We start from the raw sequence: 119,352 nt of genomic DNA, 5'->3' as shown, positions 1-119,352 counted from the left end.
TGTATTTAGGTTGATTCAGTGATGTTAAATAATATTTTTTACTTCGATAAAACTAGTTAATTTAGATATTACCATTTTTCTTTTTTTCAGTGTGGGTTAACCACTTTTTACAGGCTGAATGTTTACAATGTTTTAATGTTATCCATGTTAACGTTACATTAATGTTACTTTTTTATCCAAAAAAATTTTCCAATCCAATATCAATTTTATAGTTATTTAAAGAAATCTCATTTTAATGCAATATTATATTTATTTCCATGTTATAAATTGTAAAGAGAGAGAGAAAAATATTTATTTGTTCACAGTGATGTTGCTGATTATATGCATCTGACATTTAAATTGAGCGCAGATATTTTAATGGTGTGCTATAATTTACCAAACTGTTCCCAATGCCTGACCTCGCATTACTATCCGAGGACAATTTTAAAGGATTTTTTAAAATGTGAAAAATTACAAAAAGCACTTCTTACATGTTTACAAAGGCTCCAAATCCCTGCATGCATCAGGGAAACCCATGGGAAGATAAGCTGATCTTATGGAAGATTTGTACCATAATTAGTATATGATCCTTCTACTGTGGTTTTGTTTCTATAGAAATGTCTGCTTAATTGCTCATTATTCTATTACATCTGTAATCTTATATTGTCGACATGATAATAAGTAAAATGAGACTGATTCACAGTTTCATATTTATTTTTTTAAAATACAGTTTTAACACATTCATTCATTCATCCATTCACTAATTTTTCAGATATTCAGACATATTTACAGCAATTGAATGCATAATGAATATTTAATACACCTTCTGCTGTCAAAATACATAGCATTATTCATAAGCCTGTATGACAAACATTAAAAGCAGACACCCATATTGTACACAGCTGTAAGGTTTGTTAAATTAACATTTAATTACAATTATATCCATGGCACTGTCACTATAGGTTATTTTCTTTCCAATAGCTTTTCAAAAGCTTTAGCATGAAGTCTGTATCCTGAAAAAGGAATAAATCAAATATTTAGGCTAATCACAAAGCAACACGTGTTTTAATCATGTACATTTCTGTAAATAGCTCTAATCACCTGATTATAAACATCTCGTGTCCCTTTTGGATGTTCAAGCTGAGCCTGAAAAGCAACTTTCAGCAGCTCCTGAGTGATCAGCTCCCTCAAATCCTCTGAACTCCCGGATTCTCCCACAGTATTCCTGAGAAGCTTTGAGGAGAACGGAGAGTCCTCCAGCTGGCTGTTTGAAATACTCTTCTTGCCCATGAAATGACCTGGAAGAAGACATACAAAGATGCTGGGAAATTCATTTAACAGTGCACGACGACTATGGCAATAAACGATGGAAAAATACCTGTCGCCCAGAGATTCCCACGTGGATGCACTTTTATTTTAGAAACTTTATTTCGCAGCTCCGTTAAATCGAGACTCACAGAGGTGCTTAAGGATATGTTAAAAAGCATAATGAAAGCAAATAAAAGTCTGTATTTGCAATGTCCATCTTCAGTTGTCATAGCCATCTTCTCAGGTAAGTGGACTCCTCGGTTGAGATTCACCTGGTCGCGAGCGCTCTTCGTTCGTTGCTCTTCTGCGTGCGGCATTTATAGTGGGGTAGTGGGGTGGGATGCCAAACAGCTCTGAGGTCACAGTTTTAGTCACTGAACGCGCATAACGACAGCGAATGTTTTAATGAGGATGGGAAACTCTTATGTGACGTGCGTAGGCTGTTGCGCATGCAATTTAATAGCATTAGAAGAACGGTAAAACGTTTTTAGGCGTTGTGAAATCATACATTTCAATAGTTATGAGTCTCATGTGTGACTATGTAAGCCTAATAAACAAGAGGAACTACTACGACTTATCAAGATTTATTAATGGATTAATTTGCTTTAATGTCTGGTTTACGGATAAACAGCCTATACCTAGCCGAGTTAAAAGATCTAAAGTATGCCTAATGCAAGATTATAACATATTAAGACTCATATTTTCTAAGAATACATAGGAAAATATTGAATATTTAATTTTCATATTTATGATTCACATCTTAAAGGCTACTTGGGCGTGTCTCATAATACAATAATACTTAACATGAGAATTTAAAGAAATAGTTCAGACAAAAATGAAAATTCTGTCATTAATTACTCATCCTCATGTCGTTCCAAACCTGTAAGACCTTTGTTCATCTTCTGAACACAAATTAAGATCTTTTTGATGGAATCTGAGAGCTTTCTGGCCCTCCGTTGACACAACTACCACTTTGACACTTCAAAAAGTTCATAAAGAGACTTGATCACTTTATATGACTAAAATATTTAATTTAGGCTTTTATTCAAATATAAACATTTATAAGCGGATACCGGTATAAACAAAAGCTCAACTGAACCTGCTTGACGTGCGAGAACAAATCTCTTGCTGAAGCTCAAACGTGCTGCGTGCGTAACACGAGAATGAACCTCATTGGTTCTTGCTGAAGCTCAAACGTGCTGCGTGCGTAACACAAGAATGAACCTCATTGGTTCTTGCTGAAGCTCAAACGTGCTGTGTAACACGAGAATGAACCTCATTGGCTCTTGCTGAAGCTCAAAAGTGATGGGTAACACCAGAATGAACCTCATTGGTTCTTGCTGAAGCTCAAACATGATGCGTAACACAAGAATGAACCTCATTGGTTCTTGCTGAAGCTCAAAAGTGATGCATAACACGAGAATGAACCTCATTGGTTCTTGCTGAAGCTCAAAAGTGATGCGTAACACGAGAATGAACCTCATTGGTTCTTGCTGAAGCTTAAACGTGCTGTGTAACACGAGAATTAACCTCATTGGTTCTTGCTGAAGCTCAAAAGTGATGCATAACACGAGAATGAACCTCATTGGTTCTTGCTGAAGCTCAAAAGTGATGCGTAACACGAGAATGAACCTCATTGGTCCTTGCTGAAGCTCAAACGTGATGCGTAACACGAGAATGAACGTCATTGGTTCTTGCTGAAGCTGAAACGTGATGCGTAACACGAGAATGAACGTCATTGGTTCTTGCTGAAGCTCAAACGTGATGCGTAACACGAGAATAAACCTCATTGGTTCTTGCTGAAGCTCAAAAGTGATGCATAACACGAGAATGAACCTCATTGGTTCTTGCTGAAGCTCAAACATGATGCGTAACACAAGAATGAACATCATTGGTTCTTGCTGAAGCTTAAACGTGCTGTGTAACACGAGAATGAACCTCATTGGTTCTTGCTGAAGCTCAAACATGATGCGTAACACAAGAATGAACATCATTGGTTCTTGCTGAAGCTCAAAAGTGATGCATAACACGAGAATGAACCTCATTGGTTCTTGCTGAAGCTCAAACATGATGCGTAACACGAGAATTAACCTCATTGGTTCTTGCTGAAGCTCAAAAGTGATGCATAACACGAGAATGAACCTCATTGGTTCTTGCTGAAGCTCAAAAGTGATGCATAACACGAGAATGAACCTCATTGGTTCTTGCTGAAGCTCAAAAGTGATGCGTAACACGAGAATGAACCTCAATGGTTCTTGTTGAAGCTCAAACGTGATGCGTAACACGAGAATGAACGTCATTGGTTCTTGCTGAAGCTGAAACGTGATGCGTAACACGAGAATGAACGTCATTGGTTCTTGCTGAAGCTCAAACGTGATGCGTAACACGAGAATAAACCTCATTGGTTCTTGCTGAAGCTCAAAAGTGATGCATAACACGAGAATGAACCTCATTGGTTCTTGCTGAAGCTCAAAAGTGATGCGTAACACGAGAATGAACCTCATTGGTTCTTGCTGAAGCTCAAACGTGATGCGTAACACAAGAATGAACCTCATTGGTTCTTGCTGAAGCTCAAACGTGATGCGTAACACGAGAATGAACGTCATTGGTTCTTGCTGAAGCTCAAACGTGATGCGTAACACAAGAATGAACGTCATTGGTTCTTGCTGAAGCTCAAACGTGCTGTGTAACACGAGAATTAACCTCATTGGTTCTTGCTGAAGCTCAAAAGTGATGCATAACACGAGAATGAACCTCATTGGTTCTTGCTGAAGCTCAAACGTGATGCGTAACACAAAAATGAACCTCATTGGTTCTTGCTGAAGCTCAAATGTGATGCGTAACACGAGAATGAACCTCCTTGGTTCTTGCTGAAGCTCAAACGTGATGCGTAACACGAGAATGAACCTCATTGGTTCTTGCTGAAGCTCAAACGTGATGCGTAACACGAGAATTAACCTCCTTGGTTCTTGCTGAAGCTCAAACGTGATGCGTAACACGAGAATGAACCTCCTTGGTTCTTGCTGAAGCTCAAACGTGATGCGTAACACGAGAATGAACCTCATTGGTTCTTGCTGAAGCTCAAAAGTGATGCGTAACACGAGAATTAACCTCATTGGTTCTTGCTGAAGCTCAAAAGTGATGCGTAACACGAGAATGAACGTCATTGGTTCTTGCTGAAGCTCAAACGTGATGCGTAACACAAGAATGAACCTCATCGGTTCTTCCTGAAGCTCAAAAGTGATGCGTAACACGAGAATGAACCTCATTGGTTCTTGCTGAAGCTCAAACCTGGGGCACGTCATAGTTGCCAGGGTTGCGGTTTTCCCACACAATTGGGCTTTTTAAAAAAACGAGTCGCGGGAACAATTACGGAGCCACGGGTTGCGTTTTTTTGGGCTACTTTTATAATGTACTGCGGCTGCAAAAAAAAAAAAAATTTAGGCAAAGAAAAATGAAAATGGAACCGTTTATTAGTTTGGATTGATCCCCGGGAATGAATACTTGGAAGCAACCGCTGCTGCATGTGTGCATTTGACGTAACATCACAAATCAAGTATCATCACGTCACATGAGTTATGCCTAGGTTTGGTTGTAGTAAAAGCATTGTTTCAGTTGTCCGTGGATGAACAAGCAGCATTATAAAATGTCAGGAAAATGGAGAAAAACCATCACCACAAATGCTTTCTCTCTTTACTGCTGAAATCTATTCAGAAGGGTGGGGAAGAGAGCACAAATGTCTAAAAGAAAACAGCCCTGAGAATGTGTGGGTGTGTGTATGTATATACGTATATATACTCAGGTAGGCCGTGGCATTTAAACGATGCCCAATTGGCACTAAGGGGCCTAAAGTGTGCCAAGAAAACATCCCCCACACCATTACACCACCACCACCAGCCTGCACAGTGGTAACAAGGCATGGTGGATCCATGTTCTCATTCTGTTTACGCCAAATTCTGACTCTACCATCTGAATGTCTCAACAGAAATCGAGACCCATCAGACCAGGCAACATTTTTCCAGTCTTCAACTGTCCAATTTTGGTGAGCTTGTGCAAATTGTAGCCTCTTTTACCTATTTGTAGTGGAGATGAGTGGTACCCGGTGGGGTCTTCTGCTGTTGTAGCCCATCCGCCTCAAGGTTGTGCGTGTTGTGGCTTTACAAATGCTTTGCTGCATACCTCGGTAGTAACGAGTGGTTCAGTCAGTCAAAGTTGCTCTTCTATCAGCTTGAATCAGTCGGCCCATTCTTCTCTGACCTTTAGCATCAACAAGGCATTTTCGCCCACAGGACTGCCGCATACTGGATGTTTTTCCCTTTTCACACCATTCTTTGTAAACCCTAGAAATGGTTGTGTGTGAAAATCCCAGTAACTGAGCAGATTGTGAAATACTCAGACCGGCCCGTCTGGCACCAACAACCATGCCATGCTCAGAATTGCTTAAATCACCTTTCTTTCCCATTCTGACATTCAGTTTGGAGTTCAGGAGATTGTCTTGACCAGGACCACACCCCTAAATGAAACTGCCATGTGATTGGTTGATTAGATAATTGCATAAATGAGAAATTGAACAGGTGTTCCTAATAATCCTTTAGGTGAGTGTATATACACACACACACACACACACACACACACACACACACACACACACACACACACCAGTCAAAAGTTTGGAAACTGTACAATGTTGATTGTTTTTAAAGAAGTCTCTTCTCTCTCTACTTAAATAAATCAATAGCAAGGATACATTAAATTGATCAATAGACATTTATAATGTTGCAAAAGCTTTATATTTCAGATAAATGCTGTTCTTTTTAACTTTCTATTCATTAAATAATCCTGGAAAAAAATGTACACAACTGTTTTCAACATTGATAATAATCAGAACTGTTTCTTGAGCAGCAAATCAGCATATTAGAATTATTTCTGAAGGATCATGTGACTCTAAAGACTGGAGTAATGATGCTGAAAAAAATCAGCTTTAAATCACAGAAATAAATTATATTTCAAAATATATTCAAATAGAAAAAAAGTTATTTTAAATTGTAAAAATATTTCACAATATTACTGTTTTTGCTGTATTTTGGATCAAATAAATGCAGCTTTGGTGAGCAGAAGAGAGTGCTTTCAAAAACAATCAAAATGGTATAGTCAGTTTCCAAACACACACACACACATACATATAAAACTTTTATTTTTATTTTTCATTAAATTTGGGCAGTTTTTGAGCGGTCATTGGGCTGGAAATATTTCTGGGACCTGGCAACCCCTGGGGCACGTTCAAGCTCAAACCAAACGTTTTGCTACGCTTTCCGGGTTGTCATGTCAATGTCATGTGTCCTGGAAACGGTGTGTAATGGGGTTTGAGATGCGTCTTCTCTTGTTTGGTGGGTGTGTCAAAAATGTCAGCCCAATCAGCAGCAACATGAATATAAACCATTCGGTATTAAAGAGACAGCTTTAATCTGTTCATCATATAAACGGCAGAGTGTCTTCAGAAAATTTGGACTAAACCGCTCAATTCATATGGATTAGTTTTATGATCTCTTTATAAACTTATAGAAGCGTCAAAGTGTCAGTTGTGTAGCTGTCAATGGAGGAACAGAAAGCTCTCAGATTTCATTGAAAGTATCTTCATTTGTGTTCTGAAGATGAACGAAAATCTTACGGGTTTGGAACGGCATGAGGGCGAGTAACAAATGACAGAATTTTCACATAAAGATCTAAAGTAATGCATGAATAAATCATATTGAGGTGGACATTTTCTAAGCATACATAGAGGAAAAATATAGATGTTTTTATATTTACTTTTCATATTTATGATTCACATCTTAAAGGCTATATGGGTGTGACTCCTAATAAAAAACAATACTTTACATGAGAAATTAAGAAAATGAACAATAATAATGAATTTATTAAAGAAAAAGAATACACTTTCAAATTTGACTCAACATTTTAATTCAATACAAAATTTAGCCTTTAAGAAAGAGTTAGATCTTGACATATGGTGCAAGTACAGCTGTAAAGTCAGATCAAACAAAATCCGAATTTGGTATGCATGGAAAATGAACAAATACAAATTCTTCCAGTATACAGTTCTTGTGTTTGCACTGTCATTGAACAGAGAAAATTATAGTTTGACCTTTGTCTCTAAGAGCGGGTGCAGAATTTCCACAAAAATACACCATAAAAACTGGTCACACGAGGGATGTGTTCCCTGACAGATTTACTCTTGAAAGTCTTCATTCTCTGTGTACTAAAACAAACAGCCCGAGCAAACAGAGTACCGCATACTGTCAAGGAACAAAGAACAAGTGTTAGAAAGCCTGCAAGTAACAACTTATCACTTAAAGTGCCCCTATTATGGTTTTTCGGGTATAACGTTTCATGTAGTGTTATAGAACTGTTGGTGAATGTAAAAGGTCTGCAAACATGAACGAGACCGATAAATGGCGTGACTGTCCCAAAAGAAAGCGCCGATTCTATATGAATGATATATCGACCACCATATCGATATATGTTCATTTTTAATGGTATCGATATCAGCCTGAAGTCACTTCAATACACATATATACAACCTAATTAAATGTATAATCAAAGCCTTAATTAATATTTATCCTCCTATATTATTATAATGATTTTTAATTATTCTTTCCAGTTATGATATTACTTAATAGAACCACTGATTGTTTATCGTTTCTTCATGCATGTTTTCTAAAGTTCATATTTGGTCTCTGAGGAGTGACTGAGGGTCTGGCCCATGCCTAGACTGGGTAAACTCAGCCTGATCTGCAGGCGATTCTGGAAACCTGAACATTCATTTCTACTGCTTCTGTTACACTTTTGCGGGAACCAATCACAGACTGGCTTATCCACCTGGCACGCTATTGGCGGTTTTAACACGATGACGGATAGAGAAGAGATAGGTCGTTGCCCATTGATCACGCTACTTGTGGTCTGATTGGTTGAAGGACTATCCAATTGCGTACAGAGTCATTTGAACTATGCTCGTTGATCACGCCTCTTGTGCAGTTGAAAATACCGAGCAGACTCCCCAGACCAATGTGTCTTAAATTGAGCTTGGTCTAGTGATAGCCAGACAAGCCCATGCCAGGAGTGCAGTAACAGTGCTTACTCACTTAGCCCGTCTTTCATTTTATATTATTTCCTGAATATAATTTCAACTGAATATTGTCTGTACCTCTTACTAAGAGAAAGCACATGTTATCAGTATGTTTTAGGAAACTTTCCGGTTAGAGCTGGAGCTCAACCAACTCCAGCCGCAGAGAAGCCTGTGTATCTGTGTATGTGCGCTAGGGTCCTGTATTGCAGATCAGTATTAGAGGTGTACAACGGGCATGTTGTTCTGGATAAGCTGGCACCTGCTCCAGACCTGGAAGGTCACTACGTGCCTAATTCCGGGGTGAAAGCGTCAACAAGTGATCTATGGAGATGTGCATCTGATTAACTGACAATGTGTTTTGAAATGTACTATGACTATCTATGTTCTCTTAGCCAATCAGAATCATTCAACCTTCAGTAATGACGTAGCTAGACCAATTGTATGTACGGGAAGGTAGAAGGAGAGCGTGGCCTACGAACTCCTTGTGAGACTTGAAGCTGGCTTCTGCTGATGAAACTGCAAACTATTCTTCAGTAAATTTCTCTTTAGTTAATTGCACTCCTGACTCTTGGTCTTCATTCTTCACAACTGGTCCTTTTGTCCTAAAATGTTGTCCCCTGACAGTTACAATAAGACAATTTGGCCGATATATTAAAGCTGATACATAATGTATTATTCGCCACTGTTCGCCATGATGGTTTTAAATTGCTTGAAATATTACATATGCTATATGTTATATATGCTACATAAAATTATAAAGAGAACATTATAATTGTGTGCTTGGACCGTGGATTTAATAGGGAGACTTTTGTTTTTGTAACCAGGCTCTCAAAAATTCTATAAAAATTTGGATTTAGATTAGAGCTGGGCAAATTAACGTGTTAACGCGGGCGATACATTTTCTCAGCTTAACGCATTAAAAGTATTTAACACAAATAACTTGGCGTCCATTTTTATATCCATTTTTGCCTAGTGTTACATGATCACGCTCCTATTCATGTAAATGCTTCCAATCGCGACAAGACACGAGAACGCGCTGTATGTCAATGTCCTGTGTGTGTGTGTGTCAGTGTCCTGTCTGTGTGGCTGTGTCTCATGTCAGCTAATCGAGGGACACTCTGACACTGACACACACACACACGACGCACAGACAAAATCACGTCAGTCTCCTGCTCAGATCGAGTTCTCTTTTGCTCTTGAACAAACAATAACAACAGAGAGAATTTTGAGTATTCTCATATTAGGAGTCTTAAATTAGTTAAATAACGTCTTAAATTAACTTAAAGAGTTGTGAGGAAATGAGATGCGCGGGACAGCGCGTGAGATCCGCGTCATGTTCGTCAGCGACTGTTCTTAAAGTGACAGGAGCACTGATGATGTCTGTCATTAATGTTCATCAAAGAACAACAGGAACAGAAAATTGTAGCTTTAATGATGATTAATCTATATTTAATTTATTATTTATGCAGTTAAGAAAGGTGTTTGATAACTATTACATTTCTGTATATGTCTAACAGGGAAGGCCAGAGGTAAATATAACATTTATTATTTTGGGTTTATGTAAAGATTGTTTTAAGTTCACTTAAATTAAAAAGTTTTTTTTAAGCCTAATAAATGTTGAAATTGGGAGCTTTCAGTTATACTGTAATGTAACATTCTTTATGTTTCATAGAGACATTAGTATCAGTGATACTGGCCTTCATTCATAAAAAGATTGAAAATATGCTGTCTTTAAATCGTTAATACATTAATATTTGAGAGTATCTGAAATTATTACAATGTCAAAGTATTAAAAAAAAACAAAATATTAAAAACTTGCGATTAATCGTGATTAATTACAGAAAAAAATTTGATTAATTCGTTAATTTTTTTTTATCGATTCCCAGCGCTAATTTAGATTTATCGACCAATATATCGGTTATCGGCTTTTAAATATAAAGAATTATCGGTTATCGGCCAAAATTTTCTTGCGAAAGCAAATCCACTTTGTCTGCACTTCCAATGGATGAGGACTCTAAATGAACAGTATCCGTTTTACTGTGTCAGTTCCTGTTCGTATCACAAGGATCCGGAGCTGAAATTCAGATATGTTAACGCATAGACCAATCGCAACAGTCTAGGCCATCGGACCAATCAGAGCAGAGTAGGTGGGGAAGGAGGAGTTTAGAGAGACTGAATCCTTTATCAAACCATTTCAGACTCGTGAGAAAAGAAGTGATGCTGAAGAAGTGAATTAAAGTGTTTTTTGATCTTGGATGAACTTATTGTAGGAGATCTCCAAAACTAAATTAGGAACCTTTAAAATACCATAATTGGGGCACTTTAAACTTGATTCATTCATTCATTGTTATTCACTACATCTTAAATGGCATACCTTAAATTTGGGGTAGTCATTCATCAAAATTGTGACAATTCCGATGTAAGGCACAAACCTGTAATGGAGGAAGAGGGATCAGAAATGTGGTAACATGCGCAAAGCAATACAGGACATGGAAGAAATTGAACCTTACAATACTAGATTAGATTTGTTTGTGTAACGATGTCTAAGGATTCTACTATAGTAAATTATTATTGTATTATTAAACATCAAGATCTTACCCTCTTGCTCTGCCCACCACGTCTTTCTTCTCCAGCCAGTGCTGTCCCTGCTTGTAAAGACCTCGGTCATCCACAGAATTATTGTCACCTTTTGTCAAGAACTTGATATCGCCATTTTCTCTGAAATCAGTAGGAATCAATGTTATCAGAAGGAAAAAAAGAAACAGCATGTTCAGAAAATCCCAAAAGTGCAACCTATTGCAACAAATTTCTTTTTGCATGTTCTGCAGACAGGGTGACCATCCTCAATTAAGTTTCCCTCAGGACTTTTGTAAAAGCCAAAATATGACCACACCTCAGATTTAGTCCGTTTAGAAGTCTTTCGAAATCTCCCGAGCGCTGTCACTGCCTTCCGCCATCTCCTCATGCAAAAAACGACGTTGCACGCCATGTCTGCACCAGACTGATGCTGGCTGGACAGGATTTCAAAATCATGATAATCAAACATGGGTTTTAATGATAATTACGATATTACTAACCGTCAGTACATTTTATCGGGGTTTATCGTGAAACCGGTAATCGTCCCATCCCTATTACACTCTTAAAATAAAGGTTCTTTACTGGCATTGATGGTTCCATGAAGAAACTAACATTAACTGGAACCTTTCCATTGCAAAATAGGTTCTTTAGATTATCAAAATTAACTTGACACTAAAGAAAAAAATAGCTATTTTAAAGCTACACTGTGTAACTTTTTTAGTCTATTCTTAGCTAAAAACAATAAGTTCTTTCAAAAATATATGTGCTCATAAATGTATATTTACTTCTTTCAAATAATAAAGTATTCTCGTAAGTTTATAATATGCCATTGAAAATACATAAGGTAATGGGATCTAACGGTGGTCGCCATGTTGCCCCTCCATCTTGAAAGAACATTAGCCAAAGAGGGACATACCCGTAAATTCAAGCCTTTCGCGTTTTCATCTCAGCAGCGTCCAGTAACAGAGTTATACGGAGTTTTCCTGGCTTGTTTATTCCTCAAAAGTCTGTTTTTCCTTGTGTGGTATTTCTGTGCGTTAATAACTCCGTAAGTAATAATATTGTCATTGTAGATGTGTTTCAGAGTGTGTCATCGCGTAATTCAGTTGATGTCGCCTCAGAAGTATTTTTGTGTCAACACACAATAGCGTAATGCTCACCTATTTGAATAATCATTCAGTTATTTTGTTATCAACAATGTTTATTCGTTTATAGAAAATATTTGCTTGTAATGTATGTTGATGGAAATATGTATCAGGTTTGATCGGCATATTAACAATTTAACTGCAGTGCTAAAGTTAAAGTGGCGCACACACTTTTGTAACCGGACACCGCTTGCTAGCAGCAGCAGCGGCAGCTCCGCTCATTTTAATGCAGCTGCATTTAGCGCCTATATGGTACAATAAGCTCTGGTTTACGGTAACATTATACAAATGTAACTTATAAGTATAGTTATACAGTTCTTAACTGTGTATGTATATTTACCATCCTTATTTGTTCTCTCACAGAAACCACATTTATGTACACATCCACGCAAACCTGTTTATGCCTTGCAATTGGATGACTGAATAAACATTACTATCATCAAAGTTCACTCTGGATTAGCTGCAGTTCTTTCTAGCCGAGTAATTAGGCCAGTTGAGTTCCAACCATCCCACTGCGCACAGAATATCCCACAGGCACCGTGTCGAATGTGGACGAGGTCGAACTGGAAGCCATGTTAATCTTGGACTAAATCGGCCACCGTAGGAGTTAAAACAAAATCGGAATTGAGAGGAACAGAAACTAAAATTCACTGGATGGTCATATACCTTTTCACCACTAGATGGGGGGAAATATCACACAGTGTAGCTTTAAGAACTGTTCACTGAAAGTGGATGTTCCTCTATTGCATTACATTGGAAACACCCTTTTTATTTGTGAACGACATACCACTATGGACGCACAAATATCAGCCACCATAGTGGTATCGGCCGATATATGTACATTTTTAATGTGATCGTTATCTAGCCTAGAAATCTAGACGCACCTTAGTGGCAACAAATCTATTTTGCAGCCAGCGCGTCTAGCAACTCTCCGTTGGCTTTCGAGCTGGAAAAACCAAATTCTGGTCAGGCCAATCACATCGTGTATAGAGTCGGTGGGCGGGCTTAACATAATGACGGCAGAGTTGCGGCGGTTCCGCGTGTTACTCATAAACAAAGAAGCTGGCGAACAGCTGTCTTTCGAATCGGCTTTGGCCACGACTCTGGAAGACGAAGCTTTTCTTTGAAAAAAGAACGGCACTGAAGTCATTCTTAAGAAAGGAAGATGTGTTCGTTGTTTTGCCGACCGGATACGGCGAAAGTTTAATCTGTCAACAAGCTCCGCTTCACCTTCTTCGTTGCTCTGGTTGGTTGTAGCGCTATCCTATTGCGTGCAGAGGGAATTTGAAAGACAACCAAGTAATGGCCAAAATGTTCCTATCGGTGCATCCCTACATACCACATTCTTTGGGTCTCATTCACTAAATATGCACCTGCACAAATTTGTGCATGAAATGTGTGTACAAACGAATTTAAGAACAAATCGCAATTCAATTTTTCTAAATATACAAAAAAAAATATAAGAAAATCAAACCACACGTACGCAAAAAGAACTTCCTCTTTATGGCTTTATAATCGTGTTAAGAAGTTATATTTCATCCTAACATGATTATAATTACATTGAAGTAATATTGCATTAATTGTATTATATAATCCATATATAAAATTATAATTAAATTATTAAATCATACAATTTAATCTTAAATACATCTTTAATCAAATACAATTTAATCATATACAGTTAGAGCGTAAGTAAAGCTGCGTTATAGCTTCAGCTGTGAGGTTTCTCTGAATAATGCAGATATACGTGCATGTACAGCTGCTAAAGTGAGATCTGTAATCTGGGTCTAAAAGGTGTTTATTGTGAGAACTGGTGAGAATAGCACACTTGGCATTGCTCGAGGATCCGGGCGAGAGCTTGTCTGCAAACAGCAGCAAGTTTGACGAGAGTGACGAAAGGCTGCAAGGAAAGCGTGTGCGGAAAGCCCTTATATGGAGATGGTTTGAGTGTGTTTTATGCAAATGCCTAACATTGTGCACGCGGCCACTCATTTAGAATACTCCAAATTCACTAACATCAAAACGAGGTTATGAACAAATTCATGCGTGTATAAACGTTGTGAATCAGGCGGAGATTTTTCGTGAGAAGTTCTTGTGCGTACAAATACGAAAAAATCCACGCAATTAATAGTGAATGATATCTTATGATAATACTCACTTTTCATGAATTTTTAGGACTCTGTGTACAATGGGAATTTCTCTTCCTTCGATCCTGAACACAACAATCTCTCCCACTCTGATTGGATCTTCAACACGATTCGTGAGGAAGAGGAGGTCTCCTCTGTGAAACGCAGGCTCCATGCTTCCACTGAAAAAAAATTATGAAATTAACACTTTTTCATTGACCTAGAGACATAAATCCTTCTTATTGTACTGTGCAGATTTTGAAACATATGCCTCAGTTAACTTTCAAATCTCCCAGCAGGTTTTATATTTTGAGTCCCACCCAAAATCTGCTTTTGAAAGGAATTTAAAAACAAGATGCATTCATAAACAAATTTCAAAATTGAAACATGCAGGTTCAACAAAACATATGGATCTAAAAGTCACACAGCAATCAAAAACAACACATGCACACAATTTTACCAGCGCATTTCTATGACTTTTCCAGTTGTTTTTGATTAAAGCCACTATGTAATTTTTCGCCACTAGTGGTCGCTTATTCAAAACAAAGGCGTGGCTTGATGACGCCTGGATTTCACGTAACTTTTATTATCCCACAGACGAACGCTTACGCTTCTTCCGCTCATGTGTATGTGGGATAACACATATTTATCATATTAAACACATTTGAGTGTGTTGAAAGTTATGTTATAATGCTACTCTGAACGTTCACGGCTACTATGAGACACTTGTTGCACACTGCAGTGAGCTAGATCGATATTAGACATGAAAAAACATGGTACTCGTGGTAAATTAAGAAAACAAGATTTAAACAATAAGACTGACTGTGTTGAGCTGTAGAACAATCATTAGTTTTCTGTCGATGAATGTATCCAAACATTTGCTCATCTGTCTAATAAAACTAATCATATGGTTTCTACAAAATAAACGGAAATCGAGGGTAACGCGGGTATGATGTCATTGGCATGGACACAGTTCATGTCCTGGTTAAAATTACTTATTTCTCTGGATTTAAACATTCTTGGAAAAATGTGGGATAGTGTATGTACACAAGTCAACAAGATATGCATGGGCGTCGGAACCATTGTATGTGGGTGGGACAAGACCCACCCACTTTTTACTTTTTTTGGACCCACTCATTTTTATCGTCTCTAACATTCAGCACATGTCTGTTTACCTACCCCTAATCGATAAACACTTATTATTAAACACATGTTAGACGCTTTATTTCCACTTTTCTAATATTTTCGTCATTTTTATTGAAAATAAATGCCTTTCCGATCTGATATGTGATGGGAAAAGGGAGAAGATTGAGCTCGTCGAAAGGCGGACTCGAACCGCCGGTTGATTTGTGTCAAAACTGAATGTCGTGCGTCTTACCCCTACACTACTACCGCTCTCAATGATATGGCGATTTACGTAATTTTGTCTTTCCGAACTATACGTTTAGCAAGCAAAGCGGTATATTTGTAGTACTATTTTGTACTTAATGTAATTGGCATCTAATCCAGTAAAAAATTTCTGAGGACCCACCCACATTTTTTTTGCTTCCGACGCCCATGAAGATATGTAACAATGTTCTAGTGTTTTTTGGATATTTTAATCCAAACATCTTACATATTGTGCCTTTAATGCATAAGGACATTTAAAACTCACTTTAAGATTGTGACCTGCTGAGTTAATAATTAGCTGAATGAAATTACAGTCCAGTAAAATAGTCCTGGAAAAAAATAATTCAACAATGGGAGCATTGTATCATGTAAAAGACAGCAGAGCATGCTGCTAAAAATATTACCATGTTATCCATCACAAAAGCCTTTGGTATGCAAGTGATGAGCCGGCCTCATACTGATGCCCTTACCTGAGAACAACCACAATCGGGCTTTCACTTCCAGTTACAACCATTAAGCCTTTCCAGATCATCAAGGCTGAAGATACAATCATTCCAAAATTCAGCACCTGATAGTAAAGCTGAAAAACAAGAGACATGATGCTCAACATCAGCTTGTTCTTTGTCTCCCTGTATGATTTTCACTTTACTAGTGAAAGCATGGGTTTTTAGTAAAGATAATAATGCAGATTTCAGATGTTTTTAGTCCAGTGGCTTAAAATGAAAGCATTGTAATATTCAAAATGAAAACAGAATAGCAGCTGTTGTAAAAAGCCGAGTTCTGTTTTTATTCTCCTCTCCATCTGCTCAATAACAGCAATATATGTAAAGTCCTTCAAAACGTCTTTCATCTGCGCAATTCGCGATGAAAAGCATTAATATGTGTGGACCGTTAAAGCCACTGTCATTCAAGCTGACGTGTAGTAAGAGAAAGCGATGCAGAGGAAGCGCCGAGCTAACTGGCTAAATAAATACACACCTGACGCTTATTCATTCGCCGGACATCGTCGAGGAAATCTAACGATAGCATCTTGCCTGTAGATTAAATGTGTATGGCAAAAGTCAATTAAAATAATTGCAGGTTTATGATTTTGGTGCAAATGTTTCGCCGCCACTGGTGTAGTTAGCGGATACGCGGCGACTCTTCCGGTTGCGTTACTTCCTGTTAGAAAAAGAAGGGGGTGGGTAACGTTAGTTGAGAACCTATTGAAAGGTGACAGGTTGTCGTTTCTTTTTAAAAGAAGTATTTGTTAGATAATACTTATTTAGCCGATGTATAACTAAACTAAACTGTCAATATTATGAGTATGACATTTTGTAGCTCTTAGGATAAACAAGCGAACACCATGTATCTTTCATGAGTTTGTAGAAATGTTCCCTGGATTTCTATGTAGCCAATAATAAAAATAAAAACAACATATCCTGAGAAATATTCACTTAAATAAAGAAGTAGTTTGTCACGCTCAGTGTTGTGTGTGTTTAATGCTGCCTTCACGTGCTATCGGAAATTTCCTACTTCCCACTTATGAAGTCGTGATTACGAGCTCATTGCATTCAAATTTTGACTTGAGAGGGCGTTCATGTCCTATTTTTTAACTGGAAAACTAGTGTTTACGATTTTAATGTAACCTTTTCCCTTTAAATACTTTGTTCAGTTCAAAAATAATGTATGTTGAAGATGTTAATTAGTAGCTAAGTAATTCCTTTTTTAGAGCAATTTACCCAACACTGGACACACTAAGATAATCAAATTTACCCAACACTGGACACACTAAGATAATCAATGTTTTAATCTGAAACATTATTGGTGAAATAACTATGACCCCCCCCCCCCCAAAAAAAAAAAAAAAAAACAATAGTAATCTTTGTATTTTACATGTTAAATGCCCCCAAAACATCAAACCTCTGCTGACAGCACAAACTGTAAAGTTGAGTCTTTGATGTCTTTAATATGTAAATTCTTTATACAAGCATTTACAAAAGTGCTAAATTTGATTGTAAGAATGGCTCATTGAATATAAATGAGTAATCTACATGGAATGAATATGAAAATATATTTTCTCTGAGTGCAGATACCTGGGTTTAAGTGAATACCTTTCAGAATAATGTAATCTCCATCATAGCAAATACTGTTGCAGATGTTTAGCTTTGTGATACAAGTGCGCTACCTAATAAATATAAAGTAAACATCATCAGACATGCCCTTCCTTCAACAACCAGCACAGCATAAGCACACCAAAGATTGACCATCAAAGGGGCTAAATTCTTCTGCGTTTTTGGTGACCCTGAAAACAGCCAAAATATCACATGGCTGTCCCACTTATGGCTACAATATGTAACATACATAATATTTCCTGCATTGTAATGCACTCAAGACAGATTTGACAAAAACAAAAACATACAATTGCTCTGAAGAGAAACATTGAAACACATTGACATGACGCTTTTGCAATTACACAAAAAATAAATTATGATTATCCACATACATAGGATGAACAACTAAGCAGTAAAAAGTGACAAATAATTGCATGAATGTAACAGTTAAAGGGATAGTTTACCCAAAAATGTAAATTCTGTCATCATTTACTGTCTGGTTACCAACATTCTTCAAAATATCTTCTTTTGTGTTCAACAGAAGAAAGAAACGCATACAGGTTTGGAACAACACGAGGGTGAGCAAATGATAACATTTTCTTTTTTGGGTGAACTATCCCTTTAAGTTAATCCAAATAATGCAAAGAAACTCTGAATGAGAGTCCGTTTTAAACGTTATTTCATATATGTGATATATGTGACATGAGATATAGTTTTTCACTGTAAGGCAACATGTTTGCAGTACCACATTTATCAGCCGCGTATTCAGCAATCACATGTTAGCAGTTAAGTCGATTAGCAGCTTTCCACTGGAGTCCTTTCTTCTATTCAGTCCTTTTCTTCCTCAAATCCACTCGTTTCTGAAGCCTGTGTGTCGTTGCTGTCTGTGGGCTCAGTGTGGAGTTTGCGTTGCTCCTCCACTGTGGACACACCAGTCTTTTTTGGGGAAAGAGGTACAGTTTCATCGCTCAAGTCTGTTGAGTTGTCTCGTCCTTTCCCCGTCTCCTCACGCTCCTCTGGTTCTTTGACCTTATGTACAATGAAAAGGTGTCTGCTGAGTGCTAGCTGAGATGTGAAACAAAGGCCGCAGTGTTGGCACTGGGGTGTGTCGCTATCGGTTCTGTGTTGAGGTATGTGTTCCTGAAACTGGGCCTGGTTTTCAGAGGTAAAGCCACATTTGGCGCAGCGATAAAGATGCTTGGGCCGCTTGGCAGGGGTGTTGTGTGACGTTCCCCCCTTTCCCGCAACTCCTTGAGCCGCCTCTGCTCTTCTTTTTGGCCTCTGAAACAGGGAAAACATATTTGTACACGTCGTACCTGAAAAAATGTTTCTATAAAATAAATAAATGAAGTATTTGTGATTACCTGGCCTGTGGGTTTGCCCACCTCCTGAGATGCTAGCTTTGCCATCTGGCTGAAATCTGGGTTCTTGATTCCATGCATCAAGCTGATGTGGTTCTTTAGCAGAGAGTGTTTAGTGAAGGATATCCTCTCATTTGTGCAGTACCTTCAGATTGCATCAAGAAAGATACAAATCAAGGCTGCACTCAAAGATGCTAAACAAATCTTGATGAACCTTCAATTATTTAGTGGTTTTACCAGCATGTGTAGACTTTCTTTTTCCCATCGTGGTCACTGCGAATGTGTCGCTTAAGACTCAAGGGTGAATTAAAGGACCTTTCACATAGTCGACAAGGATGCCTCTTTACAGACTGCAAATAAACGGACACATTCAAATGTGAAAATCTCCCATCACAAATTGACTAGAGCAAAAAAATGAGTACTAGCCATTCAATCAAATACAAAATCCCACACGCATTGTATAATATGGGTGGGAATCTTTTGGTACCTCACAAATCGATTCTTGGGGTCTCGATTCAATTAATAAATTATTTTATTTTGAATCACATTTTGATTCAATATATGCATAGATTTGATTCTAGTTTACTGTTTTATGTTACTTTTCCAGTTTAATAGGTCGTGAAGAAAAAAACTTGAAATTTGTTTTGTTTTTCTTCCAATTTTAGTCAACCCAATATTATAAAACAATGCCATTTAAGATGATTGCGATTATTACACACATGACTGGCAGTCGTCTGTACTACAGCAAGGCAGGCACTTTTATTTTATTTTTGATATTGAAAATAGGAACAAAGAAGCAAATTACAAATAATAGGACAAATATACAATAGCAAAAATACACAAATGAAATAAACTTTTTCAGGTACAGTAGCATAGGTTTGATTCATATTAAAGATACAAAAGTGATTCAGTCAAAAGCATTGAGTGATTTTTTTAATTACCATTAATAAAACGACTGCAACTGTTTATGAGGCTGCTGGCCCTTTAATTTAATTTGTTACATTTATATAGCGCTTTTCTAGGCACTCAAAGCGCTTTACATATAGAAGGGGGATTCTCCTCAACCACCACCAATGTGCAGCATCCACCTGGATGATGCGACGGCAGCCTTATTGCGCCAGAACGCCCACCACACACCAGCCTTTTTAGGTGGGGGGTGGGGGGGGGGGGGGGGTGATGCTACTTCTTGCATTCTGACTTATTTACACTGTTAAAGAGTTTCTCATGCTAAACATGACCAAATTTTCAAAAAACTAGATGGACATATGACAGAGTATTTCTGTGCCAAATACACTCCTTCAGGATTCTAACAAGTTTCGGAAAGTTTTTTCCGAGTATGGCCCTGTATGACGTCATGAGCGCGTGTGCACACAGAGCAGGAGCAAGAGCCGCCCATCAACGAGCTTCGTTTGGGTTACAGGAGCCGTCGGCAGCACTGCTGTTTTGTTTTTAGACAACAAAATAAAAAATGTCACTAAAGAAGTGTGTTTCTGGTTGTGAGGGAAAGATAACCTTGATCAGCTTCCCAAATAACCCTGCATTAAAGAAACTGTGGATGCAGTTTGTTTTCCCGGAGTTCTGCAAGTGTGTTTGTTTGTTACGAGTCGAAACCACAGGCGGTGAGTGAAACTGCATCAAATGTCTGTTTTGTTGGCAATCGGCACGCAAGTGCATAAAATGTAAACAACACAAACGTATAGTGAATCGAATCCAGGGATAATGTCATGATGTATTTTGTGTGTGTGCGCTCATGACGCTTTACCGCCACGAGTTCGGCTGTTTTCGGATGTTTTCCGGTACAGCGTATCTGTCTTTTATAAATATGATAAAACCAGTGCTGGACAAATTAACGAGTTAACGCGGGCGATACATTTTTTTATTTTAACGCATTAAAAAAACGTAAAGCAATTAACGCAGCGTTTGTTTTTATATACATTTTTGCCCAGCGTTACATTATATGATCACGCTTTTAATCATGTAAATGCTTTTAAACAATCTAAGCGCGACAAGACAGAAGAGAACGTGCTGAATGTCAGTGTCCTGTGTGTGTCTGATCCCTAGTTGCGCCAGTCTCGTGCACACATCCAGTTCTCTTTCGCTCTTGAACAAACAATTAACATGAGAAAATTAGATATGGGAGCGTAATCGTAAACACCTCTGACTGGCCATTGTGCTTGTGCGCTCATCAAATATGTCTGTGATTGGCTACAACTATCATCAATGACGCTTTATACACACTGATACACACGGGAGCGTTTGAATGCAGGCATCTATCAGCCTACCGGTCCGCTGGTCGACGCCTGCTTTTGCTTTCAAACGCTCCCGCTTTCAAAACACTTTCGACACTTCCGTGTGCTTTCAAAAGCTCCCGTGCGTTGATCAGTGTAGCGAATCACAGGTACATTCGATGAGCGCAAGAGCACAATGGCCAGTCAGAGGTGTTTTCGATTACAGCTCAACAGCACTCAAAGCGTCGCATTTTTACAATTTCAGTACCGGTTTGGTATCGCGGTCTGTACTTTTGACAACACTACATGAATATTCCACATGATGTGCATTTTGACTTAATTGTGTGTGTGTTTGACCAGTCAAGCGCAATGAATTTGGGATTGCATGCATCTGAGAGGTGGCATCTGTGCACTCCATTGAGCCCTTTTTTGTGTTTAATAACACTCAACAATTTTGTCAATAATGACGTGTCAATAACTTTAAGTAGTACTGTTAAAAAAAAGTGTAACACTTAGGAAAATTGATTTTTTTTAATTTGTGAATCAATGCGAATCGTTAGAAGATAAAATATATATATATTTAGGATCTCACCCTGCCATGGCTGGTCTTCATGTGATTGACGAAGGTCTCCCTGTCAGGGACCCACAGGAGGCATTCTCCACAGGTCCAACCAGCGTTCCTCACACCATCGCCGGCACTTGACTTCCGTGCAGCAGAACTCTCTCTTCCCTTCACGCTGGCCTCATTAACCGGTTTGGTCAACCTCGGTTGGTGGTTTTGTGGTGACATTTTATCAGAGAAAGATATTGTCTCTGTCTTTTTGGGGCTTTTTTCTGCTTCACATCTGAAAACGCCACCATGAATAGTCTGAAGATGAAAAAGACAAATTATTTCACCTTCTAAATGTGAATAATTATATCAACATCTGAATGATATAAATACAGGACAGCTTTTATTCGGAGAGAAATTAGATATCTCTTGAGCTGGGGCAGTACAATGGCACTGGACGCATGACCTCTTTGAAAAATATTTGGGTTAACTTCTTACATCTTACATTGTCTTATTTATTCCCACTAGGTTTTATTGTACCATATTTTCCAGAAAATAAGTCGCATCTGACTATTTTATAGTCTCACCTGGTCAAAATTGCATTGTTGAGAAAAAACACAGATAAGTTGCAAGTTTATTATTAAAGTCGGGAATGATGTTTAAAAAAAGTGGTAAATCATTTTTTTTTTTTACAAACACAACAATTCCTTCAGTATTCTCAACAGGAATTTAAAATATAAGTATTTACAAACTAATTATAGTGCCGTTCTTTGTAAACATATATTCTGGAAAATACAGTATTATAGGTTTATTTAGGCCGCACTTATCTGCATATGTACAGGAAGTACTTCATTCCTAGCAGATAATTTTCTAAATGGTTTGCTTGCCATCTGGTCATCACAGCACTCTCATATTAAGCACTTTTGTAAGTTGATTTTGTTAAGAACATCTGCTCAATGTCTTAAAAGTAAATGACTTGTTGTAGTGCCAGACGGATCATAATGTACAAAATGTGTATGGAATAAACTCACACCTCCTTCCAAACACTGAATACATTATTTAGTGAAGATTTCCTTCAATAAGTACGTTTACACGCATCCAGTTATAATCGAGCTACAGGAGGTTTTTGCAGGTCTTCATCTCTAAGTATACGTAATCAAATATTTGACGTAATATCATATATCTGGGTTTAAGGTCGTATATCTCTATCTTTTGGAGCAAATGCACAATGCTTAGGCCATTTGTAGTCTGATTAACATATATACAAGCAGGACAAATCTGAGGTACCATCAGGCCTCGTCCACACTAATACGTTTTCGTTTGAAAACACATCTTTTTCTCTGTTTTACCCTTCCGTCCACATTGAGACAGCATTTTTATTAACAAAAACAAAGCTTTTTGAAAACGCTCTCCAAAGTGGATAAATATGAAAATGCAATTTTCGCGTTGTAGTGTGGACTGTAAAAAACGGAGGTATTGAAAACAATGACGCATGTTTAGTCATATTGCATATTGTACTGAGAGATATTCGTGTTTATGCTGGTATTGTGCCTGTTATGTGCTATTCACTTTAACACAGTTGCTAAAATGTGACCCTGGACCACAAAACCAGTCATAAGTTGCACAGGTATATTTGTGGCAATAGCCAAAAACACATTGTATGGGTCAATTATCCAATTTCCATGAAAATATTTAGTACATTTCCTACCGTAAATATATAAAAATGTATTATTAGTAGTAATGTGCATTGCTAAGGACTTCATTTGGACAATCTTTAGAGGCGATTTTCTCAATATTTCAGATTCTGACGTTTTAGACCAAACATAGTGGTGAGAGAGTGCGACCTGGACGAATCAGATATTTTGCTAAATAAAATGATCCTGCCAGAAGAATTGTGTGATATCTTTATTATGTCATGTTCCATCTGTATAATCTCAGTGAGCTTTTATGAGGGTTTATGCATGTGCAGTAAGGCGAATTTAGCATTTTCCGACCTTTCAGTGTGGATGAGAAACTTTTGGAAAACACTATTGTAGTGGTACAAGTCGGTACTGAAATTTAAAAAATGTGACGCTTTGAGCGCTGTAGAGCTGGAGTCATAGACACCTCTGACTGGCCATTGTGCTCATGCGCTCATCGGATGTGTCTGTGATTGGCTACAATGACCAACGCACGGGAGCATTTGAAAGCACACAGAAGTGTTTGAAAGTGTTTTGAAAGCGGGAGATCTGAAAGCACAAGCAGGCATCGACCAGCAGACCGGTAGGCTGATAGGCGCCTGTATTCAAACGCTCCCATGTGTATCAGTGTAAGCGCTCTGAGAAAAGCTTCATTTATGTATATTTACAACATGTTTTTGAAGCACTTGTAGCCAATCACAGACATATTTGATGAGCGTGCGAGCACAATGGCCAGTCAGAGGTGTTAACGATTCCGCACAACAGCGTTCAAAGCATCACATTTTTAAAATTTCAGTACCGACTTGGTACCGACGGTACTTTTGACAACACTACACTAGTGTGGACAGAGAGTGTTTTGAAACGAAAACGCCGTATTCAAATCTATCTGGATTAATGTAGACGCAGCCTGTAAGGGCTTAGGTCTGTTAGTCCAAATCTGGATGCTACAATTTCTAAAAAAAACATTAAAAAAAACTAAATTATAGCTTTAATCCGACAGAAATCAGACTTTTAAAGTGCATTTTAAACACATTAATAGTCTAAACGAACTAAAATTACAGTTTGACAAGACGATGTGTGTTCTGACTAATTTAAACGCCTTCTGATTGGCCAATGCGTTCACACCCTCAACAAACATATCTGTGATAGGCTACAATGCTCATTAAATATAAATCTTTGAAGATCTTCACAGAGCGCTAACACAAATTCACTAGAGCTCAATGATTCTGGATAAATTGACAATCACAATTTTTTGTATAAAATGGAGACCACGATTAGTCATTGTCTCATATACTGTATCACGACTTGTTTCGTTATTGAATGAATCAGCGCTTGCAAATAAATCTTTTAAATAAATTATTCAATGACAAACACTAAAGACAGCAGAATTCGTGGTTATTTAGGAATAAGATCGCATGGGTGTTTGAGTCGAGATCACAATCTTTTACCGATTAATTGTGCAGCTCTAAAATACACACCAGAGTGTTTAAAAGCAGTGCCTATTAGCAGGTGCCAGATTGACCCTGTACTCAATACTACTAGTACTGCAAAAATACTGTTTATAAAATTATAATATTAATATCAACTTGGTACCGAAGAACCGGTAGTTTTGACAACCCTAATACAAACCTTGAAATGTTGCACCAAAAGTAGTTTCTCTGGGAAGAACGAAGTGCACTCTGGACACTTGAACACACAAATTCGATGATGGAAATGTTGATACAACAGCTGCTTCCTCTTAAAAACCGTTTCACAGGAACACTTGAAGATCACCCTGCACAGAATGAACCAGAAGTAACACCTCAACACAGTTCTAGGAACACTTACAGTATTATGCCTGAACTTATGGTATAACAGATCAATAGATGCACTTACTGATGGCTGGGTTCACTGCCGCCATGCTTGTTTTTTAAATGAATCAGACAGCCGTCAGAAGTTTTGAAGGCTACAGGACATATAGTGCACTTATAGAAGACCTCACAATGCTTCTCCTCAATGTGACTCTTCAACAGGGACAGTGACATGAAAAGCATCTCACAATGCAGACACCTGGAAGAAATAGCATTTGAGTTAATCAGAGAGGGAGAGAGATGAAAACACAAAAGAGATTCACAGAATTTCATTGGCCTTGAGGTCACAGTTCCAGGTACTTACGAGTACCCAATTTTACGGGAATAGTGGAGACAATTCTCTTTCACATGCTTCTGGATGTCCACTGAGCGATTGAGTGCCCCACATTCAGGACAGCAATAAGGGGACTTGTGTGTGTGAATGCGTTGATGGGCCCTATAGCTGCACTTGTTGGGTAGCAGCATTGAGCAGACCTTGCACATCTGGATTTAAAGAAAGCAAACATAAGGGTCAATGACACAGAAGAGGGTCCACAACAAACACAAGGAAAAACCTCTTAATCTAGTGGCTAGTTCTTAGAAATGTACTCTTTGAAATGTACTCGCATTGATTTTATAGTGTTTTCGAAAAACTCTCATACCATTTTCAAGATTGACCATCAAGTAAAAAGTAAAAATACGTCTTCCTTGCATCTTGAAAACAGGTTTACTTAACCATTCATTTCAAAACCATTTTTTTTATATATATATATATATATATATATATATATATATATATATATATATATATATATATATATATATATATATATATATATATATATATATAAAATATACAAATTTAATGAAATATAAATTGTTAAAGGAACACTCCACTTTTTTTTGAAAATAGGCTCATTTTCCAACTCCCCTAGAGTTAAACAGTTGAGTTTTACCATTTTCGAATCCATACTGCCAGACCGGCAGTAGCACTTTTAGCATAGCTTAGCATAGATCATTGAATCTGATTAGACCGTTAGCATCTTGCTCAAAAAAATGACCAAAGAGTTTCAATATTTTTCTCTTCTGTAGTTACATCGTGTACTAAGACCGATGGAAAATGAAAAGTTGCTGAATAAAAGTATTAATTTCTTTCAAAGAAAGAAAGAAAAAATACTGACCCCAAACTTTTGAATGGTAGTGTATATTGTTACAAATTATATTGTTATTGTTAGTGAATGTTGTTAAAAGATTTCTATTTTAAATAAATGCTGTTCTTTTGTAACTTTTTATTCATCAAAAAAACCTGAAAAAAATTATCACGGGTTATAAAAAAATATTAAGCAGCACAATTGTTCCCAATATTGATAATAAATCAGCATATTAATGATTTCTGAAGGATCAGTGACACTGAAGACTAGAGTAATGGCTGATGATAACAGAAATAAATTATATTTAGTGCTGTCAAGCGATTAATCGCATCCAAAATAAAAGTTTGTGTTTACATAATATATGTGTGTACTGTGTATAATTATTATCTATATATAAATACACACTCATGCATGTTTATATTTAAGAAATCATTTTTATATTTATATCAAATATTTATACTTATATATAATCTAAATTATATACAGTATATACACGTGCAAATACTGTTAAATATATACACGAATAAGTGTGTATTTACATATTAATTATACACAGTACACACATATATTATGTAGACACAAACTTTTATTTTGGATGCGATTAATTGCAATTAATCGTTTGACAGCACTCATTTTTAAGTATATTAAAATAGAAAACCAATATTTTAAATTGTAATAATATTTCACAATATTACTGTTTCTTTCCGTATCTTTGATCAAATAAATGCAGGCTTGATGAGCACATGACTTATTTCAAAAACATTAAAAATAGTAATGTTTCCAAATTTTGGACCGGTGCAAATTATTGCACACTCCTACTTTTTGCCTAAAAATGTGAGTTATCTGATATTTTAAGGGACTTTTTAAAGAACTTGACAGACAGTCACAAGGGTCTGCATAGGTCCTTTCTATGATATAATTTCCTGTTTTGCTATTTTTTTTTTACTTAATTTGTTGGACAAACGTTTTCATATATTCTGAAATAGAAAGCAGTGAAGCAGTTTTGTGTGTATTGGATTTTAATGTATTTTGAATAAAAAAATATTTTTCTGTTATTTCTGTTATTCTTTGTGATTCCAGTAGTTCAATAAGTAGACTTACCAGACCTTCAGCCTCCGATGACCTCTGATAGTGACCTGCAAGTGCGGTGTAATCTGACATCTGTTTATTACAGTCCAGACATTTGTATCCATGTCTAATAACTTTGTCGGGATAAAGTGGCAAGACTGTTTGGCCTTTGGATGACTCTGTGGTGCTGTTCCTGCAAGGTATCTGATTCACGGACTGCTTAGTCTTGGTGGGTGCCAACATATGGTCAACAGCAATGGGCTTCATAAACAACTGTGTGCACTGCATCACCATGCCTTTGTTCTTGTGTTCACGAGCATGAGCCAGGAGAGCACATTTGTTGAAAAACACCAATGTTTTAGAGCAGTGTGTGCACGCGACTTCAATATGCACACTCCTCCGGCTGTAATGGTAAGCGAGGCTCTTTTCCAGCCCGAAAGAGTCTCCGCATTCTAGGCAGCAATAGCCTTGCGGTGGGAGCTTGATATTGGTGCCTGGTGGTGGACTCAGGTCAGGAACATATGTTGGCACTGGGTTTGAGTAATTCAACAGTCTGTTTAAGGTTCCAGCTGCAGTATTTGAGACAACAGCTCGTGTGTTTGGGGAGACTTTTTTAACTTGATGCACCAATGGTACAGAACTGCACACCATTGACGATGATAAGTGAGAGGGCTCCTGTCTGTTAGTGGAGGACCTTGCTGTAACTGAGGCCGCCACGCTATGTGGGACTAGATTTAGGTTTGCCAAGTGTAATGCCTTCGGTAGATAGTTTGTATTAGCAAAAGAGCCCATCTGAGCAGATGGAGCCTTCCTTTGCTTGGTCCCACCATGCGTTGTCTTTAGGGTATGACTATTATTTTGGCTTTGAGGCTTCTTTGAGCTCCTCACCGATTTCGTGCTGCATTTTCCCCCCAATAAAGCGGTCTTCGAGGCTTCCTGATTTCCATCTTCAAAAATGACCTCCGAAATGATGTCATTTGAACGATTCACAGGCAATGTTTTCGAGAAGGCATCTTCAACTGAGGACTGAGATGGAGAAGACCCAAACGGTGACGTGAGATCTTCGGTCTCAGAGTCTGGCAATATGCTTGTGACGGTGCGTTTGATTTCTCCAGATGAGGTTTTGATTGTCTTTATTCTGACTCGTGGGATGGCTGGAGGCGAGCCAGTAGCGACAGCTGGAGATGCTTTACCACTGCTGTCACTGCATATACTCATTGGGCTGTCAGGCTGTTTCACGAAACGTTTCACCACTTCCAGAGGACTTCTTGGGCTCCTTGGCGAAATTGGTATTTTTGGACTGGTTTTCGTGGACTCTTTTGGGGTAACAGGAAAGTCCCTTGAATTAGTTTGCCCAGCAGGATCCTTTTTAGCATTTAGGGCTACCAATGCATCAAGACAAGAGGACAATCTGGAGGTATGAGCTTTGACGCATGGACGGGAAGAAGGACTAGTCGTCTCAGGTGTTGGATATGCATTTGTTCCACAATCTTGGATGCAGTCCCTCTTAGTCGCAGATTCATAATTTTCATCATACTCGAGATCATCCACACCTTTTGAACCATGATGTCTTTCATTGCACTTGTCTGTCAAGTTGGATGCATCAGGATTTTCATGACTGTCTAAAACAGGAAGAGGCGAAGATGTAAATAGTGAATCAGAGGGGAAGTACGAGGTCTCTGCAGATTTTGGACAGTCGTCGATTCCATTGCTTTGAATGTCTTCAGATTCCGGGCTAGATATTGGGCTAAACTGAGGCATAGACACTGATAGAACTTTTTCAGTCTTGTAGAGGCTGGGAATCTTTTCCAAGGAATGTCTTGAACGGTCTCCGTTGACCGAAGAGCTTTCCAGCCTTGGGTAGCTAGAGGGATGTGTCTCCAGTGAGCCTGCAGAAGTTTTGAAGCCATTTTGTAAAAGCTGCCCCAAATGAGAGCTCTCCTTCTCCACAAGATTTTCATAGGAGTTCTGGCGGCTGGTGTTCTTTACGATAACACTGACAACAGGGACATCAGTTGTAGGCACTGGGTGAGGGATCAAAACCGTGGCATCCATACACATCTCTGAGTGCTTCAGGTGTCCCTCTCCCTCATCTTGATTCCCATGAATGGCCTCTTTGGCATCCAGACTGGTCGCATCAGGGATGTCAAAGGCAGCCAAGAGATCATCAAAATCAGGGGTCTTCATATCACCCATAATTGAAGGCTTTCAAAACCTGAAGTGGATAAAATATAGGATGAGAATGAAATCAAATGATACGAAGAACACATAAAACTAACGTATTTAATACCACAACTAAAAGACATAAAACCTCCTTACAACAAAATGTATCACCCAAGATCTATAACATGCTGAATTGCATTGATGACAAAATACAAAATAAAGATGTAATAGTAATCACCATTTGATTCCTGGTTAATTCATCTCAGCGGTTGTTGATGTCCATTAGTTTTGCTGCTGTGGACCTTCATCTGTGTTGCACTGACAGGAACTTCCATAGTACTGGTCCAGCCAGCTCAGACTTGTTTATGGAAACTTTGACCCCTTTCTAAGCATTTTAACATCATACTACTGTATTTGACAGAACCACACTGCTGTTTCTTTACAGCAAGATCTACCTCAGTATAGTTGGCCTGTCATCCTCACATAAATTAATTTAAACTGAAAATTGTCGAAAAAAATGTTTTAGACCGATAGAACAACCTTTCACAGAAGTTACGTCAATAAAAAACAATACATTTATCGACAGTTATGGGCTTTTTGTACGAGGTGTTAGAGAGCTAGCTTTAGCATATGCTAACTGAGAAAACAATCCGTCGACAAGCTAACACACCGTTTAAAACATCGCTTAAAATCAGATTGGTACTATTTCATCCCGTAACACACGCCCTGTCATTTCTACCGTGTTTATTGTTAAAGACAGATGAGAGAAATGAAGAAAGTAAAGCGTTTCGTGTTGACAGAAGCTTTAGCTGTGCGCTTCTCTAGCTGCTCACATCCCAGCTCTGTAAATAACGCAAACCTGCGGTAATAATACAAGGCTGCGGGTCTACAGCCAAACAAGCATTTAAATCAACCCTTTAAATGCCATGCAAATGGATGAGCAAGTCAGCGTAAGGTATGTTTGATTTGTGAGGTTTATAAAAGTGAGTTGTTTACAGTTGCCCGCTGTCTGCTAGCTAACAGCTCTCTCCCCTTCCTGTGTGCTGTGCTTGAGAACCCCGCTCAACGACACACACGGGATGTGGCTCAAATCGTCGTGAGCTGCCTACATAGACAGCATTTTTTGGACAGACACTTGGGAACATATTCAAAACGCGCCCGTGATGCGCAAACATTCAGCAACCACAGACACGTCTCCTCAAACTACAATTCAAACGACAACTAGTCTATTTATTTTATATAGCGTGTTAACATGCATGCTCTGTAAAAAGTCGTTGGCTACTGATCAAATTCTATAATACAAGATAATTTAATTGTAGCCTATTATTCTCTGCCTAGCTTATAGTGACCAAATGAGACACATATTGGCCTAAATTATTCCATTGTGATGTTTTCACAAAAAAGTTTTGTTTTTTATTTGTTTGTTTAAATTTCTTCTCAATATAGCATTCAACATGAATGTTAACCTTCAATTTGACATTTAAGCAACACATTGTTTTTTATGTCACATAGGTTTTAAGGTTATCTTAAACTAAGACAGACTTTGACAGGGTGGAAACGCTTGTACTGAAAACATTTCTTTCTGAAGAAACTGTCAAGATAAAGGTGGATAGGATTAGGTTTAACTTGTGCTGATAAAGTGTAGCCTATATATTACACAATCACTGGAATAATCAAAAACTACTCTCGTTCCTTTGGGAATATGTAAAGTTTTGTAAAGTGGGCTTGAATGAGCAGTCAAATTCTGTCATGAACTGATTTCAGAAATTGTTTCCAAGTTCCATGTTCCAACAATGATATAGCCCTATCAATTTCCATCAATGTTCAAATAATGTAGTCCTTAGCTCATCAAATTCCTTCATGACAATTCCAACTACTAAAATAGACCTATGTAGCCTCCACAAAAATGTAGATAAGCGCCTAACACTGACCTTCACTTTAAAAAAAAACATTTCTTTTGAAAACATTTTTATAGACCGTATACTGGTCTTATTACTACCCACAATAAATACTTAATTAATACTCGGTTGTAATGTAGACACATGTATTTTCTGTAAAGCTGCTTTGAAACGATATGTATTGTGACAAGCACTATACAAATAAATGTGAATTGAATTTAATTGATTTAATGCGCAAATACATCTATAGACAAAAATTACTTCAGACCTGTAACACACTAATAAACAGAGGTCAGAATGACAATAAACTATCAATGTTTTCTAATGTGTTTAAAAAAAAACAAAAAAAACATTAACCTCATAACTATATTCTTTGACACTTGGCTGATATTATAGATAAATCATGACTGCTTGCTCCAGCAAAGCACATAAAATGCCTTGATGAATATCTGATGTGTTTTGTACACATTAGACCTTCAATAAAATGCAGTGGTCCACAATTCGGTGCGTCATCTTGTGTTAAAGGTATTAGGCTCCATTTAATTTTATGGCTGTTTTCAAATTTCCATGAAAACAGTCATAGATTCCACATATTGTCTGACGGTTGGATTACATTTTTTAATTATGTAAACTTTTATAAGCATTCTATGGAGTCTTGCTTCAGATGGGAGCTTCAGTCTACTTTCTGGAAGGCATAATATACCAGTTTAGGGTCAGAATGGCTGTACATTTTACCTGAATGTGAAGTAACATGGAAATCAAATTGATCTAAAAACTGCATATTGTGCATCATCAGTGGACAAAGACAGCATCAAAGAAAAAAATTCTACTAGGAAGTAAAAAAAAAAAAACATGGGTTGATACAGAATTAATAGATTAAAAAGAGATTAATAATTCTCCATATGCTCAGATTGCTTTTTATTATTACTATATATGTGTTCTGTATTCAGGCATAAAAGTGTGCAACAGTGGCATCTAGCGTCCAAATTGTCTAAAGCTGGTAGTTGTTGTACACCTCACTATCTCATTTTTTAGTGTTTTTTTTTTTTTTCAAACTGCACATCTTTATTAAGTTCTCTTATGATATAGATACTTATTGGGAGTGACAGGGCCCACCCATAAAAATGGTGTATTGCGATTGTGAATCCAAAACAAACTGTATTGCTGCTTACATTAAACAGCAGACTTAAGACATTTTGACATTTGAATATCACAAAATCGGTACTTGTCAAAACATAACGTGCACAATACACAGTAGAATTTATGAGAAGCAGAGATACACACATTTCCTAGAAAATGCACACTACTGGATGAGAGAGAGGGTGGAAAATAGAAATGGGAGCCTGAGTGAGGAGCCATGGGTGGAGCGTGAAGTCCAGCTCCCCCTCTTTAGATGTAATTTGGGCGTAATGGGTGGTCCTAGAAGGTCCGACCACACCATAACCCTATGGAGACCCATCAGATCCACAGAGGAGCTGGACGTAATTTGGCTCTGCAGTGAGTGAGCACCACTTGGCTTGAGTGGCTTCAACATGCTGTCTGTCAGAGACGATAATGAACATAATACATAACGCATGTATACATTTGTTCTTCACTCGCTGAAATTGAATTGGAATAATCAGGGAACTGAGTGGAATACTTCACACTGCATGCTAAAGAAAATAAACATCAATCCAATTTGAAAAACTTTGCGGGGTTAGTGAACATCATTCAACATTGTGTTGGTTTTGACAGACATTTTTATGCCCAAACGATGCATTCTGATTCTGGCATTCCTGATTTGAAAAATTTGAATAATTTACTTTTCTTGCACGTTTGAGCTTCAGCAAGAACCAATGAGGTTCATTCTTGTGTTACGCATCGCATTTGAGCTTCAGCAAGAGCCAATGAGGTTAATTCTTGTGTTACGCAGCACGTTTGAGCTTCAGCAGGAGCCAATGAGGTTCATTCTCGTGTTACGCAGCACGTTTGAGCTTCAGCAAGAGCCAATGAGGTTCATTCTCGTGTTACGCAGCACGTTTGAGCTTCAGCAAGAGCCAATGAGGTTCATTCTTGTGTTACGCAGCACGTTTGAGCTTTAGCAAGAACCAATGAGGTTCATTCTCGTGTTATGCAGCACGTTTGAGCTTTAGCAAGAACCAATGAGGTTCATTCTCGTGTTACGCAGCACGTTTGAGCTTCAGCAAGAACCAATGAGGTTCATTCTCGTGTTACGCAGCACGTTTGTGCTTCAGCGAGAGCCAATGAGGTTCATTCTCGTGTTACGCAGCACGTTTGAGCTTCAGCGAGAGCCAATGAGGTTCATTCTCGTGTTACGCAGCACGTTTGTGCTTCAGCGAGAGCCAATGAGGTTCATTCTCGTGTTACGCAGCACGTTTGTGCTTCAGCAAGAGCCAATGAGGTTCATTCTCGTGTTATGCAGCACGTTTGAGCTTTAGCAAGAACCAATAAGGTTCATTCTCGTGTTATGCAGCACGTTTGTGCTTCAGCAAGAACCAATGAGGTTAATTCTCGTGTTATGCAGCACGTTTGAGCTTCAGTGAGAGCCAATGAGGTTCATTCTCGTGTTATGCAGCACGTTTGAGCTTCAGCGAGAACCAATGAGGTTCATTCTCGTGTTACGCAGCACGTTTGAGCTTCAGTGAGAGCCAATGAGGTTCATTCTCGTGTTATGCAGCACGTTTGAGCTTTAGAAAGAACCAATGTGGTTCATTCTCGTGTTATGCAGCACGTTTGAGCTTTAGAAAGAACCAATGAGGTTCATTCTCGTGTTATGCAGCACGTTTGTGCTTCAGCAAGAACCAATGAGGTTCATTCTCGTGTTACGCAGCACGTTTGAGCTTCAGCAAGAACCAATGAGGTTCATTCTCGTGTTACGCAGCACGTTTGTGCTTCATCTAGAACCAATGAGGTTCATTCTTGTGTTACGCAGCACGTTTGAGCTTTAGCAAGAACCAATGAGGTTCATTCTCGTGTTATGCAGCACGTTTGAGCTTTAGCAAGAACCAATGAGGTTCATTCTCGTGTTACGCAGCACGTTTGAGCTTCAGCAAGAACCAATGAGGTTCATTCTCGTGTTACGCAGCACGTTTGTGCTTCATCTAGAACCAATGAGGTTCATTCTTGTGTTACGCAGCACGTTTGAGCTTTAGCAAGAACCAATGAGGTTCATTCTCGTGTTATGCAGCACGTTTGAGCTTTAGCAAGAACCAATGAGGTTCATTCTCGTGTTACGCAGCACGTTTGAGCTTCAGCAAGAACCAATGAGGTTCATTCTCGTGTTACGCAGCACGTTTGAGCTTCAGCGAGAGCCAATGAGGTTCATTCTCGTGTTACGCAGCACGTTTGTGCTTCAGCGAGAGCCAATGAGGTTCATTCTCGTGTTACGCAGCACGTTTGTGCTTCAGCAAGAGCCAATGAGGTTCATTCTCGTGTTATGCAGCACGTTTGAGCTTTAGCAAGAACCAATAAGGTTCATTCTCGTGTTATGCAGCACGTTTGTGCTTCAGCAAGAACCAATGAGGTTAATTCTCGTGTTATGCAGCACGTTTGAGCTTCAGTGAGAGCCAATGAGGTTCATTCTCGTGTTATGCAGCACGTTTGAGCTTCAGCGAGAACCAATGAGGTTCATTCTCGTGTTACGCAGCACGTTTGAGCTTCAGTGAGAGCCAATGAGGTTCATTCTCGTGTTATGCAGCACGTTTGAGCTTTAGAAAGAACCAATGTGGTTCATTCTCGTGTAATGCAGCACGTTTGAGCTTTAGAAAGAACCAATGAGGTTCATTCTCGTGTTATGCAGCACGTTTGTGCTTCAGCAAGAACCAATGAGGTTCATTCTCGTGTTATGCAGCACGTTTGAGCTTCAGCAAGAGCCAATGAGGTTCATTCTCGTGTTATGCAGCACGTTTGAGCTTTAGCAAGAACCAATAAGGTTCATTCTCGTGTTATGCAGCACGTTTGTGCTTCAGCAAGAACCAATGAGGTTAATTCTCGTGTTACGCAGCACATTTTTGCTTCAGCAAGAACCAATGAGGTTCATTCTCGTGTTACGCAGCACGTTTGAGCTTCAGCAAGAACCAATGAGGTTCATTCTTGTGTTACGCAGCACGTTTGTGCTTCAGCAAGAACCAATGAGGTTCATTCTTGTGTTACGCAGCACGTTTGAGCTTCAGCAAGAACCAATGAGGTTCATTCTTTTGTTACGCAGCACGTTTGAGCTTCAGCAAGAACCAATGCGGTTCATTCTTTTGTTACGCAGCACGTTTGAGCTTCAGCAAGAACCAATGAGGTTCATTCTTGTGTTACGCAGCACATTTGAGCTTCAGCAAGAACCAATGAGGTTCATTCTTGTGTTACGCAGCACGTTTGAGCTTCAACAAGAACCAATGAGGTTCATTCTCGTGTTATGCAGCACGTTTGAGCTTCAACAAGAACCAATGAGGTTCATTCTCGTGTTACGCAGCACGTTTGAGCTTCAGCAAGAACCAATGAGGTTCATTCTCGTGTTACGCTGCACGTTTGTGCTTCAGCAAGAACCAATGAGGTTCATTCTTGTGTTACGCAGCACGTTTGAGCTTCAGCAAGAACCAATGAGGTTCATTCTCGTGTTACGCAGCACGTTTGAGCTTCAGCAAGAACCAATGAGGTTCATTCTCATGTTATGCAGCACGTTTGAGCTTCAGCAAGAACCAATGAGGTTCATTCTTGTGTTATGCAGCACGTTTGAGCTTCAGCAAGAACCAATGAGGTTCATTCTCGTGTAACGCAGCATGTTTGTGCTTCATTAAGAACCAATGAGGTTAATTCTCGTGTTACGCAGCATGTTTGTGCTTCAGCAAGAACCAATGAGGTTCATTCTCGTGTTGCGCAGCACGTTTGTGCTTCAGCAAGAACCAATGAGGTTCATTCTCGTGTTACGCAGCACGTTTGTGCTTCAGCAAGAACCATTGAGGTTAATTCTCGTGTTACGCAACACGTTTGAGCTTCAGCAAGAACCAATGAGGTTAATTCTTGTGTTACGCAGCACGTTTGAGCTTCAGCAAGAACCAATGAGGTTCATTCTCGTGTTACAAAGCACGTTTGAGCTTCAGCAAGAGCCAATGAGGTTCATTCTCGTGTAACGCACACGTTTGAGCTTCCGCAAGAACCAATGAGGTTCATTCTCGTGTTATGCAGCACGTTTGAGCTTCAGCAAGAACCAATGAGGTTCATTCTCGTGTTACGCATCACGTTTGAGCTTCAGCAAGAACCAATGAGGTTCATTCTCGTGTAAGGCACACGTTTGAGCTTCCGCAAGAACCAATGAGGTTTATTCTCGTGTTACGCAGCACGTTTGAGCTTCAGCAAGAACCAATGAGGTTCATTCTTGTGTTACTCATCACGTTTGAGCTTCAACAAGAACCAATGAGGTTCATTAAATCTGTTCATCATAAAGCGATCAAGTCTCTTCACACAGAGAAAAAGGGTGTCAAAATTGTAACTGGGGCAGTACCCTAAAAAGGACATCTTTGTATCTTTTTCACCCCTAAAGGTACAATCTTGACACCTTTTATCTCTGTGTTCAGAAAATTTGAACTCAAACGCTCAATTCATATGGATTAATTTTACAACCTCTTTATGAACTTTTTGAAGAGTCAATGTGGTAATTATAGCTGTCCATGGAGGAACAGAAAAATCTCTCAGATTTCATCAAAACAATCTTCAGAATTTCAATTTTTGGGGGAACTATCGCTTTAAGACAATTATCAAAGTTTAATAAAATATTGTTTAATTTTCCAATAAAAGATGATAATATTCCGCTTGCCCGCCCTGCCAGTGTGTCCTGGCACCGGGCCTGTTTTGATTGGTAATCCTCGCAGCCACATGCTCGCCATGTGACTCTGGCACTGGGACGGCCATAGAATGGCAGGGCCTCCGCCCTCCGTCACGTTACATTTTTGTTATTCCTGATAATTTGTTTTCCTACTTTGTATCTTGTTGGCCTCTGGAAATAAGGAGGAGCTTCATTGTAATAAATGATAAAAAGATGCTGTTTCATGACTACTCAGTGTAGTCCTCACTTACTAATCTGATAGCAACATGCAAGTGTCTTAAATAAAAACACATTCGTATGTAGTTAATTAATGATAAGATTTCCAAGTGGGCAGAGTATATATCCTGGCTCAAGGTTCAAGACCCAGCAGTTGTCACAGAGAACGCAGAATGAGTAAGCCACGCATTTACTTCTACATTCTTTAGAGATTTATTTTTCAAGCGGGTATTTGAACAGGTGGTTTTACCATGGTTTGCATAAAGGAGGTGTTGGTTTTGTATTTGTAGGTAGTTGTTAATGATTGTTTGGATGAAATGTGAAAAAGAAACTTGCAGCTCTTAAGGAATTGTTGGATCAAGGTTCATTAGAGCTGGGTAAAAAGTTTTCTGATACTTTCCTAACAGCGGACAAAGAAGATTTACAGTTGACAACCGTCTCATATGGGAATGAACAAGGTGTGGACAATCCAGCATTTGTGAAGGTAGGCTTGAGGAAGTATGAGGAAGTTCTCTGAAAAGTTAACAAGTTAAAAATCTCGATTTTGTTTTATCTTTAGGAGGATAAATTAACAGATGACCAGAGTGACAGTGATAAAGAAGAGTCAGAGAACCAGTCAAACTCATGCATAAGGTGTGGTTGTGAATCTAATCAGTGAATACAGATTTCATTGTTACATTATTTAGTAATGAAATTCCTTTGAAATTGCATAATGCGTCATTCTAAGCTCACCCAAATTAAGAAATAGACAAAAGTGTAAATACATTGACTGTGTCAACCCAATTATGCTGTTACACTTCACATGTGCAAGATCTTTTGCTATTTATTTATTGTTTACCACAGCAAAGCATGCATACCCATCACGGCCACAGAGATCTTCTGCAAGACACACTCCAAAATAATCAAATACATCGCTTTGGGAATCTTTGCTGCAGGTAACATATTTTCATCTTCCAAGTTTTATATCTACAGTATACACTCTATAAAATAAAGGTTCCAAAAGGAGGATTCAGTGAATATTTTTCTTTTCTTAGTGTGAAGAACATTTGGAACAACTGATGCCAATAAAGAACCTTTATTCTTGAGAGTTAACTGTTTCTAATTACACATGGTGTTACATTATCCATTGGTGATTCTTTCTTCAAGTGAACAGCGTACAATAGCTCATGATTTTGTGTTTTAAATCGTAGGTTATTTGGCATACTTCATTGCTGCATGTTATTTGGACTTCCAGAGGGCAGTTGCTCTGGTTGTCCTGACTTGTCTGGGGGTGTTCATCATCATTTGCAAACTAGTGAATAAGTACAAGGGTGAAAGCATAAGGAGCTTTTTCGAGCCTGCTCAAAGGTGTTTCAAATCCAATATCAGATGGATAAAATGGTGAGTTGGACACTTTAATTCACTATCTTTCAAAAGGTTTGTCTATAAGATGTTTAAATGTTTTTGAAAGAAGTCTTATTTATCTGATCAAAATACAGTAATAATGTGAAAAATTATTAAGTTAAGATAGGATGATTAGAAAGAACAAAAAAGAGCAGCATTTCAACAGAAATCTTTTGTAACATTAGAAATGTCTTTACTGTTACTTGGAATTCCCTTTGGAATTTCCAATGCCATTTTAGAAGTGCCTTTTGTTAGTGTGTTGCTAACAAGTTGCTTTATAATGAATACAAATAGTACAACAATGTGAGTTATGTTCTTGTGTAACAACTAGTTTTTAGAGGTCTGAAAATTCATGTTTGAGGTTTTGACAGTCTGTAATTCATGTTGTAGAACAAAACAGAAAAAAATATGTTTATCACAGACCTTTAGGTATTTAAATTAATCAATTTTCCTCAAATCAATTCTAATATGAATTAAATGTTAAACATGTTAATTCAAGATTTAAACTAAAATTATTTCTAACAATTATCTGGTAACACTTTACATTTCATTTGATAACTGTCATGGTCAGTGGCTGTAATGCAGCGCTCAACAAAAGGAATAGGAAAGAATTCACAAAGAATACACTGATAATACACTGTAAACCCGATTAAGTTGGCAATTTTTTATATAATCAATTTTTTAAGTAAAAGGAACACTCCACTTTTTTTGAAAATAGGTGCATTTTCCAACTCCCTTAGAGTTTCACAAGTTCGTTTACCCATATACTCTTTAGCTGATAAGGTTTTTAGCGTATTTGGCTTGCTGTCCGCGGTGGAGGGGCTCGAGGAAGCCGCTTCCACTCAAGCTTAGATTTACCCCCCAGGGACTACTAGTGCTAGGAAGAAGAGAAAGGTAAACGTGAATGTAAGTAGGTGGAGTTGGGGAGGTTGAGGGATGCAAACGACTGATGCCTGAAGGAGGTAGGAGGCTGCTTATATGCTTAGCAGTTGATTGAAAGATTAGATGGGTTCACTCCTCCCGAATTTGCGTTTGTGTACGTTGCTAATTGAAAGATTACATGGGTTCACTCCTCCCGAAATTATGTTTTGAACTTCACTAAACAGTTGAGTTTTACCATTTTCGAATCCATTCAGCCGATCTCCGGGTCTGGTGGTAGCACTTTTAGCATAGCTTAGCATAGATCATTGAATCTGATTAGACCGTTAGCATCTGGCTCAAAAATGACCAAAGTTTCAATATTTTTCCTATTTAAAACTGACTCTTCTGTAGTTACATCGTGTACTAAGAAAAGTAGCAATTTTCTAGGCCGATATGGCTAGGAACTATACTCTCATTCCTGCGTAATAATCAAGGAACTTTGCTGCCGTACCATGTGTGCAGCGGCACAATGATATTACACAACGCCTGAAAATAGGCTAACTTGCGTCAACATAACCAACGTGACAACCTGCTTGCACAGAGAGCGTGCTGGGGACTATTTTCAGGCGCTGCGTAATATCATTGCACTGCTGCACCCATGGTACGGCAGCAAAGTTCCTTGATTATTACTTACTGATTATAACTTTCATTTTCCGTCAGTCTTAGTACACAATGTAACTACAGAAGAGTCAAGTTTTAAAAAGGAAAAATATCGAAACTCTTTGGTCATTTTTTTGAGCGAGATGCTAACGGTGTAATCAGATTCAATGATCTATGCTAAGCTAGATTATTAACATTAATCTTGCACAAAAAAACATTATATAACACTTAATTTACTCTCTCCTTTTTTTATCTCATGGCAAAGCATGCTGAGAAATGGAAATCCCAGCCTAATGTGTCAGTTTTATGAACTCAAAAGAAAAAGAAAGTTTTATATACTCATAAAAGTTAATTTGATTGAACTAATTTGTTTAATTTGAGTTGGCTCTACTCAAACCAATTAATTATTTTGAGCATTAGGGCTTACAGTGTACCAGACCATGAACAGGAAACGTAATCAAGGAGAACACTAGGAACTAAAACAGGAACAGAGCAAACCAAAACAGAACATAACAGAATACGTTACAATAACATTAGTTAATTAGTTAACATGAACAAACAATGAATAACATTTTTTACTGCATTTATTAATCTAAATCTCGAACCACTGGGTTATCACTCGTTTTAAACAAATGCCGAACAGAGGAGAGTCTGCTGGTAAATAGATAACTTGACAGAGCTCGTAATAAAACAAGAACCAACATTAGATTGTCTTTTCAGAGATGGTGAGAACTGATGGATTTGAAATGTTGTAAAGGGGACATGGAGTTTTTTATTACTCTAGGTAGCGTAAGGTGTTTTATTGAACAGATAAATTGCTATTTGTAGCTCTTGAACAGAGTCTATTATAAAGCATTATCTATTGTGAAGGCTCATTTCATTATGGTTGTTGTAGCGCTGCACTGGAATTTATTTTCAAGGAAGTACCGTGTCTTTTCAAGGTGGCGTAAACATCAACCGATGTTGATTTCAAATCATCAAAACAAACACGCCCCTATTTTGATAGCTCCGCCCCACACATACATAACCAAGGCAAAGACTATGGCGGAATCTGCTGTGCCAGCTGGCCGAGGGAATGATGTCATCAATAAGTGAAAGCAATATGTGTTACTATGGTAATCCAGGTTGAATGTTTAGTGAAAAAGTCATCCCTTACATCCCAAAAACAAAAACACGAGCACGACACTCCAACTAACGAACATATTACAATTATGACAAGATTAGAGGGTTATATTGATCACGAAAAGAGGAACCAAAGGAAACAAACATATATATTATCATATACACTCACCTAAAGAATTATTAGGAACACTTGTTCAATTTCTCATTAATGCAATTATCTAATCAACCAATCACATGGCAGTTGCTTCAATGCATTTAGGGGTGTGGTCTTGGTCAAGACAATCTCCTGAACTCCAAACTGAATGTCAGAATGGGAAAGAAAGGTGATTTAAGCAATTCTGAGCGTGGCATGGTTGTTGGTGCCAGACGGGCCGGTCTGAGTATTTCACAATCTGCTCAGTTACTGGGATTTTCCCACACAACCATTTCTAGGGTTTACAAAGAATGGTGTGAAAAGGGAAAAACATCCAGTATGCGGCAGTCCTGTGGGCGAAAATGCCTTGTTGATGCTAGAGGTCAGAGGAGAATGGGCCGACTGATTCAAGCTGATAGAAGAGCAACTTTGACTGAAATAACCACTCGTTACAACCGAGGTATACAGCAAAGCATTTTTTATTTTTATTTTTATTTTTATTTAACCTTTATTTAACCAGGAAAAGTCCCATTGAGTTACAGTAACTCTTCTCCCAGGGAGTCCTGGCCAAGACTGGCGGCCAAAAGTTTCAATACATAAAAGACAGAACATAAATTACATAATACACCACAAATCTCTATACATACACTATACATACTAGAAAACAAACAAATCATTATACTTGACGTTAGCAGATACAAACATACAATTGTAAAAGGCACCTAGTTAAAAACAACTGCACAGTTCAGTCAGAGTTGACTTTAAAAGGTTTTTAAAAGTATTGATAGATGGAAGTGACACTAGATTTAAGGTGTTTTGGAGTTCATTCCAGACATTTGGTGCATATGATGAGAACGCTTTTTTACCAAGGGCTGTTCTTGTTGATGGAATAATTAGTAGTATTTTCTTTGACGACCTTGTCCTATAAACACTATTTTGGTAAATAAGCAAATTTGAAATATAGATGGGTAATTTACCCATTAGTGCTTTCGCAATAAAAATCAATAAATGGAATTTCCTTCTGAGGGAGAGGGAGGACCATTGTACAGTTTCATACAGAGTGCAGTGGTGAGTCCTAGCTGCTGCACCTGTAATGAAACATAAAGCTGAGTGGTATAGTACATCTAGTTTTTTTAATAAAAATGAAGAAGAGTGCATATAAATTAGGTCACCATAGTCCAAAACTGATAAGAATGTGCTCTGCACCAACCTTTTCCTTGCTGAATATGGAAAGCACTTCTTTAATCTAAAATAAAAACCTAACTTGAGTCTGAGTTTTTTTAAAAGGCTCTCAATATGGACCCCAAAAGACAATTTATCATCCAACCAAATACCTAGGTATTTGTAGGAAGTCACTCTCTCTATTGGAGTACCACTTTGTGTTAAAATTGGGAAATCGATAAGTGAATGTGAACGTGTAAAAACCATTAATTTTTGTTTTTTTAGCATTTAATACCAACTTTAATCCTACCAGCGATTTTTGTACCTGACTAAAGGCAGACTGTAAGTTATGAATTGCTTCCTTCAATGACATAGCCGAGGTATACAAAATAGTATCATCTGCGTACAAGTGAGCCTTTGCTTGATTCAGATTCAAACCTAAATTATTTATATAAATAGAAAATAAAATAGGACCCAAAATTGATCCTTGGGGGACACCCATTTTTACTTCTAGCAAGGATGAAGTACAATTATCTAATGCCACACACTGAGTTCTACCACTCAGATAATTCGAAAACCAATTTAGCTCAGTGTTACTAAAACCTATGTTTTGCAATCTTTGCAGAAGAAGATGATGGTCAACAGTGTCGAATGCTTTAGACAAATCAATAAATAAAGCAGCACAATACTTTTTATCATCTAAAGCATTAACAATATCATTGATAACAGAGGTTACAGCCGTAATTGTACTGTGTCCTTGCCGGAAACCAGACTGAGTGGGACTTAAAATACAGTTGTCAGCTAAAAAATGTTTTAGTTGCTCATTTATAAGAGACTCAAACAGGAGGAAATAGGATCAGCAATCAAGTTTGCAGCAGTTTTGAGGAAATATGGCTCAATCTGGTCTGGGCCAGCCGACTTTTTACAGTCCAAGCCTGACAGTGCCTCTCGTACCTCAGAGACAGATATAGGAGTAAAGTTAAAATTATTTAAACCTACACTAGACAAGTCTGTGATAGAGGTTACACTATCTGTAGAGTTGGTTTGGAGTGCCGACTGAGTAGCTATTCCTGCATTAATAAAGTGCTTGTTATTAATTTGTGAAGCCACAACACGCACAACCTTAAGGCGGATGGGCTACAATAGCAGAAGATCCCACCGGGTACCACTCATCTCCACTACAAATAGGAAAAAGAGGCTACAATTTGCACAAGCTCACCAAAATTGGACAGTTGAAGACTGGAAAAATGTTGCCTGATCTGATGAGTCTCGATTTCTGTTGAGACATTCAGATGGTAGAGTCAGAATTTGGCGTAAACAGAATGAGAACATGGATCCATCATGCCTTGTTACCACTGTGCAGGCTGGTGGTGGTGGTGTAATTGTGTGGGGGATGTTTTCTTGGCACACTTTAGGCCCCTTAGTGCCAATTGGGCATCGTTTAAATGCCACGGCCTACCTGAGCATTGTTTCTGACCATGTCCATCCCTTTATGACCACCATGTACCCATCCTCTGATGGCTACTTCCAGCAGGATAATGCACCATGTCACAAAGCTCGAATCATTTCAAATTGGTTTCTTGAACATGACAATGAGTTCACTGTACTAAAATGGCCCCCACAGTCACCAGATCTCAACCCAATAGAGCATATTTGGGATGTGGTGGAATGGGAACTCCGTGCCCTGGATGTGCATCCCACAAATCTCCATCAACTGCAAGATGCTGTCCTATCAATATGGGCCAACATTTCTAAAGAATGCTTTCAGCACCTTGTTGAATCAATGCCACGTAGAATTAAGGCAGTTCTGAAGGCGAAAGGGGGTCAAACACAGTATTAGTATGGTGTTTCTAATAATCCTTTAGGTGAGTGTATATTGTCTTACTTTTCGGACATGCTTGAAACCGACAGTTTAGACGCTCCAGGCTTATACGGTGTGGAAATTAATGGGTCTTTATCATCGCTGAAGTGAACGACAATACGATCGCAAATGGACAAACAAGCGAATATGACACGAGCATATTCAAGCAAAAGCCAGCATATATTAGTTATGTGAAACAAAACAACATCAATGTTACTCGCCTATCGAGAAGAAATAAAGTAACCTCGTCCTTCGCTTCTTGAGTTCTCTCCAGCGCTTGAAAGCTGACACTTCTTGCCTGATCGTAAGCCTTCTTTTGTTCCACAGACATCTTCCACATTTGTTTTTTATCTGCCATCCCTCTCTTTCTGTTGTCACTCGGCTAATGTCCATCCTGTGTCGTGTCTTTTGAATAATGACGTGCACTGAGCGCTCTCTTCTCACCATCATTAGTAGACACGCCCCTTACTGCTGATTGGCTATACGTTTGTTTTGGTACTCGGCCTGAGACACTTTTCTAAAGCAGTTTTGAAATACCACTTACCCCACCTTTAATGGGTAGAGCGACAGTAACGTCTTCAGGTAGTCAGCTTAAGATCCTTTCCATCTAAATTAGTTATATCTCTTAAGCCTATTAGTGAATGTTTTAGGAGCAGTGGGATAATCTCTCTCTCTCTTTTTAGTTATGAGAGAGAACCATATTCATCCACAGTCATGCAGAGCCAAAGCATAACCAAAACAATGTTCTTCCTCAAAAAGCATGCAATTTGGTTTTTTAACCGCTAGAGGGCCAAAAGTTGCACAGTGTACCTTTAATTTCAACATTTACTAAGAAATTATTAAAATCAAAAGTTGTATTTGTTAACATTAGTTAATGCAAAATTAGCCGTATAGACCAAAACCACAATTTGTACCAGGCTGTAAACATGTGTTTTTCTGATGTAAAGTTGGGCATTTTAAAGGTCCCATTCCGCATGATCCCATTGTTCAAACTTTAGTTAGTGTGTAATGTTGCTGTTAGAGCATAAATAATACCTGTAAAATTATAAAGCTCAAAGTTCAATGCCAAGCGAGATATTTTATTTAACAGAAGTTCCCTTTCAAAGCCTACAGCGAACGGCTGGCTTGGACTACATCCTGGTACTTCCTTCTTTAATTACGTCAGTAGAGCAGTAGAACAGACTTACCTCCGCCCACAAAGAAACGCGAAAAAGGGGGCGCGGTCTTGTTGCTGTCCCACGTGGAGAAGCGGACGTGTCGCGTGGAGAAAAGGAACTGTTGCGTTGAGTGTGTTTATCGCCATGTCGTCGAGACGCTGTTATTTTCATCCAGGAGTCAAATCACCTTTGTTTGGCTTTCCCAGGGACGCTGTAGAGATTATTGAACGCATACATCTCTCCGTTAAGAGGCGTGACCTTTCCAACGTGCGCTAAGCTGCTGTCGAATCATAACACAGGAACTGCTGGCACGTGCGCTAAGCTGCGGTCGAATTACAACACGGTAAGCGCTTGCACAATCAGAACTCGTTACGTATTTCTGAAGGAGGGACTTCATAGAAAGAGGAAATCACCAGCCGTTTTTAGGACAGTGGAAACAGCGGTACACAGATAAGTACATTGTGTGAAAAATACTGTGTTTTTTTACACGCGAAACATGAACACATGTTATATTGCACACTGTAAACACAATCAAAGCTTCAAAAAAACACGAAGAACGGGACCTTTAACATGGGGCTCAATGAGATTCTGCTCCCTTCTGGAGCCCTAGTGGCCAGTCGATGAATTGCAGTTTAAGTCACTTCCGTATTGGCTTCAAGAGAAACTGGAGGAGGTTGCCGCATGGAATAAACAAAAAACAATACTATTTTTTACTAACTCAGCTTAATAAATGCCTTAAAAATTGTTAGATCATGTTAGCTAAGCAATGTTAACAAATTAGATTTTATTGTGAAGTGTTACCAGTTATTTCTACAATATAATAAAAACAATTATAAAATAAAAATATAAAAGCAATAAACATGTATTTCTCCCCTTAAATAACTGTTGTTTTCAATTGAAGAACGTGCAACACTCTGAAATCACAAAATAAATTGTGGTTAATTAGTTTAATATGTCAATACTCTATGTTTCTGTTCATAAAAAGATACAAACAAACAAAAACAGCATTATCATAAGTACAGCAGAAATATAACAGATCGTTTTTGAATATTGTGTTGGACTATGTGGGGCCTACGAAAAGGTTGAGAACCAAAAATATGTCAATCATAACTGTATACATGCGTCATGGTTTATATGTCTCTCTGTATGTTGCAGGGTGTTCATAGTAATTGTGCTGGGACTGCTGGTGGCATGGCTGGTAATCGACACACGAAATCGCCCAGAGCAGCTCATCTCTTTTGCCGGTGTCTGTCTATTCATTATTGCTATATTTCTCTTCTCTGCACACAGAACTGCGGTGAGTGATAGAACACATATACCTGCTTTATTGAACGTGCTTATCTCGGAATGACTTTTTTTAGACTTTGGAATTCCTGCAAACCTTATCGGATTGTTGAAGCTGTCATTTCCCAACAGTAAAACAGTTGTATAGACAATGATTTTAATATCCTCAGCTGTACACTGAAGGTACATTTTTAAATTTGAGTGGTTGTTAACAAAAATATTGTTTTCACTGAATTCTGAGTAGGTGAAATGGACCACTGTCTTCTGGGGAATTGGTTTACAGTTTTCCATTGGCCTGTTTATCATTAGGACAGAACCTGGTTTCATAGCCTTCGAATGGCTTGGAAAGCAAGTTCAGGTATAATATAAAACGTTATTGTTATTATTTTATTCAATAAAAAAATTGGAGCATTTTCACTAGTGGCCTGCAGACATTTGGACACCTCTAAAATAATCTTCATCAAACGAATCTCTTAAAAGAAGCTGAAGTTAATATTTTACAATCTGTGGTAACTTATTAAAACAAAACAATGATAAATGATTTAAAAACAGAAAAACTAAAAATGCCATGTTCTAAATCATTTATCTTTTTTTTCCCCCCAGATATTTCTGGACTACACAAAAGAAGGTTCATCATTTGTGTTTGGAGACCTCATAAAAGATATATTTGCTTTCCAGGTTAGTAATGACACATACTTGGCATGAAATGCATGCTGGTTTATTTTCACTGAATGTTGCTCAATGTTTACAGGCTCTGCCTATAGTGGTGTTCTTTAGCAGTGTAATGTCCGTGCTGTATTACCTGGGGGTGATGCAGTGGGTCATCACAAAGGTAAAAGTGACTCCAGTCTTGTATTGATTCAACCTGTGAGACCTTTAGAATATGTTCTTCATATGGCTGTATTAACAATATATCATTCTGTGTGAAGATTTCCTGGGTAATGCAGGTAACGATGGGAACCTCCTCTACAGAGACTCTCAGTGTGGCAGGGAACATTTTTGTTGGTCAGGTAATATTTCATTTCATGTCATCATTCACTCTCAGAAAAAAAAGTACAAAAGCGGTCACTGGGGCAGTACCCTTTCAAAAGGCTCTAATATGTACACTTTAGGTACTAATATGCTGTGTTGGAGCAAGTTACTTTAAAAGTAATGTGTTACAACATTGGGCCCTATTATACACGGTGCCAGGCGCAACGCAAGTGTTTTTTGCAAGTTTAAGCCCGACGCAGTTATCATTTTCATGTCCAACGCCATGTTGTTTAAATAGCAAATGCACTCGCGCCCATCTGTTCACCCATGGGCGTGCTGGTCTGAAAACAAGGTGTGTTCAGGCTGATTGTTGGGGCGTTGCTATTTTGAGGCAACTGTGCCATTGACCAATTGACCTATCGGTAAGCCCCTCCCCTCGAACGCAGATGAGCCAATAGCAGTTGAGTATCAGTTGCGCCGGGACCGGAACTCGGACATCTTTAGGTGTCAGTGCCATAGAGAAAAATTGGAAAGTCCGAAGCTCTCATCGGTTTGATGGTGTTTATGCTACAAATACTACATGTTGTGCCTGAGGTACTGTAACACTGACTCCAGGGATCCTGAGAGGATTTTCTGTTTGTCATACTCTCGTTAAGTTACGATTAAAGTCCCTGCTAACATACAAACTGTAATAACTAAGTTAACTGTTCTCACGTCATGTAACACTGTAGGTCAAAAACACGAAGGTCTACATTTCAGTGCCTCTCCATATTAAACCGGTTATATATGTAAATTAATTTAATTTTAGATATGTTTAAGGTCTACATTATCTGTCCTACTAAGGAGGGCTCCTATTTTGATGGGTATTATAGTCTACGGGTGGTGAAAGGAAGAGCTTGCACGCAGTTTATCTGAGTTGTTTTGCAGATCATACAAACTGTAACGTTACCAGTTATTAACTGCACCCTCGAAAAGGCATACGGTCTGTGTATATGTTTGTTTACTGTTAGTTGTAGGAGTGTTTTTGTGTAGTTTGCTGTGTATGTTAATGGTAATGCAACGGTGAGAGATAGTTTGTGAATGAGACGTTAGTGCGCACTTCTTATGCTTTGTTTGTTCAGCTCTTACAATGATTTTTTTGGAGGGAAAAAGGACATAATAAACTTGATAAACCATCAGTAAAGTTTGGCCATCATTCGGATGGGGTATACGCTACATTCTGTGTCCAAAAACATCTTGGGAGAAGGTTTTCACACTGACGGCTGTCATTGTAAGATATAGCAACTCCTTTTGTTTGTCCGAGTTAGCAACAGTAACTAAGGGGGGCGGGGCTTACCGATAGGTCAATTGAAAACTGGTCTAAAGTCAATGGCACAATATTTTTTGTGTTATTTAAAAGGCACGTTAGTAATATGCGCCTATAGGCGGGTGCACAATGTGCATACACTCTGCTTATTACACACACAGGGACGTGCAGCAGCACACAAACATTTTTAAATATTAAAAATAAAAGGATTCCTCTCTGGAGAAGCGTTCAGTTTTTCTGCTCGCAAATTCCGGCATGTAAATAGCGAATCCGCCATGGTGCAAGCGCAACTGGCCTTTAAAGGGAATGGGAGATGAGACTCTGATTGGTTTATTGCACGTCACGTGCAGGACATACAACGTTTGCATAAGTGCAGGACATGGATACGTTCTGAATATATATATATAAATATATCTATAAATAGAGAGATGGTTATTACTATAAACAGAATTTACAGGTGAATATGTACAGTGAATAAATATACAGATGGCTATTACTATAAACAGAATTTACAGGTGGATATGTACTATGAATATAATATAATATACAGATGGCTATTACTATAAACAGAATTTACAGGTGGATATGTACTATGAATATAATATAATATACAGATGGCTATTACTATAAACAGAATTTTACAGATAGAGGTATACAATGATACATGTTAGGCTAAGATGAGGAATATGGCAGTGGATTAAGGTAGTGCAATAAATTATGGACAGAAGCTATCCGAAAAAAAGTGTAAAAGTGCAGTGGAAAGTAGTTGCATATTACAGTTAGAAGTACGGTGCAAAATGCAAATGTAAACAGTAGGTACTGTAAATAACAGTCGGCAGTGCAAATGAGCATAATACAGTTAAGGTATGGTAGTGCAAAATGCATAAGTAAACAGTTGTTACTGTAATAAACAGTCTGTAGTGCAAATAACAAAGTGAAGGCAGATGTGAGGTAGGAGAATTATCAGTTTATGAGGGAAGTGGATCAACGGGGGTTTGAGTTCAGTAAAGAGACAGCTCTAGGGAAAAAACTGTTCTTTAGTCTGCTGGTCCTGGTCCGGTGGATCCTGAAACGCCTGCCCGAGGGCAGGAGAGAAAACAGTCTGTGGGCTGGGTGAGAGGAGTCCTTGAGGATGCTGCGAGCTCGATGCAGACAGCGTGTCCTCTGGATGTGCTCGATGGCAGGCAGTGGAGTCCCTGTGATGCGCTGGGCAGTTTTCACCACCCGCTGCAGTGCCTTGCGCTCCGCAACAGAGCAGCTCCCATACCATACTGCCACATAGTTGGTCAGGATGCTTTCTATTGCGCAGCGATAGAAGTTCACCAGGATAGCCGAGGAGAGCTGATTCTTCCTCAGTGTCCTCAGGAAGAAGAGGTGCTGGTGAGCCTTCTTGACCAGGCTGGAGGTGTTGGTCGTCCACGACATGTCCGCCAGGATGTGGATCCCCAGGAACTTGAAACTGGAGACACGTTCAACAGCCATTCCATTGATGTGGATGGTGTCGTGTGTGCCTCTTGACTCCTTCCTGAAGTCCACGATGAGCTCCTTCGTTTTGGTGGTGTTGAGGAGCAGGTTATTTTCAGTGCACCATGTGGCCAGGTGCTGGATCTCCTCCCTATAGGCAGTCTCATCGTTGTTGCTGATGAGACCGATCACAGTAGTGTCGTCCGCAAACTTGACGATGGAGTTAGATCCATACACAGGCTTGCAGTCGGAGGTGAAGAGGGAGTAGAGAAACGGTTATTAACTATTTAGCTATTAACTTGGTTGGGATGACAGTGTTGAATGCTGAGCTGAAGTCAACAAACAGCATGCGTGCATAAGTGTTCTTATTGTCCAGGTGAGTGAGCACAGAGTGCAGTGCCATGGAAACGGCATCCTCTGTGCTCCTATTGCTGCGATAGGCAAACTGGTGTGAGTCCAATGTGGATGGTAGAGAGTCTTTTAGGTGTTCCAGGACCAGCCGCTCAAAGCACTTCATAACGATGGGTGTGAGTGCTACAGGGCGGTAGTCATTAGGGCACCTCGGCCTAGAGTGTTTTGGCACTGGCACAATGGAAGTGCGTTTAAAGCATGATGGTACAGCTGCTTGGGCAAGAGACAGGTTGAACATGTCTGTAAAAACCCCAGCGAGCTGCTCCGCACATGCCCTGAGAACACGACCAGGGATGTTGTCTGGTCCAGCATCCTTGTGTGCGCTGATCCGGCTCAGTGCCTTGCAGACATCTGTGGGAGTGTGATTGGTGTGTGGTCATCTGAGGGTTTGAGCTTGGTGGCAGTTTCTCTGTTGTCTCTTTCAAAGCGGGCATAAAAGTAATTTAGCTCGTTCAGGAAGTTGACATCAGTGGTTGCGGGGGTGGAGTGGGTGGGTTTGTAGTCACTGATGGCCTGAATGTCCTGCCACATGCGTTGAGGGTCAGAGTTGGAAAAGTGTCCCTCTATCCAGTGGCGCAAAAAGTGGGTATGCGCTAAATGCGGCGCATAGGGGCGCAGCACCTTGGGGGCGCCAAAACGATGGTGTAAAAAAAATCTTTTTTTGTGGTATTTTCTATATGTAGCTGCTGTTGTGCGTTTCTAAATAATTTCTGTATTTCCTCAATATTATATAACATTTTAGAGGACTAGCAGGCTAGAGTAGGCACCCTCATAAGATTCCATAATTCCAGTGGCAAGCCAAAAAGTGATCATATACGCTTGGGCGGGCGTCTGATTGCGCACTGACACGTCAAAAGCGTTCGATTTGACAGCAAATCCGATGCGGGTTTTTATATCAAAGCGCACGTCCTCGACGCATGATTTGCTATTTAAAAAACCGACGCGGGTTTTCCGTGACCCCAGAGAACGTGAGAACGTGCGCTTATATGGTAAATCGACGACGCGCGCTATGAGTCTGACAAAACCCACGCTTTTAACGTGTAGGCTGTAAGACCGCATGAATTCGCTCCAATGATCGGTAGCGAACCGCGGTGAAGGCCTTACGCGTTCAGTGTCTCAGCTGGAAGAATGGATTTGATTATAATATTCTTTATCTGACTCCATTTCATTTAGTTGTCGCATTTAGAAGAGAATCCCAACCGATTGTTTGGTCATCTATATTTGGTAGTTAATCATACATTTGATCGTTCCGTTTTAACCCTTTGTTACAATTATAACGTTCCACATTGGAGATAGTTAATAATTACAGATTAATTCAGAAAGGATCAAAATGTAACAATTTATTAACAATCAAGTAAATGTAAAATGTCAATTACATCATAGATATAAATCTCTTCTAAAAGGAAACACAAATTCTGGTTATGGTTACACTTAAAATCGTTTCAAATAAATGTAAAACATAAACCCTTAATTATGCTCTGTAGGCCTCTGCCTAGAATGTTACCTGTGAGAGAGAGAGATAGAGAGAGAGAGAGAGAGAGAGAGAGAGAGAGCTAAAGAATAGCTCTCTCCAGAGAAAGCCAGAGAAACCAAAGAGAGCGAGCTACAGATCAAATTCTCTTTTATCGTCTTCCCTGATGTCACCAAATTCAAACCTGACTCTTGTAAAACTGACCAATCAGACCAACCCGTGAGACATTTGAAAATAACCAATCAGACAAAACTTCCCCCATTGTATCAAAGGTGCGAAAACCTGTTGGCCAGCCGGCCAATCATTCTTTTGTCTTTCTAACTCAACCTGGCCCTTCTGATGGCGTTAAGGGGGAAGGGGTTGAGTCAATTTCAATATCTTGATCACGACGATGGCAGTTAACAGCAAAGCAGAGGATTTTGTTCCATTTCAAATATCTTTGATTATTTTCCACCTTACAGTTCCCCGTTTGGCACCATTGGCCACAACCATTGAGTCCAAAGGTGGCATTGTCCACAAAGATATGCTTTCTGTTGTGTGTAGATGTTATTCTTCAGACTTCTCGTCCAGACTTGTTGCAAAAGCAGCTGATCAGTTTTCAGCCTTTGTTGTCCTTGTAGCCCTGCATGAGAACTTCATCATTGATATGCAAAACGTCCATTGATTACTTCACACCTCAAGAACAGTCACTCTTTTTGAGGACACAGGAGCGAACTTTTGCTGCAGGTATTCTGTGATTAAAGGGTAACTAAACCCCTGCTCAGAGCTTAACTCCACCCACTGGCAATTTTCAAAAAATGCTGGAAAAGTGGGCAGAGCCCGGCGGACACAGAGGGGACAAACCGAGGGCGGGGCTGAGCGGAGGGCGTGCACCTGAGACCCGCAGTGACGGATTGATTGACAGCTGTCAGACTCGCGAGTCGCAAAGATGGAGAATGACTGGAGTGACGCCAGCTTTGCAACAGAGCGGTCATTTCTCCTACCTTCACCTGAAGTGGAGGAGGGTGGATTGTCTGTAGACATAAACCCGGAGCCTTATCAATGCGAGCCGCAGCTCAAACTGCGTTAACTCCTGATGCAGACGATGCTAGTGAAGCAGCCGCGCAAGAGAACTGACCTAATCTATCTGCGTCCGCGGCAACCACTTGCGTGACAGGGTTTGAAAGTGCGTCTCATGTATGAAAATTATCTGTACACATGACGGGCGGCAATAGTATCGCAAGAAAAGCCTGACGTGTACTGACAAGTGCATTATTTAACCGTATTTTCTTCAATACAATGTTAAAGCAAGTGTCAAGTGAGTTTCATTCATAATGTTTCCACTTCATGTAATATGACAGTTCATACTGGAGTGAAGTCGTTCTCATCATGTGATTGGGGGAAACATTTCTGAGGGCGTGGTGAGCTCGTGCTAGGGGCGCGGATAGTGAGCCGTTGGAGGTGCCATCCTACGTCACGATGTACCACAACGTCCAATAGGAAAATTCAACTGCAGTAGCCACCGTTCAACCTTAAGAGGGCAGCACTTTGGCGGTTTTACACCATATTTTATAGAATTAAAACACTTTATACTCAAATGTCAAAACATTGACTCGAATCAATGAACAGCATTAATAAAGCCCCAGTATTACAGATCATTAACTAAAAAAAGTTGGTTTAGGGTTTAGTTACCCTTTAAGCACAACAAAGAACAAAAGCATACATGGCATTTTTCATTGGTCAGAAGTCTGATGTGGTCATATTAAAATAGTCTCTGGAAATAAGCCCTTAAATCAATATACTTAATAAAGTGGTCAGGGTTTGAGAATAAAAAGAAGATTCCACAAGCTCGTACATTGTTTCTGGGAACATTGAAATAAAATGCATTATAACAAAACAAATCATTGTTGATTTTAAGTCCCCCTTTTCATGAGGAGTATTAGCAAAATATTCAGTGTAACCAAGACTCGGAAATCAAACTCAAAGTTCATGTAACTTTCCACTATTTCGGTGGTAGTGGAATTTGAGCATTTTGGTCTGAATTTCTCGAAGGAAATGTAGCAAAAGTCAGTGCAATTGATACATTAAAAAAAAGATGGTATTCATCAATAAACCATAAAAGAAAAACAACAAATCAATCACATTTATGAAAACATATATATATATATATATAATAACCACTGTGTTTGTTCAGGAATCTTCCAATGTAATTAATGTAGATCTAAATATGATTAGTCATACAATAATGGGTATTCCTGGTAACTGTGTGTGTGTGTGTGTGTGTGTGTGTGTGTGTGTGTGTGTGTGTGTGTGTGTGTGTGTGTGTGTGTGTGTGTGTGTGTGTGTGTGTGTGTGTGTGTGTGTGTGTGTGTGTGTGTGTGTGTGTGTGTGTGTGTGTGTGTGTGTGTGTGTGTGTGTGTGAGTGAGTGTAGCTATCTGGATCTGTTGGTGTGAAAAGATGAACAATAGATCTTTAGTGAAGTAACACTTTTAGACTCTATGTCATCTTTGTCGTTTATGATGTGTAGTGCTCAGCCTGAATAGATTTGGTCTATTCCAGGTGATGTTGTCGTGAGTGTAGGGTGTGTTCTGTGTTAATGTTTTGGAGATGGGTGGAATCTAATCAATATCAATCTGTGTTGCATAATTTAATTCCAGTTTTTTCACTGGGAGGTCATGTAGACATATTGTGAGGTGTGATTGACCTCATCGAATATATATAAAGATATTCGCACCCATCTCTCACATCTCCAGTTTTGAGATGCAGGGGGGAGGAGGGCCTTTTGGCCGTCCGTCCTCCAAGGAATTGCAATTGTCATCCTGAGATAGAAACAAATTACAAATTTAAAGAGAAACAAATTTAGAGAGAAACACAGTTAATTGTTGCTGCTGTTTCTGTGTATTAACACTTAAGACTGTTCTGGCAGTCGAGCCTTCACAATCTGAGTGAAGGATGAATTGGTTATGAATTGGTTTTCTATTGTCTGTGCCACATTTAACTATGAATTGGTTTTCTATTATCTGTGCCACATTTAACAGCACAATTCCCCTCCTTTTTGGCACTGGGAATTGAACCAATGAAAAGTATTATAACTTGCTCAAATTAGAAATAGCAAAGGTCAGAGTTATTGGGTCCTGTTGCGATGAAGACATTTTCATGGTTAATGCAATTGTAATTCACACTGTAGCCAGATGGCAATTCTATGTTCCTGTTTATGGTTTACTGCAGCTATATGGGAAATAGCAGAGCTTCCACTATAGGAGACAAACAAATTCAACATTGACACATGCAACTTGAAATTGCTGTACAATTCCAGTATTAAAGTTATTCCAATTTACACAAGATACATGGCCTAGAATGCGCAGCATCTACGACCTTTATCCTAAGTGTTTCATCACTTACAGTAAAGCAATCATGTGTTTTAAAGAATAAACTTGACTAGTCTATGTGTATCTTGTAACACAAACAACTATTATGTGTAATCAATGCACACAATGTGTTATACAATTACAAATTTGAAAATACAAACAGGATCATTGTAATCTGGATGTTTTATTATTAAACTCCTTGCTAAGAGGCTGCTAGCCCGCTGGCAAGTGAAGTTAATAGCTGAAGGCCTTGCATGAACACTGCAGTTAGCTCACTGAGAGTTTTACCTGCAAATGAGCGCTTTTCTTTGCCTTTAAAAAGTAATTTCCTATTTTTCTGAAAATACGGTGGAGGTCGCCCGTTACCCAGTGACCAGCATTTTCCATCGACATGTCCGATTTTCTGACAGGATCTGCAAAACCTGTTCTTTTTGCCATTGGGTTGTCTGTTGGGTTGTCTGCTACCTTCTCCTGGAGTTTCAGTATATTCATGACTCTCGGATGCTTGCAAATCATCCTGCATCCCCTTAAGAGCTAAAATAGACACACTTTCTTGTGCATTTTCTGAACTAAATGCTTCAGATTCATTAGAGCAAGTCACCTCATCTACGAAGTGAACATGCTTTTTAATCCCATTGCTGTTAAGCATTATGGGAGTCATGCACTTTTCAGCATTTAGCTTAGATTTCCATCTATTTTCTATTCTTGAGCCCCAGTCTACTATGGATTGGAATGTGTTTTTAACTGGATCGACGCCATTTGACAAAGCCCGTTGGATTGGGATGCCAGCATTATTTTTCACAAGTTGTAATAACGCGTCATGGTCTCGATCTGCATTTTCTAATCCTGAGTGTTCTCTGTAAGTTACCCATAACCGCTCGGCGTATGTCTCAAATGTTTCATCACTCGCCTGTTGGATTTCTAGTATTTTGCTCCAATCTGCGTGTGTCGGTCCCCTCATTTCTAATAATGCCTGTTTTAGTCGTTCATATATGTCTTTGTCTGTTTCGTTGCGGACTCGGTCTATTATGCTGCCAGACTTCATGCCTTCGGTTAGTTTCGGTCTGAGCTCTTCAGGGAGAGTGAGAAGTGCTATTTGCCACACGTCTCTAACTTCTAGCTTATACACCGTAGCCTGTAGCATCAATGTTTCCCAATATGGTTGAAACGGCCCTTTTCTTGGCATTACTCCAACGACTTGTTTGTGTCTGGAACATTCTTCGCAGGTTAACGGACGGCTGATCGTTGTGGTTTCGTCGTTCGCATTAGTCATAGTTTTAAGCACGGCGACCTTAACAGATTTCTTAGCTGTGTCGTTAGCTTTTGTGCGAGTCTTTATCAGGCTTCGTTGTTTTGGATGTTCAGGCATTAACACAGGAGCTTGGTTACGAGTTTCTCTCTGTGGCCTGTATCCTAACGCAGCATCATTGTCATCATTATCATTTGGCTTTGCTGGTTCCGAAATTTCATCCAGTGCTGCTTGTCTTACTGCGGCCACTGGAAATCCTGCATTATCACAACAATCTTCGAGAGCAGATATGTAATTATTGCCGGTTCGAAGTTTTCCTTGTAACTGATCAATTTTTGTTGCCATATTTTCACGCTGCCTAGCCCACTCAAGTTGCTCATATGAGACTGATTCGACTTTTGATCTTAACTTTTCTAATTCGTCGGATCGCAATCTTTCAATTTCTTTGATATTTGCTATCGTTCGTTCGTTCTCGACCATTGTCTTGAGATCGTTACGACGAAGCAAATAAACAATTGCAGCGGGGATTTTCTTGTATTTTGATTCAGATTTGAGCTGTGCGCCCTTAGCAGAATACCAGGATATAATTTCGGTGTTACTCCATTTCAGGTTCAATCCTTTATCGCTTAATCGAACGAGGAGATCTTGTAATTGTACGCCTAAAATTGACATAATTTCCTCATCTACACTGCTGCTGTTATTTCCCTGAAAAGTCATGTTTCACGTCTAATTCTTACACAATATCGGATTTCTACGGTTCCGATCTATAGTGGGCATACCGACCCGTTCTAGAAATGTGTCTATATGTGTGAAATGCAAATAAAACTTTCCCTCAACAATTCTAAAAGGCAAATAAGGTTTACTTACTCATTCTGGTCGGAGGGTCCGCTTTAATCCATTCACAAGATCAACAGAACAGCTGAGGAAAGAGAAGCTCAAATCTCTTGTTGATTTTAAATCCAATACTTCGCTGAAAACACGTTGCTCGTCTGCTCGCAACATCACGTCGGGGTCACCAACTGTAAGACCGCATGAATTCGCTCCAATGATCGGTAGCGAACCGCGGTGAAGGCCTTACGCGTTCAGTGTCTCAGCTGGAAGAATGGATTTGATTATAATATTCTTTATCTGACTCCATTTCATTTAGTTGTCGCATTTAGAAGAGAATCCCAACCGATTGTTTGGTCATCTATATTTGGTAGTTAATCATACATTTGATCGTTCCGTTTTAACCCTTTGTTACAATTATAACGTTCCACATTGGAGATAGTTAATAATTACAGATTAATTCAGAAAGGATCAAAATGTAACAATTTATTAACAATCAAGTAAATGTAAAATGTCAATTACATCATAGATATAAATCTCTTCTAAAAGGAAACACAAATTCTGGTTATGGTTACACTTAAAATCGTTTCAAATAAATGTAAAACATAAACCCTTAATTATGCTCTGTAGGCCTCTGCCTAGAATGTTACCTGTGAGAGAGAGAGATAGAGAGAGAGAGAGAGAGAGAGAGAGAGAGAGCTAAAGAATAGCTCTCTCCAGAGAAAGCCAGAGAAACCAAAGAGAGCGAGCTACAGATCAAATTCTCTTTTATCGTCTTCCCTGATGTCACCAAATTCAAACCTGACTCTTGTAAAACTGACCAATCAGACCAACCCGTGAGACATTTGAAAATAACCAATCAGACAAAACTTCCCCCATTGTATCAAAGGTGCGAAAACCTGTTGGCCAGCCGGCCAATCATTCTTTTGTCTTTCTAACTCAACCTGGCCCTTCTGATGGCGTTAAGGGGGAAGGGGTTGAGTCAATTTCAATATCTTGATCACGACGATGGCAGTTAACAGCAAAGCAGAGGATTTTGTTCCATTTCAAATATCTTTGATTATTTTCCACCTTACAAGGCTAAACAGGTAAACCAAACAGGCAGTGCAAACTTGTTTGAAGTATCCAAACAGACTAAATAACGTGCTCTTTCCTTGGTGTTCTCAAAATTGCATGCTTACTTTTTAGGGCACACCTCTTATAAAGTAAAGTTACATATTGTTGACCATCTTTTTAAGTCATTACACTATTTACCACGATACACTATGAATGTTATAAGAATTAAATTAAATCAGTATCAACAAAATCCATCTTACCATTTATTAAAATCCACTTACACTGTAATTACAATTGCCTAAATAATGTCATGAGATTTTTAGATTTATGTTCTAAATATAATATTTTAATTATAGAAATATGAAATTATTCCAGGCCTATGAATCTATAAAACCGCCAGTATATTTGGCGGCGTGAGTGGATTCTAGAATCATTCAACTGTTCTAACCGACTGTTCAAAAACTGTGAATTATTCGAGAACGAAACCTATACTTTGTTTGAATCTATTTTTGTTGGAAAAATTGAGCAAAACTGTAAAAAATGACAACTTGTTGTTTATTGAACTGTTGTATAAAATTAATATCGCATTTTGCAATTGTGCTGATATAGGCTTCTCTGGAAAGCACTCTTGCTCGTATGATATTGCTTAACTCCTAATTTCCTCTTTAATTACTTTCAAACAAATGTTTATTTTTATGTTCGTTATTAGCCTATTAATAACTATTTGTTATTGGGGGGGGCGCCAAAATTGTTGCTGCATACCCCTCTGGCACTGGGTAGTTGCGCCCCTGCCTCTATCTTTAGCTTGTAGCAGTGCTTGGCCTGTTTGATGCCCCTCTTCAGGTTTGCTCTGGACGTACTGTAGGCTTGTGCATCTCCTGATCTAAAGGCAGTATTGTGAGACTTCAGCAGGAGTCGCACTTCCCTGTTCATCCATGGCTTCTGATTTGGGTATGTGGTGATCTGTTTCTGGGTTGTAACACTGTCAATGGTGGTATTGATATGATCCACTACAGAGGAGGTGTAGGAGTCAATGTCTGTGTGAGCGCCACTGGTGGTTTGAGAAGCAAACACACTCCAGTCTGTGTGTAGAAACCTTTCCTGGAGTGTGGAATCAATACATAAAGTACTGGTTCATTTATGGTAACTACATGGGTTAAGGTTAGGTTTAGGGGTAGGTTCAGAGTCAGTACCTAGTTATTACCCAGTTATTGTAATAATTATAATAAGTACATAGAATGTATGGTGAACAGGACAGTAAAATAAAGTGCTACCCCGATTTCTCTCAACATGGGGGCTGTCAGTCAATAAAACAAATAGCTTCATTTATTATTTGAAAAAACTAACTAATACAAAAAAAATTGTTGTAAATTTAAAATTAATGTGTTACTTCAACACTGTAAAATCCAACAGTTGTTCTTACTAAGACTTTTTTAGTAAACTTTACTTAATGTCCAATAATTTGTTGAACTTACTTAAAACAATTAAGTAATCTGAACTATTTGCATGCTATGCCTTCGTTACTCAGAAAACTCAAGTAAACATTACTTGACTGGTTTGAGTACCATTTTGCCAAAGCAAAAAAACAAGCGGGCGGGTGGGCAAAGTGTTTTTGAGGCGGGGCATTTTTTTATAGACTTTTCACTCATTTCCTCCACTTCCTCTCACCATAATTGTGATTAGTGTTCCCTTTGGTTGTAGTGATGTGTCGTTCATGAACGTTTCGAATCTTTAATATGACTCGGGACTACCGAGTTGTCTCAGAGAGTGATTCGTTCATTTTGTGTTGACCGTGCATGCGCATTACGCTGAATCTGTACTGGAAAGAACAAAAATGATTAGTTCATCTTTCGAGTCTCGAGTCTCGAGTTCGGGTTTGAGTCTTTCGTTCTTCCTGTCAGTCCCATATGCTGTCAGTAACAGAAACAGAAAAGATTCGTTCTCTCGAGTCTCGGGTTTGAGTCTTTCGTTCTTCCTGTCAGTCCCATAGAGTCTATGCTGTCAGTAACAGAAACAGAAAAGATTAGTTCTTACGAGTCTTTCGGGTTTGACTTTTGAGTCATTCGTTCTTTTGCAATGTGACTTGTCACTGTATTGAACACTAGTTCACAACCTTTTTACTAACAAGCACGTAGTTATTTTTTATTTTATTTTATTTTTTTATATATAATTCTCAGTTAATATCAGACATATACAAATATGGGAAATATATTGACTATTCAAGTCTAACATCACAAATTCAAGTCAATTAGACTATTACTCATTTTGAATCAACTGTATTAAATTTTTCTCTATTGAGTTATATTATTATTTTTTTGTCCTTGTGTTATTAATGAATAAAAATCAGAGCTTATCAATAAAAAACATAGCTTATAGGCCTATAACACCTATACAAAAACATATTACACACACACACACACACACACACACATACATGTGTGTATATATATATATATATATATATATATATATATATATATATATATATATATATATATATATATATATATATATATATATATATATATATATATATATATATATATATATTTAAAATGTGTGTGTGTGTGTGTGTTTTTGTGCTATATGATTCAAAATGAGTAATAGTCTAATTGACTTGAATTTGTGATGTTAGTCTTGAATAGTCAATATATTTCCCATATTTGTTTATGTCTGATATTAACTGAGGATTATATATAACAAAAATAAAATAAAAAAATAACTACGTGCTTGTTAGTAAAAAGTTTGTGAACTAGTGTTCAATGCGGTGACAAGTCACGTGGTGGCAAAAGAACGAATGACTCAAACGTCAAACCCGAAAGACTCGTAAGAACTAAACTTTTCTGTTTCCGTTACTGACAGCATAGACTCTATGGGACTGACAGGAAGAACGAAATACTCAAACCCGAACTCGAGACTCGAGACTCGAAAGATGAACTAATCATTCTGTTCCCGGACCTGTGTCACATGGCCCGGCCCCAGATCAGAGTCAGACACAGACGAGTCGACAACTAACGTCTCGAGGAGTTCGAAGACACGAGAGGCGGAGAACAAACGTGATAAATATGAAGTTGCAAAAGAAAGAATGTCTCGGATCAGGAGGTGAGGTGAACTAACAGAGTTAGACTGCAAAAGCCTGACCCAACAACTAATCAATTAATTAAAAGTTTCAGTTTCTTATCATTTGGCTTTGGTTGCAGTACCTTATAGTTTATTTTTATTTAGTTTTACAAATGTAATCAACATACTAAGTACTAGATGGGTTGGGCTATTTAACATCATCGTCATTTTAATTATATTTTTCTGAAATGAACGAAATGATTCGAAATGACTCAAAAAAAGATTAGTTCATTTTGCTGAACGAGACTCAAAGATCCGTGTCAGTAAAATGATCCGAACTTCCCACTACTATTTGGTTGGCCACTTGGAACTTCATTCATATTATAGTAATTAACTTCCTATTTTTGTAGTATTGCAACAATAAATCATAGTTGTTTGATTTCAAAAGAATGGAAGTAATATATATATATAATATTTGTCCATTAATGATATATAACATAACTATATTTCATGTCAAATAATGATCTTTTTATATATTTTGTGCTAATATTTATGGCATAACCTTTTAATTGGGTTGATATTATACCTCTATATTTGTGACAATAGCAATTGACCATGCATGAGTGAGTCACACACAGACTTCAACATTCAGCATGCAAAACACAACAATGGTAACACGGATTTTTATTATTATTATTAATAAGACCTTTACTATTTTATTTGCTGTCGTTATTGTGTATATACTGACAAAAGACAAATAGTTAAATAAAGCCAAAAATAGTAAAACGAATCAATTAATTTATTCATGCCGCAATGCACTCTGGGAGTACACTTCCTCAGATCACAGATAGAATTAAGTTGACAACTTAAACGGTTTAAGTAAGAACAACTTAATGCAATAAAGTAATGCTTACTTAATTGAATTAAGGCAACGAGTTTGCACAATTTAATTAAGTAAACTGAACAAATTAGTTTTGACAGTGGAGTTACTTGAAAAAAGTAATCTGATTACGTAACTCAGGGGTCTCCAAACTCGGTCCTGGAGTGCTACTGCCCTGCAGATTTTAGCTCCAACCCCAAATAAACACACCTGAACCAGATAATCAAGGCATAGCTGTCAACCCTCCCGTTTTTTCCGGGTTTCTCATGTATTTTAGCTCTTTTCCCGCTGTCTTCCCGTTTTAGTATTTTCCCGTAAAATATCCCGTATTTTTACGTTCTGATTGTGTTAACTCAGAACACGCAACTATCTGGTTTAGTGCCAGAAGACGCGAATGAGAAGTCGCGCGCACTGTGAGAAAATTTTCCGTGCACTCATCCGAGAGCGCGCACACGTCTCTCAGCGCGCAAATATTGAGTTCTCTTTCAAGTCTTGCTCTTGAACGGACAAACTCACGCAAAAAGTATGTCAACATATTGATGAGTATTCTAGCAGACATAGTCTGTATATGGCTTAAGTAAGCTTTATACAGTCCAGAAAAGACGACGCATATCCGAGGTCTTAAAGGGGCAGTAGCCTTTACTGCTGTCTGTTTAATGTCAAACAAAAGACAAGGGCATCACTCACTGCTCTTGATTGAATAACTTTTGTAAGTTTAATAGGATTAATCTTTAATTTATACAGTCATATATGCAATGTTATTTTACATTTGATCAATTTCTGTACCTGAAAACTAATGTTAGACGTACCTGAAAAACCTGAAAAGCATAGTTTATTTTATTAGTATCTTTGCTCAATAGTATTTATTTGTGCTGCTGCTTGTATTTAAATGATTTGTTCTTATTATTTTCTTTTTTTTTATTTGACAGTAGTCCTTTTTTCCCTGAACATAGCAAATACTGAACCGTGCCGAAACAGTGAACCTTAAATCGTGATACAAACCGAACCGTGAGCAATCTGTACCGTTACACCCCTAGCGTAACGTATGATAAAATGACTGAAAAAAGGTTGGGAAACACTGGCTTAGGCTACTATCGAAGAAGAAGAAGACAGTTGCAGCCGCGGTTGGGAGGAAGAGGGAAAAAGTAGCGGGAAGTAAACTTCAAGGAGAGTATAGTAGATGAGTGTGATGTGCAATGATGGATCAGGACGCTGACGGCCAAAATCAAAATATTTTGTGTAGTTATAAACTCTTTAGACTCTTTTTTTTAAGTTTGTAGGTAAGAATCGTGTAAAAAAATCCCTTATTTTGTGGATGGATTCCGGGAAATCTCCCTTATTTTCAATGTTCAATGTTGACAGCTATGAATCAAGGTCTTACTAGGGCCTTGTGAGAGCTGGGACAGTTGTGTTTTTTGGGGTTGGAGCTAAACTCTGCAGGACAATAGCCCTCCAGGACCGAGTTTGGAGACCCCTGATGTAACTCATGTTCCTTACTAATGCGTTACCCCCAACACTGCTAATATGTACACAATAGTTACTAACATGTACCTTTAAGGTATTAATATGCGCCCTTGAAGGGATAGTTCACCCGGAATTTTTTTTTTTACTCACCGTCATGTCGTTCCAAACTGAAGATGAAGATATTTTTGGTGAAATCCAAGAGCTTTCTGACCCCACATAGACTGCAACGTAATCAACACTTTCAAGGCCCAGAAAAGTTAGGAAAGACATCATTAAAATAGTCCATGTGACTCCAGTGGTTCAAACTTAATTTTATGAAACATCGAAAATACTTTTTGTGCGCAAAAACCCCCCAAAATAACAACTTTATTAAACAATTTCTTCCGATGCTGTTCACGTGAGCACCATGACGCATGTGTGTGGTGCAGATGCAGGAGCCGGCCAATACTGAGCCGGCGTTCTGACGAGGAACACGAAAGTGCTGCACTGTGTTTACAACGTGAACAGATTCAGAGATTGACACTACCTTTCTTTATGTCTTTACTACCTTTCTGGGCCTTGAAAAAAGGCTATTACGTTGCAGTCTATGTGGGGTCAGAAAGCTCTCAGATTTCATTAAAAATATATTTTTTTGTGTTCCGAAGATGAACGGAAGTCTTACAGGTTTGGAACGACATGAGGATGAGTGATTAATGACAGCGTGTGATTCATTTTTGGGTGAACTAACTGTTTAAGGGTTAAAATACACACAGATGCAACATTACAAATGCACTCAAGTGAAGAAAATCCAATTTTGGGTCGATGATAAAGTTGTAATGTTTTGATGTGTTTCAGACAGAGGCGCCCCTCCTGATTCGTCCTTATTTGAAGGACATGACCAAATCTGAGATTCATGCTGTCATGACTGGAGGATTTGCCACCATTGCTGGGAGTGTTATGGGGGCATTCATCTCATTTGGGGTAGGACAACATGTACTTTATTTTATTGGTAAAATTCTCCCATGAAAAGTCGGAATGGAAAACCCTCGCAATGTAGTTAGAAATGAATGAGTGTAGTTCTTACCGCAATATGTTGCATTCTCTATGGGATAATTCAAGTCTCCTCTACACAGATTGATGCCTCGTCTCTGATTTCTGCATCAGTGATGGCTGCCCCATGTGCTTTAGCCATCTCCAAACTTTCCTACCCTGAAACTGAAAAGAGCAAGTTCACATCTAAAAGTCAAATTAAAGTTGACAGTGGGTGGGTTCACCTCTCAAATATGCAGTTTAGGTTTGTAAATATTGTGTGTCTTGTGTTCAAATGTTATGTTTGTTTGTGCTCAGCGGTGAGCAGAATGTCTTGGAAGCTGTCAGCAATGGTGCATCTGCATCTATTGGACTTGTGGCCAACATCGCTGCTAACCTGATTGCTTTTCTTGCCATTTTGGGCTTCATAAATGCTACTCTCAGATGGTTGGGAGGCATGGTGGGATACCCAGAAATAAGTTTTCAGGTGTGTATTCCCCAAACCTAGAGCACACAATACATTTATTTGATCAAAAAGATTATTTGATGAATAAAAAAGTTCAAAAGAACAGCAGTTGAAATATAAATATTTTGTTTACTTTCACTTTGGATCAAATTGCATCCTTGTTGAATAAAAGTAAAGGTCACACTTAAGATTAGGGTCCAATTCTCACTATTAACGAACCATTAACTACGACTTATCCCTCAATAAACTCTTAATCACTGCTTATTAATAGTAAGTAAGGTAGTTGCTAAGTTTAGGTATTGGGTAGGATTTAGGAATGTGGAATGTGGAATATGATTTAAGGCATTATAATATATGTGCTTTATAAGTAGGCTACTAATGAACAGCCAATATCCTAGTAATGTGCATACTAATAAGCAGGTAGTTAAAGGGATAGCTCATCCAAAATTGAAAATGTTGTCATTATATACTCACCCTCAAGTTGTTCCAAACCTGTATGAGTTTCTTTGTTCTGCTTAACACAAAAGAAGATATTTTGAAGAATGTTTGAAAAAAAAAGCAGATAGAGCAACCATTGACTACCATAGTAGGGGAAAAAATACTATGGTAGTCAATGGTTGCTCTATCTGCTTTGTTACAAACATTCTTCAAAATATCTTATTTTGTGTTAAGCAGAACAAAGAAACTCATACAGGTTTGGAACAACTTTGGTAAATCATGACAGAATTTTCATTTTTGGGTGAACTATCCCTTTAATAGTGAGAATTGGACCCAAAACTGAAGTGTTGTGATGGTTATACAGTGTATATACATGTTATATCAAAATGAAATAATCATAATCATCATCCCACAAATCCTTAGATTCAAAAGTGAAGTGTTTTAACAGAGATGTCTTTCAACCCTGCAGTTGATCTGCTCCTATGTGTTTATGCCGGTGGCCTTTATGATGGGAATTCCATACGACGAGACCTTTACAGTAGCTGAACTTATTGGCACTAAACTCTTCCTTAATGAGTTTATAGCCTATGAGAGGCTGGCAGTGCTCAAACAAAACAGAATTAGTGGCATTTTAGAAGATGGTGCAAAGAATTGGCTCTCAGTAAGTCTTTATAAAATGTCTCTCCAGATTGGGTATACATATGCCGTTAATAAAACATAATAATCAGTCAAATGCGTAATCCGAAGTTTGTCAGAAGCATTACAAGTATGCTGTTCAAATCACTTGCAGGTTCGATCAGAAGTCATCTGCACATATGCCTTGTGTGGCTTTGCTAATTTCAGCTCTCTTGGTATTGTGATTGGAGGCCTGTGTGAGTATCTATTCAAATCCCTTATATGAAGTGTGCTTAAATGATTTTAGTGCTAATGATGTACCTTGTGACTTCTTTTTGCCATTGTTCAGTGACATATTTTTTTAAATAACATAATTTACTGATCATTTTTTAAATATTATTATTCCACAGCCTCTATCTGTCCATCAAAGAAGAGTGACATATCCGCTTTAGTGCTCAGAGCCTTGTTTACAGGCACATGTGTTTCCCTCATCAATGCCTGTATTGCTGGTAAGCAATCTTTAATTATCAAAATCTTTTTTTAACAAAGTTTTAACATCACAGCATATCACCACATATCATTAAAGGATTAGTTCACTTTAAAATGAAAATTTCCTGATAATTTACTCACCCCCATCTCATCCAAGATGTTTGTGTCTTTCTTTCTTCAGTCGAAAAGAAACTACGTTTTTGAGGAAAACATTCCAGGATTTTTCTTCACACAATGGAGCTCAATGGCAACCAAAATGTACAAGGTCCAAATCAATGCAGTTTCAAAGGGCTTCAGAGGCTCTGCACGATCCCAGACGAGGAATTGGGTCTTATCTAACGAAACCATCGGTCATTTTCAAGAAAAAATAAACATTTATATACGTTTTAACCTAAATTACCGGTACTTCTGCCTACGTCTATAGCGTCATCTTCCCGACGTGATTATGTAATCACTGGCGCACCACAGATCTGTGCAAGATGAGCAATTTAGGTTGAAATGTATATAAATATATTTAAAAAAAATTTTTTTTTTAAGAAAATGACAGATGGTTTTGCTAGATAAGACCCTATTCCTCACCTGGGATCGCGCAGAGCCTCTGAAGCCCTTCAAAGCCCTTTGAAACTGCATTGATTTGGACCTTCAACATTTCGGTTGCCATTGAAGTCTATGATGTGGAGAAAAATCCTGGAATGTTTTTCTCAAAAAACTTAATTTCTTTTCGACTGAAGAAAGAAAGACATGAACATCTTGGAGATGGGGTGAGTAAAATATCAGAAAATTTTCATTTTGAAGTGAACTAATCCTTTAAGTTGTCATTTAGCAGATAATTTTATTTAAAGGTGCAGTGTGTAGTATTTATGAGGATCTATTGACAGAAATGCAATATAATTAGCCTGGATGCCAGCCGAATTTAGCCCCACCCCGGGGTGGACTGGCCATCGGGAGCACAAGAGTGTTTTCCCGGTGGGCCGCTGGACTATGTGGGCCGGCCCGTTGCTACATAAATATATATGATGAATGAATACATTTACGTAGCCTATATCCTTCCGTCAGCCCAGACGAATGGCCCGCGGGGCCCACTTGAGGAAAAACTCTAATCTATTTCGCCTGATCAGTCTCAGTGGTGTAAAAGTCAATGTCAAAATGTTTGAGATATCCAATCAAATCGAAGGAGGCGGGATTTATTGTCCACAGAAACCGAGCAGCGCGGCACTTAAATGCGAGCCGAGGTAAGATAAACAGCTGAACTTGAAGAGTGAATACAGCAATATTTCCCGACTGTTTACGATTAACAAAATTGAAACAATGGACAATAATTTCCAAGTATGCAAACTACTGCTGACCTTTTCGAATTTCTCAGATTGTAATGCCATTTACGTTAGTTGACACACAATGCACAAAGAAACATTAACGTAGCAGTTTTCAGCATATCAGAGTGAATGTTTGTATATCTGTTTCTATCACAGTGATTTATAAAGCTCAAAATATTATTTTCACTAAAACATGGTAAAACTGGCAACTTTCATATTCAAGTAGCCTGTGTCCCGTGAAGGAACGTGTCATATACTAAAATAAATATAGGCTATAATTTGCTAGTTAGTTCACATGCATTGTTTTACACAATCAACAGGTTGAAATAATTAAGACTTTTTTAATGTATTTGAAAGGAGAAGGCTGAATTTATTTGATTAAAAATACAGTAACACACAATATTAAGAAATATTCATACAATTTCTAATAGCTTGAATATTGTAAAATGTATTTTATTCCTGTGATCAAAGCTACATTTTCAGCATCATTACATGACATAAGTGTCACATGATCCTGCAGAAATCATTCTGATATGCTTTATTTTTCATTAAAAATAAAAACTCCAGGACCAATATAATTTTTAAACTTTAATTTTTAAACAAATGGAGCTCTATTCCATAATGTCAAGCTCCTGAAAGGACAAATACTATAACCACTAGAAAGGCACCATAAACAGTCCACATTCTGCACTACATACTATGTCTTCTAGACCATAGCATTGCTTTATATGGACTGATTTTATGGTAGGTGTTGAACGTTAGTCACTGTATGGAAAAGATTTCAAAATGTGTAAAAAATAAAAAGTAAATCTCAATTATTTATTAAGTCATTCATTAATGTTAATGCTAAGCATTTCAATAAAAAATAGCATTTTTATTTCTGTTTAAATAGCATCTATATTTTTATGTTAGTAAGTGATGTTTAAAATTGCTCTGTGCATAATGAGCTGGTGAATTTATGGTGAGATGTGTTGCGGACCGGTTGTTATGGGCCGCTTTGTACCAGAAAGTCCAGGGCCACTTTTTTTGCCCCAGTCCACCCCTGGCCCCACCCACAACATTTGAGTTCGGGAAATTCGGTCTGGACTTGATCCGTTGTGAAGCAACTATGCTCGAACCAGAGCTGTTCGGACCAATTAAATTGTCAGGGCGGGCTTTATACGATGATGGACAGATAATAAACAGTAACGTAAGCATTCACGTCACCAAACAGCGCTTGGGTTGAATTGTTCTAATCCTAAACGGAGAACTTGTTCGTATATGCGTTCACCTTTACTATTTCTCTCAAAAATGATGATCGTGTTGGTAAGTTCACTCATCATCTTCTTCTACTTCTTCCAGCAAGCGTGCAGTTGAGTTCTGTTGACAACTATGCGTTGCTCCGTTGCTCTGATTGGTTGTAGGTCTATCCAATTGAGGTTTTTCCTGGTTTGGTTGAAAAACGCCCCATAATCACATCCCAATGGAGCAGTATCAGACTCATATTCAGACTAGAATTGAGTATGACGACGTCAGGCTACAATATAATATACATATCTATGTTTTCAGGGGTGTATAAGGACCTTACACACAGAGAAAAGGGTGTCAAAATTGTACCTTTAGGGGTACAACAGCTTATCATAGGGGCAGTTTTTCCATCTTTTTTTACAGTCTATGGTCGGGTCATAGGTCACTCTTCCACCGGAACTAGACTTGCGTATGGCCGTTTACTAGTTTACTAAGTAGTATTTCCTACTAAAGCAAGGCAGTATTTGACTCTGGTAAGTGTATCCATAGCAGACTAGTGGAAGTGGCCTTGAATGGCAACATGCCTAGTACATTATGGGTGTTGAAGTTTTCCTACCTATTTGTCACCGGACATTTTTCTGGAACGTCATTTACTAGTTTACTAAGAAGTATTTCCTACTAAAGCAAGGCGGTATTTGACTCTGGTAAGTGTATCCATAGCAGACTAGTGGGATTGGCCTCGGAAGGCAACATGCCCAGTGCATTATGGGTGTTGAAGTTTTCCTACCTATTTGTCAAAAGGGAAGATAACAGCCTTTTTTCTGAAGTTTTCTGTAGTCAGGTGGCACAGATTTCATTTTGTCAGCGCTGAAGTACCCCTTTAAGTTACCAGCACAGATCTTAACTACTAAAGCACCCCCCGCTGGTGGTTTTGATCAAGTACAACCAGTTATTGACTCAAGATTGTTATCTTTATCATTGTTCTACCTGAAGGTATCCTTTTCGTCCCTCCGGTGGACTGTGTGGATCTGTTTCAAAACACAGCCTTCAATATCAGTGTTCCCAACATTGAAAAGTGCTGTAATGATCTTTTTAAAAGGTAAGGACAGATAATATTGTTGCATTGGATATAAATGTTTAAATATTTACTCAGATGGTTTCAATCGATTTTCTTTTTGCAGCACTATCATCAATGGAACAGTTTCTTTCGAGGGGTCCTGGAGTGGAGTGAAAAATGCTACAATTTACTTTGCTCACTGCTGTGGTCTCTATAACCAATCTGTGTGCATGTAGTTTGGCCAAGAGGTAACAATACAACAATGCAGAAAACACATCTCGGCTAAATATAATGACTTTATTTATTAGATTCACACATTTTAAAATGTATGTTCAGTTGATGTATATATGGATGGACACAGTATATTTGGTAATTTACCTATTCAATCATAATATGTTTAGATATAACAGTGTTAGAGAACAATGTATAGGCAAGTATTTTGTTTTGTTTTTATGTTAATGCTGTAAATATCATTAAATTTGTTTTGTTCTGTCTTACGTGTTATAATCATTTTTGGAATTTACATCCAATGACGTGACAGATAGATGCTTGATAGATATTAAGACACGTGCTAGTGTTTTATTGTGACAATCATGCTGGAATTGCAGTGATAACTACGTTATAATACTGCAATAAGGGCCATAGGGCTCTTTGGTCAGGGAAGTTTTTTAAAGATATGAAGCACTGGACTCCACCTTTGGACAGCAAAATGAGTCAAAGAAGTTTCTACTGCTATTTACATGTTTATTTTACAAAAACAAATAACAAAACACAACAAAAACACCTAAAATACTTCGCCCTATAAACATATTCTGCTAAGCTCTCTCTCTAATACTTTAATACACTACAATCCACATAGTTTCTATAATATAAACCCCTCTTATCATCTCATCTTTTCTGACCACTATCTGTGGTAACCCTTCATATTCATCTAAACAAGTACTGCATGTCCATGGACATTTTATGAGTCAGTCTTACTGTTAGCATGAGCAATTTCCACAAAATAATGATTACTAATTCTTGTGAATGGGGTAAAGGTTGACAGCTACATTTATTGATTTAGGTTGTTTTAAATGAACATACATTTCGAAATGTGGTGTGTGTGTGTGTGTGTGTGTGTGTGTGTGTGTGTGTGTGTGTGTGTGTGTGTGTGTGTGTGTGTGTGTTTGTGTATACAATGTAAAAAAAGTTGCTTTTCAACTTAAAAAAGTCATTTCAACTTAAATTACATTAAACTGACTTAAATATAAGTTGTAAATTGGTTAACCTATTTTTGATGAGTTAAAGCAATTTAAAAACATATGTTGTCATAACTTATTGAGCATATATATATTTTTTTACCATGTACCATTCAAATTTTGTGGTTGGTAAGATGTTTTTGAAAGGCGTCTCTTATGCTCACTAAAACATTAGTTATTTTTGTCATGATTTAAAATATATATAGCCCAGTTGTGTGAAGTTGCAGGGATATATGACACATGAACAGTCTGAAAGGTCAGTAGTAAATGGCTTTACTGTGACAATAAAGCTCATGATTTCTCCTCTTCTAGCAGACACATTTAAGATAAAAACAAATCTGCACTGATTATGATGCTAAAAGTTTGCCCGTATGCGACCGAGATTGGTGCACTGGTGTTGCAGATTTACGGCCATATTCGTAAAAGCAGAACAATCCACTATAGAAAGCCTCTCAGTGACAAAAAAAAAAGCTGCATTTCTACACAGCTGAGTCGCATACATCACAGATGTTTGAGGAATCCTTAAAAAACACCCTTAAAAATCGGCCAGTCATATAAACTCGACATAGGAACATTTGATTAAATCATAAAGTCCCAGAGTCTATCTGAAAACATTGTTCATCCGTCTACAGGCGGTCCTGGTCTTATATTTATCTCCAGTGATGGTCTTGAAAGGGGATAGCCTCAATTCAACTCTTAAAAATAAAGTGAAGGTGCTCTCAGGAGGTATAAATGGTGACTTATAGCTGCAAAGCAGTTCACAGTAATATTACAAATGGCCACAACACCTCTGGTCATTCACCCCTTTACATTTCTTGTTTCTATATAGTCATTTCTTCCTTAGTTGTTGCATTTTAGACACTATGTGCAAAGACAATGGACAGAATCCATTTACAGGAAGCCATTTGTCCTGTACAACAGTAGCTATAGATAATTATACAGGCTCCAAACTAAAGTTTGGTAAGAAAATCAAAAAAGTATGCCGTAGTTGCTTTGCATAATGTTTCCAAGAGCTCTAGTCCTTCTCTCTACCTCATCCTGACAGGTTTTGGGACCTCCACAGCTTTGTGTTTGGTAGTGGAATTGTTCTCCCCGGATTCGCTTGTCTTTTTAACCACTTTGGGGCTTGACGTGCCTTTCCTGGTGACCAGCGGGCTGATTGCTTTCTTCTGAAGCTGAGGGCTGGATGAGCCCGTTACACCTCTCCGGGCCAGTAGAGGGCTCCTGGAGGTCTTTATTTTGGGCTGCAGTAGAGAATCCACCGGCTTTAAGGGTCTTAGGCTCAACAATCCACAGTAATAGTTGCACTGATGTTGGGAAATGAACTGCTCGATTATCTTTGGAGATCCTTTATCGGTGAGGCCCTGATACCTGCAGCATGAATGGCAATATTAGTCTTTCCAAGAAAAAAAACTGAAGAAGAATTGAAAATGGGTACAAATTTGAATCTTATATAGTACAAATATACCAACCCTCTAGTCTTGGTAGCAATTTCAATGCCTGTGATCTTTGTATCGACACCTGAAACACACAAGAGATTATTTTGCACTTAAATATTGGGAATATTTTAATATTAGCATCTTACTCAAGTGTTGCAGTAAATTTCTCTTTACCTTCTAACCGGGTAACCAGGAGGTTTCCATTGGTCCACTGATGGATCCAATGCTGGAAAGTGCAACACTTCTGCTCCACTTCAGAGGTGGTTCTGGCGATCAATCTCCCTGTGCGGTCCATCAGGCAGTATTTCAAAAACACGCCCTTCAGATCAGTCTCTACTGAAGCATATGGAACTGTATTGGCGGGCCGATACATCAGATGAAGAGGGATCACTCTAAATTTATTCAGAGAAGAATGCAATTAGATCATTTTAGATCTTATTTGATAACCAAGAAACATCGTTCACTCAGTATTATTTCATAGAACACACAGTTCTAGATGTTCATAAAATAAATCACAGATTTCTAGCACTTCAGAGACAAAATAATAGTTCATTATGTTTAAAGTCAAGTTCTTAGGCCCGGTTTCACAAACAGTTCAGATTTCTGGTGCATCTTGAGACAAAACACTGGCACTGACATATTTTAAGATATGTTTGTCCAAGTTGCTTAGTTAAAACAGGTCAAACATGCATTTTGGTCTGGGACTAGGATTAAAGGGTTAGTTCACCCAAAAATGAAAGTTAGCCCATGATTTACTCACCCTCAAATCATCCTAGGAGTACATGACATTCTTCTTTCAGACGAATCAAATTGTAAGTTATATTAAAAATGTCCTGGCTCTTCCAAGCTTTATAATGGCAGTGAATGGTTGTCGTTTTTGAAGTCAATAAAAGTGCATCTATCCATCATATAACTGCTCCACACGGCTCCGGTGGCTTAATAAAGGCCTTCTGAAGGGAAGTGCCACGTTTGTGTAAGAAAAATATCCATATTTAAAACTTTATAGACTAAAATAACTAGCTTCCGGCGGATTGCCGTACGCATCGATTTATGGCGAACTCTTGACACATTAAATCTTATTGACGAATGCAGAAGCACAGAGGATAGAGCAAAACAAAACACTGGTCAAGAATTAGAGTCTAAAACGAGAATTTTTAAAAGGGAAATGGCGGAGGATTTTGATATAAGAGGAGAATTTTTCTTACACAAACATGCCACTTCGCTTCAGAAGGCCTTTATTGACCCCTTGGAGCCGTGTGGAGCAGTTATATGATGGATAGATGCACTTTTATGGACTTCATAAACGAGGCAACAATTCACTGCCATTATAAAGCTTGGAAGAGCCAGGACATTTTTTAATTTAACTCCGATTTTGTTCGTCTGAAAGAAGAATGTCATATACACCTAGGATGACTTGAGGGTGAGTAAATCATGGGCTAATCTTCATTTTGGGGTGAACTAACCCTTTAAGCCTTGACTGTGAAACCAGGGGTAAGTCTTAAATTCTCATATCTATAATGGGACATACTGTACATACACTGCCCGGCCAAAAAAAGTCGCTGTTTGTATTTAAATAGGCAATTGCTTAAGAGTCAATGATTGGATCATTATTGCAGTGATCATTATGTTTCTATTGTTATATGTTTGGCATCAGTTCTTCTAACCCAACATGATGGAGTGTGTAGCTTTTCATCTCTTAAACAACCATGTTGGAAGACACAACATGGCCATTTTCCAGGATGACAATGTCAGGATTCATCCGGCTCAAATTGTGAAAGAATGGTTGGGAGGAGCATGAAGAATCATTTGAGATGTGCTGGAGTAGACGTTACAGAGGGCTTGACTCTTGCATTGTCATTGATGGACCTCTCGATGGGAATAACATCACAACATTTATTTATTTATTTTTGGCGGGCAGTGTATTATATATATATTCATAGAGACAACAGTCATAGTTTGAAATGATGTTGTATTCCATGACCTACTCTAATGCAAATCCAAAGTTCTCGATCACTCTGGCCTCAGTAGCAAATATCTTGCAGTATTCCCGAACGGTATTCTGGATTTTACAATCCTGAGGATAAGAAAAGAACAAAAAACAAAAATTAACTTGGAAAATACCCAGACTGAAAGTCATTGTGGTAAAAAGCTGTGTACTGTTTTTATTTTATTTTTAAATTAGAGTAATGATTTATTCACAAATGTTTATCATCATTCTGGCAGAATATCTGAGTGTCTCTTTTTCTATACAATTATAATACAAGCTCCAAAAACACCATAAAAACGAAGGGCATGAGTTGTGTGCTCTATTATGTGCCAATGATTAAATATATATATTTAATATATATATATATATCAGTAAAAAAAATCAGTAAAAAATAAATAAATAAATATATATATATATATAATTTTTATTTTATTTTATTTTTTTACTGATTTAGCTCATTACTTCTCAACCAGTCACCACATCATAATCAGTCACGTATCACGTAAAAATGCAAATATTGAGAGCTACAGCAGAGGGGAAGATTATAAATTTGGACTTCCTCAGACGAAACTACAGTGTAACAGTAAAAGATGTCCTGGTGAAAAACTGTAAATTGGTTAACAGAAAGTTTCCGTACTATATACAGTGAATAACTAACAAAATTAATGTAATTTTACAGTAAAATACCATTACATATACAGTTTTTGGAAGTGAAAAAAATAAGTAATTGTAATCCAAGTCACAGTGAAAAATGGAACCGTTTTTTCTTAGTTTTTCTAAGAAGTTCGTTTTTATAATCAGTTATGTACATTAAGGTTTTATGTTAATTTTATTTAATTGATGTTTATTGGATTTTTTTAATGTCATGTATGTTACCATTATGGTGTTTAGTTTGGTGTGGATAACACTGTGCACCTGTGCACTGTGTGACTTTCTCATCACCACCAAAACAGATATTAGTACTTCAATAGGTTGGTAAATGGGCCTTATCATACACCCGGCGCAATGCGACACCAGGTGCGATGCAAGTATTTTTTGCTAGTTTCAGCACAACGCAGTTATTATTTTCATGTCCAGCGCCATGTTGTTTAAATAGCAAATGCACTCACACCCATCTGTTTGCCCATGGTCTGAAAACGAGGTGTGTTCAGGTGTTTTGTTGGCACGTTGCTATTTTGAGGAAACTGAAAACGACTGCGCCGACAAAAACCTGGTCTAAAGTCAAAAGCACAGCATTTTTTGTGTTATTTAAAGCACACATTAGTAATATGAACCTATATGTGCAATGCATGTACATTTTGCTTATTACACACACAGGGATGCACAGCAGCACACAAACATTTTTAAATATTCAAAATAAAAGGATTCCTCCCTGGAGAAGCATTTAGTCTTTCCGTGTAAATAGCGAATCCGTCATGGTGCAAGTGCAACTGGCTTTTATAGGGAATGGGAGATGCGACTCTGATTGGTTATATTGCACGTTACGCCCCAAAACACACCCATTACTCATTAAGAGACTAGGAATTGTTTTTATAGTGTACAGTATGACGTGTAATATAGAGCAGGGGTTTTCAAACTTTCAAAGGTTTGGACCCCCAAATATGATGAACATTTTATGAGGGACCCCCTTTCTAAAATCCATTTGTAATTGTTAAATTGTTAGATAAATAGTAAGTGTGACATTATAAATACAACATATTGTTTCCCAACTTAAATTGGCTATTCTTAATGTTGGATGTATAAAACTGAAGAAGAACATTTTCAATTAAAAAATGATTTATATAAGCAACTTTCACAATAAATGTATGTAAGCAGCTTACATACTGCATTAAGAATACAACCCCAGTGAGCAAGATAAAGGACTATAGTGAGAAAAACTCATTAAAGATACAAAGCAAACATACATAATTCTAGAAAGCATACGGCAAGCGAGGGAGATAAACATTAAGAACTTAAACAGTTCAAATGTTCAGTAGACTTTATACATTTTTGCGTTGTCTTTTTATTTTCTGAAATCTTCTGGGGACCCCTTAGAACCTTCTGGAGGACCCCAGTTTGAAAACCCCTGATATAGAGCATATCATGACAACCTTTGATACTTTTATAGTCCTTTTTGGAGCTTGGCATTCTAATATTTCCTTTTGTGTTTCACTTTACAAAGAAATGCAGATAAATAAATGATGATGATGATGATGATGCATCTTTTTATAGTTTTAGCTGGGTTCCAATATCAACTATAAATGTAAATGTAAATGTGATCCAATAGGATTCTAACCTGTCTGGTGATCTCTAGATTTCTCTCGACCAGGTTGCTCTCCTCCTTGGCCCCATATGCGATGGGATTTCTTACTTTAGTGATGCACGTGGTGCCTGACTCAAAGACAGGGTCCAAACCGTAGATGACCTTCGCCCTGCAGGTCTTGTGTACACATCCCTCTCCAATCTGTACCTCTTCCGTCATGATGCGACCAAAGAATTTCTCGCCCCAGTAACCAGAGTCTGCCAGGCCTTTGGTGAACATCATTGGTGTCATCTCAATCTCTTCTCCAACTGAGATTAAACAGAAATAGAGCATCGGAAACTTAGTGTGGGTTAACAACACAAAGCTTAATTTGTGTAATAATATAACTCATAGCAATAAACACACTTGATTTTCTTCAGAAGTCATACCTTCTAAATCATCCCTTAAGAAAAATTCTGCCAGTACTGAAACAGAGTGAAAATAAACATAATAAATAACACATAAAACAATCATCCAACAGATGTCTAGCAGATTTCTGTTTATTAATGGACCAAAAGAGTTATAAATTACTGTCTGCGCTGAGTAAGTAATCAGTGATGTCAGTCCCATATTCATTCTTGATTGAGCAGCCATACACTCCACAGTCTCTGCTGGAAGCCTGGACTATGGCCAGCGCCACTGGACCCTCGTCCCCAGCACTGAGGGACAGAGAGGGAGAGAACTTAAATGTATAAAAAAACACTCTGGAATGTGTTCGCTGAAAAGTACACATCAAATGTCGCCCCTGCAATTTTGGGCTGTAACAATTAAATTTATTTCCTAACTAATAACTAATATAGGATATTTTGGTGCGTTCAAGTCATGTCGAAAAGATCATATTTATGGGTTGAATGCACCACAAAGTCATAAATACGAGTGGGAAGCTCAGGGTTTTCTGTTTCCTAGTTAAAATGCCCTCTCGGCCCGGCGGGTCATAAACTTTAAAGATGGCGGAGGGGAGAATGATTGCTGCTGTATGAAAGCTTGTTTCCACCACGGAATTAAACAATTTAAAAGATTTTGCGACTATAAACTATATAAAACTCGCAATTCTGACTTTTTCCCCGTAATTGCAAGTTTATATCTCACAATTCTGACTTTATAACTCGGAATTACGACTTTATAACTCGGAATTGTGACTTCTTTTCTCAGCATTGTGAGATATAAACTCGTAATTGTGAGTTATAAAGTCCAATTCTGAGGAAAAAAAGGCTTTTCAATTCAATTCTGACTTTTTCCACATAATTGCAAGTTTATATCTCGCAATTCTGACTTTATAACTCGCAATTGTGACTTTATGTTACACAATTCTGAGAAAAAAGTCTGAATTGCGAGATGTGAACTCGCGATTGCGAGAAAAAAAAGCAAGAATTGTGAGATAAAAAGTTGCGATTGCAAGTTATAAAGTCAGAAATCCGATATATAAAAGTTTATATCTCACAATTCTGACTTTAAAACTCGGAATTGCGACTTTATAACTTGGAATTGTAACTTCTTTTCTCAGCATTGTGAGACATAAACTCGTAATTGCCAGTTAGAAAGTCCAATTCTGAGGGAAAAAAGGCTTTTCACCACATAATTAAACGATTTAAAAGATAATTGCGACTTTTTATCTCACAATTCTGACTTCTTTCCCTAGAATTGTGAGATATAAAGTCGCAATTGCAAGTTATAAAGTCAGAATTCCGATATATAAACTCGCAATTCTGACTTTTTCCACATAAATGCAAGTTTATATCTCGCAATTGTGACTTTATAACTCGCAATTGTGACTTTATGTTACACAATTCTGAGAAAAAAGTCTGAATTGCGAGATGTAAACTCGCGATTGCGAGAAAAAAAGCAAGAATTGTGAGATAAAAAGTTGCAATTACCTTTTTTTATTCAGTGGTGGAAACAAGCTGGTGTGACTGGTATTCTTTAGGCCTATTAGTTTTTTTCCGCAACCGCTACAGCATATTTAGCCTACGAATAATCATTTGAAGTGTATTATTTTTATTATACACAGCGAATATGGCCTGCATTTGTCCAAAATTGCAGAATCGCCAGCAAGACGATAGCATGGCGATTGTTTTGTCAATGAATGAGATAGACAATAAAGCACTTGAATGCATCAAGCACGACTTCAAAAGTGGGAAGGAACTCTTTACGATTTGGGGGCATACAGTGAGAAATGTAGAAAAATATTTAGCAGCAGTGACATAGTCAGGCTTTTTTTATTTATAACAAAATAAGCTAATTCCCTGCACAAAATATAATAGCATTGCAAATATATAATAATTGTCACCATTCTGTTTAGTTTTGTTCATGGACTTTCAGTTTGTTTTCATATGTCACATGTTTCTTTGTTCAGTTTCCCGCCACTCGTCTGTCTCCCTGGTTACCGTCATCATGAGTTCATTTAGTTTAGCAGTGTCTGTTTAATCATCTTGTTTGTGTTTTTAACACCATTTAAGTTGTTCTTTCTCCTACACTCCTTGTCCTGGACACCGTTATGTTAAGTTGTGTTGTGCTGTTGCCTGCCTGGATATTATTTGTAATTAAACTTTGTTTTGAATTTGATTCATCTGTATTCGTCTTCCTGCCTGCACACACCCGTGACAATAATATAACAGTTTACTGTGGCTTCATAAATTAATAAAACGTTAAAAAGCAAACACCCGATGCACATGTTCTTAATTTTCTAGAAGTAGAGTTGAAAAACGTAAGCCTAACGCCTTTTTGTCAGACGAAAGGTGACTTGAACGCACCTGACGACGCAAACACGACTGGTAAATACACACTTCCCAGGAGGACTTGAACACACCATAGCCTATGTATATAATAAGAAATGCCACAAATTTACAGCCACATGAGGGCAGTGTCTAACAAACACTAGCACAGTTGACTCATTTGAGGGTATATGCGTGCGAGTACAGCATCATGTGCTGATACAGCACTGTGAGAAACATTTTTAGATTTTAATATCCCCTGATGGTGCAATTGAGCAGTGTTGGGTTACACACTCTCTGTCTGACCAGGGCCTCACCAATCACAGCTGTAGAGTTCATGGACGAATACAAATAAGTGAATGACAAGATAACAATATTGTTAATAACTTTTAATAAATAAATGCAGGTTTACTGCATTAAACGCCTCTTATGCTAGGCCACACAAAAAAGTAGATAATGCACAATGTCACGGCTTGTACATTTTTATTAGATCTTTATTGCAACATTTCGGGAAGGACCGAAACATTGCTATTTAATAAACATTTCCAAGCTATGATAATGTGTGGGATTTCTTGTGTACTGCAGTTGCAGTTTTCCATATATAGATAATCTGTTGATTAAAAGGGATAGTTCACCCAAATATGAATATTCTGTCATTAAATACTCACACTCATGTCGTTCCAAACCCGTAAGACCTTCGTTCGTCTTCAGAACACAAATGAAGATATTTTTGATGAAATCCGAGAGCTCTCTGACCCCTCCATAGACAGCTATTTAATTAACACTTTCAAGGCCCAGAAAGGTATTAAAAACATTGTTAAAATAGTCCATGGGACTCCAGTGATTTAACCTTATTTTTATGAAGCGATATAAATACTTTTTGCGCGCGAAAACAAAACAAAAAACTGTCTATGGAGGGGTCAGAGAGCTCTCGGATTTCATAAAAAATATCTTCATTTGTGTTCTGAAGATGAATGAAGGTCTTACAGGTTAGGAAAGACATGAGGGTGAGTAATTAATGACAGAAATTAGATTTTTGGGTGAACTAACCCTTTAACAGAGTAACTTTTACTTGTTGTTTTAAGATTATGCATCTTGACGGTTAACATTTTAGAATGTGTTGAATAACTAGAGGAATTTACCGTCTTTCCAACTCCAAAATCTCCTCTTCATCTCTGAACCACTTGATGGTGGAGTCACTAAGAATGTTAAAAAACTGGCACCACAGCTTCAAGTGGCCCGAGGCATCTGAGAAGGGCTCTCCTCTAATCTTGCGGATAACCTGAGGAGCTGAATGGAAAGAGGATCAGGGGTAACTCGACAGAAGCAACCAGGTAAAGATATGTACTCTCTAGTTTTAACTCTTCCCCCATATCAACAATATAACGTCTGAACAGTACAAAATTAGAACACTTGCTTAGAAAGTAGAAGAACACATACAAAAATAAACGTCATGCATTCAGGCATATACACATATTTTGATAGCTTCTTGTGTTAGTCCCAAACTAGAGTCGTAAAATAAATTGGGGGCTTGTCCAGCATTTGAACCTGGCACCTCTGGCATAGATTATCAGCAGGGCTTGACATTAACACCCGCCAAATGCGGTGGATTTCAGTAGTGGTGTGTTACGCAGTCACTCCTACTAGCCACTTTGGTGGGTTGAATTTTATATATCATTTTTTTAATTGTAGTCTTTTAAAAAGGCATCTGAAAAAAATAAACAAAGTGCAATACATATTTTAAACGCTTCCAATACTCATTTTCATTTCTTCTGTATTCAACTTACGGAAAACGTCCCTCGCAGTTCAAAATGCTTACGCTACGTCTGACGAGCGTAACTGGTGTCCAATGTCGTCAGACATAGCGTAAGCATTTTGAACTTCGAGAGGCGCGGGTGCTACACTTTTTCCATAAGTTGAATACAGAAGACGGTCCGCCGGAAGTTAGAAATTTTACTTTATAACGTTTTAAATATGGATATTTTCCTTACACAAACGCATCGCTTCACTTCAGAAGGCCTTTATTAACCCCCCGGAGCCGTGTGGAGCACTTATGATGGATATGTCATCCTCAATAAACCCGTCTCCGGCGTGTTGCCTCCGATCATTCGAATATTGCACTTTAATAATTATTTAATCAACATCATCCTCAATAAACCCGTCTCCAGCATGTTGCCCCCGGTCCCTCGAATATTCTGATCTATTATGACCTCTGAGCTGTAAAGCTGCCAGAATAATAATAATAATACGCTGTTTGTTAATTGGCCAGAGGAGAACTGGCACCCCGACTGAGCCTGGTTTCTCCCAAGGTTTATTTTTCTCCATTAGGTCACCTAATGGGGTTTTGGTTTCCTTGCCACTGTTGCCTCTGGCTTGGCGTGCTCAGTTGGGGACACTAAATTTTTCAACTAAACATCGAAATAAATCTAAATAATAAACTAAATTAACCATTTAAACTAAATTACTGATCGAATTATTGATCTAAAGCCCACACTTTCACTGTATGATAATTGAAATGAACTGATGACATCAGCGTTTTTTCCAGAATGGCTATACAGCTGAATAAAATTATGCTGCATTATTTTCCTGTTTAACACTGTAAAGCTGCTTTGAAACAATCTACATTGTTAAAAGCGCTATATAAATAAAGTTGACTTGACTTGACTGTAAAAAAAAATCCCCATTAAATTTACGGTAAAAAAACGGCAGCTGTGGTTGCCAGAACTTTACTGTAAAAAATACGGCAGTAACATTTTAGGTTTTATGGGACATCTCCATATAATTTAAAGGTTTATAATGTAATAATTACGGTTAAAAAATGTTTATTTTACAGTTCAAAACCATATAATTTAAAGGTTTATATTGTAATAACTACGTGTACACTATAAAAAAATTACTGTAAAAACCCTATTTCATTAACTGAAATAATATTAAATTACCGACCTATTGAAATACTCATATCTGTTATGCACCTTTGATACTGACAAGCACCAATCACAGTGGTGATGAGAATCACGTGATGAATCAAAGCTCATCACAAGCAGCTTTTAAGAGGACAATACTAATATAGAAGGTGCACAGTCATTCACACAAACACCAACATGGTAACACACATGAAATTTTAAAAATGCAATAAACATTAATTTAACAACATTAGATGTAACATAAAACCCTAATGTACATAATTGATTCGAACAAACTAAGACAAAACAGTTATTTCAACAAAAATACATATGCGTAGTGTCACGCAGGGAATTCTGGGAATGTCAATTTACAGTTTTTCACTGTAAATGACACAATGACGTGTTCTTTTTCACTTCCAAAAACTGTAAATTTAACGGTATTTTACTGTAAATTAAATGTAAGGTTAGTCACTGTATATAGTACGGAAACTTTCTGTTAACCATCTAACTATTTTTACAGTCTTTTACCGTTAAAATCATGATGATTTTTTATGGACTTCAAAAACAGAGCGGTGTGTAAATCATGGGCTAATTTAAATTTTTGAGTGAACTAACCCGTTAAGTGAACGTAAATGTGTAACAGTATAATGGATCCGTGCATCAGTTCTTAAAGTGACAGCAGCCTAATATACCTGCTGCCAAATTATGAGATAATATTAAAAATATCTATATGGCAGTTTTTCCCCATGGTATCGATGTAAAAATTGTGGCCAGTGAAAACGCTGGGTGGCAAATAACTTTGGAAAACCAGAGTAAAAAAGTTAATGTCAAGCCTTGGTCAGTAAAGATTGGCCAACTAACAGAAGTGTTATTGCTTCCTAACAACCTTTTCAATAGATGATATAAACAATTTCAGTAGGTTTCTGCTGGAAAAACTGAACTAAACATGATATTTGTGAACAGTCAACCACTGTAAGAATAGATATGTGCTACCTTTGAAGGGGTCCAACTTCTCTTTTTCTGCTGGTTTGCTTTCCGTCTTTGTGCTGTCTGCCACCTCTGCTACCTCCTCCTTGGGTTTCGGCACCTCCAGTGTGGCCTTGCGGCGGGCCAGCAACGGTGAACGTCTTTCTGTGGGAGGCGTTTGCTGCCCACTTTGAAGTTGCAGGAAAGCTGCCCTGCGAGCCTGACTGGGCGACATATATGGACTGTCCCTCTTACCCTGCGTGTCAGATCCCTCATCCTCAGACTTGGTTTTGGCAAGGTAGATTTTGCGGCGAGCACCAGAAGCCAGCTCCTCAGGAGTGGCAGAGGGTATTAAGGTGAGACTGTCACGTCGCTTCATCTTGGGGCTGCTCTCACAAGATAGCGTGGATGTGGGTGTGCTTCCTCCACTCTCTTCTCCTTTCTTCTCACTTCCATCTGCTGATGCCGCTGAGGAAGACCCCTGATTCTCTAAGTTTGGATTATTCTTTGCCATAAGCCTTCGCAAACTAGCAGGACTTAGTGGAGGGAGCGTAGGTCCCACAGGGGTTGTTAGGCTAATTTTCTCTATGGAAGGTTTGTCCCTTTGAAGCCTGTCAGCTTCAGAGTCTTTAGGTTGAGGAACTCTGTCTGGGTCTTGGTTAGTAATACTAGGAGTTTTTGTAGACATATCAGGACTCAGTTGAGACATGAGTTGCTCTCTTGGCTTCTCAGTCGTAGGAGCTGGGCCATGTTGGTCGCTTTCACTCTTCAGCAGCGTAAATAAAGTCTCGGAGTCATCTTTTTTGTTGTCGATACGTCTTTCTGCATTTGTGACAGAAATGGGAGGAATATCTTGTGAGATTACTATGCCAGGAAGTGGGGGCTGTGAGTGTGTCTGCTCTCGTTTAACGGTGGTTGCGTTATCATCAGCACAAGCTATGTTGATTATAGGGATATTATTGTCATCTTCCCTGCCCCACCCGGTGTTGATACGTCCTTGCTCTTCTCCACTTCTCACTCTTGCTTCTAGATTTTGTGGTTTAACTTCCTGTTTTCTCTCCACAGAAGGTGATGATGGGGTGTTCCTTGTCACACCCAAAAGGTCTGGAATAACTAAGGCACCGTTGGAAGCTGATTCACCTGCTGCTCTTGTTGCTTCATCCATCGGTCTTTCCTTTTCTCGAAATATCTGTGCAACCTCTTGTGTTAGAGGTTGCATAACTCGCTCAGGCTCTAATTTCAGCATTTCACTTCTTGGCGCATTAACAGGTTCTTCACGTTTGACTCTCTCCGGCAACGTGACCTTGATTTCTGGGATGAGTGGCATGGATCTTTTCTTTGCCACATTTTTGATGACGGTTTCTCTTGTATCGGGGAGTATTATAATTGGTTGGACTGCCGCTTGGTCCTTCTCTGTTAATCGTCTCTCGGCTTGAGTTTTCGTTAGGAGTTTTGGTTTATCTATTTTGTATGGCCTCGATTGAGTTTCCATAACCTCAGTCTCACCTCGTCTTGTACTTTTGGGGATTTCCATCTCTGGATTCACAATAGACGCTTCTTTCTCCGGAACAACATTCTTGTTTCGCTTGACATCATCTTTCTTTTGTTGACTGGAGTCAATCTTCAGTTTTTCAACATTAACATTGCCCTTTTCCTTATCCTCCCTCTCTTCAATGCTTTTCTCAATCTTATCTCCACCAGTATCTTTTCCCTTCTCTTCAGCCCTCCTGCTCTGACTTGGAATGCTTTTATCATTCTTGTCTTCCTTCGTATTAAAGTCATCCACTGTAGCAGAGTCAGCTGCAACTCCTTTATTATCTGTGAAACTAACATTTACTGCTAGAATAGATTTTTCATCTGGTATCAAATCAATTCCCATTGCACTCTTAGATACAAGAGCGACAGAATCCCCTTCTTGACTTAGACCCGATGCTGGGGACAATGAATTTTGATCATTAATTTCATATTCTTTTTCACTCACTACAACTACAGGAAGGACTGACTCTTTTATGACAAAGTCACTCTCCGACTCATTTTCCCCTGCAGAGAAAGATTTCCTTTCTATTGCACCATCCATCTCCTCTTTATTTTTCTCTGTCAGGGAACCTCCCTCTAGCGTTTTCATAACACTTTCCTCCTCCATATGAGGAATTACTTTCTCATTTGACTCGCGCGGCTCTTTGCTCTCTTCTACCCTTATCTCCACTGACTGGGACTCAGTGTGCACTTGGGTAGGGACAAAGTCGGCAAGCTGTGAAAGCGGAGACTCTGGCTGGCTCTCACAACATTGCATGCTTTCCAGGTCTGTCAGGGGGGCAGCTGAGCCCTCCTGTTCCTCTAAAATATGCATTTCCTCAGCACCTCGCATGACCTCATCCACAGGATAGGTAAATTCCAGCCTTTCGGTCTCGTGTGGAGGATTGGGCAAGTCCACAGATGCAGGAACACCAGTGGCGCTGGGTTTAGTATAGTCATCTGTAGCCTTGAGACATAAACGGTTGCTTGTTAAATATTTAACATGTTGGCCTCGTAACACTGAATGCACTGCATATATTGTACAGTTTTAATTAATCCTCTTGGCATGCATTAGAACTTAGATTAGACCTTAGTTCAATTAGGACAAGGATTTAAGGAGCTTTTATAAATGTGCCTTATAATAAGATACTGGTTTGCATCTTGAGACAAAACAATGACGGTGACATATTTTAAGTTATGCCAGTGCAAGTTGCTTTCATTAACACAGCTCAAACATGCATTTTAGTCTGGGACTAGGCTTACATTTTCACTGTAAAAAGTGATCAGTTGACTTAACTTAAAAAAAGTGGGGAAACCAGGTGAGTAAATTAACTTCAAAGTTCACAAAAACTAAATTTTTTTCAATTACACATGTTTATTCCTTAATCATTTTAAAGCACTTTTTCAAGAAAAGGCAACCGATCACTTTGTACAGCGTATGGGATAGTAATTTCCAAAAATAAGAGTAACTTGTCCCTCTTATGTTTGGATTCATACAGTATGCTTCTAAAATAATACAATCAATGCCTGAGGCAGGTGTTTTTGCAAAAGCTTAGATTTCAATCAATATAAAAGATATATATAAAACAACAACAACAACAACAACTATGTTCTTGATATAATGTTTATGTATTTATTCAATAAGGACACACGGTAACTATTTATTGTCAGTCTGTTTGTTCACTTGTTTTTTAAGCTGTTATATTTGAAACAATATACACATTTGTACTACCAATCTTGTGCAACTTTCCATGTACTAGGAGGAAAAACAACATAATATTTATGACCCGTCAGGTCAACTTGACAACGCCCCTATCTAGTGACATTTGATATGACTTTCACCATAAAGCCACATTAGCAATGTTTAAAAAGCACTTATCACTGGGTTTTAAGTATATACATAATAAATGATGTATTTTACATAATTAATGATGCCCATGTTTTGAATTGAATACAATGAATAACATTCTAGCCTAGAATGTTTTTTTTCTTCTTTTTCTCACAATTCCTTTATTTCTTGTCTGAAGTGATGTAATATAGTGAACGTGATTTTACCAAGTACAACTTGTTCCTGGAACATCTTTGTTGACCATGGAACAAAGTTCCAATCTGCCAATCAGATTTGAGGGACAAGTTTATAGTTTATCTCAAATTTAGGCTTACAACCAGGCTTCTACATCAGTGTTATTTACCCTTTGATTTTAGGGAGAAGTAATGGGTAGGGTTAGGTTTAGGGATAAGGATAGGGTTATGACTAAATTATGGTGATCTTACTTGGCAAAATCATGGTGAGCTTATATCATGGTGAGCTATCTTAAAGGTGAAGCGTGTAATTTTTGTCCCACTACTAGCACCTAACGGAAATGTCAAAATTTGTTTTCAAACAAATTGATCAGACAGACTAGTAGCCCCGCCTCCAAACTCACACTATTGGTTGAGCCAATGTTGTTACATATGACCCAGTGCAAACAAACAGATTGCAATTCCATTTGGTGCCACTAGTAGCAACTGCCTGAATGCTTTTTTTCTGTGTTCATCTCCTAATTTAGTAAGAACAGTTGTTTTTGTAAGCCTTAGGTAGAGCCTTAAAGGGATAGTTCACCCAAAAATTCCTCCATGATTAACTCACGCTTAAGCCATCCTAGGTGTATATGTAGCTTCTTTCAGATGAATACAATTGGAGTTATATTAAAAAAAGAGTTCCAAGCATTATAATGGCAGTGAATGGCAGCCCAAAATTTGAAGTCCAAAAAAGTGCATCCATATAAAAGTACTCCACACGGGAAAAAATCCATATTTAACACGTTATAAAGTAAAATATCTAGCTTCCGCCAGACCGCCTTCCGTATTCAACTTAAAGAATAATCACAACTGCCGCGACGTATGTCGTCGGACGTAGCGTGAGCGTTTTGAGCTGAGAGAGGTGTTACACTTTCTTCGTACATTGAATAGATATTTTACTTTATAACGTGTTAAATCTTATTATTTTTCTTACACAAACCCATCGATTCGCTTTAGAAGGCAAGGCCTTTATTAAAGGTGCAGTATGTAAAATGTTTGCAGTAAAATATAAAAAAATCACAAGGCCAGTGTGATATAATTTGTTGAGTTGAGTATTTACAATATCCCAAATGTTTCCAACTCTTTGTAAATCGTGAGAAAATTGCTATTTTAACCAAGGAACAGGGATGTGTGAGTGAATCGCCTGTCGATTGCGTCATATCTGCATTACCCTCGGTTTCCGGTTTTATTTTGCAGAAAAGCTTTACTCTCACTGCAGTGTTATAGCAGCCGTCGAGTGTACGCACAGAGTAATGTCATAACATAATTTTCAACACACTCAGATGTATCTAATATGATAAACTGAGCTGTGTTACCTCATACTCATGACCTGGAAAAGCGGAAGTGGCACCGGCGATTGTGGCATAATAAAAGTCCCGCCGGCGACTGTGGCATAATAAAAGTCCCGCCGACGACTATGCAATAATAAAAGTCCCGCTGCTCACGAGGCGTGTGTTCTGCTCTTCTTATTAACAATCGCTCCAGTGGCCTTGCTCAGCTCCACAACACTCGGTCCTGCTCTGCTTAATACTACAGTAACGTTAATAATCGCATCCATGAACATGATTTCTGCCCGAGTCCTATCTCAATTCTCTTCCACCGGCTGTGAGGTGAAGACCACATGTCCCAAGATTCTGCGCTCAAACGTGGCGTCATCAAATTATGCATTTGTTTTGAATAGGCGACCTCTAGTGGACGGAAAAGTTACATAGTGCAGCTTTAACCCCCTGGAGCCATGTGGAGTACTTTTATAATGGATGGATACATTTTTTTGGGCTTCAAATTTTGGGCTCCCAATATAATGCTTGGATTAGCCAGGACATTTTTTATTTAGATATCCGATTGTATTCGTCTGAATGAAGAACGTCATATACACCTAGGATGGTGTGAGGGTGAGTAAATTATGGGATAATGTTAATTTTTGGGATAACTGTCCCTTTAAAGTCACAATGAAATGGAACAGATCTTTCGCATTGCTATGAATAGTAGATTATCGGAAAAGAAAAAATGTAGGACGGGGACTTGGTTCTATACATTGATGGTTGATTGGATTTTGAGATGTGATCCAATTATGACATCAAAATAATAAAAACAAATAAATGGATGCATTGTTTACAATAAGATCAATAACATGCATTTATAAAATATAGGGTGAATATCAATTTTTTTCCCATGCTGACTTTACCTATATAAACTTATGATACAATCATTATATAACGTAATCAGTTTACAATGTTAGAATGTTATGACTGCGAAAACATTTAACTGTAAAAAAAGAAAAAAATAATTAAGTGACATTTTCAGTATTGACAGAAGTAGCTTATCACATTATAGACCGTGCCTACAACAACTTTCTTTGAACAGACGTTCCTCTGTTGTGATTCAAACACATAGGGTTCAGAATAATGTGCAGGGTTCCTCTAACTGACACACCACAACAACTAACATTAACTTCCCACGAGACGCTAGGTTGCACTTCCACTTTACATAGGAAATAAAACAGCTGAATATATGTCGCATGCCAGGTGCAGAGCGATCACATGCTTGTCCTGTCTGAGACTGTAGAGCACGTCAATGAATTAAAGGTGACATTCACCTTGTTGACTAACAAACGTGAACGGTTATTAGCGTTTAGCCGTGTCTGCTTTTAAGCGATGATGCAATCGCTGTGGTTCCACATGCCTTTCTAACAGCCTCATTTCTCTGTAATCATCAGTCATGGCATTTCATAAATCATGTGAGGGCTAACAGAACCCCTGCCATGTGCATATTCTTGCCAAGAAAGAAGCTTGACTACTTTCTATGGTTATAAGTAAACATGTTTTTGTAAGGAAACACAACTAAAATCTAAATCTAAATTAATAATCGCCATCTCGGGCATCTATTTTCCACACAGAGATAAAGGTTTTACATGCAAGTGGAAAATTTTGAGTAATGGTGTAGAATCCTTATTTCAAAGACCAGAACTGTCAGCTGACTTTTGTTTCTCTGACATAATGTATACGAGTTTAACTGACAATTATTCTTTGTATGGTATGGCTTCTCTGCGCACAGATTAGAGACAGGTTTATTTTAAGACACAGGGAACCAAAGAATCTGGAAAATGTGAAGAGGTTTGTCTTCTTGTCTTAGTGTCCAGCAACTGTCATTGCTCATGTCCTGACCTGTACTAACATTAAAACACGTCCATTTAAAGTCAACATGAGTATGGCGTGGACCCTGCTTGCTTTCTTAATGCATGCATGATTTAATGTCAATTATAAGGAGAAAAAAAAATTCCACCACATTTTTTGGAAGTACGTCACATTAAATAATTTAAAACTGTTGTCAATGCTGCTGACACATGGGAACTCACATTCAAACTAAGCTGAAATCCAGCCAGTTTGACTCACTCTGAGCATTATTGATTGATTTTAAAGAGACAGCAGGCCTTATTCAAAGTTTCAGGAGAACCGAAATGAGACAAAAGCAGAGCACAGATGAATATTTCCATGTGACTGAGTTGTGTTTGGGTTTATACACTACTAGCACTACTATACACAAGAATCTATCAAATTGATTACTGCAAAAAAATTGTTTTTGTCTTGTTGCAGTCCAACTATAGATCTGCAGGCAATTTGATTTCGCCCTACAGCTCAGGCTGGAAACCTGTACATATTTCTATCCTGCTTCCGTTACAAATCTGCGGGGACCGATCACAAACTGGCTTACCACTGGGTTTAACACAATGACGAGTGAAGCGCCGGCAAGCAGCATTTTGTTTACATTCAACATGGCGGCCACTGAAGCGCAACAACCTGTTGATGCCGCTGTCACTGCTGTTTTAAAAGATTTCAAAGGCAAGTTTTCTTTGAAAACAGAACAGAAACTTTCCCTGGAATAATTCCTACAAAAGAAGGATGTGTTTGCCTTACTACCGACCGCTCTGCCAAGTACGTCACCTGGATTGTTGGTCTGATTGGTTGAAGGACTATCCAATTGCGTACAGAGTCATTTGAACTATGCCTGTTGATTATTTTTCTTACCCCACTGGAAGATAGCTTTGACAAAAATACTAAGTAAGAAAAGGACATCAAAAGTGACAGTACAGACACATTGTTACAAAATATTTATATTTCAAATAAATGCTGTGTTTTATAACTTTATATTCATCAAAGAATCCTGAAAAAGCATCATGGTTATATTAGTTTTCAACATCGATAATAATAAGAAATGTTACTTGAACCCCGAATCAGCATATTAGAATGATTTCTGAAGGATCATGTGACACTGAAGACTGGATTAATGATGCTGGAAATTCAGCTTTACCATCACAGGAATAAATTACACTTTTTTATATATATTTAAATAGACAATTGCAATAATATTTCACAATATTATTGTTTTTACAGTATTTTTTATCAAATACATGCAGCCTTAGTGAGCATGAGAAAAAATATCATACCCACCCCAAACCTTTGAATGGTAATGCGAGTCCAAAATTAAAAAATGGAAAAAAAAGACAGAACTGTTATGCTGATAATATAATATTTTACAATACAATAGGTAATACTTTATTTTAAGGTGACATAGTTAGATGTTACTACATGTACTTACTATCGTAATAACAGTAAATCTTGCATAATTACAATGAACTACCCCTAAACCTAACCCTAACTCTATAGTAAGTATGTAGTTAATTAATATTACTCAGTACTTATTTGAGTAAGTACAATGTAACTGTTACCTTAAAATAAAGGGTTACACTTTATTTTAAGGTATCATTGCTACAGTGTAATTATATATTTAAGTACTGAGTAATATTAATTAACTACATGTACTTACTATAGAGTTAGGGTTAGGTTTAGGGGTAGTTCATTGTAATTATGCAAGATTTACTGTTATTACTATAGTAACTATATGTAACGTGTAACAAGGGCACTTTAAAATAAAGTGTTATCAAATAAAGTGTAACCCAACATTGTAATAAATATTGTATTTATTTAGAAAAGCATTACCATAGACTTTAGACCCTACTTTCTTTCCTATACCCCAAACACTGATGTTGCAGTTTTGCTCACAAAATAGTCTATATAAGAACATTGCTGACTCCCTGAATCCTTACATGATAAAGTCAAAGATCAAACAACCTCAAAGCTGCCTACTGTGTTCTCTTGGGTATAGTTTGTGTCATCATCTTGGCCATGGACTGGTATAATTAAACTCAAGTCTTGCTGCACAAATGTACTATCTATAAATAGCTCCCATGTGCTGTGCTGCAGGAAGCATTGCACTAGATGGACAAAACCGGCAGGTTGTAAAATGAGAAGTGCGATGAACTCACCTTGAAAAACAGCGAATGAGAAATCTGCGGGACCTCCTCTGGACTGCTCACCTCCTTTGGCATCTCCTTCGGCATCTCCTTCTGCTTTACAGAAAGTCTGAGTGTTGCTTCAATGCTCTCAAGGTGTATTTCAGGGGTGGAAGACGCATCCTCAGGTTTGTTTGCATGAAATTCAGTTGAATTAGAGTTTATGATATCATTGGGGGTGGTTGAATCTTGTGTTTGTTGTAAAGACTTTCTTTTTACTTCCAAGTCCGTCGTTTGAGATGATTCCTGGACCAGCTTTGGTGCTTCCTGTTCGGAGGACACCTCTTGAGGAGGTGTTTGGGAGGGAGGGAGGTGTGGAATTTCTTTTTCTATGACCACTTCACTAGCTCTCCATGTGGTTTCTGATGTCTCTGTAGGCTTCTTGCTTTTGCCGAAGAACATGTCCTTTAAGGAGTGAAGAACGGAGGTTAGAGCTGACTTGTGTTGCGGTTCCGGCTCTTTGTGTGACGTGGCTTTGGTTGAAGCTCTTTGTTCTTGTTCTGTTTGCCTAAATTTCTCTCGTTTTCTTTCTTTGGCTCTCTCTCGCTCTTTCTCCCGCTCGATTTCTCTTGATCGGTCCCTCTCCTCTTCTTTTAATCTTTCTCGTTCCTTCTCCAGCTCTTTTTCTCCTTGGACAGGACTGACATCGACATCCATGTTCTCAGAACTCTGATGTTCCTTAGCCGCCTGAGACTTCACAGACTCAGCTAAGTATTTTGCCAGGCTCATTCCTTCATTAACATCTTCTTGTTTCCTGTTGCTCTGGGTGGGCGTAATAATACCCACCTCATCAAATCCATTGGTAATACACTGCATCTTTTCGTCTGGTTTCGTTTTGGTGGACTGCTTCGTGGTGAACACCTCCATTGGATCGCAGATACGGCTGATTTTCTCATTGCCATTCTCTGTTTTCATCTCTGTGGTTCCTACAGAAGCCTGTGCCAAGACGTTATCAGACTTTTTGTCTATGAGTGCAGGCTGTTCTTTTACATTCTCCTCTCCATCCTGGGTTGTGGGAGAAGAGCTCAAAGGGGGCTCGTTCCCAGCAGGAGTCCGATGCTTCCTTAGTATGCGTTCCTGGTTAATCACATTTAATTGTTCCTTCTGGATGTTCTCCTTACCCCGACGTCGACTCTCTTCCAGCTCTCGCCGCTTGTTCTCAGCCTTCTGTTTCAGTTTGCCGAAGAACCTTTGGTGGATCATGTACTCGCTCATGGTCCCCACCTCCAGTACCCCGGAACAGGAGACGATGCCCTTACTGTTCCTCGCTGAGGCCTGATAAATGGCTGCATCATCTTCTGTACAGCTGCCGAACGAAGCAAATGTAGTTATAGTCATTGTGTAGTCACTATTAAAACCATAAAAGCATTGATTTGGGTGTAATGTCATTCAATGTATTGAAACCAAGGGCCAGATTTACTAACAGTTTGAGCCAGTGCAAACCCTCATTTAAAAAAACTACTGTCAGGATTTACTGAAGACACCGTGAAAAATTAGGCATGTGTAACGGAGGCCAGCTAGTAGTTGCTGTGTGAGTAAACCTCACTCCTCTGATCTCAAGAGACCCCTTTAGTCTCCTTGTTAGAGCATCCGACTCTCATGCCGGCGGACCCGGGTTCGAGTCCTGCTTGGAGTGGGTGGTTCGAACAGGAGGGGTTACATTGGTGCCGTGACCCGGATGGGAGTGAGGTTTAGGGGGGTGAGTGTAACGGAGGCCAGCTTGTAGTTGCTGTGTGAGAAAACCTCACTCCTCTGATCTCGGAGAGATGCTCTAGCGATTGACGCTAGGGGTTGCAGCCTTTAGCCTCCTTGTTAGAGCGTCCGACTCTCATGCCGGTGGAGCGGGGTGCTTTGAACAGGAGGGGTTACACGTGGACAGGGTTATTTTTGCGACTGACCTTATTGCATATGCATTTGGGTCTCAATGAGTCTCCCTTTCAGAAGCATCATTTATGGGAGAAGAGTCTATAAAGGAATCACACAAGGTGGTTTACTAAGGTTTGCACTAGTCAATTTTCTGATATCTGCGCCGTTATTTACCGCCAAAAAAGCATGTCTTAAACCAGCCGCTAATTTGCGCTGCTCTTGATAGATTGCGTTGGTCATATTGGAAATGATCCGGCTGTGTCTGTGTTCTTTAACTTGCACGTCGTCAGTAGATCATGCGCAGAATTTCCACTCCATCTGAGCTTTTTTGGAATTGTGCTTGCACGCTAATTTGCCCTGTTTAGTAAATCTGGCCCAAAGAATCCAATAGGAGTTGTGTTGCTTTAGAAATGTGAAGATATACGAAGAAAAATAGCTGTTTAGTCTGAATCAGGAAACATACTTGTAGATGTGCAGTGTGTGAATTTTGCCATTGCGAAATATTTCATATTTGGGAAGGCCACAATATCGATCTAACTCCATGTCATCTTTGTACCAGGTCAGCTCAGGAGCCGGATAACCTGGTGGAAATGTGTGTAAAGTTAAGGTTTGCGCTTATTCATTGGAAACAGTAAAAACAACATTTATTAAACCCAGAAAATCTTTTATAATTGTTTACAATTTTATTTGAGAACCATTCAGACACTCAGGCCCTGTTTACATCTGGTATTAAGATTTATTTTGGTCGATCTGATCACAAGTAGACGACGCTAAATATGTTTTGAGCTCTTCCACTTTCGACCACTTCCAGAGGTAGTCAAAAATGGATTAATCTGGATTGCTTTTGTAGTGTAAACGGTCATGTGGTCGAATGCGTGCCAACAGCCACAAAAGACCGCCTACTGATTGAATACGTAAACATTATGGGAAGCACGCTAGCCAGACGGGATTTAAACTTTGTCGACACAAATTTGGTTTCGAGACAAAAAACGTACCAAGCACATTCAGAGCTCCGGTCACGTTTATTTGTAAATTGCATGAGCTTATTTCGTCCATTAAATCAAAAGATCTGAAAAAACACATACGGTTACCCGCCCATTGACCCTCCCCTCAAAGAAAACAGGACAGAAGTGGTTGAAAGTGGACAAAAGAGACGGAATAAAACACCGGGTGTAAACGTGAATGTGTCTCCCTCGTCTACTTGTGATCCGATTGACCATCTTAATACCAAACAGAGCCTCAGACTCAGACACCAAACAATATATACTGAAAGGTCTTTAACATATCATATATACGGTTTTCATGTTTTAAACGTAACATTTATTTTCATAATCATAAGTTAAAAAAACATACCTGTGACCACACAAGAGAATTTGACATTGCACGATTCTGACACTGCCTTTGATTTTATGGTGGTTTCAAAACTTGGCTGGGTCTCTTCAGTCAAATGAGCCATGACGGTACATAATGTACTCCTGGAGATGGGAGATACAGAGTGTCAACTCAACAATCAGCATATATAACATAAGACAAGCAAGTATGCATTATATAACATTATTCCAACCATTACTATATGAATCAATAAAAGAATTAGCAATATCTACAGCAGGGAGATTGCATTGACATAAAAGTGTATAATTAATATCAGTAGTATAATATAAAATTATCATTATTGGTGTCACTGGGAGGAGAGGCTGCAGGGTATTAACAGGGTGAGAGGATATTATTTTAGCCTGATAACGTAAAACATTTTGGAAACATTTTTAGTGCATTTTTCCATGCACAATATACTGTGGTTATTTGGGTGGGTGGGTTTGGAGGATTGAAAGATTTGTACATCGAGCACAATAATGTCATAATCACGCTGCAAATCAAATGCAAATTGGGTATTTCTGAGATTGTAAAACAAACCAAAGGGGAAAAAAAAGGCATGTTGGGGAACAGAAATTGTTATCTGAAGTGTAGTTAGTTTAGGATTGACCTTTTGAGAAGCTTTTATTACCTCGACGGCCTGTAGTTTGAATAACTGTGAGTTGAAAAGCTATTTAGAAAAGAAGCAAATCAAAGGGACACTCATCAGACAAGAATATCTAAACTACGGACATTAACTGTGTGACCCTGATTTTAATCACAGCCAGGAGCAACTGTAATGCAGTCATACAGTAAATGCTGTTGCTAATGGTGAGAATGTTGTGGTCTCTTCTGGCATAACCGTAGTTGAGCAAACACAATACAACCAATGTGGTAACCACACTTACGTCAGTATTTCAGCAATAACAAAACCATTACACTGATGACAAACAGATTTTGTGATTGCATTCAAATGACTATTTGCGAAAATGACATCTCATTTAGTAAAACAAGTATCAGAAAAGGCAGAAGTTGCAAACATAAAAAAATATATATATAATTGTTCCAATTAAAGCCATTTTTAATCAAATTATATACTATTAATATTATATATAATTAATATAAATTGTATGATATTTATTTCTCTAGACTTAAAACCATAATAATCCTCAAAACATTTTTTAACAATAAAAAACAATAATTGTATTCCAATTAAAGCCATTTTAGTCAAATTATATACAATTAATATTGAATATAATTAATATACAGTTGATGATATCTATTATTTGTAGACTTAAAAAACATCATAAACCTCAAAACACTTAAAAAACAATAAAAAAACTAATTGTATTCCAATTAAAGCAATTTTTAGTCAAATTATACACTATTAATATTATATATATAAATAATATACATTTCATAATATTTATTTCTCTAAACTTAAAAACCATCATAAACCTCAAACCACTTTTTAAAAATAAAAAACAATAATTGTATTCCAATTAAAGCCATTTTAGTCAAACAATATTAAATATAATTAATCTACAGTTGATGATATTTGTTTTTTGTAGACTTAAAAACCATCATAAACCTCAAAACACTTAAAAACAATAAAAAAACAATAATTGTATTCCAATTAAAGCAATTTTAGTCAAATTATATACAATTAATATTAAATATAATTAATCTACAGTTGATGATATTTATTTTTTGTAGACTTAAAAACCACCATAAACCTCAAAACACTTAAAAAACAATAAAAAACAATAATTGTATTCCAATTAAAGCCATTTTTTGTCAAACTATATACTATTAATATTATATATAAATAATATACATTTAATTATATTTATTTCTCTAGACTTAAAAACCACCATTAACCATAGAAAAACTATAATTGTATTCCAATTAAAGCCATTTTTGTCAAATTATATACTATTAATATTATACATAAATAATATACATTTAATTATATTTATTTCTCTAGACTTAAAAACCATGAACCTCAAAATTAACATCCAAACTGGAGGTATGGAATATTATGACCCCAAGTAGACAGATTTTTTTTACAATTTTCACAAACAAATAAGGCAGAACAAACACTGAGCATATCAATATTTTACCTGTTTTCAGGCCTAACGTTGGAGAGGTAGTTGCGGCTCTCGGATCTTCCGTTTGACGACGAGACATCCTCCCCATTTTGGCTTCCCGTTCTCCCATTTCCAGAGTAAGAGCGGGTCATGGGCCTCCTGGATGTCATTGTCCAAAACAAATAGTTTCAAAAGTCCAAAAAAGCCCACCAGCCTCTTTAAGTGGGGTTTCAGTATTTCTGTAGAATAAAATTGAGGCTTTCTCCGCACGGCTTTTGGAACCAAAATGTAGAGTTCCACTTTGTAACTAACCGGAGAGCTACCGAAAAGAGGGAAAAAATACAAATCAATTCAAATCGAGAAATACCAACACTTTAAAAAGTGTACCAACAATTTTAAAATATAGTTTGGAAAGAACCATTCTGTTTTGAGGACAACTAGTCTCAACAAGCAGACCATTTGAACAGAGAAGTTATAAATAGGAACTGGTGTTTGTTAGTTTTAATTTGGTCAAACAAGTTAATTTGTATTGGATTTCGAGCCAACACATATATACCGACTGACTTTGAATTGCTTGACAAAAATATATTACAGTATAACACTTAAAGAACTCACCATTAGCATGTTTCTTTGCCTGTTCTTTGGAGCCTGCTGTCCCAGTAGCACTATAATTGTCAATCACAGCAGAGCATGTGTTGCCAGCAGAACACTATTTATAGCAGGCCTACAAATAGGCGCAAGAGCACATCACATTTTCCACAACTAGCCATTGCTCTGAAGCCACTTGAAAGCAATGTCCGAGAAAAAGACAGCAAAAACTTGCACCCACAGGTCAAAACTGTAAATATATCTTTCTTTAATCATTCCTTATCTGTCAGCTTCATGAGATCCTGTAATTCACACTCCGACTGACTGATCAGATGTGTGGACATACATAGAAATGGGATAATGTGTGTAAATCTAGGCAGATTCATCCAGTATGTTATGTCTGCTGAAAGTGCACGGTGATCTGATGCAAGTGTTCTTGATGACAGCTCTTCAGACAAGCTCGAAGCATGGCCCTGGTTTAATTAGGACAGCCCCCTCTATGTCACTCTGTCTGTACACCCTACCCATAACAGTCAACAATCTTTCCCACCGGTCATGTGTCATTGCATCATTTTCCAATCATAAAAGGGCTCCCATTACTTGCTGTCAAGCAACCACTCTCACAAACATACCGTGCATCATTCAAACAACAGATGACACACATGCTCACAAATAAAAATAATAGAGATGTAAGCTTGAGTGTTGCACACGGACACTTAAGTCACACTCAATTCACAAATAATTGTCTTGGGACTTTTATTTATTTTCTTAGAATATTATTATTTAAAAGTACACTCTGTAACAAAACTGCATGCATTTTGCAAAAATACATTTGTTTTGGTTTTGTTTTGGCTCTGGGTGACTGTGTGAATGAAGATGACCCTTTACAATTGATATTAAGTGTGTTCGACGGAAAGCGGTGTGGTCATACACAGATTGTGGCGCCGCTTCAAGTCGAACTCACCTATTGCATGTCAATTTATCAATATAAAACCTTACCTTACATTGAGTAATAGAAACGCCATCGCTTTTACAACATTTTAAATCCCTCAGTTCTTGCCATCTCCGAAAAGCCAAGCCAATGCTGATTCTTGTTTTATTACAAGCTCTGTCTCTTACCATTGATCTGTATAAATCAAGGCCGTAACCATGTCTTGAACATTGGGTTGCATTGCATCAAATATATCGTTAGTCTCGAGATTCTTGAATAAATATATTTATATTTAAAAACTATCATAAACATCAAAACACTGTTTAAAAAATAAAAAACAATAATTGTATTCCAATTAAAGCCATTTTAGTCAAATCATATACAATTAATATTAAATATAATTAATATACAGTTGATGGTATTTATTTTTTGTACTCTTAAAAACCATCATAAACATCAAAACACTTAAAAAAAATAATAATAATTGTATTCCAATTAAAGCCATTTTAGTCAAATGATATACAATTAATATTAAATATAATTAATATACAGTTGATGATATTTATTTTTTGTAGACTTAAAAACCACCATAAACATCAAAACACTTAAAAAAAATTAAATAATAATAATTGTATTCAATTAAAGCCATTTTAGTCAAATGATATACAATTCATATGAAATATAATTAATATACAGTTGATGGTATTTATTTTTTGTAGACTTAAAAACCATCATAAACATCAAAACACTTAAAAAAAATTAAATAATAATAATTGTATTCCAATTAAAGCCATTTTAGTCAAATGATATACAATTCATATTAAATATAATTAATATACAGTTGATGGTATTTATTTTTTGTAGACTTAAAAACCATCATAAACATCAAAACACTTAAAAAAATAAATAATAATAATAATTGTATTCCAATTAAAGCCATTTTAGTCAAATGATATACAATTAATATTAAATATAATTAATATACAGTTGATGATATTTATTTTTTGTAGACTTAAAAACCATCAAAAACCTCAAAACACTTTTAAAAACAATAAAAAAAACAATAATTTTATTCCAATTAAAGCCATTTTAGTTAAATTATATACTATTAATAATAATATATATATATAAATAATATACATTTAATAATATTTATTTCTCTAGCCTTAAAAACCATCATAAACCTCAAAATTTACATTCAAACTGGAGGTATGGATTACTATGACACCAACACCCCAAAAAAAATTTAAATTTTTTTTTTTTTTTACAATTTTCACAATCAAATAAGGCAGAAATTGAATAAATACATAGATCCGCTGTTAACATTTGATTTCCTTAGTGGTCTGGTGGTAAAATTTTTGTAAACCATGTCGAAGGTTACAGGGTATAATCCGCCCTCATATAGTTTTTTTTCTTCATTAAAATCAAAGATGGCCAATTCTAATTATTGGGGGGGACTCAATATCTATGGTTGTTACGGCCCTGGTATAAATTAAATAATAAAATACATTTCTATTGTTCAGTCAGTGTAGATTTAGAGATTTAGCATGTTTAATGACAAACTTTTCTGCCAACTATCCTATGTCACTCCCACACCATGCACAACTTTTCTCCATTTACGTGAGACGCACGTGCAACGCAATAGAGAGGGTATGCACGTGACATCACCGTCGACCGGAGTGACTGCAGTTACGCCCACTGAGTGGCAAAAAGACTGAGAGGCAACATTGATTTTCAGTGTGAATGTTGCAAAAAAACACACAAAACACTTCTAAAACGGGAAAGAGCTTTGAGATCATGGGTGTCGGAACCATTTTATGTGGGTGGGACAAGACCCACCCACTTTTTAAGACCAATGATATTGGACCCACTCACTTTTACCGTCTATAATTCTGTTCATCTACCCCTAACCAATAAACACTTTATTATTAAACACACGTTAGATGCTTTATTTCCACTTTTTGAATGTTTTCTTAATTTTTATTGAAAATAAATGCTTTTCCGATCTGATATGTGATAGGGAAAGGGAGTAGAGCGAGTTCGGCAAAAGGCAGATTCGAACCTTGGTTTCTGCCATGCGTCTTACCCCTACACTATTATCACTGTAAATTACTTTTGTAATTTTGTCTGGCCCAACCAGACGTTTAGTAAACGCTGTGCACTATTTGCACTTCATGTAAATTGCATCTACTCCAGTAAAAATTTCAGTAGGGACCCACCCACATTTTTTTGCTTCCGACTCCCATGTTTGAGATTGTACAAATAGATTCGACAAGAAATCTGAGGTATATTTTTTACAGATTGCCGAAAGCTACGGAAAAGAGAAGCAAATGGATCGCTGCAATTCACAGCAACCACTGGAATCCAGACAGCAAATGTGGATTTGCAGTTATCATTTTGTGTCAATATGTAAAATCATACCCTATATATTGCATTGTTATATATTGTATTGACAACTCATCATCTTATATTCTGCATTATTGAATGTTTTTAAATAAGCACTGACAAAAACTATACAAGTTAGGGCTGGACGAAATGACAATGTCAATATCCACGGATCACTGAATGTTGGGTAAGTTGGAAGGAACACTGTATATGGAGTCCAAACTTTAGTTTAAAACTGATAATCGCAGCAGGCAGTTTTGCCACTCAGTCCGGCTGAGGGGGGGCACGTTCCGAGGGAAAATGACGTCAATGCATACTCTCTATTTCCCGCGAAAACCATCCCGACAGGTCTAAAATATAAACACTTATAATAGGCTTACCATCATATAATCAGGCTGAGACAAAAACACGTTTTGGAAGAAGGATTGATGATATATTGACTTATAATTGTGTTAATTTTGAACAAAAAAGTTACATATAGTGTACCTTTATTCAGATTGCTAAAAACAACAAGGTAGGGAGACCGGGGATGGTTGTAACGGGTCAGTTGTAACACTTCCGATTTCTCCAATCAGGAACTAGTTACAAATCACCTGATTCACTTCACACATGCTCAGTTTAGTCCTTATTCCACATGTGATAAAGTAGATCCCTGTGGCAGACACAGCAGATGTTAGAGTGGAAAAAACTATTTCGAGGTAAGAAAGTAACTTTTTTTACTTTGTTTATTTTTGCTATGGGAATTTCTGCTCTGTAGTTAAACTCATCAAAGTTAAATTATGTTTATTGTGTCTGTGTAGATATTTTTCATGCAAGTTGTTAGTGCTAATGTTTTAGCTGTTAGCTGTAAGGTGAGCTAGTTCATGGCTACATGACTCTGGGTTATTTGTAACAACAAGACTCGGTTAGTAGTAACAACAATGAAACTTTATAATCTACCCCCAAAAAATGTTGTTGAATTGATATGTTTTATTTGATTTTCAGTATGCCTAGGTCTTGGAAGATGCTAGAAGAGAAGGGATCAGGCGAACTTCCAAGAGTATACCACAGTGGAAAGAGGGTCTTCACTGAGGAACAAGAATAAAAGTTAAATGTATTATTGTCAATTACTATGACTGAGAGTAACAAACACACTGAGAATGAGAGTGACACACACACAGACACTCACATCACATCAGTTATATTGAAAAGTCAGAGTTGAATAAAAAGCTTTCAAAATCCTTTCATAATCCTTATTTCATTATGTTACATATCACCCCGGTGGATATCATAATGTTACATCTCTCCCCAGGGTATGTTAACTTACAACTAACTATGGGGTGAATTGTAACATTTCACTCCTCGTGTTTGAAAACCATGCATTTTCTGTTTGTGTTGCAAAGATAATAGCTATGTCATTTACTAGCAGACACTTGTAACTTTAATCACATTTTGAATGCACTGGCTTAAAAGTAGGCTACCCCAAGATAGAGACAGAAAGGTAAAAAATGTTACAACCATCCCCGGTCTCCCCCTAATACAGTACAAAAAGGGGATCCGAAGCACAGCACAACTGCACAAAAAATAAAACGACACTTAAATAAGAAAAAAATCAACTTAGATATTGGGGTATTTTGATAAATAATTTTTTTTTTTAACATTTCTTAAATATTGTATATGTTTGGAATTTTCTTTGGAATGGCTTTGTTCTAAGACACATACACTTATGAATATAACATTTCCCTGAAATAACAACATTCAATAAAAACTTAAAGGGTTAGTTCACCCAAAAATGAAAATTCTGTCATAATTTACTCGCCCTCAAGTTGTTCCAAACCTGTATGAGTTTCTTTGTTCTGTTGAACACAAAAGAAGATATTTTTAAGAATGTTTGTAACAAAACAGAGAGAGCAACCATTCACTACCATAGCATTTTACCCCCCTACTATAGTCAATGGTTGCTCTATCTGCTTGGTTACAAACATTCTTCAAAATATCTTCTTTTGTGTTCAGCAGAAAAAAGAAACTCATACAGGTTTGGAACAACGTGTGGGCAAGTAAATGATGACAGAATTTTCATTTTTGGGTGAATCCCCTTATCCCTTAAATATAGCCTACATCTTTAATTATTAGCCTATACCAAAAGTTATGTCATTTCATTTCTAGAAGCCTAACTCAAATACCAAATACATTTTATAGCCTATATCATAATAGTCATTCCCACTGACAATCACACGTCACATCAATAATCAATCATCTTTCCAGCTTGTTAATTACTTTCAATATGGCGTCAGCCTGATATTAACCCAAAAAATATATATATATTTTCAAGGTACTATACCTTCTGCTCAGTCAGTGTGCAGATGTTGAGGGCGCAACTACACGGAGCACAGCGGTAGTGGGAGGGCTAGCCTGTCATTATTACGGGAAACCATTCATATTTGGGCCAAACTCAATCGCAGCATGTTGAATCGCTACACGTCGATACAGCTGACGCTCGCTCTGTGCTTGTTTGCATGAGGAGGTTTAGGAAGGCAGTGTGATCGCAGTCAGCTGGTATATGCCACACAGCAGTGAGCACGAGGACAGGTGAGTAACACCGAACGACGCCTCAAACAAACTAGATGCTGTTACCGTGCTTGTCACTATCAGGGAAGTTGTTACAAATGGTTTTCCCTCAATAAGTTGTAAGATACTGAGTCAAAAGTTCAAAACCCGCTAAAAATTGTAAGTTCTTATTTTCTCTAAAAAACAAAAAACAAACTAAGATGTACACTGAGTCTATATCTGTTTTTTTTCTTCTCCTGTAGCTGCTGGAAACAAGTGAACCACACTGACATACATTCAGACACGAGCCAACCATGTAATGAAGATGGATTTTAACTGAAAGGTTGAACTGTGCTTTCACCACTGACATATAATTTGAGGCAAGTTGTTAAATTTTATACAATTTATTAATTAAAATGTGTTGGATCTAAAAAATGGGTGGACTTTGTCACAAAAAGTCAACATGTCTATTATAGAGTGGTATGTTAATTTTTTCGTAGGCACACATGATTCAATATTTTTTGTAGCCTATTTTAAGACACTTAAATATAACAAATACCTATACATAAAAAGCATGCAATTAAAAAAAAAAATCTACTCACAGACCTGTGACAACAGTACCTTGACACTCATGTATGATAAAAAAATAAAAATGCTTTTTAAATGCTCACTACGGGTTGATGATTGTCTAATACAGAAATGTACTTTTAAAAAGTAAACTTATTGTAGAAGTATGACAACTTTCCCCGGTCTCCTTATATCAGAGAATGACTTAAATATAATAAGCTGATATACTAATGCATTATGGTACTTAATTGTATTGAAGCAGTCTTTTTGAAGAATTAAATTTTCAAAATGAGAACTTTAAGACATTTCATCTTTCTGCATGAGTTGTAAGTATTCAATGATAAAACAACAGATCATAAACCCAGTAATTTCAAAGTTGCTGTCACTGTCTCTTCATTAATACGTCTGCATGGAATCTGCATGTCTGCATGGAATGAATGTGCAAACACCGTTGATATCAAGATAGGTTTGCTTCTTTTAATACCTGAACACACTGTGTGCTAACTTCCAAACACTGGATTGCTTAACCATTCTCCATGAATCATTGTTTTGATTTAGAATGTCACTCTTATTGCTATGGCCACTATTCATACTTCTGTTTTTTTGTTTTTTACACAGGTGGTAACATTCTGAAATGACTGACTACCTTAAAAAAGCAGCACTATTGCGGTCTAGGACCTTCCACACTAAATAGTAGCACAGACAGTCATGAGAACTGGTGTGTATATTACGTGTGACTAATTATTATTCACCTTTAGCAATGTCTACTGTCTTTTCCTGAATTACAGTAGTGCTACAAACTCTATATATACAATTATACAATTTTTTTTGGGCAGAAGTTGTTATTCTGCAGCAGCCAGTGTCTGTGTGTGTACCACCAAACCATGAGGTGACCTTAAGAGTTCAAGCAATAGGCACTGGTTCATTGGAGTATCAGTGGTTTGATAAACAACAGTCAGAGGTTTGTATACTTTATATCCAGTGTTGGGGTAATGCATTACAAGTAATGTAAGTTATGTAATCAGATTACTTTTTTCAAGTAACGAGTAAAGTAATGGATTACCTTTAAATTTACAAAAAAATATCTGAGTTACTTTTTCAAGTAAGTAATGCTAGTTACTTTGTTCTCCCATTTATTTGACACCTGTCTCCATGTTGAGAGAAATCGGGAATAAGTGCAGAGGCGTTGTGTGTGAATATGATCGGTATTGTAGTTCTAGACTAATTGTGAACATGCATCTCACTTGCACAAAAACAGATTCAGTATTGGTCGAAATGAATAAAAACCGTGAAATGCAAACACAGAATATTACACAAACCTGAATTATGTTATATAATACACTTTATGTATTTAATCTCACTTTATTTACCAATGTCTTACCTGTAACCTGCTGACCTTTTTGATGATCCAATTCAGCCATACTAATAAGCAAAAATGACTTTAGATAAACATCACATTTCTCACATTATCATTACATTATAAAACAAAGCAAGCCCAGCCCAAGTTAGAAAAAGTAAAAGTAACGTAACACGTAACACTATTAGTTACTTTGGTAACACTTAATTGTAGGGTTAAATTCTCACTATTACCTAGCTGCTTATTAGGATGCATATTCCTAGGATATTGGTTGTTTATTAGTACTTATAAAGCACATATTAATTCTGCATGACCATATTCTACATTCCTTAATCATACACAATACCTAAACTTAACAATTACCTTATTAACTATTAATAAGCAGTAGTTCGGCTGAGTTTATTGAGGGAAAAGTCATAGTTAATAGTGAATGTGTTCCCCATACTAAAGTGTTACCATTACTTTTTTTAGGGAGTAACACAATATTGTAAAGCATTACTTTCCCCAACACTGTTTTCCATTTATAAATAATTATATCAATATTGTGAAGAATATGTTCCCAAATTTATCAAAAAATGTTATGCTTAATCTTTTCAGGTGATAGGTGGGACTGAGCCTGAGCTCACCGTCACTCTCCAGAGATCTGGAAATTATGTTTGTAGAGTGAGCGACCTGTTCTTTAACTATCAGTTCACAGATTGGGTAAAAGTGAGAATCCTAGACGAACCAGGTACTTTCCATTATCTTGTCTGGTCATTTTTTATAAGAGTGTATTAAACATCTGGCCTAAAGTCCATGAACCCCTTGTTGTTATTTATCCTGATATGCATTATATTGTGATGGACATTGACTTAACAGTGATTTGTTTTGTACGTTTTAAGACTGTAGTATCTGTTGGATAATGTGACGCATTATGTTTAGGTGTTTCACACACATGGAGGGGGGAACCTCATATAGTCATTCACCCAATAAGCCAAACCGTAAAACCAGGGGAGACTTTCACTCTCAAATGCACAGCTTTTGGAAAGCCTGCGCCTGCCTACCAGTGGTACAGAAACGGTTATCTCCTTACTAAACAGACCACAGAAACAATCAAGGTAAGGCCACTGTGTCACTCTTTGTTTCTAGCTGTTTTGTTACCATATTGATTTATTTTTATGTGCAAGTTTGGGTTACCCAGGTCATTGCTTTTAAATTTGTGCAATTCGCTTTGACTGTAAAGCTTGACTCATTGGCACACGTTGTTGAAGTTGTAAGCTGCCTAAAATAACCATGTTTTGCATTTGGTCTTCTTTGTTTAGATAGAAAATGCCAGCGCAGAAACCGCGGGTTCATACCTCTGCGCTGTGTCAAATGTTTTGGAGGAGAGATGGTCTGAAGCAGCTGATATTGAGATTGGTAAGAGGCTGTTTATGTCAAGCTTTTCAAGCCTATCATTGGCCTAGTCTACAGCCATCCATTTTGCGATGCTGTTTGTCCAAGACTTTAAGGGCCGTTCAAACAGAACATGTTTTTGTATTTTGTCTGGAATAATTTTTTGTTTATCAGCATCTAGGGATGGGCTCTCTTATCGTTTACGATATACCGGTAAAAAATTCTCCCCACGATAAGAATTAGTCTTCCCGCGATAATAACGATAAAGCCTAGTTGACCCATTCGCAGTTCAAGTGTAGAGCGAAAACAACTACGGCGGAAGCAGTTGATCGCTAAACGAGGAGCTACCTCTACAATCTGGAACCTGTACACACGGAAATATTTTCACTCTCTAAGCACTTGGACTGAGCACTTGAGAGATTCGCTCTTTGTCAAGCGATTCGTAAAGCGCACTATTTCAGTTCATCTCAATGAATGCACAGTGTATTTGACGCACAGTAAACACTAGTGTGAGGTGCACGACTCGCCATCGCTTTGCTGAGAGCGCTCAGTTTTTCCTCACACACTCAGGGAGAGAGCGAGAGAGCCTTGTTATACCACTCAGAATTGACGCGCTACATGTAAACAATATTCTTTGTTGTATTTTCCTGTAAAATAACAACGTTCGTTTGAATTATTCAGAGTATGAGGTCTCTGCGGAACAAGAGTGGGCGTTTCCAAATATTTGGGTGTTTTTCAAACTGATTGATGTTTATAAATCACACAATGAAAATGATCCCCTTTATCCTACCCACACTGTGACATGGGCAAATCAGGTAACATTGGAAAACGGCCCTCTGTTTATGGCCACGCCCACTGATCTGGTAACTCCTATACTTGATTATTCAGCCTTTATGAACAAGAAGAAACTAATGCTCAAACGGCAATCTCATTGGCTGGCGCTCTCCTATTACTGTGCCTGTTTTGATTTCAGCAAATCAGTTAGAGCGAACGCAGACAACGTGATTAATATTCATGAACCCAGAAGCTCATCAATCCTTAGTGCGGTTTATTGTTATTAGTAGTTGAATTCGTACTATTATTATCTTTTCAGTATTATTGTTAGTTTTTTTTTTTTTACAGAATGACCAACCATGTCTTAAGCTCCACCAACAGTCCTAAATTCAGTAAAAATGACAAATATGCATTCAAATACATTTTCATTCTCACATGATTACCAAGTTTTAGTTCTAATTACTTAAGTTCTATCATTAAATCATTATTCACAATTTTTTTTTGTAATCTGAAGACATGGTTGGGATTATTACTTTTGCTGTTTGCACTATTTTTGCCACTTTTTGCACCATGAGAATATGATTAAATTCAGAATCTTTTTACATTTCAAACTTGTCATTGATTTGAATTATTATTGTTTGTATTGTGTGATGTTTTTCAGCACAGTTGGACTATTTAAACATTACCTGCACTTTTACAGAAGAAAAGTATATCTGCAATTTTTCCATTTCTGAAAAGGCTGGTGTTTGGATCGTCACTATTTTTTTTAAATTATTCTTTTGTGTAATTTGTTTATTATAGGAGCCTATTTGATGATTGGTACATTTTACTTTAGATCATTGTTTGTGTTTCTGAGACTCTCAAGAATGCAAAAACATGGGAAATGGTACCACATTTATTTCATCATTGATATCGTTATCTCAATAAATACCAGAAAATATCGTGATATATTTTTGAGTTCATATTGCCCATCCTTATCAGCATCTCTGGCACATTTTTATCAAAACATGGAAAAAAAAGAAAGAAAGCAAATCGTTTTTTATTTATTACAAAATTGATGTAAAGGTCAGTGGACATGATTTGTATGATGTAAACATGTTTTAAATAATTAACTGCACTAAATGAATGCATTAAAATTAGCAGTCCTAGAAAAAAGGCATTTAGCAACATTTCAAGCCCTCATGATTTGTTTTGACTTCTTTGATTTCTTCATGCTCAGTGTAGTTCCACTATAGGTTAAAATAACTGGTACTTTCCACAATTGGTAGGAGTCGGAGACAATCAGGAACTGAATTGCATTTGGAGTCTAAATGGGTCCATAGATATATGAGAGTCCAACTAAAGTTAGACTGAAACCAGCTCAATAAGAGCTTCCCTTTTTACTTGTCACATTACGGAACACAAATAAAGTGAGCGGTCTGAGAGTTTTTTTTCTGTTGTGAAACTAGTGGAAAAGCACAAGATATGGGCTTCATGATATTTGACATTTCTTATTGTCTTTCAACTTTCTACAAAACGTTTCCCCTCTGGTTCCAACAGCGCCTCCAGATCAACTACCAACGCCTACGCTTATGGGTGAGGTCACAGATAAAAGTTTTTTTCAGCTCATGTCAAGTTAAAAATAGATGTGTTGTACAATACTCCCACCTTTAATATTTCCCCCACGGAACAAACAGTGTCATTCATAAAGAATTCTCACAGTCGTAGAAAGACTTGGTATCATGGATTTTTCAAATAATGAAAAATGTGTGTGTGTGCAGGTAATTTATAAACATGTATATGTTTGTATATGCATTGCCTGGCCAAAAAAAGTTGCTGTTTGGATTTAAATAGTCAATTGCTTAAGAGTCAATGATTGGATCATTGTTGCGGTGATTATTATGTTTCTAGCATGTTATATGTTTGGCAACAGTTCTTCTAACTCTAATTGATGTAGCTTTTTCATTTCTTGATCAACCATGTAGGAAGACGCATCATGACCATATTCCAGGATGAAATAACATCAAAACAAAGAAAATTCTGTCATTATTTAGTCACACTCATGTCGTTCCAAACCTGTAAGACCTTCGTTCATCTCTCGGAACACAAATTAAGATTTTTTTGATGAAATCCGAGAGCTTTCTGACCCCCATAGACTGCAATGACATTACCACTTTCAAGGCCCAGAAGGTAGTAAAGACATGATTAAAATAGTCCATGTGACTCCTCCAGTGGTTCAACAAGCGCAATGTGTAATATCATTGCGCCACTGCACCCATGATACGGCGGCAAAGTTCCTTAAATATTACGCAGGAATGAGAGTATAGTTCCTAGTAGGGATGCCACAATTCTCAATATAATATTGAACCGTTCGGTACGGCATTCACGGTTCAATACGTGCGGTTTTGCATTTAATTAATTACTTTCTTACAAATTCTTTAATTTGCCTCCATCCCAATATACTTAACAACGCGACATACATTCACATCACATGTTAGTCGTATACTCACGGAACACTTTAGATATTCACAATCAAGAAAGTTCATTATTTGCATTCGTTTTAAAGCCTTGCCGGCTCATTCGCGTGCGCGGTTTTAACATGCGCTTTTCCGAGCGCGCGCACTAAACGCCTGTCAAACACGTGATTACTGGACTAAGTAGTCGTCTTACTGCGCGAATACTGTCAAATACACCCAAGGTTAACATAAACACAGTCGGTTATGTCTACAGTGAAAGTAAAATCGCATGTGTCTGTATATTAGATGCACGGAGGTCTTAAATTGACAGCAGCGCAGTTGTGAACATGCTGTCCTTAAAGGGACAGTTCACCTCTAAAATTATGTCATTATTTACTCACTCTAATATTGTTCCAAACCTGTATTCATTTCTCGATGACAGAATTTTCATTTTTGAATGAACTATCCCTTTAATGTTAATACAACAACAAAAGAAAGACAAAAATCACTCACTGCTCTTGACTGAAAAACTAATACAGTAGCTTTAATAAGAATCAATGTATATTTTATAGTGAAGTCTGTGTAGTGTTTTAATTTTACATTTATTCATTCAATTTCATACTTAAATGCTGCTGTACAGCTCTGAGCTGCCAGTGTAAATCTTTATATATATTTTATATTTTACAATATACTAGGAAAGTGTACAAGGGTTTTTTTTTTTAAGTAAAGTTTTAAGTTTAAGTAAGGGTTTTCAATTCTTTTCAGTTAAATAAAGAAAGAGTATTGTAATAAAAAAATAGTCTTTTTTCTCCTTAACCTCTTGCTGTTCCTGTCACCAAAGAATAAAATAACAAAAAACTGATGTGACTAACCATCAGAACCGAACCGAACCGAAAACCGTGGTTAAAAACCGAGGTATGTATTGAACCATGGACTAACTGTATTGTTGCATCCCTAGTCCCTAGCCATATCAGCCTAGAACATTTTTCAAAGTCTTGGTACACAATGTAACTACAGAAGAGTCCAGTTTTAAATAGGAAAAATATCTAAACTCTTTGGTTGTTTTTGAGCGAGATGCTAACGGTCTAATCAGATTCAATGATCTATGCTAAGCTATGCTAAAAGTGCTACCGCTAGACCCGGAGATCGGCTGAATGGATTCGAAAACAGTAAAACTCAACCGTTTAACTTTAGGGGAGTTGGAAAATGAGCCTATTTTCAAAAAAAGTGGAGTGTTCCTTTAATGTTATGAGGCCACAAGAATACTTTTTGTGCGCAAAAAAACTAAAATAACGACTTTATTCAACAATTTCTTCTCTACCATGTCAATCTCTGACACTGTTCACATGAGAACCACAATGCATGCGTCGCAAGAGTTGGCCAATAGTGAGACGGCGTTCTGACGTAGAACCCGGAAGCGCTGCACTGTGTTTACAACGTGAACAGATTCAGAGACTGACACAAAGACCTTTCTGGGCCTTGAAAGTGGCTATAAAGAAAAGCGCTCAGATTTCATCCAAAATAAATTTGTTTTACGAAGGTGAACGAAGGTCTTACGGGTTGGAATGACATGTGGTTGAGTGATTAATGACAGAATTTTCATTTTTGGGTGAACTATCACTTTAAGCATTTGCCTATTTAAATACAAACAGTGACTTTTTTTTGTTTTTGGCCGGGCAGTAGGTGGGTGTGCATGTATAATGGCTGTTTGTAAATTACTTGTAATGCCTAGTAATCACTATAAAGTATATATATATGTGTGTGTGTGTGTGTGTGTGTGTATATATATATATATATATATATTTTTTTTTTAAATGTAATATTCTTTCACTTAGCAACTGACAAAGTGGCATTACTGATTGGGAACCTGAACTACAACCACCATCCTGGTCTGATGGCCCCTACCATGGATGTCCATGAGCTGGCCAATCTTCTGCAACAGCTCGGCTTTAGAGTGGTCTCTCTGCTGGATCTCACCCTTCAGGAAATGCAGGCTGCCATTGACAAGTTCTTGCAGCTCTTGGACCATGGAGTGTATGGTGAGTCACAAGTTGTGGGTTTCCTCGAGAAGCTTTTAGGAAATGTCTGGTCAGGTGTGTTTCATGACTGCTTTAACTGTAAAATATTTTTTTTTCTCACAGGATGTAGGGTTTAAATTCAGGGCACTTGATTTGTGGTGAAAGTTTCAGGTTCCTGGCTGCAAAAAATATTGCAATGTGCAATACCACACTCATTACCTCTCCACTCTGTATGTTTTCTGCTGGAAATTGTTTAGATGGTGGTGGTCAATACACAATCCATTTGAAAAAAAAAAAAAAAAAAAGTTTTCTCAGAGGAAGTTCCATCTGAGTGGAAAAAAGGCTTTGTTTTCCGGTGATGTAGTATCAGTGCATGTCATGGGTAAAAAACCCACAGCACTTTTTCAGCCAAAGGACTTTTTTCTGAATAACATAAATATGTTGATTGGCTGAAAAGAAATGCGTGGGCCGGAGTGTGCCATGCTGATTTTATCTGCAGGAACTGACAGTTGTGGTATAATGTTTCTATGTTGCTCAGCTCATTAGACTCATATTGTAAACTGCCTCATAATGAATATAGTTTCGGTACACGTTATATTTAACAAATCAGAAAAGGGAAAGTGTTTTGTTATTAGTCAGCTCTGTATGTATTCATGCCTCTGTATTGCTGTGTACATTATGTGAGTTAGATTTCACTGCTGTCATTTTTTTTTCTCCTGAATTCTCTTTCGCTGATTAAAGCAATATTAAAATATGAAAGGCTGATAATAGCAATGGTTAGTCACATTATCATCAGAATATGAAATGTTGCAAGTAGTGCTGTCAAATGGATTAATGGCGATTAATCGCATCCAAAATGAAACTGTGTTTACATAATTTGTGTGTACTGTGAATAATTGTGTATATATAAATACACACACATTCATGTATATATTTTAAGAAATATTTATTTCTATATATAATATAAATTATATAAATATAAAGTATATACAAGCAAATATTTCTTAAATGTATACATGAATGAGTGTGTATTTATATATACATAATATTTATACACCGGACACATACATATATTATGTAAACATGAACTTTTATTTTGGATGCGATTAATCGATTTATCCGCTCTAGTTGCAAGTAAAATTTTAATTTCAAATCTGATAAATGTACTTTTTTTTTTTTTTCATTTCCAGCTTTCAAGCTTCAAATAGGACATAAAAGCATCTTAAAAGGATCATAAAACAGCTCATGTGATATATTCCGAACAAGCTGACATTTAAAGTTACTCACTTACAATCTTTGACTCTAGTGCAACCGGGTCAATGAGTCATTGGTTTTGTGAACTGGAACAAATGTTTCATTGATAAGATACTTTCATGAACCTGACTTCTCTGCTTTTTTCATTAACTCTCATGAATGCATCAAGAGCTTCAGTGAACATTAACAATGGCTTATTTTTTGGTCCTCGGATAAAGTAGTCATGGATTTAGAAGACCTGGAAAGTAGCACCTGAGTCACATTAACTACTTTGATGCTTTTATGGTGTCATTTAGGAGCTTGAAAGCCCCAAGTCCATATTCACTGTGATTTATATTGAGTGGCTTGGATATTCTTTAAAAATTCTTCTTTTGGAAGAAACTCATAATGGTTTGGAATGCCATGAGGGGGTGTAGATGATGACAGAATTTTCATTTTTGAGTAATGTTTAAAATAAAAGGCTATGCTGTACATGAGAGTAAGGAACTCAACCAGAGAAGGAAAGAAACATATTACACAATATTGTAGACCATTAAAGGTCTATTATGCAAAATGCACTTTTATAAGGTGTTTGAACACAGTTGTGTGTACACAGTGTTTAAACAACCACCCTATAATGGTTCAAATCCACCCACTCCTTTTTTATAATCGCCATAAATCATAAACAGTCTTTCCAAACAAGCGGTTCCAGATTTACTCTTACTGGAGCTGGGTATTGACACAAATTTCACAATTCGATTAGATTTCGATTTGCAAGCTTGCAATTTTTTATTTAAATTCAATATCGATTATTTTGGATATATATCAGGTACAATACATGGAAATACATTTGCACAAGTTGTTTCTGAAAGATAACATAGTGGTACAGTCATATTTGATGAGTTGAATCAACTTAACTCCACAACAACGTATATTTATCCACTAACTATTCAGAAATGTCCAGTTGCGTTTTAAATGTTGTAACTTCTTCCCAAGTCTCTCTATCAGTGTCCGAGTCTGGTTTTGAACATGTAAGGCTGAACACCGCTACTGACAATTCTGACTGCGTGAGATTCTCCATTTTTGTTGTTGTGAATCTGATGCGCAAGCTGTAAAGGCTCTGCCCTCTTCTGGAAAAGGGGATGGGAGCAGCATCTCATTTTGCATTTAAAGGGACACACACAAAAACGCTGTGTTTTTGCTCACACCCAAATAGAGGCAAATTTGCCAAGCTATAATAAATGATCTGTGGGGTATTTTGAGCTGAAACTTCACATACACATTCTGGGGACGCCAGAGACTTATATTACATCTTGTGAAAAGTGGCATAATTAACCCCACTTTTTCTTTCCCCAGCTGTTTTTTACTATGCTGGCCATGGCTACGAGCACTCTGGCAGAAATTACCTAGTGGCCATTGACGCTCCACGACCCTACCGCACTGATAACTGCGTTTGCGTACAGAGAGTGATGCACAGTATGCAGGAGAGAAAAGCCCAGCTCAACGTCATTCTCCTGGACACCTGCAGGAAATGGTAGGCCTGCAGGAACATCATGATCTTGTGCAGCTTATTGTGTGCCAGAAAGCAAATAAAAGTATCCAGATTCTTGGAATAGTTTTGGAAATGATAAAAGATAATCATTTGGCACACTGTTACTCCGTTCAACATTTTTGCTATTTTATATCCTCCAGGTACAAACAAAAAGGTCCTCCCTCTGAAATTAAGCCTTTGGCTCCTCTGGGAAACACTGTGTATGGATACGCCACGTAAGTACTGCCATAACTAGGTAACAATTCAAAACCTTGAAAACAACAAGAATTGTGTTCTTCTTGTGGACTCATGCTATTTGCTCCTACAGGAGTGAAGATGCTGAGGCTTTCGAGGTCCAAGATGGTGGCAAGAGCACAGGGATCTTCACCAAGTACCTGAACAAACATGTCTTACAGCCAGAGAGGGTGACCCGTGTCTTGGAGCAGGTCTCTGAGGGTGAGTGCTTCTACCAGTACTCTTCTGTTCCAAATCTTAAAAGTGCAGTACGTGATTTCTGAGAAACCCTGTTGATATTTGAAATCAACCCAAACAAACATGCCCCTTACTTCATTGCTCCGCCCTCAAGATGCACAACACGCAGTGCAAGAGTGGTTGTCTCTATCATAGCTAAAGTGAAGCAAAAAAGAAATAAAGCAAAGATGAGGTCTCTCCAGCGCTGGAAATCTTTCCTAGTAATTAATGTGCCTGATCATAACCCATCTTTTTCCAGTGATATTACTTTGAGCTTTTCTCTTTTGTAATGTCTCTCAGCCATTTCTCTTTCTACAGTCTTTCTTCAAATATCCCTAATGCTCAAATATCCCTTCTCTCTCTCGCTCTCTGTCTCTCGCTCTCTCTCGTGTGGAGTGGGTTTGTGTGAGTGAATGTGTGTGAGAGCGTTTCTAATGGTTGTGTATTGTTTTTTCTTTATTTCTGAAACATACTCCGAGTGCGTTTCTTTCTTTTTCTCTTTGGTTTGATTTCCTTCTTTCTTTGTTTGGTGGTTTTAAATTAGGTTAGGTTTTTTTTCTTTGTACCGTGCAGCATTTTTTGGCATGCGCATGGCTTCTCCCGCAGGGGGAATGTCGTCGGTTTCCCTCCGGAATGGGTTTAGATGTGTACCGGAGGCGACCGCTTCGAATGAGGATGTATTGGTTGTAGTTGGTGATCAGATTGATTAATATAAATTCAGCATCGCGAATGAACAAAGCTGTCGTGGTGTTTTTGAAGAATGAACAACTTGTAAATCAAATAATTGAAATTGGGCCTTGGGTGAAAGGAATGTTTGTGCCGACAACTCCGTTGTATGCACCGGCTACCAAAGTCACAGTTTCAAACGTTCCTCCGTTTATTAAAAATGATTGCTAAAAAAATTTCTCGTTTCGGGCAAATAATCAGTCCAGTTAAGATGCTACCTCTAGGATGTAAAAATCCGGCACTGAAACATGTGCTGTCCTTCAGAAGACAGGGCCACATGTTTTTAAATTCTCAGGATAAAACTCTACAGGGAGTGCAGAATTATTAGGCACGTTGATTTTCTGATCATATTTTTTTTCCAGGCACATTTGACCAATTCCAAACCACAGTAATCCTAATAACTACTATTGATTTAGTATTTAATAATGTATAAGTGATATATAATTGTTCATGAAGGCTGGAAATGAAAATCACCTTATATTCAGGTGTGCAGAATTATTAGGCATGTTTTCTTTTACAGATAAATTGAGCCAAAAAAGAGATTTAACTCAGACTGAAAAGTCAAAAAGTATTAAATGCCCATGAGAAGGATGCAATACTAGACATTGCAGTTAAGGCATGACCATTGGACAGTGAAATGCTCGTTGGGTCAGCAGGATCTGACAAAAACAGGTGGTGAAGAAAAGACACCTGTTAACTGCAAAAGAATTAAGAATTAAGGTGAAGAATTAAGGGTGAAACCATCAGGAACCCTTTAGTCTCCAGCGCCACCATTTTCCAAAGCTGCAACCTACCTGGAGTCTCCAGAAGTGCAAGGTGTCAGGATCTCAGAGTCTTCAGTTAGGTAAAGAATCCTAAAAAATGACCCCCACTAGATAAGAATCACAAGCTGAAGTGTTGTAAAATACATTCCTGATGGTTCCTGATGGTTTCACCCTTAATTCTTCACCTTAATTCTTAATTCTTTTGCAGTTAACAGGTGTCTTTTCTTCACCACCTGTTTTTGTCAGATCCTGCTGACCCAACGAGCATTTCACTGTCCAATGGTCACGCCTTAACTGCAATGTCTAGTATTGCATTAGTATTGCATCCTTCTCATGGGCATTTAATACTTTTTGACTTTTCAGTCTGAGTTAAATCTCTTTTTTGGCTCAATTTATCTGTAAAAGAAAACATGCCTAATAATTCTGCACACCTGAATATAAGGTGATTTTCATTTCCAGCCTTCATGAACAATTCT

The 119,352-nt window shown here is 37.8% G+C and overlaps 6 protein-coding genes across 9 annotated transcripts in view; 2 read left to right on the top strand and 4 right to left on the bottom strand.

Annotated features, from left to right (window-relative positions):
• Positions 1 to 865: 865 nt before the first annotated feature.
• On the bottom strand, positions 866 to 1,743 carry nmba (neuromedin Ba). Its single transcript, XM_079825035.1, has 3 exons — positions 1,358 to 1,743; positions 1,081 to 1,277; positions 866 to 992 (listed from the first exon to the last, which is right to left on the bottom strand). The coding sequence occupies exons 1-3, from the start codon at positions 1,602 to 1,604 to the stop codon at positions 936 to 938; spliced, it is 501 nt and encodes a 166-aa protein (XP_079681161.1). The 5' UTR covers positions 1,605 to 1,743; the 3' UTR covers positions 866 to 935.
• Positions 1,744 to 7,176: 5,433 nt separating this feature from the next.
• sec11a (SEC11 homolog A, signal peptidase complex subunit) lies at positions 7,177 to 16,827 on the bottom strand. Its single transcript, XM_079825031.1, has 6 exons — positions 16,626 to 16,827; positions 16,118 to 16,227; positions 14,291 to 14,440; positions 11,009 to 11,128; positions 10,785 to 10,842; positions 7,177 to 7,580 (listed from the first exon to the last, which is right to left on the bottom strand). The coding sequence occupies exons 1-6, from the start codon at positions 16,674 to 16,676 to the stop codon at positions 7,530 to 7,532; spliced, it is 540 nt and encodes a 179-aa protein (XP_079681157.1). The 5' UTR covers positions 16,677 to 16,827; the 3' UTR covers positions 7,177 to 7,529.
• Positions 16,828 to 17,425: 598 nt separating this feature from the next.
• znf592 (zinc finger protein 592) lies at positions 17,426 to 30,843 on the bottom strand. Its single transcript, XM_079825331.1, has 9 exons — positions 30,008 to 30,843; positions 27,640 to 29,821; positions 25,713 to 25,891; positions 25,434 to 25,607; positions 25,188 to 25,332; positions 21,922 to 22,197; positions 19,339 to 19,451; positions 19,105 to 19,246; positions 17,426 to 19,021 (listed from the first exon to the last, which is right to left on the bottom strand). The coding sequence occupies exons 2-9, from the start codon at positions 29,800 to 29,802 to the stop codon at positions 18,569 to 18,571; spliced, it is 3,645 nt and encodes a 1,214-aa protein (XP_079681457.1). The 5' UTR covers positions 29,803 to 29,821; positions 30,008 to 30,843; the 3' UTR covers positions 17,426 to 18,568.
• A 6,765-nt stretch (positions 30,844 to 37,608) lies between these two features.
• On the top strand, positions 37,609 to 71,936 carry slc28a1 (solute carrier family 28 member 1). Its single transcript, XM_079825019.1, has 18 exons — positions 37,609 to 37,872; positions 38,103 to 38,179; positions 38,255 to 38,328; positions 38,539 to 38,630; positions 38,886 to 39,075; positions 47,189 to 47,330; positions 47,562 to 47,675; positions 47,921 to 47,995; positions 48,069 to 48,149; positions 48,247 to 48,327; positions 65,661 to 65,786; positions 65,939 to 66,069; positions 66,153 to 66,321; positions 67,208 to 67,399; positions 67,529 to 67,610; positions 67,764 to 67,862; positions 71,376 to 71,481; positions 71,564 to 71,936. The coding sequence occupies exons 1-18, from the start codon at positions 37,869 to 37,871 to the stop codon at positions 71,673 to 71,675; spliced, it is 1,947 nt and encodes a 648-aa protein (XP_079681145.1). The 5' UTR covers positions 37,609 to 37,868; the 3' UTR covers positions 71,676 to 71,936.
• alpk3a (alpha-kinase 3a) lies at positions 71,719 to 100,240 on the bottom strand. Of its 3 annotated transcripts, none has more exons than XM_079824996.1 (15): positions 99,812 to 100,240; positions 99,230 to 99,515; positions 97,759 to 97,797; positions 97,110 to 97,231; positions 96,220 to 96,337; positions 93,864 to 95,196; positions 84,992 to 87,446; positions 82,238 to 82,385; positions 78,916 to 79,043; positions 78,774 to 78,809; positions 78,379 to 78,653; positions 76,102 to 76,190; positions 74,291 to 74,508; positions 74,150 to 74,198; positions 71,719 to 74,048 (listed from the first exon to the last, which is right to left on the bottom strand). In XM_079824996.1, exons 2-15 carry the CDS (start codon positions 99,364 to 99,366, stop codon positions 73,706 to 73,708), a joined length of 5,490 nt encoding a protein of 1,829 aa, XP_079681122.1. In that variant the 5' UTR covers positions 99,367 to 99,515; positions 99,812 to 100,240; the 3' UTR covers positions 71,719 to 73,705. The 3 variants fall into 3 exon arrangements, with proteins under 3 accessions (XP_079681122.1, XP_079681124.1, XP_079681123.1); XM_079824998.1 differs by having other exon boundaries at positions 97,738 to 97,797; positions 99,812 to 99,953; XM_079824997.1 differs by lacking the exon at positions 97,759 to 97,797 and having other exon boundaries at positions 99,812 to 100,233.
• A 5,200-nt stretch (positions 100,241 to 105,440) lies between these two features.
• malt3 (MALT paracaspase 3) overlaps positions 105,441 to 119,352 on the top strand; it is a 38,018-nt gene continuing 24,106 nt past the window's right edge. The window contains exons 1-12 of one of the 2 annotated variants that reach the window (XM_079825333.1): positions 105,441 to 105,668; positions 105,890 to 106,006; positions 106,812 to 106,911; positions 107,033 to 107,154; positions 108,148 to 108,280; positions 108,472 to 108,647; positions 108,852 to 108,948; positions 111,238 to 111,273; positions 113,969 to 114,172; positions 116,741 to 116,918; positions 117,077 to 117,151; positions 117,244 to 117,371. In XM_079825333.1, the coding sequence (XP_079681459.1) occupies positions 106,902 to 106,911; positions 107,033 to 107,154; positions 108,148 to 108,280; positions 108,472 to 108,647; positions 108,852 to 108,948; positions 111,238 to 111,273; positions 113,969 to 114,172; positions 116,741 to 116,918; positions 117,077 to 117,151; positions 117,244 to 117,371 (1,159 nt within the window). In that variant the 5' untranslated portion in view covers positions 105,441 to 105,668; positions 105,890 to 106,006; positions 106,812 to 106,901. Of the gene's footprint in view, positions 105,669 to 105,889; positions 106,007 to 106,811; positions 106,912 to 107,029; positions 107,155 to 108,147; positions 108,281 to 108,471; positions 108,648 to 108,851; positions 108,949 to 111,237; positions 111,274 to 113,968; positions 114,173 to 116,740; positions 116,919 to 117,076; positions 117,152 to 117,243; positions 117,372 to 119,352 lie in introns of both variants that reach the window. The other variant, XM_079825332.1, reaches the window with a different exon arrangement.

Source organism: Gobio gobio, assembly GCF_949357685.1.
Source record: "Gobio gobio genome assembly, chromosome: 9".
Classification (NCBI taxonomy): domain Eukaryota; kingdom Metazoa; phylum Chordata; class Actinopteri; order Cypriniformes; family Gobionidae; genus Gobio; species Gobio gobio.
The sequence above is the reverse complement of the archived record's forward strand: the minus strand, read 5'-3'. Positions and strand labels throughout refer to the sequence as shown.

Coding starts and splice junctions, on each gene's coding strand:
- nmba (XM_079825035.1), bottom strand. CDS start 1,604: ATGCCGCACGCAGAAGAGCAACGAACGAAGAGCGCTCGCGACCAGGTG. Junction 1,278..1,357: donor TGGGAATCTCTGGGCGACAG/GTATTTTTCCAT, acceptor GTCTTCTTCCAG/GTCATTTCATGGGCAAGAAG. Junction 993..1,080: donor CACGAGATGTTTATAATCAG/GTGATTAGAGCT, acceptor TTCCTTTTTCAG/GATACAGACTTCATGCTAAA.
- sec11a (XM_079825031.1), bottom strand. CDS start 16,676: ATGCTATCGTTAGATTTCCTCGACGATGTCCGGCGAATGAATAAGCGT. Junction 16,228..16,625: donor GGCGAATGAATAAGCGTCAG/GTGTGTATTTAT, acceptor CTTGTTTTTCAG/CTTTACTATCAGGTGCTGAA. Junction 7,581..10,784: donor ATGACTACCCCAAATTTAAG/GTATGCCATTTA, acceptor GTTCCTTGACAG/TATGCGGTACTCTGTTTGCT.
- znf592 (XM_079825331.1), bottom strand. CDS start 29,802: ATGGGTGATATGAAGACCCCTGATTTTGATGATCTCTTGGCTGCCTTT. Junction 25,892..27,639: donor CATCGGAGGCTGAAGGTCTG/GTAAGTCTACTT, acceptor CTTTAAATCCAG/ATGTGCAAGGTCTGCTCAAT. Junction 19,022..19,104: donor TGGGCAAACCCACAGGCCAG/GTAATCACAAAT, acceptor TCCCTGTTTCAG/AGGCCAAAAAGAAGAGCAGA.
- slc28a1 (XM_079825019.1), top strand. Junction 65,787..65,938: donor GGGCATTCATCTCATTTGGG/GTAGGACAACAT, acceptor TCCTCTACACAG/ATTGATGCCTCGTCTCTGAT. Junction 66,070..66,152: donor CAAATTAAAGTTGACAGTGG/GTGGGTTCACCT, acceptor GTTTGTGCTCAG/CGGTGAGCAGAATGTCTTGG.
- alpk3a (XM_079824996.1), bottom strand. CDS start 99,366: ATGACATCCAGGAGGCCCATGACCCGCTCTTACTCTGGAAATGGGAGA. Junction 79,044..82,237: donor ATTTTGGAGTTGGAAAGACG/GTAAATTCCTCT, acceptor TCTGTCCCTCAG/TGCTGGGGACGAGGGTCCAG. Junction 74,049..74,149: donor ATTGCTACCAAGACTAGAGG/GTTGGTATATTT, acceptor TTCATGCTGCAG/GTATCAGGGCCTCACCGATA.